This window comes from Podarcis tiliguerta (genome assembly GCF_965153285.1).
Source record: "Podarcis tiliguerta genome assembly, chromosome: Z".
Taxonomy (NCBI): Eukaryota; Metazoa; Chordata; class Lepidosauria; order Squamata; family Lacertidae; genus Podarcis; species Podarcis tiliguerta.
In genome coordinates, this window is record NC_139553.1 from 34,300,716 (window position 1) to 34,444,894 (window position 144,179).

Here is a 144,179-nt window from a genome sequence, read left to right on the forward strand (position 1 = left end):
ACTTAAGGAACATTTACAAAAGTACAGAATGCCTTTTGCATTTATTTGTACGTATCTGCTGAAATCCCTTCCTGATCAATATAAAACCAATCCTGGGGGAGGTGGGATTTGGAAACAAATTGGCAGTGCAATTGGGTCATAATTGTTGTAATTGCTTGCCCTGGTGAGCAACCAGGCCGTCGAATTCTGCACCAGCTGAAGTTTCCAAGTTATCTTATGACGCATACAAGGCACTCCAAAACTCCAGATGACCCCACTCAGCAGTTTCAAGTAGATTGCATAGGGGATAAAATTGAATCTTGAGGAACCATTGAAGGCTCATGGGGCTGTATTTGGATGGAGTGGATTGGCCAAATTTATGGAGGATAAGGCTATCCGTGGCTACCAGCCACAAAGGCTATACTCTGTGTCCACTGTCAGAGGTACTATGGTTCTGAATCTCTGCTGCTGGGAAAGTGGGAGTGTTGCTGCACTCAGGTCCTGTTGAGGGTTTCCCAGAGGCACCTGGTTGGCCACTAGATGCCGGACTAGATAGACCTTAGTTCCAGCAGAGATCTTGTTTTCTTTCTTTTTTCTGACAACCCCATAAACTGGAGCTGGTCTTGTAAAAGTCATAATCAATCTTGAATAAATATCATCTTCCTCAGGGTGACAAAGCCAAATCTTCTAAGCCTCTTCTCTGATGGAAGTAAGCTTATTCTCTGACCTTTGCTGTTGCCCTTTACATCCCCCCTCCCAATTATTTCAAATCCCTTTTGCTAGAATAAAGATTGCATTCAGGGTATTCAGAGTGTGGGTATGGATGGTTTTATATTGTGGCATGTTCCCTGTGCTTTTCTGGAGCATGTTCCTTTAAGTTTAACATTTGGACTGCTGCCCTAACCCGCATTCAGATTGTCAATGAACCATGTAGATGGCTATTGAAATCTTTTGCAGGAAGGCTGATAACTACTTTCATTTATTTATTTTTTACATACCAATTATATTTCTTCATGGCACTGCTCTTTTTTCGCATCAGTAATGGGCATAGAATTTTTTTGGTGAGCTTTATCCATTTTTGTAACAGCATATAGCTGCATGCTGTTTGTGACCTCTGTGTCGATACAGAGTTTGCACTGTTCGGCAGTTTTCCCATCCCACTCTTCACACTTGCTAACAATGGGGGTCAGTGTGTGACAGACCCTGGTGCTACTTAATGCTCCAAACAAGATGATATTGCTTTTCTGTTTGGGCAAGATTACTGCAAGCATTCAACAATGTTGAGGATTTTAATTAGCATGGCGCCCACATTTTAAAAAACCATTCCCTGTCATCTAATAAGAAAAGAAATTGCATTCAAAAATTATTAGAGGGAAGTATTTGAGGAAATTCTCATAGCTGGGGGGGGGGCAGGGTTTTTGTTTCACTTATGCATCCCTTCGGAGTGCGGGGATTTTGTTGTGTTTACCTGACTTTCAAGGTGACCAAAAGGTGATTGTGGCTGTCCTTTTCTGCACTCTTGATTATTCAGTCTTCTCAGGTGCTCACACAGTTCCTGAAAGCCCAATGACATCCTCAGCTAGGTTTTCCTAAAAGGACAGAGAAGCTGTCTACCATCTGCCTCAGAATTGTTACGGTAATTGTTGATGATGGTGAGATTTTCTTCTTCTTCAAAATGTGGTGGGGTTATCCCCCTCTTTTTTAAAATGTAAAAGGACATCCTTAAAAATGAAATCAGTGAGTACATATTCTTCAGGCACTTACTAGCCAGGTTACCCAGCTTCCCATACTTCAGTCAATGTCCAGGAGGAGACATCATGACGTATTTCCTCCCATGGAGCTTTCTCAGATCATGAAGCCTGGGTGGCCAGCAAGGTCACAGAACATGTGGAAAATGCTTAAAGGAAATAGGTGAAGGAAACACCACGAGAAAGGGCAGATACATTCAGTTCACATATAAAGGTGAACCAACCTTGATTTGTACTTTTTGAAACAACACACCAACTGAAACACAACAATGCTGCACTCTAGCCAAGCAACGTGTCCAAAATTGCATAATCTAGTAAAGTTGTTGTTGTTGGCATAAAAAATGCATCTATTCATCAAAATTGCAAAAAAAAAAAGAGAAAAAAAAGAGGGGAGGGTATTGGGCAAAATTACATACAAACATGTGTAGAGGATCCTAGTAAAATGCTGGTGAGTTTTCACGAGGAAACTCATTTTCATAAAAATAAAATCTCAAACTGATGTTGAAATGCAGAGAATCATGGACTTATAGAATTGTGGTTGAAAAGGACACTGAGGGTCATGTAGTCCAACCCCCTGAAAAGCAGGAATCTCAATTAAAGCAGTCATGGCAGGTGGCCATCCAACCACTGCTTAAGAACTTCCAAGGAAGAAGAATCTACCACCTCCCAAAGGAGGCTGTTCCACTGTTGAACAGCTCTTACTCTACTTTTGTGTAATGTTAAGCCAATGGCGTTTGTCCTGCCCTCTGGAGAAGGAAACAAGTTTGCTCCATCCTCCAGGTGATATCTTCCTCCCTTAAGATATTTGAAGATGGCTATCATCCCCTCTCAGCCACCTGTTATCCAGGATAAACATACCCAACTCCTGCAACTGTTCCTCATAAGGCTTGTTTTCCAGACCCTTGACCATCTTAGTTGTCCTCCTTTGCATACATTCTGAAGTTAAGATGGGGGGGGGGATACAATCTGAGAGAAACTGAAATTGACAGATTTGCCCATCAGAGAGCCACATTGCAATTATAGGGTCAGATATAATCTGTATCCACCAAAAAATCTGAAGAGATTTTGAAGCACCGTGTGGTTGAAGCAGAAAAACAGAAGCCTCCTTTGCAGGAGAGGAGAAAAAAATCAGGAAATTAGAGGACAGGTTCTGGCACAACACTAATTTTAGTGACATTGCAAATGACTGAGGGAAAACATTGAAAGGGGCAAGGCGACAGCCAAAGAAAAATTGCAGTGACAGTTGCTTTCCTTTTTCTAACAGGTCCTTGCTCTTGGGAAAGGCAAGTTGGATTGATCTTACAAACAGATATGGGAAAAGTGGTCAGCTGCCATGTTAAACACTACTGGGGCTGCATTTATCATCCCTTCCCAGATATTCATGAGAGCACATCAGTGAGCTGAGAGCAGAGGAATTTTATGTGATGAATATTTGCCTTCAAGGGCAGGCGGGGACAATCCTCGCAGATTCAGAGGGATAAAGCTGGTGCATTTGCTGCAAACAAGGGCAGGTGAGCAGCGCATCAGGGCAGTGAGGATGATAACACAAGTGACCTTTCTTAGGCCGGTGACAATAGTCCCATTGCATACAACAGCAGCTCCGTCAGCCGATGCATTGGAGATCACAGCTTCAGCCTGATCTTATGGAAAATCTGGGTCAGACAAACAGTCCTCCCAGCTCAGAGAGGTGAATCAATTATGCGGTGTCACAACCTGAGATATGGAATTACATGGTTAGAGCATGACCTTAACAGTCATAAATGATATTTGCTGGGGAGTAGGGTGGGGGAATCAACCACATGCAATCATTGTTTCTTTGAACCAGGTCAGAGTACACATATGGGCAAACTGTAGACCAGAGGCTGCTCATTTTTAATGCAGCCTCAACCTCCTTCAAATGCCCCATTATGCCACTCCATCAGAGCTCCTTCCTTCCTATTCACTTCCTCCTTATTTTTCCTGATTTCAAAAAGTTGTTTTCTCTCTACATAGTTTCAGAACTATTAGAATTGTATGTGAAGCAAGCAATCATATTGGCTGTGAGTCCTGGAAGACCTGCTCCCTGCCTTGCACTTGACCTTGGAGTGCAGGGCCCTGACTGACTCCAGCTACAAAAACTGAGGCTGCTGAACAGACTTTTCCACTGTAGGCAGCAGAGCACAGAAAGAGTTTTCACATAAGCTAATGTGAACATGGGATGCGGGTGGCGCTGTGGTCTAAACCACTGAGCCTCTTGGGCTTGCTGATCAGCGGTTCAAATCCCCGCAATGGGGTGAGCTCCCATTGCTCAGTCCCAGCTCCTGCTAACCTAGCAGTTCGAAACCACACCAAAAAGTGCAAGTAGATAAATAGGTACTGAAGGTAAATGGTGTTTCCGTGTGCTGCTCTGGTTTCACCAGAAGTGGCTTAGTCATGCTGGCCACATGACCCGGAAAAACTGTCTTCGGACAAACGCCAGCTCCCTCGGCCTGTGAAGCAAGATGAGCACCACAACCCCAGAGTCGTCGGCGACTGGACTTAACTGTCAGGGATCCTTTACCTTTACCTAATGTGAACATATGAGTGGTCAACAGCAAAGGGAAATATGGCTTCATATTAATTTGAACCAGGGCTTTATTCAGCCGGAACTCACTGGAACTCAGTTCTGACACCTCTCAGACAGTCACCATTGCCATTATAAGAGAACAAGGGAGGTGTTCATGGTGAGTTCCAGCACCCCCTTTTCTAGAAAAATAGCACTAATTTGAATGTATTTATTTGAACGTAGTCCCAGTTCCTTAGGTTCAGTTACAGAGAAGCAAAGCAAAATGAACCCAGTATGGGACAATATGCAACAGATTGAGATCTTTCTGTCCTGAGCCTCTCAATTTAAGCATGGAAATGTCCACAAATATTTCTATGGTGTGATAATGGCTGCTCTGCACTGCATGCCTGAACTGGAACCACTCTACTACAGGGTTTTGGCAGCTTTTGACTCCATAAGGTTTAGCTTTCTTTTCCCCTAAATGCAGATTGCCTGATGGCGTGTAAGATAGCTAATTAGATATAAATATCTACCAGCACCCAAATACAAAGGATCATACAGTGAGCAGCTGTGATGCTCAATAAACGGGTTTTGTGTGTGTGAAATGCGGCAATTCAGACACTTTCTAATTTTGAAAATGAAGGCTTGGTTTTTTTCTTTCTCTGTTTGAAAATCTCTGTTTTTGTGGGTAGATTCAATCAAATAAAGACACTTTTGGCGGCAGTGGCTTTCAAAAAACCTCCATAAAGCAGGGATAAAATGTAAAGGTTTCCTTGGGTTTTGTGTAGGATATAGAAAAAGGTATTGTGTTGAATCTTAGCATTCATGGATGAGAGCATACAGAAAATAAAAAGTAAAAAGCCCCCTAAGAATCCTGATGGTGAAGCTAGACAAAACGGTATAGAACGGGAATAACGGCAATTAGAAAAGACAACACTTTTCTTAGATGTTACCTTAAAAATGTGTTTTGCTTATTCAACACAAGACCCTTGCAGCTTTGTAAACTTAAGGAATGCATGCTGACTGCCACTTTGTTCTTTCATGTTCCCAGTGCGAATACATGTGGAATACAGTGGAATTTGCTGCCAAGGAGTGTGGTGGAGTCTTCTTCTTTGGAGGTCTTTAAGCAGAGGCTTGACAACCATATGTCAGGAGTGCTCTGATGGTGTTTCCTGCTTGGCAGGGGGTTGGACTCGATGGCCCTTGTGGTCTCTTCCAACTCTATGATTCTATGATTCTATTCTATGATTCTACATTGGGCACTCCCCTCCATTCAGGAAATTTAGTTATTTCAACCAGTCAGGGATTGGAAGCCTTTGGCCCTCCAGATGTTGCCAGACTACAACTCCCAGAATCCAGAATTCATTAGCCATGCTGGCCAGGGTTCATGGGAGCTGCAGTCCTGCAACATCTGGACGGGCCAAAAGTTCTGAAGCGCCGAACCAGCCCATTGTTTACAAGAATGGTCTGGTCTCTACACATGCAGCAGTATGAAGTGGTAGAGTACTAAGGTAGCAAAATGACTGTAGCATTTTGGACTCCAGGTATATGGGGTTGAAGTTTTTAACCTGCTTTTAGAAAAGGAAAAGGAAATACTTCCCTGTGAGTGATGCATGCATACATACATAATTTTACTTGTATGACCCCTTTCCACAGTTCCAACCATGCTCAAGGTGGCTTACAACATGAAAACAATATGCAACTGCAACATAACAAAAGCAGTCCTAAACATAAAAAACAGAACCAAACTGAATAATTTTCACATAAATCACAAAATCTAAAATAAAGATACAGAAAACCAACAGCAGCAACAACAGCAACAACCCCCCCCCCCAACAAACAACACCCCGCCCCAACATCCTAACCTAAGAGTTTGTTCAGCAGCTTCTGCTTTTGTAGCTGGAGTCAGCCAGGACCCTGCCCTCCCAGGTCAGGTGGAAAAGGCCTGCAATGAAGATAGCAAGTTTTCCAGGAGCCCAAACCAGGATGAATGAACTAGCCCATCAAGGGTATAACTTCTAGCCTATCCTACTCTTTATTGTGCTAGCTTTCCATTTTCAGGGAACTTGGGGCACCAGCCTGAAGTGGTACAATCCATCCTACCATTTCATGGGTCTACCATCTCACTGTGCTTTGTGGGTAGGCCAAGCCAAAACCAGAGCCAAAATAGGCATTGCACTAAATATGTGGCTACCACCCAAAACTGAGATCCCACATTTACTGCAGTTCCTCTCACTGGCTGCCAATGTCTATTAGAACTGTTTATTTTATTTAGTTATATCCAATATTTATACTTTGGTATATATACCAAATATTTATATTTATACTTCACGAGAAGACCCTGGAAAAGACCCTGATGTGGGGAAAGATTGAGGGCACAAGGAGAAGAGGACGACAGAGGGCAAGATGGTTGGACAGTGTAATGTTTCCAAGGGGTTGCTTGAGAGTAAGCAAGCAAATATTTCCCTGCTTGGCTGTGAAGCCTTGCTTTTGCTGCCAAACTAGACCTTATCTGTCCGGAGCCCCACTCTCCCGTGGCTGGTTCAATAGCTGGCAGAATCCATGAATGGGCGGTTCTTAAACTTTCCCCAGCAAAGCAACTTCTTGAGGCCAAGTCTGCGCCTCCCCTCTCTGTGCGAATGCTTTCTGCGCAAGGAGGATGTGGGTGGCGGAGGACCCTTCTCTTCCCCGCTTTTCCCAGGCATGGAGTCCTGGGACTGCCTCGCCACTTCCGACTCCTGTAGCTCCTCTCCACTGGAAGTGTGTTTACTCTCCTCCCTTGAAGAGGAGCTGCTCCCCACAATCCCTGGGAGTTCTCTATAATCCATTCGGCTTTTCCGCTCTCCCTCCTGAACCGATGGCAGTTCCCTGACAGACAGCGTTCTCAAAGCTACCAAGATGAGCAGGGCCGTCTTTACCTGGGGGTGCAAGGGGTGCAGGGCACCCAGGTGCCGAATTCTGGGGGGTGCCAGGCACCCGCAACTGAAGCCACCTAAGTCCCCGTCCCCACCTCCCCGGGCAGGGTAGCGGGACTGGACCTGCTGCCGTTATCTCCTCCCAACAACCACCTCTTTTTGCACCTGTGCTGCCCCGCCCCTCCCTCTCTCCTCCACCCCCCAGCCTCGCCACCCTGCTTTGCTGGGCTTGGCAAGGCAGAGGTGGGCGAGGGAGCGAGCCACAGGATTCCTGCATTCTCTCTGGGTGTCAGCAAGTGCGGCGAGTGTGACTTTTGAGTTCCCTGCATTTCAGGGGGTTCGACAAGCTATTTCTTAATAGGTTTAATTGGGTTTGGTGCTTCCTCTCTGCATGTCATTCCTTGAACAGCTTCCTGTGCAAAGATAAGGCTTCCTTTCATTGCTCTGTTCATTTGTGCATTTAAATAGTGTTGTGTGGAGGGAAATGCAACCACTGGGCTGAAAAATGTCCCCCTCCTGTGTTTGAAATTCTAGAATAATAACTGCTTCTTTCCCCTCAGCTCCTATGTCTGTTTGTGACATCACAGGAGACCATCCATAGACAGGGCTGGGGAAACTAGGCCTCAAGGGGGGGGGCATTTATTAATAAACAAATGATGACCGAGGAGCCCCCCTCCCTTGTGACACGTGTGGCATGTGGACTCCATGGCATCCTCAGAAACCTTTTTAGCACCCACCAAGGCCCCCTGACCCATTTTTGAAAAGTTTTCCCGAAAATTTGTTAATTTTTACAGTACTGCAAGACCGCTTGTTTTGGAAGTTGAGGGATTGGTATTATTTATTTATTTTGCCCTTTGTGAGACATAAACTGGTTCCTTTGACTTAAGGTCTCTGGATCCTTTTAAATAAAGTGATCTGGACAAAATGGGTCAATTAGGAAACCTTTTTATTATACACACTTGCAAATAGGGCAAGCCAAGATCAGGCACATCTTCATTAGGAAAAATACATCTTGTCCGGCTGCAAGTCCTTCCTTCCACGCCCACAAGAAGGGGCGTGCCAGTTTACAGAAGTATCATGTCCGCCTCATTAACATTTTACCACTCCACTTCCCAAGCTAATCAGAATACAATACAATACAAATACCGTTCTTGGCATTTCAAGTTAAGTCATTGGGCCAGTGGCCCACAAATTCAGCTTCTCGTTTGCCTGTGCAAAAATTGCAAGCAGAATCTGACCACCACAGCCCTTGTGATTCTCAGAAACTGATATGCAGAAATATGCCGCCTCTGAACCTGGAGGTAGTATGTAGCCATCACTTGAGTTCACATGGCATCCACCTGGCTTCTTCCCCCAAAGAATCTGGGCGCTATAGTTTGGGTCATTGGGTTTGGTGCTTTTGTAACTGGATTTGTAATGGCTTTTAGTCAAATACAATAATTGATTGATTGATTGATTGATTGAAAAGTTTGTTTTTCCTGAGATGCTAACTTTCTCTCTGCAAGTCATTTCTTGAACAGCTTCTTGCATAAAGATAAGGCTTGCTTTCATTGCTCTGTTCATTTGTGCATTTGACTAGTGTTGTGGGGAGGGAATTGCAACCACTGGGCTGAAAAATGTCCCCCTCCTGCCCTCCTGTGTTTCAAATTCTAGAATAAGAAACTGCCTCTTTCCCCTCAGCTGCTGTGTCTGTTTGTGACATCACAGGAGACCATACATAGACAGGGCTGAGGAAACTAGGCCTCAAGGCCTCAAGGGGGGGGGCATTTATTAATAAACAAATGATGACTGAGAAGCCCCCCCCCTTGTGACATGTGTGGCATGTGGACTCCATGGCACCCTCAGAAACCCTCCTTAGCACCCACCAAGGCCCCCTGACCCACCCATTTTTAAAAAGTTTCCCCAAAATCTGTTAGTTTTTACAGTGCTGTAAGACCGTTTGTTTTGGCAATTGGTATTATTTATTTATTTTTCCCTTAGTGAGAAATAAACAAACTGGTTCCTTTAAGGTCTCTGGATCCTTTTAAATAAAGTGATCTGGACAAAATGGGTCAATTAGGAAACCTTTTTATTATACACACTAGCAAGTGGGGTAACCCAAGATCAGGCACATCTTCATCAGGAAAAGCTCATTTTATAAAGTTGGTTGTCCGGCCGCAAGTCCCTCCTTCCACGCCCACAAGAAGGGGCATCCCAGTTTACAGAAGAATTGTGTCTACCTCATTAACAGTTTACCATTCCATTTCCATGTTAATCAGAATACAATACAATACAATACAATACAATACAATACAATAAATACCTTTATTGCATTTCAAGTTAAGACATTTCAAAATGGCATGAGATACAAAGTCTTTCTTCTTCCTGTTTCCGAGAGATTTGAATGGGGAAATCCTTTTGATTCTTCATGAATAAGAGGCAGTGGGGTGAGGGAGGCCTGGGCCACATCCACACCATTTAACGCACTATGAAGTCGCTTTAAACACTCATGGCTTTCCCCCCCAAAGAATCTGGGAGCTATAGTTGGAAAAGGGTGCCGAGAGTTGTTAGGGAACCCCCTGTTCCCTGCCAAGAAGGGAACCCTACCCCTACCCCCACCCCTACCTCTGACGCTAACCCTAACTCTAACCCTAACGCTAACCCTTAAGCCTTAACTAGAGCTACAATTCCCAGAGTTCCCTGGCAAGGAGGGAACCCTAACCCTGCCCCCTAACTAGAGCTACAATTCCCAGAGTTCCCTGACAAGGGAACCCCAACCCTACCCCTTCCCCTGACGCTAACTCTAACCCTTAACCCTTAACTAGAGCTACAATTCCCAGAGTTCCCTGGCAAGCAGGGAACCCTAACCCTGCCCCCTAACTAGAGCTACAATTCCCAGAGTTCCCTGACAAGGGAACCCCAACCCTACCCCTTCCCCTGACGCTAATCCTAACTCTAACCCTTAACCCTTAACTAGAGCTACAATTCCCAGAGTTCTCTGGCAAGAAGGGAACCCTACCCCTACCCCTACCCCTACCCCTACCTCTACCCTGCCCCTACCCCTAATCCTAATCCTAATCCTTAACAACCATAACAAGTCTCCGTCCCCTTAACCACCTACAGTTCCCAGGGGAAGCCATTCCTGTTTAAAGCGACTTCATAGCAGTTCCAATGGTGCACCTAATGTGGCCTAATGTTGCCTCCCTCATTTTCTTCTCTCTCCCCACTGCCCCATCACTTGCAATGCAGCAGATGTCCACCTGCAGTCTCCCTTCAAAGCTCCTTCTCTCAAGTATGGCCAAGGCCTTGTCCATTCCTCACTACCAGTTGTGCCAATATCTGTGAAGGCCACACCGGAAAAAAACCCCCAGGAGGGGGACATTTTTCAGCCCACTGGTTACATTTCCCTCCACACAACACTAGTCCAATGCAGAAATGAACAGAGCAATGAAAGCAAGCCTTATCTTTGCACAGGAAGCTGTAAATGGCCCAATTCACTTCTCATTAACAGAAGATTTAGCTTGGTCAAGCGTCACTAACTTTAGTGGGCTTAGTTGTGACTTACTCCAGAATAAATAGGAGAGATAATAATAATAATAATAATAATAATAATAATAATAATTTATTATTTATGCCCCGCCCATCTGGCTGGGTTTCCCCAGCCATTCTGGGCGGCTTCCAAAAGAATATTAAAATACTGTGATACATCAAACATTAAAAGCTTCCCTAAACAGGGCTGCCTTCAGATGTCTTCTAAAAGTCTGGTAGTTGTTGTTCTCTTTGACATCTGGTGGGAGGGCGTTCCACAGGGAGGGCGCCACTACCGAGAAGGCCCTCTGCCTGGTTCCCTGTAACTTGGCTTCTCGCAGTGAGGGAACCGCCAGAAGGCTCTCGGTGCTGGACCTCAGTGTCCAGGTAGAGCGATGGGGGTGGAGATGCTCCTTCAGGTATACTGGACCGAGGCCGTTTAAAAGAAGGGAATTGTGTTTTGAGATCTGATCATGAGCAGATCTTTATTTCTGAGAGGCAGCATTTATATTAATGCTTGGAGAATCGACATTTACGTGGGGAGGCTCATTGAGGTTGCTATCACCCATCTGTGACATAAGAAGACATATATCTTGAAAGCTTAAGTAAGAGGTGCCAAGGTTCCCACTTGACCTCTGATCAAGATGCTCTTTTCTATATTCTTAGATGCTTGGTAACTGGCTGTGGATCATCAAGTCAATTTCCAAGGGAAAGAAAGTGGTCACATGTTCAGTTATGGAAAACCTAATAAATATTACATACAAAAATAAATAAATAAAATAAATACTCAATGACCTGCCTTTCAAATAAGTGTAAATGAAGCAGCTGGTTGCCATGGTGAAATTATGATGACACTGTTACTCTGTAGTGGCAGTGCTGAAGTCATAAGTCAGTTTCAAGGGGGGATTTGCCCCCAAGGCCCTGCCTACCAGTTAACAGTGACCTAAAGTTTTCCAGTAAAACATGAAATGGTGCACACACTACATCTTTTTCGTGCATTTATCAGGCATGTTCAAAGTCCATTTGGGGGGCCTAATCCAGCCCACCGGTCAGTTTAATCCGGCCCCTGGGGCAGTTTATTTATTTCCTGGGGTAAAATCCTAAAAAAAAACAAAAAAAACACCACCGTCAATAAATTCAACCCCCCCAAAAAGGTTAACAACTTGGGTTGGCTGTTTCGGTGGCCCTCACAGCCCTTCACTTCAACAAACCTGGCCCTCTTTGAAAAAAGATTGGACAGGGTTACAGTCAAAGAGTTCAAGAGAAGCAGAGAAGGGGTTGCTGGATGTCAGCAGTTTCATTCTCTCCCGTGCTGCAGTGTGTGTGTCTATACTGGATCACATGCTCTGTGTGTTGACATTCCATTCTTTGGAAGTGAGGGAACAGAAGGAACTGGGCGCCACATCCGTCTTCTTTGTCCTTTGTTCTGTTCTGTTGTTTTCTCTCGGAGGGCCCACCCCCCATGGCGCTTCCGTTGGAAAAGGGGTGTGGTTTAAGCAGCCTGGTCACCCCGCCCATTCCCATTGTACCCTGCCCCGTTCCGCACAAGGGTTCAGGTGAGTGCAAAACGCCTTGGGGCGCAGCAAGTTTGGGGAGGGCTGGGGGGCGAGGATGCAATGCCAGTGGGGTGATGCAGGGAAGACAGCAGGCAGGGAAGCTGCTGAGCAGGTGGAGGAGGGAGAATGAAGGGAGGTGGGTGTGCAGCTGAGGGGCCCCGCTCCTATTTCGAGTATTCCAAATAGCAATATGGATACTATAAACACATGGAGAAAGACAAACGTATTTTACCACTCTACTTCCCATGTTAATCACAACACTATACAACACAATACAATAAAAATACCTTTATTGGCATTTCAAGTTAAGACATTCCAAAATGGCATGAGAAACAAAGTCTTTCTTCTTCCTGTTTCTTGTTTCTGAGAGATTTCAATGGGGAAATCCTTTCGATTCCACAATAATAAAAGGCAGTGGGGTGAGGGAGGCTAGGGCCACATCTACACCATTTAAAGCGCTATGAAGTCGCTTTAAACACTCATGGCCTCTTTCCCCAAAGAATCTGGGAGCTATAGTTGGAAAAGGGTGCCGAGAGTTGTTAGGGAACCCCCTGTTCCCTGCCAAGAAGGGAACCCTACCCCTACCCCCACCCCTACCTCTGACGCTAACCCTAACTCTAACCCTAACGCTAACCCTTAAGCCTTAACTAGAGCTACAATTCCCAGAGTTCCCTGGCAAGGAGGGAACCCTAACCCTGCCCCCTAACTAGAGCTACAATTCCCAGAGTTCCCTGACAAGGGAACCCCAACCCTACCCCTTCCCCTGACACTAACCCTAACTCTAACCATTAACCCTTAACTAGAGCTACAATTCCCAGAGTTCCCTGGCAAGAAGGGAACCCTAACCCTGCCCCCTAACTAGAGCTACAATTCCCAGAGTTCCCTGACAAGGGAACCCCAACCCTACCCCTTCCCCTGACGCTAACCCTAACTCTAACCCTTAACCCTTAACTAGAGCTACAATTCCCAGAGTTCCCTGGCAAGAGACCCTACCCCTACCCCTACCCCACCACTACCCCTCCCCCTCCCCCACCCCCACCCCTAATCCTAATCCTAATCCTAATCCTTAACCACCGTAACAAGTCTCCGTCCCCTTAACCACCTACAGTTCCCAGGGGAAGCCATTCCTGTTTAAAGCGACTTCATAGCAGTTCCAATGGTGCGCCTAATGTGGCCTAATGTTGCCTCCCTCATTTTCTTCTCTCTCCCCACTGCCCCATCACTTGCAAAGCAGCAGATGTCCATCTGCAATCTCCCTTCAAAGTTCCTTCTCTCAAGTATGGCCAAGGCCTTGTCCATTCCTCACTGCCAGTACTTCACGTTTCATTTCTCCGATGTAAATAGGGATGTCCTGTGGTTCTCTTGATGACTTTTAAGGCTGGACTTGAGAAAAACCTCACTGGCTCCATTGAAATCCTTTCGATTCCACAATAATAAAAGGCAGTTGGGTGAGGGAGGCTAGGGCTACATCTACACCATTTAAAGCGCTATGAAGTCGCTTTAAACACTCATGGCCTCTTTCCCCAAAGAATCTGGGAGCTATAGTTGGAAAAGGGTGCCGAGAGTTGTTAGGGGACCCCCTGTTCCCTGCCAAGAAGGGAACCCTACCTCTACCCCTACCCCCACCCCTACCTCTGACGCTAACCCTAACTCCAACCCTAACGCTAACCCTTAAGCCTTAACTAGAGCTACAATTCCCAGAGTTCCCTGGCAAGGAGGGAACCCTAACCCTGCCCCCTAACTAGAGCTACAATACCCAGAGTTCCCTGACAAGGGAACCCCAACCCTACCCCTTCCCCTGACGCTAACCCTAACGCTAACCCTTAACCCTTAACTAGAGCTACAATTCCCAGAGTTCCCTGGCAAGGAGGGAACCCTAACCCTGCCCCCTAACTAGAGCTACAATTCCCAGAGTTCCCTGACAAGGGAACCCCAACCCTACCCCTTCCCCTGACGCTAACCCTAACGCTAACCCTTAACCCTTAACTAGAGCTACAATTCCCAGAGTTCCCTGGCAAGAAGGGAACTCTAACCCTGCCCCCTAACTAGAGCTACAATTCCCAGAGTTCCCTGACAAGGGAACCCCAACCCTACCCCTTCCCCTGACGCTAACCCTAACTCTAACCCTTAACCCTTAACTAGAGCTACAATTCCCAGAGTTCCCTGGCAAGAAGGGAACCCTAACCCTGCCCCCTAACTAGAGCTACAATTCCCAGAGTTCCCTGACAAGGGAACCCCAACCCTACCCCTTCCCCTGACGCTAACCCTAACTCTAACCCTTAACCCTTAACTAGAGCTACAATTCCCAGAGTTCCCTGGCAAGAAGGGAACCCTAACCCTGCCCCCTAACTAGAGCTACAATTCCCAGAGTTCCCTGACAAGGGAACCCCAACCCTACCCCTTCCCCTGACGCTAACCCTAACTCTAACCCTTAACCCTTAACTAGAGCTACAATTCCCAGAGTTCTCTGCCAAGAGACCCTACCCCTACCCCTACCCCACCCCTACCCCTAATCCTAATCCTTAACCACCGTAACAAGTCTCCGTCCCCTTAACCACCTACAGTTCCCAGGGGAAGCCATTCCTGTTTAAAGCAATTTCATAGCAGTTCCAATGGTGCGCCTAATGTGGCCTAATGTTGCCTCCCTCATTTTCTTCCCTCTCCCCACTGCCCCATCACTTGCAATGCAGCAGATGTCCACCTGCAGTCTCCCTTCAAAGCTCCTTCTCTCAAGTATGGCCAAGGCCTTGTCCATTCCTCACTGCCAGGATTTCACGTTCATTTCTCCGATGTAAATAGGGATGTCCTGCGGTTCTCTTGATGACTTTTAAGGCTGGACTTGAGAAAAACCTCACTGGCTCCAAACATCCCTGTAAGGCAAAGGCAAACAGGTGAGTGGGATGGCCAACACCCGACAGCGTCCCCCCAGATTCCTCCTCTGGATGCCTGTTAACAAGGCATCCAAACCATTTTGCTTCCATCTCAGCCAGCATAGCCTCGCAATGGTGAGCACAGCTGAGCAGCCAAAACTAGCCTTAATGCAAACTCTTCCAACAACCACCCACCAGCTGCAGCCTCGCCAGGTCCATTGCCAGACACCAACCAGCTTCAGAGCTGAGTGTCAGTCACCTTCAAGTAGCGATCCCACCAGCAAGTAAACTTTGTACTTGCCTTCTCCTTGCTCCACAGCATCCCAGCACCGGGTGATTGCCTCCTTCCGATTGCCACCTCGCCACCACGGGGCAGGAGACCACCAGGGCCACAGCATCCCAGCACCAGGCAATTGCCTCCTTCCGCTTGCCAGCTTGCCGCCACGAGGCAGGAGACCACCAGGGCCACAGCATCCCAGCACCAGGCAATTGCCTCCTTCCGCTTGCCAGCTTGCCACCACGAGGCAGGAGACCACCTGGGCTGAGTGCCACCGAGCTGCCCATTTCTCTCTGGGGAGGGCAACTGCTGAGGCTTGCGCCTTGGCCCACATTTATACCCGCTCAGCAGCCAAATGTTTTTGTCACATCACAGTCAACCCACAGACAATGGCAGCAGCTGGGGAGGCATCACCATCACCCCCTCAGCCCTCACAATGGTGAGCACAGCTGAGCAGCCAAAACACACACACACAAGTTGTGCCAATATCTGTGAAGGCCACACCAGAAAAAAACCCCAGGAGGGGGACATTTTTCAGCCCAGTGGTTACATTTCCCTCCACACAACACTAGTCCAATGCACAAATGACCAGAGCAATGAAAGCAAGCCTTATCTTAGCACAGGAAGCTGTTCAAGGAATGACATGCAGAGAGAAAGTTAGCATCTCAGCAAAAAAAAAACTTTTTCATCAGTCAATCAGTCAATCAATCAATCAAGCAAGCAAGCATTTATTGTATTTGACTAAAACCCATTATAAATCCAGTTACAAAAGCACCAAACCCAATGACCCAAACTATAGCTCCCAGATTCTTTGGGGGAAGAAGCCAGGTTGATGCCATGTGAACTCAGCGATGTGTCAAGTGATGGCGACATACTACCTTCAGGTTCAGAGGCGGCATATTTCTGTATATCAGTTCCTGAGAATCACGAGGGCTGTTGTGGTCAGATTCTGCTTGTGGTTTTTGCACAGGCATCTGTGAGAATGTGATGCTGAACTTGGGCCACTGGCCTGATCCAGGCAGCTTTCTTATGTTACAAAGGAAGACTTCCAAGAGAATACTTTTAATGTAGCACTCCAAGAAATGCTGCAAGTTTCAGAAAGTCAAATAATGCATTCCAAAATCAGAAATTTTGAAACCATTTCATCCCTGTGTTATTTTACTTTCCCCCTGCATCTCTTATCTGAACTATGAACTTGCAGTTTCTTTGAGTTTGTTTTTTCCAATTTATTTTTATTTGGTAGCCATTTCTCCCTTTCCGAGGAAGGAACAAAAACATTCCAAGTTCTCAGTGTCCCTGACTTAAGAGTCTGACTCCTCTGCCCTGCCTACCAAGCGCTCACTGGCTGGTGTTCCTTTCCACTGTAGGGAGATCAGAAGAGGACCGTTTAATTGGCAGAAGCCTAAGCAGCCACGAGCTTGCTATGCAGACACAAGGATATTGTTTTAGTCATTTATTCTTATTTTTAATTACTTGGCACCACAGGCATCAGGGGTAGGGTTCCCTTCTTGCCAGGGAACTCTGGGAATTGTAGCACTAGTTAGAGGGCTGGGTTAGCATTAGGGTTAGAGTTAGTGTTAGCATCAGGGGTAAGGGTAGGGTTAAGGTTCCCTTATTGCCAGGGAACAGGGGGTCTCCTAACAACTCTCGGCACCCTTTTCCAACTATAGCTCCCAGATTCTTTGGGGGAAGAAGCCATGAGCGTTTAAAGCGGCTTCATAGTGCTTTAAATGGTGTGGATGTGGCCCTGGCCTCCCTCACTCCACTCCACCCATTCAAATCTCTCGGAAACAGGAAGAAGAAAGACTTTGTTTCCCATTCCATTTTGAAATGTCTTAACTTGAAATGCCAATAAAAATATTTGTATTTGTATTGTATTGTATTGTATTGTATTGTATTGTATTGTATTATGATTAACATGGAAGTGGAATGGTAAACTGTTAATGAAGCGGACTCGATACTTCTGTAAACTGGCACGCCCCTTCTTGTGGGCGTGGAAGGAGGGACTTGCGACCGGACAAGCGACTTTATAAGATTTGTTTTTCCTGATGAAGATGTTCCTGATCTTGGGTTACCCCACTTGCAAGTGTGTATAATAAAAAGGTTTCCAAACTGATCCATTTTGTCCAGATCACTTTATTTAAAAGGATCCAGAGCCCTTAAGTCAAAGGAACCAGTTTATTTGTCTCTCACAAAGGGCAAAATAAATAATACCAATTCCTCAACTGCCAAAACAAGCGGTTTTGCAGCACTGTAAAAACTAACAGATTTTTGGAGAAACTTTTTAAAAATGGGAGGGTCAGGGGGCCTTGGTGGGTGCTAAGGAGGGTATCTTAGGGTGCCATGGAGTCCACATGCCACACGTGTCACAAGGGGGGGGGGGCTTCTCAGTCATCATTTCTTTATTAATAAATGCCCCCCCTTGAGGCCTTGAGGCCTAGTTTCCTCAGCCCTGTCTATGTATGGTCTCCTGTGATGTCACAAACAGACATAGCAGCTGAGGGGAAAGAGGCAGTTTCTTATTCTAGAATTTCAAACACAGGAGGGCAGGAGAGGGACACAGTGGAAGCTCCACAACCTGTAGCAGGGATAAAACCCGGAGGGACCTGAGCAGTTAACAGATTAGCCCAAGAAACTCCACCCAGAGTATCCCTTTGAGGTTCAAAACGTTGAACTAGGACATCAAAGTCGGAGACAAAACACGACAAAGCTCCGGGATCATGGGCCATACTGGCCATCAGGGACCCCAATAGATCCTCAGTGTGCCCTGTGGATTTGGAAGCTCGCAAACTTTGTCTGGGTGTCTGTACCTTTAGTTGAGTGCTTCTTTGCAGCAGAAGGACCTTTGGCTGGCATTTTCTTCTTAGGGGGCATGCCGCTGGACCCTAAGAAACAACAAGCAAATTATTGATTTCTTTTATGCCGAATTGACGCAGCAGTGGACACGAAATATTGTGAACCACCAAATAGAGCCAATAAGTAACAAATAATTAAATCCAGCCAACAAGACTGATCAGGTAGAAATTAAATGACCCTGCTACCAATAATAAAGGCATCAGTTTTTCGCCCCATAAGACGCACCTGACCATAAGACGCACCTAGTTTTTAGAGGAGGAAAACGAAAAAAATATATATTCTGAACGAAACAGTAGATGTATGATTTTTGTGGTTCATGCTGTGGCCACAAACATGATTTGATGGTGAGTTTGGAGAATCCATGTGGATCCGTGCTTTGTAACCACGTTTTTGCGTCATTTTGGCCCCACGTAACGGTGGATGCATGATTTTTTTTGGTGCAGGCTGTAGTCATGGACATGCTATGTGATCTGATGGTGAATTTGGGGTGCAAAAATTTAGCCCCCACAAAATTTACCTCCGCACCCTAAAACCTTGTATTGAAGGCGCAACGTAAGCAAAGCCCAAAAAAGGAGCCACAGAATCCCCGGGAGAAGTGACGGCCCCGACCAAGTCACAAACGCCACACCACGGACCTGTGAATTAACTGGGGAGGTGTCAGGCCCGACAGAAGCCGTATTTGGAAAGAACGAGCAACTCAAGGCAGCTCAAGACGATGCAAAATGGAAAGGTCACGGCAAACCGTAAAAGGCTCCACGGAAACAATCCAGACAGAGCTCTGTGGTCAGCAGCGCGAAGCAGGTGCTTGGCACACGTTGTGCTGCCAGTTTTATACTTCCCCCCATGATCACCTATTCAAATTGATTGGGCAATAGCGCTGGGTAATTGTGGTGCCACCCTGGTGTGAGGGTAATGGCTCCATCCATGCCAGGGTGGGGGGACTGGGTTGAGGGCCTGCCCGCAACCAGGACCATCTATTAAGATGATCCCACTTGCTATTCGGAATGCTCGCAATGGGGGGGGGCCTTAGCTGCGCACCCACCTCGCTTCATTTGGTGGGGGGGGGTCTCTCCCTCCCCCACCTGCCCAGCAGCTTCCCTCCCTACTATCTCCCCTCCATTAGACCTTAGACTTAAGACTTTTTCTGCCACCAGGTGTGGCTTCTGAGAGAGAGAAGCCAAGTGAACAAGACAGGCATCATCCTGCCTCTTTCCCTCTCTCATAGCTCTTCCTATGCTTGTTTCTCTTAGCTGTTTCCTAAGGAGGGATCTACTGCTAATGATTTCAATGACTGGCTAAGCAGGAGCGAAAAGCCTCCTAGTCATTGGAAGTGTACTTATATTATTGTGGAATCAGAAGTGTGGGCTCATGGTTGGCCCTTCAGTGATGTGGTGCCATTTATATATAACATTTATATTGACTAGGGATGGGTGAATAAGTTAATTTCTGTTGCTCCGAATTTCTCATTTTTCCAAACTTAAGTTCTCCCCATTTCTACATCAGTTTGCAGATTGTTTAATATCTAATATTGTTTGAATGCAATTCTGTATAACAGACACATTTTTTGCAACGCAAATCCCCATAATATAATGTAATCCCTCCCACATGAGTATATGCACTTTTTGCATGCTTTTCCCAAGTATATGCATTTTGGTACATGCTATTTGGCTGAAGAACTGTATTGCAAAATTCAAAGATGTTCAAACTTTGAAGGATGGCTGTTGCTTTAAATGTTATTTCAGAATGTGTGAATTATACAGATTCCTTTTTAAATGGAAACTGAATAGAATTCATCCCCCATTGCCAATAACCAGTGTGGAATTCATTGCAGATTCTTTGGTGGTTCAGCTTGGCAAGATCAGAACGCAGCCCTACATCTCTGGGGGGCTGGTGGTTTCATTGGGTCCAGCATAAAACTTTCTCTCCTCCCTCTAGCTAAGGCTTCAGCAAGCCTTCAGCAAGCTTCAGCAAGCCCACCCCTCCCCCCCCCCACGGCTTCCCTATTCCATTACCAGAAAGAGCAAAAAATGCGGGAGAACCTTTTCTGAAACAAGACTGATACCCCCCACCCCAAATTTTGTATATACATACACCTCTTTCCACCTAACTGTGTTTTTTGGTCAGGGAGCCCCCTCTCTCCCTCCCTCCCCACACTTAAAAAACCCAGAGAGAGCACGAGGCAGACGAAACAGGCGCCAGGAGGGGGAATGGGAAAGACATATAAATAAATAAACTGACTCCTCTCTCTCTCTCTGGCTAAGTTATTCAGTGGATTGCAAGGGAGTGTCTTGCGTTCTGGGGGTCGGGGCTGATGGGGGCGAGAGAGAAAAGGGTGGGGTGGTGGCAGGTTAGAGTGAGAGAAGGAGAGGGGAAATACAGTGGTGCCTCGCAAGACGAAAAGAATCCGTTCTGTGAGTCTCTTCGTCTAGCGGTTTTTTCGTCTTGCGAAGCAAGCCCATTAGCGGATTAGCGCTATTAGCGGTTTAGCGGCTATTAGCGGCTATTAAAGGCTTAAGGGATTAGCAGATTAGCTGCTAAAAGGCTATTAGCAGTTTAGTGCCTTAGAAAAAGGGGGTGGGGAGCGGAAAAAAACAACCCAGGAATCGCAAGACATTTTCATCTTGCGAAGCAAGCCCATAGGGAAATTCGTCCTGCGAAGCACCTCCAAAACGGAAAACCCTTTCGTCTAGCGGGTTTTCCGTCTTGTGAGGCATTCGTCTTGTGGGGCACCACTGTATAGAAAAAGCAAGAGGAGAAAGATCAGCGTGATGGTGAATTGAATGGTGAGGAGCGAGCTGGGTGGGGTGGAGAGGGGCCTTGCTTTGTAATGTTGCAAAATCCAACCAGACAGATCCTTCAACAAATATCCTGCAACAAAGAAAACTCGGGTGTAACTGATAGCAGGAGAGAGTGTTATCTCTCTCCCACCCGGCCCCACATCTTCCCACTCCAGCGCCTTAGTAGTTTTAGCAGCTTAGGCAAACCAGGTTAACATTTTGGTGGATGGGATGCCAGCCAGGGGATGTGACAAAATGGCGGGCGGCACAGGCTCCGCACTGCCTCCCCCCACCCCCGCCAGCTGTAGGGTGGCGTGTCCACCTTGTTTTGGCCTGTGCACACTGCGCCCTGAGCACTGTATGACATTGTGGTTTTGGCACAGTGAGCAGCAGTTTCCTTTGCAGACTTAGCCTCTGGCAGCTCGCACTCTGAGCATTGGGTTTTGTTGCTGTTGTCAGTGCTGCCCCTTCATCCCGCAACCGTCCTTTTCTTAAAGGTAAACAACTCTGGCAACTTTTTCCCAAAAAAAAAGGTCAACAACTTTGGGGGCTAAACTAAATTTGGCGCTGGGTGGATCTTTGCACCCTGGCGGCACATATGCTAAAGACAGCCCTGAACATGAGTTTGACCAAACTGCGGGAAGCAGTGGAAGATAGGAGTCCCTGGTGTGCTCTGGTCCACGGGGTCATGAAGAGTCGGACACGACTAAACGACTAAACAACAACAACAACAACAACAACAACAACAACAAAGCAGGTAACAAAAAAATGTAGAACTTACTTAAAATGCCTGCTAAATTAAAAAAGGTCTTCATTAAACATCTAAAGTTAAACAAGATGGGGGCCTGCAGATTTTGAGACAGAGTTGTGATCACAGAATTGAATGCACAGATCAAGGTGGTGTGCATCTGAGCCACGGGGGACCAGAGACCCTCCCCAAGTTCTCACTTTGCACTAAGGAGAAATGCATTAAATTTCCAAATGCATGAAGACAAATGTATAGAGTGAGCAGATCAATTGATGAGGAATGGCGTGCTCTTCTGTAAGATTGGCAGTCCGGTGAATTTAGAAGTGCAGTTCTCCAGCATAGCCATGTGTACAAAAATGCATATTATACATAAGTGTGCATAAAACTGAAAACTGCATGTTATATTAGGGCAAATATGTGATTCGGGTAGAAAATGCAAAAATAAGAGCGCTAGGAGAAATTCACACTAGAACACTGGCAAGTTTTCATGAGGATTTTTTTTTTTTTTTTTTAAAGGCTCCTGGTGCAGAAATGTGGAAAACTGAACTTTTAAGATTAGAAAAACAAGAAACAGAGAGATACCAAAACTGCCAGGTTGGTCCATCTGTAGGGACTGCCTACTCACTGCAAATAAGTCCCCTTGAATTCATGGGGGGTGGCAGGGCTGAGGTGGGAGGTTGCAAAGCTAGCATGCTGGTGCCCACTCCCCACCCGCTGCGTGTTTGTTTAACTAAGGCTCTAAATGCCTGAATAGAGCCACTGTGAAGATACGTTTTTTAAAAAGAATTCATAACACAGTCTCAAACCAGCAATTTTCGTTGAACTGCTCATTTCATTGCAACACCTGGTTCCATTCACCAAAATGCCCCCCCCCCCCCAGTTTTGATGAATCCACCCCCACTTTAGACTGGAACTAAATGAGAATGACAGACTTCACCCGGTAAACAATTCTTTTAAAAAAGAGAAATGAAATAAATGGGGCTCAGAAATACCAGCTAAAATATGGAATACGCTACATTTGCCTCCTGCTGGTTTCTGATGTAGCTGAATTTCACTCTGTAATTATCTGGCTGTGGCTGAAATCCAGCACTATTTACCTGGGAGTAAACCTTATTGAATGCAACAGGACTTCACTTCTGAGCAGGCACGATGAGGATTGCACTGCAAACTGAATATATGGAAAAGCAAAGATCAAATGGCAGCCCTGAGAAATAACATTGCTCTTACCCAACCCCAGTTGGCAAAGCAGAGGAAAGACAGGTGTGTGAAAGGCACATTTTCTGTGCATGTGGAAACCTAGGAAGCTGCCATATAAGTCAGCTGGTCCATCCAGCTCAGTAATGTCCACATTGCCTGGCAGCAGCTCTTCAGGGTTTCAGGCAGGGAACATTATCAGCCCTACCTGGAGATGTCTGGGGTTGAACCTGGGACCTCCTGTGTGCAAAACAAGTGCTCTGCCACTGAGCTTTCCCCCTTTCAATGCTTTCATGAGTAGTAATGGGAGCCTAACCCTGAATCCTCTCTTTAAACTACCCATGCATTAGTAATGCCGATTCAGATCAATGTTGACTATACACAGAACTGTCAGATTGGATTGTCCATGTGGTACTGTTTTATGGCGTTGTACTGATTTATTGTCTTTCTTCTACTTTATAATTTGATGTTGCATAATAGATTTTTTTTTTTAACTGATGGCTGCACGTTTAGTGATAGAGTATTTTTGGAAATCCCAGGCTGAGCTACTCCTTGAGGTATGGTTCAACAATATCTGGGGCATGACTATTTTCGAGCAACTAACTGGGCTTAGAAGCATAGCAAAAGGTGTTAAAAAGAAAGACACCTTTGATGAAACCTGGTCCCCTTTATTTTCCTACATAAAGGAAGTCGATAGCAAATTTCTCCCACCAATTTCACAAACACGTCTGCGGAGAGTCTACATTGACCATTAGTGCCCCAAGATTATGTACTGTAAAATGACGTTAACAGTGTTAATGCTAGGTTTATTATTATTGTGTGTGCATTGAAAAAAGAAAAACATGTAAAAAGGGTATATAAATATTTTTGAATGAATATAATGGTAGCAAATTAAGGACTGAGTCAGATGATACACAGGAGTTAACTTAGGAATCTGCTGTATACCAAATCAAGACAATTGACCCATTAAGCTGGGCTACAGACATCCGTGGACGCGGGTGGCACTGTGGATTAAACCACAGAGCCTAGGACTTGCTGATCAGAAGGTCGGCGGTTTGAATCCCTGTGACGGGGTGAGCTCCCATTGCTTGGTCCCTGCTCCTGCCAACCTAGCAATTCAAAAGCACATCAAAGTGCAAGTAGATAAATAGGTACCACTCCAGCGGGAAGGTAAACGGCATTTCCGTGCGCTGCTCTGGTTCGCCAGAAGTGGATTAGTCATGCTGGCCACATGACCCGGAAGCTGTACGCTGGCTCCCTTGGCCAATAAAGCGAGATGAGCACTGCAACCCCAGAGTCGGCCACAACTGGCCCTAATGGTCAGGGGTCCCTTTACCTTTACCCCCATCTGAGCCCTGGCTCTACCAGGAAAACTCAAGAGCCACCGAAGTGCTCTCTTCCTGCGGCAGTAACAAGATGGCCAAACGAACCAAGAAGATTGAGATTGTGGGTAAATGTGGTACCCTATAGGGAGCTTCCCTGAGAAAAATGGTGAAGAAGATTAAAATTAGCCAGCATGGTAAATATACTTGCTCCTTTTGGCAAGACCAAAGGGAAAGCTGTGGGTATCTGGCACTGTGGCTCTTGTATGAAAACAGTAGCTGGTGGTGCCTGGACATACAAACCACTTCAGCGGTGATGGTGAAATCTGCAATCAGAAGACTGAAGGAGTTAAAAGACCAGTAGAAACATATTTTTGTTCCACTGTTACTCTTCCTCCACAGTTCATGTCCTTATTTTCGATTAAAGGTGGATGTGAACATTTAAAAAAAAGAGCCACCAAAGCTACCTCTTCCTCCTGGCACTTGAGTTTGGATTGTGCTGCAAGAATTTAAAGTTGCCTGATTGCAGCACCACTGACCCATATCTGCTCTCCCTCTGCCCCCATAAGTGTCAAAGCTATGTAGGTGGCTGCTTTTGAGCAGACAACAGTAAGACGGAAATGGTTTGGAAACCCCTTCCCACAGCTGTTCCTGTGCAGAAACTGGCAGCCTTCCCTGGCTGCTTTTCAGTTTTTTAAAAAATATTAAAAATCAGGGAAGCATTCAAGCGCTTCCCCTGTATCTTAGCTAGGAGTGTCAGGGCCAAAGTAGAGTTAAATGTGTGGCTGCATGCAATGTGTATTTAAATTAAAACAGCAGCTGCAAAGTGGATTGGACCATAGCATGTTAAAAGCAAGCTTAACCTTCTCTTCCACCTCCACTTGATCCTGATAAAAGTTTTCTAGAGCAAAAGTTATCTAGAAAAATATTTGGGGCATTTCAGTTTAGAGAAAAGATGAGTGAGAACAGACAGAGGCACACACAATTCAGAATGGTCTGAAGAAACTGAAAAGAGAAAAGAATTCCTCCCTGGAATCATAGAATTGTAGCATTGGAAGAAACCCCGAGGCTCTTCTAGTCCAACCTCCTGCAATGTAGGGATATGAAGGTGACCCATATAGGGATCAATTCTTCATCCTTGGCATTATCTACACTCAAACCAACTGAGCTAACTGTCCCTCTCTCATAATACAAGAACTCAAGGCCATCTGTTGTTGTTGTTGTTTAGCCATTTAGTTGTGTCCGACTCTTTGTGACCCCATTGGACCAGAGCATGCCAGGCACTCCTGTCTTCCACTGCCTCCAGCAGTTTGGTCAAACTCATGCTGGTAGCTTCAAGAACACTATCCAACCATCTCGTCCTCTGTCGTCCCCTTCTCCTTGTGCCCTCCATCTTTCCCAGCACCAGGGTCTTTTCCAGGGAGTCTTCTCTTCTCATGAGGTGGCCAAAGTATTGGAGCCTCAGCTTCAGGATCTGTCCTTCTAGTGAGCACTCAGGGCTGATTTCCTTAAGAATGGATAGGTTTGATCTTCTTGCAGTCCATGGGACTCTCAAGAGTCTCCTCTAGCGCCATAATTCAAAAGCATCAATTCTTCGGCGATCAGCCTTCTTTATGGTCCAGCTCTCACTTCCATACATCACTACTGGGAAAACCATAGCTTTTACTATACGGACCTTTAAATTTTGGCAGATTCAAGAAAGGCAAAAGAAAGTACTTCTTCGCACAACACATAAAATATGGAATTTGGTCCCCTAAGAGGTAGTGATGGCTGCCAACTTGGAATCCTTCATGGAGGATGAGGCTATAAGTGGCTGCTAGCCATGATAGCTATGTTCTGCCAGGCAGAGGCATAATGCCTCTGAATACCAGTTGCTAGGAACATAAATAGGGAGAGTAATGCTGCTCCCAGATTCTGTCTGCAGGTTTCCCATGGGCATCTGGTTAATCACTGTGGGGGGAAAGTGCTGGACTAGATGGGCCAGTGGCATGACCCAGGGGGCTCTCATTATGTTCTTAAAAATTCCTAAGCTGAGTTCATAAATGGACATTGGGACTGTGGCACTGATGGGGAAGAGTTAAGCCTCACTGCCCATGTGTCCCATTGTGGTCCCCTTCCTGATTGCCTCCCCTTGTAGTTGCACAAGAGTGACCAATCTACTTTAATTACACAGTTGAATCCCTTTGGTAAAATAGCCACAGACTAAAAGAGGCATTAAAATCTGGCCTTCTAGCTAGCAAAAATGGAAATGTATAAGGAAATGGAAGGATGGAGTAGGTCAATAGCATCCAGAAAAAGCAACAGCCAATGGAGAAGTGTTTTGTTCTAAAATGAGAAACAAGAGCACATAGCAAACAATGTTTACCATTGAACCAAAGTTTCTGTATCAAACCTTCAAGAATATCCTTATAAAGCAGCATATGTAAAACATGTCTCACATTCTATTGTTCCTCAAGCCCAGCTATTAAAAGGCAACCTGATGGGTTTCAAGTTGAGGATACCTTTAAGGACCAATTTGTTTCTATATCTATATCTATAACTATATCTGTATCTATATCTGTTCCACATTTTCTCTCTGTGGACAGGGGACATATTTTGCTGGTGCTGTGTTACCAAGGCAACAGCCAGTCAAGCCACTGTACTAAAAACTTGGCTATCTTCTCGCAAAGGACACAAGTGAAGGAAAAAAATTTACATCAGCCAAGAAAGTCTTAGCAATGGTCAGTCATATGGTTAAGGGTGCTTCCACAATTCTCCACATCAGAATTTTGACCTGGATTTTGGCATTCCATATTCTGAAGTGGAATTGATATTTTAGTAATTCTTTATTGTTGTATTTTTTCATTTCCAAACTTTGTGCATACACAGTTCTTATGAACTGGAGTGGATGTATGGATCTGCCTGTTTCTAGACTGTGTCACTTTCACATGTTTTTATCCATAATCCCATTCCGTTCCATATATATATATATATATATATATTCTCTTGAAGCTGTATTTCAAATGTGCATATTCTCTTAAAGCGTATATTTAAATGCATATTTTTTGCTCTGATAATACCCAATTTGTCCATAATCACTCAGGTCACAAGAAACCAAGCTTAAGTTAACTACAATGGTACCTCGGGTTAAGTACTTAATTCATTCCGGAGGTCTGTACTTAACCTAAAACTGTTCTTAACCTGAAGCACCACTTTAGCTAATGGGGCCTCCTGCTGCTGCCGCCGCGCCACCAGAGCACAATTTCTGTTCTCATACTGAAGCACAGTTCTTAACCTGAAGTACTATTTCTGGGTTAGCGGAGTCTGTAACCTGAAGCGGATGTAACCTGAAGCGGATGTAACCCGAGGTACTACTGTATACACAATGTGATATCAATATTTTCTTTTTTTCTTTCTTAGTGGTACTGATGAGCCAGTGCAGATTTGCAAATCAATAAAACACTACACAAAAATAATTTCATGTTGCACATTCCCCAAAGTCTTATTGAGATTATGCAGAATGGCTGAAGAATGTATACAATGCTCTGGAGATATCTACATTAACCAAGGCCTGTTGGAGATTATGTATATTGACGGAGACATATGCACAGTTCCCTCCTCATTGACAGAATATATACACATTCTCCATGAGGCTTGATGGATGTGCACAATGCCTGGCTGTTAAGCACATTGAACACTCAATTTATAACTCCACATATATGTATGTGAACACTCAAACATGTGTTCCTTCTCTTCCCCACCCCATCATGTCCAACATCGTTTAAAATTCTTCAGCCCTAGAAATCCACTGTTTGTATGAACTTGGTCTCGAACTACTATTGCATGAAAAGTAGCTTCTAACATCTGCATTAGATCAACTACATTATGTGATCTTGAGTTTGCCCATAGGAATCTCAGCACACAGGGTGGCCACAGTTAAAAAGAAAAGAAAAGAAAGAGAGAGACATCAAAAGCCTAGAATCATCTTCCAATGAATGGTTATCAAATATTCAAGGCATCCTGCGTGGCATAATTGTTAACTCAAACATCAATTACTCATAGATCCATTCATTACCAGTTCAGCAAACCATGATAAATGTAAAGTCTGACTCACAAATTTAAGTGAATCGCCCCCTTAACTTTTCAAAAATTAAAAAGAACTATGAGCTGATTGAGCAATGGGTGTCCTAAACGTGGCCATAGCAGAACCTTGTATTTTGCCTTGAGAAGGTTTTGTGCAAGGCCAGCTCACACATTAACTAATATGAACGCCTTAGGTCATGGATCTTAGCAGGCCCACCGTAGCCACTGGAGGCCACCACCTCAAGTGTGAAAGCCCTTGAGGTGACACTTCTGTGGACACCTCTTTCCCCCGCTTGCCTCCCCCACCTCCACCAGCGGTGGAAAAGCAGCACCAATTTCAGGCAAGATCTCAGTGACTTCTGCCATGATTTAATCCCAAATAATGGGAGATCTATGGAAGTGAGAGCTGGACTATAAAGAAGGCTGATCGCCGAAGAATTGATGCTTTTGAATTATGGTGCTTGAGGATACTCTTGAGAGTCCCATGGACTGCAAGAAGATCAAACCTCTCCATTCTTAAGGAAATCAGCCCTGAGTGCTCACTGGAAGGACAGATCGTGAAGCTGAGGCTCCAATACTTTGGCCACCTCATGAGAAGAGAAGACTCCCTGGAAAATACCCTGATGTTGGGAAAGATGGAGGGCACAAGAAGAAGGGGGTGGCAGAGGACGAGATGGTTGGACAGTGTTCTCGAAGCTACCAGCATGAGTTTGACCAAACTGCGGGAGGCAGTGGAAGACAGGAGTGCCTGGCGTGCTCTGGTCCATGGGGTCACGAAGAGTCAGACACGACAAAATGACTAAACAACAACAAAGGGAGATCTTGTGGATATTGCCACTGCAGGGCAGGCAGGGCAGGTGGTGGCAGTTGCAGAACTAGTGTTGCAGGTGGCAGGAGCAGGTGTTGTGGTGCTGGCAACAGAAGGGCAGGGTTGCATTTCCCATTTTGCCTCAAGTGGCAAAATAGGATGCACTGCTACTGGACCTTGAGAGAGATGGATAAGAGCCCCTTTGACTCACTCGGCACTGCCATTAGCCTCTTTCCACATGCAGAACTGCCAAGTGTCATCTCAATGCCTGCTTACCTGCCTACTTGCTGCTGCTGCTGCTGCGATGGTTGCTCTGGTTATCACTGTCCAACCAGCCACCACATACAATCAGGGCTTTTTTACAGGGGGAACTCACACGAACTCAGGTTGAGCACCTCTCAGCTGTACGCCATTAATGAAGAAGGTGTTCATGGTGATTTTCAGCACCTCTTTTTCTAGAAAAATAGCACTGCAGCAATATACAGCCCTACATACAATATACAATACCAAGTCCCCAAATAATGGCAGGCAAAGAGAGCACATGACCATTGATCAGATGAGACCATTGAGACCATTCATCTGATAAGCTCATTATTGATGAGTCCTATTAAAATAAAATAAAAATTATTGAGAAGGAAAGAGAAGGGAATAACCAAAAAACCTATGAACACAAAACCAGTTCTTTTTATGCTTGTTCTAAAATCTGAATTGCAGAAACCCGCACTGAAATTTCATTTTCTGAGAGTTTTCCCCTAGAGTCCTTCAGCAAGAACTTAGTGTAAACAAAATTAAATGCTTTGGGACTCTTCACTATGGGAATCCATATATACATAATTATTCAACCTATCAACATGCCCCTATATCCTTAAGTATTTACAAAAAAAAGAAATAGATTTTCCCTTGAGGACAGTCCCTAGAGAATGAGACTTCATTTGACACATAAAACAGTTTAAGCAAGATTCAAAACATTGGAAGTTCTTCAGCTTTCTTGTCTTTATTTTGGGAACAAAGAGACAGATAGCATAGTGATGGTTAGTTAGCCCTTAATGCCCTTTATCCAACTTGTCCTATTTACATGCATAAGGACATAAGAGCAGCTCTGCTGGACCAGGCTGAAGGCCCATCTAGTCCAGCATCCTGTCATCACAGAGACCAATCAGATGCCTCTTTTGGGAAGCACCTAAAGGCATACTGTCTCCAACCTACATGATATGATAGCCATGTTCAAATATATAAAAGGATGTCACATAGAGGAGGGAGAAAGGTTGTTTTCTGCTGCTCCAGAGAAGCGGACACGGAGCAATGGATCCAAACTACAAGAAAGAAGATTCCACCTAAACATTAGGAAGAACTTCCTGACAGTAAGAGCTGTTCGACAGTGGAATTTGCTGCCAAGGAGTGTGGTGGAGTCTCCTTCTTTGGAGGTCTTTAAGCAGAGGCTTGACAACCATATGTCAGGAGTGCTCTGATGGTGTTTCCTGCTTGGCAGGGGGTTGGACTCGATGGCCATGAATGTAGAATGGAGCCATTGATAGCCTTATCTTCCATGGATTTATTTAATCCTCTTTCTGAACCACACAAGTTGGTGGTTATTGCTCTTCTGGGAGCAAACTGCATCGAGTAAGTACAGTATTTTCTTTCTCTGTGGTGAATCTTCTATTGTTTCCCAGAAGCGACTTTTCCCCATGATGTGAAAACTCAAATACAATGCAGAAAATGAATGGTTATGGAAATATTGGGGGAATTGAATAAACAGCTGTGTGACTGCAGCCTTAGAAAAGTAAAAGAATGGGTTTCTCTAACAATAACAACAAATATAAAAAAGACAGATATAAAATATGTTAAAATATAAATGGCTTACAGTCAGAGACTAGTCTTTACAGTAGAAGGAAGGGCTGTGGCTCAGTGGTAGAGCATCTGCTTTGCATGCAGAAGGTCTCAGGTTCAATTCCCAGCATCTCCAGGTAGGGCTGGGAATGTCCCCAGTCTGAAACTCTGAGGTCATCTAGATGGATCAACAGTTTGCCTTAGTAAGGCAGCTTCCTATGCTCAACTCTATATGCAACAAAGCTTCAAACTGGCACCAGTACTTGTGAATTCAGAATCAAAGAGTGCAAATTAATCTGATTATGGGGGTCCTGAAAATAAATTCAGTCCCCCAAGGGCATTTTCTCCTTTTCTCCCCCAGCTGAAGTCCTGGTCTGGAGTAGGCAGTTGGAATGAAGAAAAGGCCCCACTCGATGGGACCTTAATGGGAGCTTTCTGTTCCAAGCAAATTGCAGGGGTGGACAAGGGCAAATTCTTAGAATCATAGAATTTTAGAGTTGGAAGGGACCCTGAGGATCATCTAGTCCAACCCCCTGCAATGCAGGAATTTCCAGCTGTCCCATACGGGGATCGAACCTGAAACCTTGGCATTATCAGCACCACACTCTAACCAACTGAGCTATCCAATTCAATTTAGATCACAGTGGCCAGCAAAGGGCTAAAGCCCCTCAAACACCACACCAGGTCCCTAATCCAGCTCAGGTTCCTGTGCTGGTTTCTTTCTACAGGAAAATACTTCACTCAGTTGTTAGTGATGTGATTCACATCAAGTGTAGTTTGGACCTCTGGCAACAAAGAATGGTAACCTGATTGGAGTTCTCCATATGCCCTTAAATTTCTCAGAAACTCATCATTCCCTTAGCTTCATTCAGGCAGACAATACATCATCAACACCTTCCCTCCATGATATTCAACATCAGGTCACAATTTTGTATTTGCAGGGAGCTTTCGTGAGCAAGGGAGTCTTCCCACTTCAGAAGTTACATCTCTAACCCACAGAAAGGGATAGAAGAGAGCAGAGCTTAGTGCACTCTTTCTCACTTTTGTGCCACTTTTACTCATGAGTAGAATGCCTGAAGGTAAAATGAGGACTCCAACATAGGAATATGGAACCAGACCACGGCTGCATCAAGTTTGGTAATTTCATTTCTGGCTGGAGGCTCTCCGGGATTTCAGATGGGGTCTTTCCAAGCCCTAACTACAGATGCCTAAAATATGACATGGTGCCTTCTGCATGCGACACAGATGCCCTACTACTGAGCTATAGCCTTTCTAGTTCCACAGGAGTATTCACAGGTCTTGGTGCCCCCTTTGAAGAAAGTGAAACTTTCTAAAGACTGAATGTAAAAGTCAGTAACTTCCCTTGAAACATGAGGTTCCACACAGTGTGTTTTCAGAGCGAAATCTGGACTTTCCTTGAATATTAAGCATCATCAAGTCCAGTAAGTAGGCACCTAAGCAAGCATCATTTTGCACTGTTTCAGATTTATGAATTCTGCCACATGGCCCGTTGATGCAGAAGTGAGCATTTCCTTGCTGTTGATTACATTAGCATACATCAAGGCCTGCTGTCCACATGGCGGTACACAAGTACAAATCAGCATGTACTGTGCCATTTTAAATCCATTTTTTCCCCTGTGTTGCCTTCATGTCTCATTTTTGCTAGGTTTCTTTTCTTTTCTGCAAAAGTTTTGGTTCCTTTCCTCCTCCCCCCCCCCCATCATCCTGTATTTTTTCCTGCAAATTAAAATTACAGACAAATGAAAACAACCAAGTCAGAGGTGGCAAAGAAGAAACCAAGCATCTTTATACAGTCTTCCTTAGCTTTCCAGATGTTTTAGACTTCAACTCCATCATCCCCAGACAGCACAGCCAATGGACAAGCTTGATGGAAGTTATGGAGTGGAGAGGACATCTAAAGGGAACATGTTATTTATACTATCATCAAAAAGATGGCTCTGAGCAAATGGTTTTTAAAAAGCCTTCATTTTAAAAGTTTAAAGGTAATTTTGCTCATGCGGCCTGAACCATTGGAACCATTGGTGGTCACTTTAACATTACTTGTGTGAGCAGTAAGAGGTCCTTATGTCAGATGGCAATCTGATAAGAAAGTGGAAGAAATTTAGTTCAGTTTTAGTTCCATATAAAAATTCAAAGTGTGCATAATATGGATATATTAGTGAAAATAACATACAGAAATGTGTTGTATTGTGGAAAGTGCTTTGCAAAAAATGTGATGGCATACAAAGTATATATTAGGAGAAAACCAGTGATGAATTTTCATGAGGCTCTTTTTAAAAACAACAACCAACTAATGTGGAAATGTGGAAAGCTGAATTTAAGACTGGGAGTGGTATGTGAAAAACTGAAATTGACAGTCACCCGTTCCCAGTTATGCCTGAACCTTTCTAGGGTCCATTAGGTGCACATTGTGATGAGAAGCAGGGCTTTTTTTCAGCCAGAACTTGCCAGAACTCACTTCCTGCACCTCTCAGATGGGTGCCATTGCCATTATAAGAGAACAAGGGAGGTGTTCATTGTGAGTTCCAGCACCATTTTTTCCTAGAAAAACAGCACTGATGAGAAGTGAAAAGTAGATAGACTGGCTCAGGGAATGAAGGGTGCAGGGTGTGGGAAGAGAGGGAATGATGGGGATGGGGATAGCGCTTTTATGGTGCTGTGGATAACTGTTATTTGGCCTTGAATGCATAATAGCAACACAGCACATAGCAGAGAACTGGACAGATCAGAGAGAAATTTCCCAGAGTACCTGCATGCCAACTCTAGCCAACTCCTTTCTTAATCACAGTAATTGCTAAAATGAACCACACATAGAAACACCACAACCCTGCAAAACTACACTTCAGGTAGAATGTGATACTGTAAGCAGCATCCATAAACATTAGGAGGTTGTTAGCTCTTCAGGATTATAAGAGCATAGGTAGCTGCTTTACATCAAACCAGACCATTGGGCCATCTAGCTTAGAATTATCCACAATGAGCGGCAATGGCTCTCCAGGGTTTCCAACAGGGGACAAGCTGTAGTTCAGTGATAGAGCATTTGGTCTGCAGGCAGAAGATCCCAAGTTCAATTCCTTTTTATCTCCTGTTTGAAACTCTAAAGAGCTGCTACTAATCAATATAGACAATACTGAGCTAGATCCCCCTGCATAGAAAGCAGATGACATCCATAACAAAACATTGGGTGACATCCAATGTTAATCATAATCAGCACAGACCCACTGAAGGCAGGAGATGCAGTCAACTTAAGAATATTTATTTCAATTGGTCTACACTAAGTATGACTTAGCAGGATATGACCCAACATATTTTAAGAGGCCTGCTACAGATGCAAAAATTGGCCAGAGATACAGGGTTGAACCCAGTGTTTGTTCAACTCATAGCAGACCCACTGAAATTAAAGGGCATCACTACATGCCCATCTGTACCATACATTTATGGTCAAATCACTTTAAAAAGTCATGGCTTCCTCACAAGAATCCAGGGAAATGTAGCTTGTTAAGGGTGCTGAGGGTTGTTATGAGATCCTTTGCCCCCCACCTAGAGCTACAGTTCTCAGAGTTCTCTGGAAAGACGGATTGGTTGTTAAACCACTGTGAGAATTGTAGCTCAAAATTCTCAAAAATCGTCTTAACAAACTGGAGTTCCCAGGATTCTTTGGAGGAAAGCATTATTATTATTATTATTATTATTATTATTATTATTATTATTATTATGTGCTATTAAAACTGCTTTAAATGCATGGTAGAGATGAGACCCAACTATGGTCCATTAATTTCAATGGGTCTACTCTGAGTAGAACATAGTTGGCTATAACCTATTGTAACACCTGAGGCGTAATCATATGCGGTTCAAAATGCAGAGCTTCCCTTAAGTGGCAAATCAAGAATCTGTTAACGTGGCTGGAGTAAATTTTATTTATTAGCATCTGTTCATTTCTTACGCAGATAAGCATGCTGTTAGCACTGGATGCTTTGTTACAACCTTAAACTGTATTGGAAGAGCACCTAGGGCCTGGTATGTCTGCCTGTTGTTAAATTTATAAACAAAAGGCACACATGTTAATATGGAAAATGTGTCATTACCAGTGGCATTATCTGAAACAATTTAGTTCACAACTAGTTTAAATATATTAACATTCAGAATCAAAGTTCTCCCCAGAGAAGAATATACCCCCTGCTGTGGTCTCCCTGGGAACTTTCTGCTGTGATTTTATAATTCATCTGCCTCCAGAGTTTTCACAGCTCAAAAGGGCGAGATAGGCACTTTTGAAGAATCCTCCATTAGTCAGCCCCTCCCTTCTTCATCCCATTAGATTTTCCTGGTGCATATATATTTTCCCCTCCAGAAATTTATTATTTTGTATTTGGTTATGTCATGCTAGTAATAAACTGATCCTGCCTGTTGGAGTAATGCTGCCTCTAATTAAATAATATAACTAAATAACAACATCATTTTATTTATATATATATCCCCTTGTAGAAATGATGAGTGAATTAGCAGGCAATGGCATATGTAATATATACTAGATAAGGATCCATTACAGAATTTAAGTGACTGGAAAATTTCAATTGCTCTGTTTTTCCTTTCTTTCCTAGGTTTCTTTCCTGTTTGTTTTTTCCCCTAAATAAAACCTGCAAAAGAACTTTGTAGTATAGTCCCCTATTCTGCTGCCCAGGCGTGCTATATTTCTCTGCACCTTTTTATTTTTACAGGATTTGGCCTTTACTGCTGGAAGCACATTATGTAAAGTGTGTGTGTGTGTGTGTGTGAGAGAGAGAGAGAGAGAGAGAGAGAGAACACACACACACACACACACACAATATGATGAGCTAACATTTAAAAGAAGCATGCCAAAGGAAATAATAGATTCACTGAGGCAACTAATCAGTTTCATTTCCAGTCTATTAAGAAAGAGAAAGAATTTGAAAAGGGAAACACTAAAACTGGAAAATAAAATAACAATGTATGTTCCAGCATATGGAACCAAGTAATAGCAACCGAAATTACAACATTAGACTTAAATATTTTATGTCGTTGTAATAGACTCATTCAGTAGCTCTACAGTGCTGAAGTTTGCAATATATTCAATACAATCTTCCTGCAATGCAAGCTCCTTTCGGACCACTCCTCCAAACCCCACCTCTTCCATGAGGATTAGCCTCAGTTTTGAACTCAACTACTTATTAATTCATTTGTACACTTTTATTTCAGGTTTTTTTCCTGGGGGATGCAGGGGTATGCATACCCCTCAATATTTTGTGAATCTAAGTTTGGCCTCATTGAGGGGCAGTATTTCAATACGAGTAGGAAAATGAGAGTACCCCTAATTATTGAGGTCACCATCCCCATTCTTCTTCTTCTTCTTCTTCTTCTTCTTCTTCTTCTTCTTCTTGTTATATTTTTACAGACTTGTGTTCGCCACCTAGGGAGGGCAATGGTGGTCTTATCTGAGGGTAAATGGTCCTTTCCAGCCGCTGCAGCAACCTTTGGAGAATTCTGGGAACAAACTGGCTATGTGTTGTGGTGGAACAGAAAAGGCACTAAGCCAAAGGATACATAGCCTTCGCAGTTCCTCAGAACTGGGGAGGTTAATGTGCCAGTCCTGGTGCTGGCACAGTTTATTTCTCTTCCATTGTTTCAAATGAGAGAGAAATCAGTAATTCTTGTTTTTAAAAGAAGAACAGAGGAATGCCTGGTGTTGCTGCACCGTAACTTCTGTCCTTCAGCATGAACCCAGCAGGGTATGAGATTAGGCCATTGGACCACACCTGGAACTTCCTACCACCATCCAGGTTTAGGATTGACAGCAAAAAACAATGAATTAAAAAGTCATCCTTCCCAGGGGGAAAGCCAGACAAAAGAAAGACTGACCATAGTCTTATGATACCTCACACCCACCAGTTCACAAAATATGAAAAAAAGGTCTCCAAATGCCCAAAGATCACAAAAATCTTTATGGGTCACCAAACCCCGCACCTTAAAAAAAGAAAAAGAAAAGACCAACAACAACTTTGGGTTGCATACGCCAGCACAGCTATAAAGCAAAGCCACACAGAATATAAAGATGTGAGCTGGGTGAGAGGAGACATTGCAAATAAAATAAGGACTGAAGAAGTAAACCACCAAAAAAAAAAGAGTTGCTTTGCAAAGCATGCAGCACAGTGATGATCCAAATCATGTGTTCTCGTAGAAATGAGCCATTTATAAAACGATGGAAATGGGAAGTAATTTAAAACTAAATTGGTCCCCAAAAGGGAGTGATGCTGGGAAATTAAAAGATAATCAGATCTCTGGTAAGAAAACAAACACATATACTGTATATACAGTTTTCCTGCTGAGGAGCACGCAAAGGCAAGATTGACAACGTGAAGGCAAGGTAAGGAAACAAATTGACCCACTAAGTCTCTTGGGAGAATGGAAACAATATTTAATGAATGCCATCAATATTGGCAGCTCTTTTTAATGCAGTCTACCCCACCCCATAAAAAGCCAGTGGAAAAATAGTGATTTTCACACGTCTGAATCTATTGTGTTGCAACAAAACAACCTGAGCCCCTCCAATGGTTAACTAGGACTGTTTTATTGTTATAAAGTACCTGGAAAATCTACAGTGAGGTTTACAATACATATCTGCTCAGAAACAAATCCCATTGAGTTCAAAACAGTGGAAGTGGGAATAATAATAATATTAATAATAATAATAATAATAATAATAATAGGCCCGCATTCCCTTAAGGGTAATATGTAAGGGGCTGGCGGCCGCTGCTAGTAAGCATTGTCAGAGACAGAAGTGGGTTTATAGGGTTTCAGGATTGCATAGCACATGCTTTCTTTCTTTCTTTCTTTCTTTCTTTCTTTCTTTCTTTCTTCCCATGTCCGCACAGCCACCACCCCTCTATTAACATAGGTTTGAACTCAACACTTGCAGAAAGTTTCCTCCCCACCCCTGCATCACTTTGTTTTCTTTGGCTCTGCCCATTTCTCCTCTTTGCACATGTACAAAAGCGTGCGTGCGCGCACACACACACAGACTTTCATAACTCTTTTTCTGGATGTACCATTTAGCATTTAAGCCTCTTTCTCTCTGTCAGGTCCTGTTCCAAAACATCACAGCGACTTTTACTTGAAAGTAATGAAGAGATATTTATTCTGGCTTATAGAAGGACTGGCTCAGCAGCAACTACAAGGTCCAGAAGTCAAGATTCCAAGGGAGATGACCATGGCAAGAGGTTCCTAACCAAACGGAGGCTACAAAGATGGCCTGACAGTTTACACGCCCCTCTCACCAAGCTTGGTTGTGAGTTCTGGCACACTTATTCCCTGCCTTGCAGGCCTTTCCCACCTAGCATGGGAGGTCCGGGTGCTGACTGACTCCAGCTACAAAAGCTGAGGCTGCTGAACAGTATCTTGCATGGGGTGTTTTTTTTGGGGGGGGGGAGAGTTGTTATTGATAGTATTTTTTGTATATTTATTGTTAGATCTTATGATTTATGTGGAATTTGGTTTTGTACTTTCTGAAGTGGTTTATTTATTGTTTATGACTACTTTTCTTATGTTTGTAAGTATTAGGGAGGGATGCTGTAAGCCGCCTTGAGCATGGTTTTAACTATGGAAAGGTGACATATAAATAAAATGATGAATAAATGAATGAAGATGTGATGGGGTGAGTCTGCTGTGCGTGCCCAAGCAGGCTCCATCTTAGTGGGTACATCTGATCCCACCTACAAAGGCAGTGTTTGGTTCTGTGACCAAACTGTGTCCTGCTCCTCTACTTCCAGCTCCGACACCTTCTTCTCCTGTTCAGCAACTCCCTTTGGCTGGTTGAAGTCCTTCTCACCTCCCTGCTGGGACTCGAGAGCTGGTAAGTTTACTTCCTCCTCTCTGGCATCTAGAGACATCAGTAACAACCTCTCCTCCACCTTTCGGTATTCATATTCAAGCCTTACTTCTGTTCCTGCTCATTCCTCCTCCGTTCCTTGGGTCAGGGTATGCCAAGTCATGCTAGATCTTGATGGAGGGGTCCACGACACTAACTTTCAACCTTTTCTCTTTATCATGGTGGGTATTTACTATGATAATAGTTAGTGCCTGGCCCACACTGATTCAGCCCATGATTGTGGTGACAATTATCCCTCCATTTGGACTCAAAGACTCTACCAGCTATTTATTTATTTAGTAAAGGCCAGAATAATGTCACATCTAGTTTGGCCCTTAGACAGGTTCAATATAGCCACAAAACACTTATACTGTATAAGCTTGTCTTTTGCATCCGACTTGTTTCTGGACACAGATACAAGAGAGAGAGAAACCATGAGCGCACATATTTCATTTTTCCAAGGGTTCTGAATAAAAGTCAGATTTAGCAGAATTAATCTCAGCCTTCAAAAGAACAAAGAGTTGAAAGAGGAAGTCAGTCTTCCTTGTTCCTCTTTCATCTCTTAAGTTCTTTCAAAGGAAGAAAAAGGTAACTTCCCACACCACCTCATTATCAAGGAGGCAGAAGGGGGCACTCAAGGACTGATGACCCCTGGGCTAAGACTTTTGCTGTAATCCAGCAGGCCTTTTTAATGATCTTATTACTGTATTCCTGTTGCTTGCATGCACAGTATGTTGCTCCTGGATCAGTTCTCATGGATGTACAAATCACTTGAGAGTTGTGTAAGATACAACTACTGCTCCATAGTAATATCTGGCCGCTGGGATAGATGACAGTAGGCACCTGGAATCCATCAATCCGCCCCCTTTTTTTTACCTTCGTGAACTATCTCTTCCCTCCTCCTCCTCTCCCTTCCTTGCTTCTGTCCCCTCATCTTATGTGGAGCTCATCCTCCACTTTGTCCCAGAAACGAGTTTACAAAAGACTCATTCTGAATGATGCTGGTTTGCCAGGCATGGAAACACCTTTAAGCGCTGCTGGTATGAAAGAGAGAGGCACAGAATAATGATGGATCCATTTAGCACTTTGTTCATAACAGTATATTGTTCCTGAATTTATATACCCTAAAATGTTAGCTTTAGAAAGCTGTCTCTGTTATTAAAAAGAAATAAAAGAGCCCCTTGTTTCAAACCAGGCTTTGTCTTTCTCTCTTTCATCTCACCCATTTAAATTGGCTAGGTTGCTTGACCTGGGGATGGGAGGGGTCACCTGTCTCCTGAGAAATCTCTATGTGGGACAAGAAGCTACAGTTAGAACTGGATATGGAACAACTGATTGGTTCAAAATTGGGAAAGGAGTACGGCAAGGCTGTATATTGTCTCCCTGCTTATTTAACTTATATGCAGAATTCATCATGCGAAAGGCTGGGCTGGATGAATCCCAAGCCGGAATTAAGATCGTCGGAAGAAATATCAACAACCTCAGATATGCAGATGACACAACCTTGATGGCAGAAAGTGAGGAGGAATTAAAAAACCTTTTATTGAGGGTGAAAGAGGAGAGCGCAAAATATGGTCTGAAGCTCAACATCAAAAAAACGAAGATCATGGCCACTGGTCCCATCACCTCCTGGCAAATAGAAGGGGAAGAAATGGAGGCAGTGAGAGATTTTACTTTCCTGGGCTCCATGATCACTGCAGATGGTGACAGCAGTCACGAAATTAAAAGACGCCTGCTCCTTGGGAGAAAGGCGATGGCAAACCTAGACAGCATCTTAAAAAGCAGAGACATCACCTTGCCAACAAAGGTCCATATAGTTAAAGCTATAGTTTCCCCAGTAGTGATGTATGGAAGTGAGAGCTGGACCATAAAGAAGGCTGATGGCCGAAGAATTGATGCTTTTGAATTATGGTGCTGGAGGAGATTCTTGAGAGTCCCATGGACTGCAAGAACATCAAACCTATCCATTCTGAAGGAAATCAGTCCTGAGTGCTCACTGGAAGGACAGATCCTGAAGCTGAGGCTCTAATACTTTGGCCACCTCATGAGAAGAGAAGACTCCCTGGAAAAGACCCTGATGTTGGGAAAGATGGAGGGCACAAGAAGAAGGGGCCGACAGAGGACAAGATGGTTAGACAGTGTTCTCGAAGCTACAAACATGAGTCTGACCAAACTGTGGGAGGCAGTGGAAGATAGGAGTGCCTGGCGTGCTCTGGTCCATGGGGTCACGAAGAGTCGGACACGACTAAACGACTAACCAACAACAGCAATTTGGAACTGTAGTTCTAATGCTAGAATTCACTCACATGTTCTTTGTTGGATAGTAAGGGGAAATTACTCATTTTTATATCCCTCAAGGCTTCTCTGTTAAGCAAAAACGTACAGCACAAAATATGAAGGAATACGTATTTTTTTAAAATAAATAAATAAATTTGAATTTTAACTCATCCACCCTGGGAAGAGAGCTGTTGGGGAATGACAACCCTAGCAACTCAGGCAAGTGACTCAGTGACCCTCACCTCACAACTAAGTCACTGCTGTTTACCAGGAAGGAGAGGGACTGGTAGTGGGGAGGTTGCAAACACACAAGTTGAGTTCTCCTCCCAGTGCTTTTACAAAACACACCACCTCCCCCTCTACTTCCCAGTGAGCTGCAGTGACTCAGCTGGCAGGGGGTCAGAACATCATGGCCCCACCATGCCATCCACTACTCTTCAGAATGAGTAACCTACTGTTATGAGTTTGGGGTGTGGTGGGGTGTGGACTATATGCAGAGACCCTCCTAACCCCTGTATCTGGTAAGTGTTAAAATATAAGCCAAGCTAGCTTCCTTTTGTGGTGATTGCCTGGGTGATGGGCCATTAAGGGGAACGAAGGAAAGGGGCTCTATGTAAGACAGCTTGCAGTTATTTAAAAGGACAAAGGCAGAGTTGAGGTCAGAGAGTTTGGAGTGATGTGAGCTAGAAGCAAAGCAGCAAACTGGGAACTGAAAGAGAGAGAGGGAGAGCAATTTTTGATTTCTTTTTGCAGCTATGGGAGAAACAAGACCCTTTTGGGGGGTAACTGTGAACCCCTCCATCATAGGCTCAGGTTATATATATGTGTGTGTAAATAAACCATATATTGTAAAAACACCACAATCTTTGTGGTGCCTTATTACAAAAGGAAATACAAACCCTGGGTAAGCACCTGGAATGCCTTGAATCTTGGGCTGGCGTGCAACAATATTAATAAGGCAAAAACAGGGTCATTGATTTATTAGGGACAGGGACCAGGGAAGGGGGGGGGGGTTCCTTGTAAGTAAAGGCAGTCTGAGTGTATATTCCCGTGGTTGCTATGGGAAGCACGCTAGCTTTACATGGTCTGGATTTATAGTGAAAACAGTATAATATAAAACAGTACCAAATAACATTTTTTTAGAACTCTGAAGATGAGCTTCTCTGTAAAATGAGTGACATAAACAAAATATGTCATGGTGTGGGAAGAGATAAAGCTTTTATTAGCACTTACTTGGGATGAACTGCAAAACATGACAGGCTAGGGACCCAACTCTCAATTTCCGCACAGCTGGTGTCATCCTTTATGTTGCTGCAAAAGGAAGGAAGATGATTTTTTTTTTTTTAAGATGCCACTGCCAGGCCAAGGCAGTCATGAGTCCCTTTCCTGCTACATAATTCCACCAGAGGACCACACCAGTGCTTGTATGAAATGAAGCATATGTCTGGAATGAACACACACAGGGCATAGTAATTGGGGTTAACTAAAGGCCACAATGTGATTTATTTACAAGAAGGGTGGGGAACCTGTGGACCTTCAGGAATTGCTGGACAACACAGAAGTACAGGAAGCTGAAGACCATTGGTCCATCTACCTCAGTACTGTCCACACAGTGCTATCAGTGGCTGTTCAATGTTTTAGATACGGAACATTCCAACATCTGGCAGGCCACAAGTTGCCCAGTCCTGGCTTTCAATAATGTGTGTTGGGGAGGGATCTACTGGGCAACCTAATAACCCACTCCAGTTGCCCAGTGAAACTGCAAACCACTATAGAGCTGGAAAATGAGGCGTTAGGAGAAGCATGACTGCCTTAAACAGTGCCAGTGTACAATACCTCCATTGGCTGCAGTGCATGAGACTGCACTGTCAGCATGCACCCATGCCTTCAGTGGCTTCACAAAAGAAGCCACTGTATACTGAGTCAAACCTTTGGTCTGTCTAGCTCAGCATTGTTAACACTGACTGGTGGCAGTTAACCAGAGTTTTGGGCAAGGGATATCTGCAACCCTGCCTGGAGACACCGGGGATTGAACCTGTGACCTTCTTTGTGGAAAGAATGTGCTCTCCTACTGATGTATGGCCCTTCTCAGAATCATGTGTACATGCTGGATCAGGCCAATGGCTCATCTTGCCCAGAATCCTGTTCCTATGGATTCTGGACAAGATGCCTCTTCTGGGAAACCCACAAACAGGACCTGAGCACAACACTATCTCCCTTCTGTGGTTTCTAGCAACTAGTATTCAGACACATTACTGCCTCTGGCTATGGAGGAAGAGGTAGAGCGTCTGCCTCTGGCTACGGAGGAAGAGCATAACCATCATGGCTAGCAGCCTATGATAGCCTTATCTTCTATGCATTTGGTTAATCTTCTTCTAAAGCCACGCAGGTTGATCACTGTCTCCTGTGGGAGCAACTGCACAGAAAACCTGACTAAGAAGCAGAGTAATTTATGCAGTTGTAAGTAATTTGGAGAGGGGGGTTGTTGAGCCCACTTGTACTAGTAGGGGCCAGAATTTGCTATTACTCACTGCAGTTTTTAGCTGAAGAAGGATTTCTTGTCAACTGATGTCAATAGCACACGTTCCTTCTGTGACAAGTGCATCCTATTGACCTATATTGACACGCAGGCTTTCTTCAAAATGACCCATTCAGCTCTACTCTCTTGTCTCAGTGTTTGGAAATGTCTGTCCTCATCCCACATATTGTAGGTAATATTAGCGATGGGGGAAATATTCGGTATGGATTTTCATGAAGACATTTGAAAAAGAAATAACAAATTGATGCAGAAATGGGGAGAACTGAACTTCAGAACATAAAAATAAGAAACTGAGAGAAACCAAGACTGACAGATTTATGCATCTCTAGCTGAGATTAGAACAGTTTGTAATGAAGAGAGGGGTGTCTGAATGATGACTTTTCATTCTGCTCTGCTGTATGATTTTTATTCATTTATTGGGGAACTCAATGCTTAAATTATGGGACTTTAGAAATATAAACTATGAGACTGATCTCAGCAATCCTGCTATGGAGGTGCTGCTGAGGATGGGCAAATCTGTCAAGTTTTTCCACCTGTAAATGAGAAAACAAACTGTCTCAGAAAATTATCAAAGGAGAGATAAACTTTTCGTGAAATTCTTATTCATAATTTTGGTCATGTGTACATTACTTTTGATGCGAATGAGGTATATTTGTAAATGCCCTTTCAAGGGCTTGCCCAAGACATTTTGGCACCTAAGGCAAACCACAAAATGGTGCCCCCTGCTGCCAGGGAAGAAGGGTTGAGTGAAGATACATATCAGGAACAGGGGGAGGGGGAGGGGCAAATCAACCTTACCCAATGGTTGAACTGGAAAGGGGCCCACTCTGAATCATGTCAGGTGGGTTCAAAGCCCAGGAGACCCAGAGGACAACCAGTGGGTGTTGGGAGACCAGCAGGGACTTCTATTTGCTGAAAGGCCGTTGTAGAGGCAGCATTGGGGGAGGCTGCCAAGGAGGCAGCAGATCTGGCCTCCAAGGAGTGTGCTGCAGTTGTTGTTGCCACTGTGGCAACAGCAGTGGCAGTCAGTGCATTCTTTGGAGACCAGATCTGCTGTCCCTGTGGATTCTGCCACCCATGGCAGTTGCCTCACCTTTCTCTCATGGGTAGACTGGCCCTAGTCCTTTCTTTCATTCTGCAATTTATCACACCAGCGGTCTGTGCTCTGCAGCCTTCCCAGGTGCCTGCACTTCAGTCAAAGCCTGGGGGAGATGTAATGAGGTAACTCCTGATGCATTTTGTTTGTATTTGTAATCAAGAAGTGTGGACAGCTTGTTGGAGAAATGTTCATTGAGCAGAAAGAAAAAATGCAGTTCCCTTGGCCACCTAGCAATGATGAAAATGTAAGCCAGATGTGGGTCACCTCTTTTAGATTGAGGGCTTCATTCCCATCTGGGTGACCTTTGGGGATGGGGGCAAATGTCAGTGGTAGGTGGGGCCAGAGGCAGAAGTGGACAGAGCAACTGATGCAGTTTTACCTTTGTGCAATAGACTAGTTTCCACACACATTCACATACAGTACCCTTACCAGAGTTCAAGGACACATTCCAACCAGGCAAAAACATTCAGGGGCCAGTGAAGGGTGTGGCCTGGGGAGAGTTCAAGGGCCACATTTGGCCCCTGGGCCTCAGGTTTACCACCCTTGATATAAGCTCAAAACCGCACACCCAACTAAAATTCTGAAGAAATTGTAAAGTGTCCTGAGAATGAGGCAGCAAAATCAACGCCTCTTTCACAGGGGAAGAAAATGTACAAGAAACCAGAGGACAGATTTCAGCACAGCACTAATTAAAAACAAAGCAAGTCCAGCCCAGTGACAATTTGAGCTGGAATTAATCGGTAACCCTGAAGATTCCAAGACAACAAGTGGTGATATTAAATTAGTAATGCCACTTTGTGGATACTAAAGCAAAGAGAGTACAAAGCAGATGACAAAACTGTAATAAAATTTCCAAATGCTGTTCATGTATTTTCTCTTTCTTTTTTTTAAACGTTGATGCCTGATTGGGGGATTACATCACAAGCTTGCCATGTTTTTCATATTTACCTTTTAATTGTTTCAATCCTGTTGTAAATCTCCCTGGATATATGATTGAAGGGAGATATATTTAAAGTGTTTACAATAAATAAATAAAAGTAAAGACAAATTCAGGAGAAGATGGAAGTAAAAGGGAAGGAGGAGGATCACTCTGGGGAAAGTAGTTTGAGTTGTTTTTTCTTCCTACAAAACAAGAAGACATATAAGGGCTGTGCACTTTTACTTGGGTGCAAGAAACACTGAATACAATGGGACTGACTACTGAGTGAATAGGCATAGGACTGTGCTGTGAATGCATTGCTTGGATGTAAAAACAAGCAGCGAGGGTCAGAAAAAATGTGGAAGGGTATCTCACACAGTACTAAACCTGGGCATAGCTGTCAACCATCCCCTTTTTTGCTGGAAATTTCCTTCTTCCAGTGTCACTTCCCGCTGCTTCCCGCTGCTATCCCGGTTGTTAGATATCCCGTAGACTGTCCCCGGGACAGGTGAGGCTGCTGATCCCTCATTTTCGAGGCTCCCCGTGACAGGTGAGGCTGCTGATCCCTTATTTTCGAGGCTGCTGATCCCTTATTTTCAAAACTTAAAGTTGACAGCTATGAACCTGGGGTTAAGTGGCAGGGGTGATTTTCTGACAACAATGGGTTGAGTAAAGAACCCCACAACTTGCTACTTGCCTCTTAAACATGGATGGGAAATCTCAACCCCCAACGGCCTCTATCTATGGCCCTCAGAACAACCTCCAGGCTACACCCCTGTTCTGCACTCCAGAAATTATTTTGCCTGGCTGGAATGTGTCCTTGAACATTTATGATGCCTCTAGCTTGTCTGGCTGGAGGGCTGCATGAGTGTGTGCAGAAACTAGCCTACTTTACAAAGGTAAAAGCTATCTTAGTTGCACTGACCACTTTTACCTTTGGCCCCACCCAGTGGCCCTCAAAAGATTGTCCAGAAGGGATTGTGGCCCTTGGACTGGAAAAGTTTCCCAAGCCCTGCCATAAGACCTAGGGTTTGTTTGTTTTTTTACACCAGGCCTGATGGGTAGGAGGGCAGCAGGGAATGGGTTGAACCCACTCACAAAAATGGGTACATATATATCTGCTGGAAGATGACTTACTTCAACATCTGTGCATTGTGGGAAATGGGAATATACAGCAGTAAAGTTGCTTGCATCTCAGATTTTGGAAATATGACTTAAGAGTCTGGGCATCAACTTCCATGCAAAAACCCATTCTTCTATTTTATTTTTTTGCTGCAACGTTACAAATCACTGGAGAAGACCATTGAGCTGCCCATTCTAAAGCAAGCAATAAATTTGATGGCACAAATAGCAGCCAGTGTCAGAAGTACCTAAGTTAACTGCATATATTGTAATGAAGTAACAGGGCAGAACCGTATGGGATTTGAGTGTGTTACATCCTATTTTGATTTTTTTGAAAAACTGATATAATGAAAATGCAGAGATGACATAGGCTCTATAGATTTTCATAAATTTTTGGTTCCACACCATGGGTTCTGGCTCAGATAATGAATAAACGATTCTCAGGGTAGGATATGGTGATAGGTTTTTTTTAAAAAAATACTAGTTTGAAAAGAGATGGAGGAATAAAATCTTAATTAAAGTGCATGAGAGAAGAAGCAGTGTCTTATCCAAAGTTTCCATCTAAATGTCTTTAATTTATATCTGACTTCCTAAAAGGAAACCACATCTTTTTTCCCCTCTTTTTTTTTTTTTTTTAGGGAGAAAAGTTTGAGGCTGAGAGAAGCCTTTCACAACAGAACATGAGAGAGTGAGAATGAAGGAACAGAGAGAGTTATGGGAAAGTCAGAGGTTGGGTTCTTAAAAAAACAGATGTGTAGGATTCTTTCTGGCCATTAGGCACCCTTTCAAATGCAAGCTCTTCTTCTTTTTAAGTGCATGAACACCAACAGGAAGACCTTTAAGTTTATCCTGAAGGTCAGTAATGAAGGTAACAGGCACTCCTCACCAGACAGGGCATTCCACAAATGCAGAACCACCTCCGAGAAGCTCTTGCCACATGTCAATGCAAACCTAGCTGCAGTCAGGGTGGCACCACTAATATTTACATGTAATATGCATTAAATGCAAAGTTAAGCCAGCTTTCAAACAAACTCTGGTTCTCCTTATCTGGACTTACCGTGAGAAATGTGTTGTGAACTGTATATGAATTGAACCCTTTGCCGCAGCAGCTATCTATTGACAAGAACTGATGTTTATTTATGTACTAAAACAGGCCTTGTCTAACATCTAACATGATCTTGCTATCATTCTCTCTCTCGCTCGCTCGCTCTGTGTGTCTGTGTCACACCCTTTCCCCCCACCTCATCAAACCGTTGCTTATGCTTCTGAGCAAACTGAAATGATGGATGCCAGGATCTCACCAACCCTAGGCCAGCCCCTAAAAACAGATTTGCCTCCAACACTGCACAAAGGGAAAGAGAGCCATGCTTGCCAGATCCCTGTTTTCACAACGAAGATCATTACCTGATAACAACAATCATCTCCCCCTGAATACTTGGCCTTCTATAGGCTGCATTCATTATTTAGTGTTTCTACAATAGCCTTCCCTTCTCTGATTTACAAGCCAGGATATCATGGTCAAATATACCGAGGAAATATAATTGTACTACAATATGTTATCATACTGAGGAAAAGCTATAGTTGACAAAGGGTCATAGGTCAGGGTCATAGAGCATCTGATTTACATGCAAAAGGTCCCAGTTTCAGTTCTTGGCATTTCCATGTGAGGTTTGGAAAGATACCCTATTTGAAATTCTAGAGAAATACTGACACTCCATACTGAGGCAGGTGGACTAATAGCTTAACTTGGCCCTATGTTCCTTGCTACCAACAGTTCAACATTAAAGGGACATGGAATTTCGTCTTTAGTTAAGAAGGGTAGCAGAAAAGGAGAGGGTATTCTACCACTCTAAATCTCAAGGATAGCTTATAAAAAATGTCACCTGTTGAGCTAATAACCTGGAATTTTGTATATATATTCTACCTGATGATGTTTATGGACGTGCCAAATTTTAACCCAATCTGATAAAAAAAAAAGGCACCAGAACATTTTAATGAAAACTATTGCTCAACTGTTTTCAGGCTTGTCAAAGAAAGCACACATTTATTTATTTCAAAATGTCCTAAGCATCTGGATAGGCTTGTCTAAACAAGAATGTCTCTAGCTGACAAGAGCAGAGTGAAGCCAGCTGCTTGATCTCAATAGGCAGGGAGTTCCAATGTGTAGGTGCCACCACACTAAATGATCAAATGTGGAATGGGTATTATGCACCACCACCTGTAGTAGCACCAATTCCATCAGTCAAAGCATTCTCAACATTGGTTAAGGCTATCTTATGTTGGCTCAAGCTCTACAAAGCTGGCAAATTAGAATCTAAAGCTGCTGCCTCAACAGACATGCTTGCAGCCAGCAATGATGTTGTGCAATGTTATGCTTGCTTACAACTTACTCTCAAACACACTCACACATTCCCTTGGGCTTTCGGACCCAAATCCAGATGGGGAGGATGAAGTACCTGAGACTAGCAAAGATGCCCCACATTGTTTTGGTCCTGTCTTGCCTTATGGACCCACTGAGCCTTATTGTATTGCTAGTATTGCTTGTGACTTGATTCCTGCCTGTATGCTGATGTATGTTCTCTCTCCCTTCCTCCCTCCCTCCATCTGTCACCCACTTCTGCCCACCCCAACGCTGGACAAATTTCACCTCCACCAAACTCCGATGCACAGCTTGTTTGAAAAGGCAGAGCTCCTCAACTGTCAGAAAACCATATCTGATAAGGAACATCAAGGGCAAACAGGTAGGATGCACTCAAGATGCATTCCCAATTCCCAATAACCATCCCTGTAAATATAGGTAACAGCCATTAGTAACATATCATAGCTTTTGCATCTCATGCTCACTTTAGCCTATTTCCACAATCAGGGCAAGTCCACCAAAGTCCATTTCAAAGATCCTATTGTACAACAAAACCCAAATTCTCATATAGAGTGGCTACTAAAGTGTTCCAGTAAACAAATGGGGAAACATCTTGAAGGTTATGGTTCCTTTTGCAAGGAAAAACGGCAAGCCCAGGTACTCAAGTCAATGCCCATATATCATTTCTGCTATATATTATATATAATATTTTCCCCTTCATGAACATAATCCATAAATGGTTTCCATATCAACAGAAATAAATCTCATTCTGTATTCTGCCGATTACTCTTTAATAAGTCTCCTTCTACGACAGATTGAAAATCCATTCTCTGTTGTCCTTCCAGTGCCTCAAGCTAATTCTCTCCTCCACCAATATAAAACTCTGCTGTTTTCACTCTTCAAATGTCCTTTGGATCAGAGATATCATTCAACATTTATGAAAGATGTTAACCTTCCTGTGCTCAACCTTTCCCAGAACTGAGATGCAATCCCATCAGCTTCTCCTGACACTATTTGTCTGTGATTATATCCTAGATGTGGTTTTTTTAAAAAAAATATTCAAAGAATAAGCATCATTTGTAAACCAAGGTAGGAAAAAAGAGGTACACAACCTCAGATGAAATTCATTCAGCACAACCTCTTGGATGTTCCTAATCCTTTGGTTCTCCAGTGTTAAATATTATTCTTTTAGACCAGAGATGAGGAACCTATGACCTTCCACATGTTGATGCAACTCCCATCATGACCATTGGCCTGCTGACTGGGGCTGACAGCAGCTACAGCCCAACAACATCTGGAGGACCACAGGTTCCCCATCCCTGTAATAGGCCCTATGTGAGCATCTCTCCTCCAGGTTTCAATTTCATCTCTCTTTTATTCGTCAGTGCCTGCTCCACCCATCTATCCCTCAGATCCTAACTTTTCTAGCCTTCAGATCTCTTTCTAGTCCCTCAGATCTCTTCCCACTGGCCTTCATCTTACCTGTTCAGCACAATTGTTACTGTCCTCTCTTCATTTCCACTGCACAGCCTTTCCTATCTCCACAGATTTGATTTTGCCAGCCAAAATGACTTTTCATTTCCCTTACCCAAACCACACTGTTAGTCAATATTCTATAGCTGACAGCTTCACCAGAGCAGTTAGAATGTACATAAATGAATCTGTGGCTGGATTAACACCATTCTTCAGCAACAGGAAGGAACATCTGCACAACAGCACAACCTTGTGCTTGATATATATTAGGATATATTAACTGCCATATTCTGCTTCTTTACTTGCAGTCATTGCAGTTTACAATTCCAGGTTTTCCAGCAAATGCACACTACTATAGATATTATTATTTGTTTGTTTAGCCAAAACTATTAAATATACACCTGAAGGACGGGGGAAGATCACCGGCCTATGAATGCATTCATAGTATCAAAGGGTTACTAGTCTGTGTTAGGTGATTGTGAAGACATATCTTATTTAAAGGAAAGGGAGGGGTGTCTTTATCCAGGACACCCGCCACTGAAGCTGCCTAAGCTCTTAACCGTGATTCACAGGTGATAGCAGTTGATGGGTCATATCCGTTCTCTTTTGTGGAAGAGCTGCAGAATCACCGTGGTGCCCCCTAGTGGTGGTGCCCCCTAGTGGTGTCTTGCATTTTGCATGAACGCAAAAACGTAAAGATGGAGTTATCGCTGCTGCTTGTCCCTCTGCTTAAAAGCTCAATAACTTTGACCTGCCCCCCCCAAAAAAATTGGGGGCACTGGGCAGATCTTTGCACCCCAGTGTTGCATATGCTAAAGACGGCTCTGGGAAAGACGGCTCTAGAATGATTAACACATCCCTGGTGAAAATGTTAAGATGCAAAAATTTGGGGTCCTCACTTCTAGTTTCTTATTTGTCTGATCTTCAGTTCAGTTTGCCACATTTCCACATCAATTTGTGTGTTTTTTTAAAATAAAACAGAATAAACAGTCCTTTTGAATATTCACCAGTATTTTAATAAACATTCCTCCTAATATACACATCTTTCTATGCAACTTTGGCTAGTGTGCATCCTTTTTAAAGCAATCTTACCTAATAATGCATTCTTGCATGCCATTTATTTGACTGGAGAACAGCATCTCAAAATTCAGAGAAGTGCAACTTTTCAAGGACATCTGCATTTTCATTCGCCTATTATTTCAGGAAGGGGAAACAGAATTTCTTCCCCCCATCTCTAACTATGGACATTGATGTCAGAATCTTAGATAGCCTCATTGCCACACAGCTCTTCAAGTAAGCTTCTGGGGTGACAACTATTGAACCCTAATTACTATATATCACTCTGATTGATTGATATGCTGCCCTTCATCTGAAGATCTCAGGGAAGCTCACAGCATAAAAATACAGAATAAAACCACAAAGAACATAATAACAATACAAACAAAACAATAATCCCCCCTCCCAAAAAAAATACCCACATTTAAAAGGACATAGACGGTTAATCAGCCCAAGGCCTAATTGAAGAGGATGTATAATGAAAGCGACAAACCTCCCTGGGGAGAGCCACTTTCAACAACATGCCTTTAAGCATGTGTTTTAACAACATGCCTTTAACTTCTAACAACATGCCTTTAAGCATCCTGGAAGGTAGAAAGGCAAAAGAGGCTTGAGCCCAGGAATCAGCCTCTTTTCCTTTTGGCCTTAGGCCCGCCCCCGGCCGGCCGTCCATTGTCCTCCCTGGCCAAGGTCGGGTCAAAGGCCAGCTCAAGCAGGTGGGTGGCATCCGCCCAGGTGAGCCTCACTCGGTGCTGCAAACCCTGCCCACCTGTGGGGAAGGGAAGGCAGATATTGCACATTCTTTTCATGTTCCTCCCCTACAAAGGGAGAAAGATAGTGTTATGAGTTTGTGGGTGTCAGACCACTGTGAATTCCTGGACCAATAAGTGTTCTTAGATCTAATTAGCACAAACCCTGGGTAACCACCTGGAACCCCTGGAATCTTGCACAGCTTGGAGAATTTAGGTGGCGTGCAACAATATTATTTCTTCCCTGAACACCAAAATAAAGGCTCATGCAAAAAGAAGGGCAGAGCAATCATAAACTACTCTAGTTATGCAGGAATAGACACACAGCCACATCATGCCCTATCCAATCTGTGCTCCAGAAGGGAGGGAGAAAGCACAGTCGCAGATTTAAAAAAAGATGTTAAAATGACAGACACACCTCCTCCCTCAATTAGGGACTGGGCCAGCAGTGATGCCCTCATGCCACCGATACACAGAGGGAGCCAGTGAAGACATGATGGAGACACACCCTTGCATCACAATGTTCACAGCAATACCACAGTACAGGGGTGGGTGGTGCTCACTGGGACTGTTAGTGAGGAAGGCAGGGAACTCAACAGTAGGTGGAACCAGATCCAATGACAGGAAGAAACAACTATTTTGTCCATGCCTTCTACCCTGCAGAGGCAGCACTGAGAATAAGGAATAGGGAGCTGGCATACACTTCTACTCACTGGAGCTCTAAAAAGGAAGTAAGGCAGGTAGCAACAAGCTGAGAGCAGTGGGGCAGGGCACTCTTCCCCCTAAGAGACCAACCCTTGAAACAAGTTTGGATTCTCTTGTGCTGCTCTCAAAAACTGTTTTAGGAGACCGGTACACACACGGAGGAGGAAGGGGAGCCCAAAGAAAACACTGCGCCCACAAAGCTCCCTAGGAACAACACCTGCAGAGAGCATACATAGTCCGTCTGAGCAAAGGACTCAAGATCCAGCTAGGAAGGGAAATACTCTTTTTATAAGCAGCCAAAAAACAGTCAAAGAGGGCAGCTACAGACCCACACAGACAGCATCCCATCTATGACTCCATCCTACTTCTGCCATTATGTTGCTATAGCCTCACTGGCGGAATTTCTCCCCTGGTAGGGCACTGTGTCTGAACACACACACACACACACACACACACACACACCGTGCTTTCCGCACCAAACCCTCTCTTTAATGCTAAATCAGAACAAACAGCGATTTGGGTTTTCTGCTACACAAAAGGTAGTTTGGAGTGATGAGCTGCTTGCTGATACAGGGAACAAGAAGGATGCTGTAATGTGTCTTGTAATGTGCTAATACCTCTTGCTTGCCTGAATTGAGATTATGCAGATGTATGGGTGCCTCTGGCTTTTGTGTGGCTGGAATGTAGTCTATTGTACAAAGGTAAGAGTCACATCTGTTGCTTGACTTACTTTTGCCTCTGGCTCCACCCAGTGCTGGCATGAGGCATCCAGAAGTTTGCCTGTGAAGTTATGGGGCTGTTGGTTTTCCACTCCATCTTGCAGGATAGAACAGCCTTCGCCAACCAGATGCTTTGGACTACACCTCCCATAAAAAGTGGTGTTGGGGGATGAGTGTTCAGACCCCTGGGCTCTCACTTGTGGGGTGCCTCAGGGTTCCATCCTCTCCCTGATGCTTTTTAATATCTATATGAAGCCGCTGGGAGAGATCATCAGGGGGTTTGGGGTGGGTGTCCATCAATATGCAGATGATGCCCAGCTCTACCTCTCTTTTAAATCAGAACTAGTGAAGGTGATGAAGGTCCTGTGTGAGTGTCTGGAGGCAGTTGGAGAATGGATGGTGGCTAACAGATTGAGGTAGAATCCTGACAAGACAGAAATACTGTTTTGGGGGTGACAGGGTGTGGGCAGGTGTGGGGGACTCCCTGGTCCTGAATGGGGTAACTGTGCCCCTGAAGGACCAGGTGCGCAGCCTGGGAGTCACTTTGGACTCGCAGCTGTCCATGGAGGCCCAGGTCAATTCTGTGTCCAGGGCAGCTGTTTACCAGCTCCATCTGGTACACAGGCTGAGACCCTACCTACCCATGGACTGTGTCTCCAAAGTGGAGCATGCTCTAGTTATCTCCCACTTGCACTACTGCAACACACTCTATACGGGGCTACCTTTGAAGGTGACTCAGAAACTACAACTAATCCAGAATGTGGCAGCTAGACTGGTGACAAGGAGCCGCCGCCGGAATTATATAACACCGGTCCTAAAGGATCTTCATTGGCTTCCAGTGCATTTCTGAACACAATTCAAAGTGACCTTTAAAGCCCTAAATGGCCTCAGCCCTGAAGGAGCATCCGTACCCCCATCGCTTGCCTGGACACTGAGGTCCTCCTCTGAGGGTCTTCTGCTGGTTCCCTCATTGTGAGAAGCGAAGTTACAGGGAACCAGGTAGAAGGCCTTCTCAACAGAAGTGCCCTCCCTGTGGAACACCCTACTTTCAGATGTCAAGGAGACAAAGAACTATACAACTTTTAGAAGACATCTGAAGACAGCCCTGTATCAGAAAGTTTTAATGTTTTATTATGTTTTATTATGCAGGGTAATAATAATAATAATAATAATAATAATAATAATAATAATAATAAAAGCCCTAGCCAACATGGCTGTATGATGATGGGATTGTCATGAGACATTCTTGTTGGCTAAGTATGGAGAATGTGATCCTGCAGGTGTCGCTACAGCTTCCATTATTCCTGACTATTGGCCATGTTAGCTGTGGTTGATGGAAATGGGGGTCCACCAGCATCTGGAGGGCCAAAGATTCCTCATCTCTCACGTAGATGTTACTAAAGTTTTGTTTTTGTTTTTTTGCTTGATCCAGATTAGACACCGTTAGAGTCTGTCCCTGTTATTGTGGTTCCTCTTGCCTTTGTTTCCATGACATGCACACACACAAAAAACCTACACAACTCATTTGCTTGAATTCCCTTTCATGATATTTAAGAAATTATGCCCCACTTTTTGAAAAAAAAACTTCTCTACAAAGCAGCTTACAACCATATTCAAAATCACAACAATATTACTGTATATGACAATCACAACATTTATAGCAAGAAGTACTGGACATGATGGCTGTATGAAAGGTTTGTGCATGGACCTCAAGATTTGCCTAGAATTTGTATCTATTAATGAGTCATTCTGTGCTCTCTCTGCTTCAGTCTGGGTTCCCATTTCCAAGTCGCTCTGTATAGAACAACGCTTTCTATTCACTACAGTGCAGAATCTAAAAATAGCTTTAACCACTTTCCCCCTTTGGGTTCAAGTGGATGAAATTTGCAGGAGGAGGAGCCCTTCCACAGTGGATTAAGCCAGCACAATTGCATGCAGATAACATCCAAAGGTTTCCATGCGGATCACTTTTACAATTGTTTTAAAACAGAGGGAAAGTCTATAATTTTTTTCATTTTCTGCCAGAATTAGGTGCAGTTTGTAGGCATGGTCATCCTTATGAATCTGCTCAGCCATTGTGTACAAAGGATGTTTGATTAGTTGGCCTTTGGCTGTTAGATCCAGCAGTGCTTTTCTTAGGACGAGATGGGGATGCTATTTAAAGCCAATGCTACAGGATGAGCCTTCACAGCCAATCTTGCCAGAGAGGGAGAGAGATATAACTCTCTCTCTTTTTCAGAAGCCAGCATATTGATTGAATCCCCACCCCATATTCAGCCTAAATTAAACACTTTTCTCTTTTCAGGGCTGCTCCAAACTTTATTGAAGAGGGATTAGGCATAGAAAGCCTTAAGATAAAGTGTATTATTTCAAAATTAATTTAAAATATTGAAACAGAGCGCTCCAACTTTTTTGTTCCATCATTTTAATTTATGTGGTTAAATTATTATTTTTAAATAATTATCAATGGATTATGTTCTGACCAAAACAAAACACTACCCTGCACATTCAATAGAAACAACAAGTTTCACCCTTAGATTGTTATTTTGTGACCCTGGTTCCTCTTGGCAGATTTGCTTAGGAATTAATAAATTAGCAGTGTATGTTTACTCAGAATCTAGTTCCATTGTTGTTATATGGGGCTTATTCCCAGGTTAGTGGATATATGTTCACACACACACACACACAAATATCTCTTATAACTCAACCATCGGCCCTTTTCTTGGTATGTATCAGGGTGGGGAAAGAGAATTTACATTCTGCTGTGGTTACTTGTATTGCATGCAGCATTCTTTAATTTAGAGAGAAAACTGGATTTCCACGGCTGCACTCACACCGGTGCCGTTATGAAATGCTATAACTTAGCAAACACTATGCATAACTTACTACAGATCAAGGCCTTTCATCTTGTAGATTGCAATCCAAATCATGCTGTAAGTGTGTTTGTCATTCCCCACAGAAGCAGTTCATTTTATTCTGGGGAAAACAGAAGGGGAGGGGGGAGGAAAACCCTGCCATTTTCTGAGCCCCATACTGAGTTTTGCATGGCTTTCTTTGCAGAAGTGCTCACACGGTTCATTAAGGAGAGACTATAGTACTGGGGAGGGCCCGGAGCTCAGCAACTGAGAACCTGCTTTGCATGCATAAGGTTTGTCTAATCCATGGAATCATTGGTTAAAAGGATGCCTTGTAGACAGGGCCGAAAAAGTCCTGGCAGTGTAGGATTTTTCTATCATAGTTTTTTATTGATTTTCATACAATTTAACAAATTCAATTCAGTTTCCATACTATAGTCCCTTAGCATTTTGACTTCCCATCCTCACTTCCATGATGTTTCTGTTCAAATCATTTTATCTACTGCCTTAAATAGAATACTTATTTCTGTAACATATATTCTCCATTACATTTTTTTTTTATCATTCTCATTTCCAGTCCTGCCTGCAATTTGGTTTAGTTATACTGTAATATTTTCTTAGGTAATCCGAAAAGGGTCTCCACTCTTCCACAAACCTTTCAATTTTTTGGTCTCTTATTTTTTGCCATCAATTTCATCATCTCCATATAGTCCAGTGTTTCCCAAAGTGGGTGACCTTGCAACCAGTCAAGGAGATAAGAATAACTGCGGCAGTTTCCTCTTCCTGGGAACTTCCGGAGAACTCAATAGACAGGAGGAGAGTGAGGGCAAAACAAGACTTAATTGCTTCTGCTTGGCACTGTCCCTAGCTCCCTGTTTGGGATTCCTGCCTTCCACCCTACCAGTCCCAATGGATACCAGACACCAAAGGAATCTGGCAACCTGCTGCGAGTCAGAACCAAAATCATTAAGTAAACAGACCAATAGTACTTGGTAGTGCCATGCAGACATCCAGTGAATGTTTCTGTGCAGGGTGAGGACAGAATTGTGGCCAGTGTCCCTGATTTCCACATGGTCAGTATGCACATTATATACACATAGGTTCTCTCTATAAAATATGCAAAAGACAGGGTCCCAATGGTACATTATTCAGTTCAGCAAGATGGCAATTAAAGTAGTCCCAATTCCTGCCCACAAATTCACCGAATCTCTGCACAAGGCTACCAAAAGGCAGTACTGTGTCACACTGGGGGACAGGGGGTGGGCAGGTGTGGAGTATTCCCTGGTCCTGAATGGGGTAACTGTGTGGGAGTCATTTTGGACTCACAGCTGTCCATGGAGGCACAGGTCAATTGAGTGTCCTGGGCAGCTGTCTACCAGCTCCACCTGGTATGCAGGCTGAGACCCTACCTGCCCACGGACTGTCTCACCAGAGTGGTGCATGCTCTGGTTATCTCCCGCTTGGACTACAGCAATGTGCTCTATGTGGGGCTACCTTTGAAGGTGACCTCCACATGGGGCTGGAAGGTGACTCAGAAATGACAACTAATCCAGAATGCGGCAGCTAGACTGGTGACTGGGAGTGGCCGCCGAGACCATATAACACCGGTCCTGAAAGACCTACATTGGCTCCCAGTACATTTCCGGGCACAGTTCAAAGTGTTGGTGTTGAACTTTAAAGCCCTAAACGGCCTTGGCCCAGTATACCTGAAGGAGCGTCTCCACCCCCATCGTTCTGCCCACACACTGAGGTCTAGCGCCAAGGGCCTTCTGGTGGTTTCCTCGCTGCAAGAAGCAAAGCTACAGGGAACCAGGCACAGGGCCTTCTTGGCAGTGGCGCCCGCCCTGTGGAACGCCCTCCTATCAGATGTCAAAGAGATAAACAACTACCTGTCATTTAGAAGACATCTCAAGGCAGCCCTGTTTAGGAAAGTTGTTAATGTGTGACATTTTAATGTATTTTTAATCTTTGTTGGAAGCCGCTCAGAGTGGCTGGGGAAGCCCAGCCAGATGGACGGGGTACAAATAATAAATTATTATTATTATTATTATTATTATTATTATTATTATTATTATCTAAAAAAATAACATCATCAGAAGAGAGACTCAATCGTACAGGGCCCCTCTTGCATCACAGTATGTACCCTGCAGCCATGGAGGCGAATCCTATCACAGATCCCAGTAGCTTGTTGGGGAGTCTCTTAAGGTACTGGCCCTAGGATATAGCCCATTTGATTGCTCTGCCCTCCAGAGTCCTGAACAGACGCCCTCTTGCTCCAGACTCTCCACAGTCAAACCTGGTTTTTTAAAGCAGCAGTGGTAACAGAAAGCCTGAAGTGAAGCCCAAACCAAAAGATGCAGCACTTGACTCATAGCCTGAATTCTGTCCTGGAGGAGAAATCATGAATCTCTAGATCTAAGCTAGGATGGAATAGCAGTGCCTTTCACACTGAATGGATATCACTGGTGACGCATCTTTCTGGATGCTTGGCTGGACAGTTCCTGTGCTGTCTCAGCAATCTACTGGCCTCAGCTGTAGATAGGGAATCTGAGTCTTTCAGCCCCAACACTGACGGTGATTAGACAGACACCTTGATAAGTTCAGTCTCAGTGGTGTGGCTCTCTAGTAAATGAAGTACTCCCATCAATTTTGCTACCCTCTTCCTTTGTCAGAGGAGAATAAGCACAGTAAACAAGTTTCTGCAGGGTAAGAAAGGACCCACTTTAACAGCAGCAGCGAAGAACAAAAATTAATGCAAGAAACTCATACAGCATATGTCATTGTCCGGTCTTGGCACCAAATTTCCTTGAACAAATTTCAGCTAAGCATGCCGACTGATAAATCCATGAGCATAAAGTGTAAATCTCTCACTCCAAGAGCCTATCTCGCCTAACACCACCCTGTTTATTGCCTATGTACTGCAGTTGCTGCACAACACTGTACCCACTTAGCATAACAATTCCATATTTCAAATCCAACTGCAGGTAACACTAATTACAAGAGAATGTTGTTTGGCATCTGAATTGAATGTATTTGTAAGCCTAACACAGAATTATCCATGAATGTTAAAAGATCTGTTGCTTATTAATGAGTGCAACACCCGTTCTATTCAATATTTTTGGACATGTTTTGGTCCAGCTTTCAAAAACTGAATATATCAGTCTTACAAATGCTGGCTCTGCTGCTACAGATGTTGTCAGCCAACAGAACTGGGAGGGCATTGGGGTGGGGGTGGGGGATAGAGGGAAGTTGCTGGCAAAAGCGGAAGATTTTTTTTATTGTAAAACTGCGTAGAAAAATGATGAATTGTCTTTGTGATATGTTCACAGGAAGGAGGAGGGCAAATGCTTTTGGCAGCCAAGTTAGATCTCGTTTTCTCCTCCTTTCTCTGCTAATAGATGCGAAATGGCTCGTGCCATTGTCCAGTCTTTTGAGGATAAGATGACTGCACTGTCAGATTTTTATCCCCCACTGATGACTCCTTTTTCTAAAGTGGGAATACGGAGAACAAGCTTCCCTTTAGATCTCTGTCGGTGGAGTAAGGCTCATGTATTCCCCAAGGATGGACTCAGGTAGCATTAAAACCATAAGCCCCTTGCTTTCTAGATATGGGGTGGACCTTGAGGGGATTGAAGGATACACACAGGTGTAGGAAGTAGGTCAAATGGATGAAATATTTGATCATAGAACTGGAAGAGATCATGGAGGTCATGTAGTCCAACCCCCTGCTAAATACAGGATCTGCAAATCGGATGAAACTACAGCCGGTTTGGGAAACCTTTGGCACTCTAGATGCTGCTGAACTACAACTCCCATCCTTACCAACCATCTCCCACACCTGAACTACAGCATGCCTGACAGACACCCACCCATTATCCCTGACCATTGGCATGCTTGCTGGGACTTATAGTACTTGCAGTCTCGCACCATCTGGAGGGCCACAGGTGCCCGATCCCAGATTTAGATAACACCATGTATATATTTACTTTGGAAATGTTCTGAGGACCATGTATAGCACCCTATAGATCAAAGAATGTGCCATTCTTCTCTGTGCCTCTTTGTCCACACCAGGCACTCTGGCAGCAGACACCCTGCTGTGTGTGCAGCTGCCTGCTCCCAGGTGAATCAGGAGCTGCCAAGGGGGCAACCAGTGCAGCAGTGGGCCAATGTGTATGGTGGCAGGGCCAGCCACGGTGCAAGAAGCATGTGGCTCGCCATCCTGAGACACCAAAGGGGGCAGGCAGAGAGAGGGGGCTCTGTATTGGCAGGGAAGGGCCCCCAAGAGATGAATGTGCTGCATGTTGCTGCCAGAAAAGGGAGCCACCTCCCTCCCAACCTCACAGCACCTTTGGGACCACTGTGGTCCAGTTGTGCCCTTCAGAATTTCTGCCTGGGGTGATGTCCCCTACTGCCTCCCCATGCTATGCCTCTGCAGTCAACCAAAATGCCAGGAAAACCAATCAAAGAACTGGACAACTTGGATGATAGCTGTCTGAATGACTGTTAGCAACAACAGGTAAAAAGGAACTCTAGTTGGTGAGGGGGAATTGGAGAGGGCTGGTGTTTGTGAACTTCACTGGATGCTGAATGGATTATCTCTCAACAGCAAGTCAGCATTCCACGGCATGTAGGACACTCTGTCTTCATTGGGCTGTTCCCCCATTAAGTCCCCCACCCCACTAAAGATTTTTGTACTTTTGAAAATCTTGAGGTTGCCCTAAGATGGTTGATACCTCCCTCTTGTTTATGGGTGATGCCATTCTGGCTACATAAGGAATGGCACTCACAGCCTAGACATCAGAAACAGATAGAAGCAGAGCTCATATTTAAAGCCTCATGAGATCCATCAGTGAGAATCCAGGATATATGACATCACACCAGAACAAATGGTTGTTCTGCAGCCAAGGATATATGGCTACAATATCTTTTGACACAGTCTCCCGAACTACTTATGAGTGGAGACTGCATAGAGTAACACCTGGTTGCTAACACACAATTGTTGCTCAATAAAGCAGTAGTGAGTCTAGTATGAGCAGTAATGACACAGAAGAAATAGAAGAAATGGCAAGTTTACCTGAAATGCTTCTATCTGGCTGTCAAAAGAAAAAAAAAATCTGAAAAGGAGCTGTGATGTTTATAGCATTCACTGTCTGTGATGTTAGCTGTAGAAGCAGCAATGAGAGGAAGAAAGTGGTGTGAAAATACAGATACAAGGGAATGTTTACAGCAGATTTTTTCTCCAACACAAAATAAGGACCAAAATAATATCTGAAATAAGAGCAGTGCCTGTTGTATGAAGGCAGCTCGTCTTCCTTATGCTCCCTGATCGCACTCTTAACCCCTTAGAAGGCCCAGGAGTGGATTGGTTTGTATTGGAGGTCGGATGTGGGTGGGGAAAGCCATTTCTTTGCAAAAGAAGGAAAGAAATTACACAGAGATGCCAGGCATTAAAAAAATTATTGAGCCAATTACAGCACTACTTAGTACAAAAAGAAAGAGGGAAGGAGCAAAATGGACAAAATTAATCATGGATGCATTTGACCCACAATGCTTGTAATGAGTATTTAAACACTCCTTTTGAGAAGAACAGGGGAGGGAGAGAAACAAGCAAAAAAAAATAAAAACCCCAACTCCACAAAAAAATGGTTATACTAAAAAGTCAATTCTGGAACTTGAATTATTATTTCCTTTTCTGTAATTAATTTTAGCCTAGAAGAGACATTAAATACTGCTTCACAACCTAAATACATTGTTTGGGAGAGCTCAGAATGGAGACATTATTTCCCAGTTATTCTTTTTCATTCCGACTCGACCCAGGTATTTATTTATTTATTTATCCTAAAGCAATAGGTATATAGAGAAAAAAGGTAAAGTATAGGGGTGGGGAATCTTCCCACTTTTGGTGGGAGGCTCCCACTAGCAGAGGGAATGGGAAAATTGTCCCTGCCTTACAGGGCTCCTGATCTGAGTTCTCTGGCTTCTTATAACAGAATCGGCGCATCACACATTCAGGCACATGGTGCTAATTGGATAGACTTCATCTTGAATATACAGTGGTACCTCAGGTTACATACGCTTCAGGTTACAGACTCCGCTAACCCAGAAATATTACCTCGGGTTGAGAACTTTGCTTCAGGATGAGAACAGAAATCGTGCAGCGGCGGCGCAGCAGTAGCAGGAGGCCCCATTAGCTAAAGTGGTGCTTCAGGTTAAGAACAGTTTCAGGTTAAGAACAGACCTCCAGAACAAATTAAGTTCTTAACCCGAGGTACCACTGTAATTTCATTCTGATCTCTGCACTAAAGGGGATTTTAAAAATGCATATCTGTTTATCAACAAAATATTTCTAACTGAGGAGTTTAGAAACCTCTATGTCCTCAGTGCTAAAATAGATGTTACTTTCATTGTGTGATTAGGTAAAGGTGAAGGACCCCAAGATGGTTAAGTCCAGTTAAAGGCGACTCTGGGGTGTGGCACTCATCTCATTTTTCAGGCTGAGAGAGATGGCGTTTGTCCACAGACAGCTTTTCAGGTCATGTGGCCAGCATGACTAGACCACTTTTGGCACAACAGGTCACCATGACAGAAGCCAGAGTGCACCGAAACATTGTTTACCTTCCTGCCACAGCAGTATCTATTTATCTACTTGCACTGGTGTGCTTTCGAACTGCTGGGTTGGCAGAGGTAGGGACAGAGGAACGGGAGCTCACCCCGTCATACAGATTCAAACTGCTAACCTTCCAATCGACAAAAGGCTCAGTGGGTTAGACCACATCGCCACAGCAACTATATCAAGAGATGCTTTTAGTAGGCACAAGAGGTGGGTGCAACTTTCAATGGAACTATATCACGGGGGGGGGGGTTAACCCTTCCTTTCTCCAGCTGGGGCATTTTGGTGCTGGGAGATTGGGAAGTGCCTGGACCCTTTAAAAAATACAACCTTTGACTGAGTGCTCCAAGAACTAGGGGTGAGCCAAGAAATTTTGGAGCTTGAGGCAAAAGGCAAGATGGCATTTTCCCTTCCCCATTCCATAATGCTGAAGCTTATTGGACTGGCAGTTGAATCTTACTTTAACTCTGGTTATCAGGAAATGCCCAAGCAGCTGCCTAGCTTAGGTGGTGTTTGGCAAGCTGAACAGCCTACATAGCTCTGCCTTCCAACACAGGTGAATGACTTAGGAAGGATGGCTTGGGAAGGAAGTGAACTTCTGCTGCTTAATGCATCCACAAACCTGCTTCCTGAGGCAGCAACTTCCCTCTACTCTTGACTGTAGTACCTCAAGGACTGCCTCTGCCCCATATGAACCAACCTGGACCCTGTGGTCATCTGGGGCCCTTCTTCATGTTGTGTGTCCTTGTTTCTCAATTTGATCCTTTTACATGGTTTCGTATGGTTTGTGGAATTTTATGTACTGTGATTTGCTGTTATTTTTCTTGATTATAGATTAGTCATTCTTTATTGTAATTGATAAGTGTAAACTGTTTAATTATCATTTGCTGATGTTTAACTTTACTGTTTACCAATAGATTTTAATATATTATTGAATATTGCTTTATTTGATATACGTTTATTTTAAAGTTATTGTGACCTTTTTATATTGGATCAGATTGTTACTATTTGGTGTTTTATTGTGTTTCTATGTGTGTTGGAAGCTGCCTGGAGTGGCTGGGGCAACAAAACCAGATGGGCGGTGGATTAATAATAATAATAATAATAATAATTACTACTACTACTACTATTTCTAGGTAGGCACATGATAGGAGCTGAATCTCACATAGCTTCCCTGTAAGATTGCTAGAGAGAACTCTGAGAGACACTCCCATTGTGTCCTGGTGGGGGAGGGTGTAGCCATATAAAATCTCCTCACCTGTCTTGGCACTTCCTCTTTGCTCCTTCACCTCATGTAGAACACATGCTAAGTCTAAGCCTCAGTTCTGACTCCATTTTAAACTAGACCAAAGTATGTCTTTGTAACTGGATTACCATTTTAAGCCTGCCTGAACAACGCTGCTGTTATCTGTTACTCTTCAACAAGTATTCTGAGTGAGTAAATGTTATTTTTTTCCCTTTCAAGGGTTGCCATATTTCAAAGAGGACACATTTGCCGACTTCTACTTTTAGCTATGGATTGCTATGACGACTCTCATTTTACATACCCACGAAAAAGAAGGTGCATCCTGGAAAAAGAGGACAGATGGCAACCCATAGAGGAAATAAACTTTACAGAAGGCACTGAGTTAAAAAATATATATGAGGGGGTACTTAGTGCAATAAGGGGAGACCTCAGGGAATGGTTGCTGCACATGTTCTGCTGAAAAGAGAGAAATTAATCCCCTAAAATGTGGGTACATGCACACCTCTCGGTATTGCAGCTGTGAGTCTTTGCCGAGGGTATTATTAACTTGGACCATGTCCTGCGTGCAGGAGAAAAGTGACAAACTGGATACTTGCGACCAGCATTAAAATTCTGGGTGGCTGTTAAAGTGTTTTGGAGACAGAGAGCGAGACAGAGAAAATATACTTTACAGGATATGAAACAGCTGCCCTTCAGCTGGTGTCCCTCACAGATTGCATCTATCGCTTACAGATTTCACAGATTACATTTGTGATGCATGTTACCCTGGGAAGTCAATCTGACCAGACAACACGAGAGGCTTAAATTCAGCCCAACTTTATTCTGTCTGGTTTTATAGAACCTAAGTGAAATATTGCCACTAACTGGCCAAAAAAAAAAAAAAAAAAGTTTTCCCATGACCCAGTGATAGAAAAATGATTGAGAACTCTCAGCTTCTTGATACTATGTTGCCAACCTCCCCTGAACAGTTAATCAAACTTTTAATTGGGGAGGGGGGACAGACAATCCGCTCACTGTTTGAAAGTACACATGAGATTGCCACATTCAGCTGTTTTATAAAGGAGCTCTAGGAAGAATGCTGATGGGGTAGTGACAAAATTCAGTTCACATTTAAAGGCGACCCTAGCTAATTAACATTTTCCAAAACAGTAAATGAGCCAAAGCATAGTCAGCCAATGAAATTTACATAGCTACAAATTTTGCAATGCAGTTCTGCAGCCAAGTAAATGATATACTAGGTTAAAGTGTGCATATAAATGTATGTATTAATGAAAAGAACATACAAAAAAGCATTATATTAGGTGACACAGGGCTCTGCCCCTGCTCTCTCTGCTCACCAACCCCCTCTGCTAACTCTCCACCCTTTACATCTCGAACAAAAAACTGGCAGCACCACTCACGACCAGCAACCTCCCATAGCACCAGTCACCCCCATGGTGCCCCTCACCTGACATCACAGTAACATCAGGCGATGCTTCCCTTTGAAGCCCCAATTGCTGGGACTTCAAAGTGAGACATGGGGCTTTTAAACAGTGCTTTGTAAACACACACACACACACCCAAGGAGATGTTTACAAAGAGCTTTCAAACTTCACTGCAGGTTGGATTGGGGAAACTGGATGCCCATCAGCAAACTAACCATGCCTGAATGCAACTGGGGGAGGCACTCCTCTCCCTGCTGCAGGCTGGGTAAAAGATCTTCCCAATCCACTGGACAAAGGTTCTCCCCACCCCTCGCCAGGTGAGTTTCATGGCTAGGGAGGGGCAAGCACTTTGGCCAACAGTTTGCTATCCATCCTCAGCCATCCATTAAGGAGATGAAGGTTATCACATAGCAGGAAGACTTATGTGGAAATGCAGAAAAGTGAACATGATTGGGGGCAAAGAGAAACAAAGACCCCCCCCCCTCTGCACCATACATTTAAAGTGCTATACTGTGGTACCTCGGGTTACATACGCTGCAGGTTACATACGCTTCAGGTTACAAACTCCACTAACTCAGAAATATTACCTCGGGTTAAGAACTTTGCTTCAGGATGAGAACAGAAATTGTGCTCCGGCTGTGCGGCAGCAGCAGGAAGCCCCATTAGCTAAAGTGGTGCTTCAGGTTAAGAACAGTTTCAGGTTAAGAACAGACCTCTGGAACGAATTAAGTACTTAACCCGAGGTACCACTGTAATACCACTTTAAACCGTCATGGATTCCCACAAAGAATCCTGAGAGCTATAGTTTGTTAAGTATTCTCTAAGGATTCTTAAAGGTAAAGGGACCGCTGACGGTTAAGTCCAGACTCTGGGGTTGCAGCGCTAATCTAGCTTTACTGCCAAGGGAGCTGGCGTTTGTCCACAGAGTTTCCATGCCATGTGGCCAGCATGACTAAGCTGCTTCTGGCGAACCAGATCAGCGCACGGAAATGCTGTTTACCTTCCCACCAGAGCGGTACCTATTTATCTACTTGCACTTTGACGTGCTTTCGAACTGCTAGGTCGGCAGGAGCTGGGATCCAACAATGGGAGCTCACCCCGTCACGGGGATTCAAACCGCCGACCTTCTGATCGGCAAGCCCTAGGCTCTGTGATTTAGACCACAGTGCCACCTAAGGACTCTTAGGAGGCCCCTATTCCTCACATAAAAGGACAATTCCCAGAGTTCCCTGTGAAGAGAGATTGATTGCACTGTGAGGGAATAGGGGTCTCCTGACAGTTCCCAGAACCCTTAACAAACCACAATCCCCTGGAATCTTTGGGGGAAGCCCTGGCTAATACGATGCTGTTTTAAGTGTATATTGCAGATGGGGCCTTAATCTTTGTTCAACACCTATGCAATGTTAAGTGCTTTTTGTAGGATGTAATCCACTGGGAGCAGTCAAATACAACATTTCTTTTTTTGCTAGAGTGGGCATGCAAGTGAATGTTTAGTCTTGCCAGTTGAAACTTCCTGTTCCTCCTGGCCTGGAGCATCCTCCCTTGCTTATGAATAAGACTGTGATGTCTTTATTCTTTTAGGAGGAATTTAAAAGGGGATCTTACCAGGAACATAGAATTCCATCTGAGGGAGATTGAACTGCATAATAGTAAGAGGTTCTAACGAGCCTGCAACAAGTTTTCTGCTGTATGAAGGGGAATGCACTCTGCTAAGTAAAGGAACTTGCTAGTGCAAGTTAGGAAGGATATTAATAAAATTCTCCTGCCACCCTGAACATTCCAACACTTTTATAAATAAATAAGAACATTCCTCAGAACCACAACATAGCAACTGCTCAGTTAAGCATTCCAATCCCCACTCAGCCATGAATCTCACTGGGTAACCTTGAGCCAGTCAAGTCACTCTCAGCATAACCTGCCCTCACAGGGTTTCTGCGGGAATAAAAGGAGGAGGAGAGAATGGTTTGTAATGGTGAGCACCTTGGAGGAAAAAGGTAGTGTATAAAAGTAGTAAATAAAATAAAAATATATATAAAAATATGACTTGTTATGACATTTGTCATCTACATAGTGACAGTCAGTGCACTAGCATTTGTATAACAGGAAAGGGGTCAGAGAGCAGCATATGTAGCATTTGCAAAGTTCAAAAGAAAGAAATACCTTTCTGTATGCATTTGCAAAGTTCGCTTTGTGAGTTAACTGTGATCCAGCTCAGTGACATGAAGGCTTTGAAAGATTTAAAAGAGAAAGATGTATCATACCAATATAACCACTTTCTGCACAACAGAACACAATTATGAAACAGCAATGAGCAAGTGATGGAAAGATAAGTAGCAATTAGGTTTCCCTTGCTTGTGACTCTGAAACCTTATGTTCCTCACTTCCTGGAACCAATAGGTATAGCAGGACTTCTTTCTCTAATTGGATTCTCCCCCCTCCCCCAATGAGCCTTTAAACTCTTGCTGGCAATAAACCTCTACTGTCTGCCTATATGGTGTGATCATCAGACTTTTGAGTGGCAGAGGGTGGGGTGGAATAGGGAGAAAATTAAAAATAAATGAAAATAAAAATAAAATAAATAAAATAAAATAAAATTTATAATTTTTTTTTAAAAAATCCTATTTTAAAATTACTCTCTCAGATGCAATGAAGGAACAATGCAGTCCATCAACGCATAACGGAGACACTTTGCAATTTCTCTGTCGTAATCAAACCAATAGGAAGAAAATATCTTGAAGTGCACTGTGTAGTATCGGGAGGGAAATGGAAAGCAAGCAACAAATTAGAAAGACAGAGCTTTGGAGTGGAAGTTACTTTGGGTCAAAGGGAATAAGGATGTAAAAATGGAAGCAGGTTTTAAAATATGCTTGCTGTTTTCATAGATCAAACCGAATACTAAAGGACAAACAGTGCCAAACAAAAGGGAAAGCAAATTTACACAAAGGATAGGAAGGAACGGTAAGAAATTAGATTCAGCTATGGTGTTGGTTCCATGTAGTATCAGGGTGAGTTTACCCATTCAGCATATAGCTACATTTCTGCAGCCAATTACCTGGCTTTCTGGGGGACACCTGTGGTTTTTGTTTATAAATATAGGAGTAGTCACATTCAATGAGTGTTCTATGTACACAGTAGCTGACTTGTTTAAGTCAACAAGTGTGCACTTGCAAACACACAAACAATTGTTTCACACAAGCTCTTGTGCATGTGTAGGGATGGCAAGTGCCTATGTTCAATGTAATGTGTGCACAAGCTAGGAATAGGGGATAAATATGGTTCCCTTTGCATTTAAATGCAAATCTACTTAATTTGCACTTTCCAAAGATATGCATGAACTGAGAAAATTATCCTTCAGAATCTGCACTTCTTCAAATCCTCCAGCCAAGCAATGGATACAAAAATGCATTTACTGGAGGATGTGTGCAAAATATGCATTTATTTGTGAAAGCAGCATACAAAAATATTCTGCAAAAATGTGTATATTGGGGAAAATTGCATATACACGCATATACATATGAAGTATTGATAATATTAAATGGTATATATGAACTGCAAGCAGGGGAAAGGGGTTAAGCTTTGTTTCAAAACTTTCTCATCTCCTTGTTTTAAAAAACACATATTTCTCCCTTATTTTATAGCTCAGGTGTCTCCCCCCCCCCCCCCATGCACATTCTTGGGATGATGGAAGAAATGTATTGGGCTTTTGTTTTTGATAGTGAATTCTTATTGTTTGGGATTATATGGCTCCCCTTAATTTTACACCTGGGTAGAGAGCAGTTCAAGGAGGTCAACTAAATGATTGGTTCAACACTCAGATATATAGGCCGTAACTCTGCTTGCTCCTAGACACAATTTTTGTAAACTTAGGTCATCTAAAAAAGCCACAACAACCCAAAGATGATAATAACCCCAACACAAACAGCAATACCATCAGACATCTTGCAACCAGAATGTTATGCTAGGCTAAGCAGATAATTCAGGTGCTAGCTCTTGGAATCTATTTCAATAAAACAACTTTTAAGTTTCATTTAGAGTTGATTTTGCTTGTGCTGGAGTCGGTTCCAAATTGTTTTTAGATCTAGCCAATATAGATTGCCCTAGACTTACAACAGATATAATAATCTCTTTCTTAACTTTGGTTAATTGATTTCAGTTTCCCCTTCCCCACCCATCACTGTTGCTCCTACGACAAATAAGTAAAGAAATCATGAAACTTTCTAATGTGATCTTTTTGTTTCCTCAGCTTCCTGTCGCATGATTTCTCTTCTTCCTGTGATCAGTCTTTTGTGTATCTAGCATTCATGCATAGGTATTTTTTGAAAGCTTGTGTTTGGTTATCCCCCCCCCCCCCAATAATTCATTCCATGTTCAAGCAAACGGTGTCACTTTCATTGGCTAGTATCAAACTCTCTCAAGTGTTCTGGTCTGCAGAAATATTTGTTCTAGAGATGGGCAAATGTCAATTTTGGGTCCCATTGGGTTCACTTTTTTGCAGTCTTAAATACAGTTCTCCACATTTTCTCATCAGCTTGTGATTTACTTGTTTTTTAAAAGGTTCTCATGAAAATTCATAAATAGAAGCATTTCATAAAGGTGATACAAAGCAGAGTTACTTTCCATATAATAGATATGGGATAACTTTTTTGGGGGGGAGGGGTCTCCCACTTCTTTATTTTTTTTATATATTCCAGATTCTTTATAACCATTAAAATCTGATTGGTAATCCTTCCACCTTCCACATGTAGCAGCCATTAGATCTGTGGATTATGTTTAGTTATTATGAACAGGATTTATATGTATCGCCTTTCATTTTTGAGAATACCAAGGCAGTTAACAAACACATAAAAGCCAAAAGCAAAATAAAGTGAGTTTACCAGTGCATGTATCACAGTGGCCAAGTTATTTATGTCCAGGATAAGAAGTAGTTGCTGCACCAGCTGAAGCTGGTGTTAGCTGCGGTTCGCTACAGAAACCACCTAGGCCTCCATGGACAAAGATGGTTCCAAGAGCACCCATAAATGGAGTACCTGTTCCTTCATAGGGAGTGCAACCCTGTCTAGAACAGGCAATTTTTCCAAAGGTCAAACCAGGCAACTACTCTTCTACAGTGTCTCTGTCTTAGCAGGATCCAGCTCCTATTGACCTTCATCCACGCCATCACTGCATCCAGGCACTGGTTCAGCTTATGCATGGCCTCTCCTGACTAGTAGTGAAAGAGAGTTAGGCAACATCAGAATACAGTCATACCTTGGGTTGAATGTGCTTCAGGTTGAGCGCATTTGGGTTGCGCTCTGCGGCAACCCGGAAGTAACGTTATGATGTCACACGCATGCGCAGAAGCGGCAAAACATGACCCGCGCACGTGCAGATGCACCATCGCATCTTACGTTCCATTCAGGATGCGAACGGGGCTCTGGAACGGATTCCGTTCGCATCCCGAGATACCACTGAAGATTGCTCCCAGTGGCTTCATATAGATGTTATAAGGTAAAGGTAAAGGACCCCTGAATGGTTACATCCAGTCAGAGGCAACTATGGGGTGCAGCGCTCATCTTGCTTCAGGCTGAGAGAGCCGGCATTTGTCCACAGACAGTTTTCCAGGTCACGTGGCCAGCATGACTAAACCGTTTCTGGCACAATGGGACACCGCAACGAAAGCCAGAGCACAAGGAAATGCTGTTTACCTTCCTGTCACAGCAGTACCTATTTATTGACTTGCACTGCTGTGCTTTCAAACTGCTAGGTTGTCCCAGGAGCTGGGACAGAGCAATGGAAGCTCACTCCATCACAGGAATTTGAACCAATCTTCCAATCGGCAAGCCCAAGAGCCTTGGTGGTTTAGACCCCAGCGCCACCAGCGTCCCAGATGTTATATAGCTTTGGAGACAAAATAGTGGCATGCTGCAGCTAATATGCCAGGTTCTAGACACATAATCACCTGATGCTATTCTCTGAGATCAGCTGTTGTAGATGTGACCATTGCTTTAACGCAAAGGATCTCTAGGCAGAGAATATGGGTAACATGGCTAGTGTCTGGTAGGTGAGTTTCACTGTAGTCTTGGCAAGATCTGTTAATACTGGCTAGCCAGTTGTTTTAATCAATAAATAATTGTTTGCCATATCCCATCTGTATGCACTGAATACTGACCATACAGGCAGGAGCTGATCCAGTGTGAAACAGCACCTGCTACTCCCAACCCTTGGCTGTCTGTGTCCTGAGTTTCAAGTGGTAAGTTTCCTTAGAAGTTTTTTTCATACCTCAATGAGAAGCATCAATACTGAATGGCGAGCTTTCCCAGAAGTCATTTCCCCCCAAACAACCTTCTTCTCCAGCATTACATAAAATGGTGTTTGGTACATTACAACTTGGGGCAGGGGAAAGGACATGGAGGGATACTGGAGCTCAATGGTTGAGCAACATTTTGCATGGAGAAGGTCCCAGCTTCAGTCCCTGGTATCGCGAGATTAAAGTGCAGGCAGCACAAGATGGGCTCATTATGAGACCCTGGAAAACTGCTGCTAATCAGTACTGGGCTGGATGGACAAATATGACCAGGCACATTGCAGGTTCCTATGTACACAGGATTGGGTTGCCTTCCACTGATGTTTCAGGTCCTCTGTAAAACAAATGTTCAGCTTTTAATTTACAAAGTACGTCTCTCACATTTTCTTTTTCAAGGATGCCATTCTCATGGAGATAGAAGGGGGGGGGGAAGCAGGCAGGCGGTATTCTACACGATTGCTCACCAAAATAAGTAATGCAATTAATGTTTAATGTGTTAGAACACTTGTATTTATGTTTTAGGAACATTAGGAAGTTAGCTTGTACTGAGAGAGACGACTGGTCTATCTACTTCAGGATTGCTTGCACTGACTAGCAGAGGTTTTCCAGGGTTTCAGGCAGGGGACATTCCTAGCCATAGCTGGAGATTGAACCTGGAATCTTTTGCCTGCAAGGCAAATACTCTACCACCGAACTACCACCATTTCCCAAATGCTATTCTCATTCCCTGTCCCCTGGCTGCACTTATCATAAAATGTTGGCTTTTGACCTAGTTCAAGGATACATATATTGCATTTGGGTGGTTTTTGGCTAGAACTGTGGAATCTAGTGAGTGCCACAGATGAATTAAATTGGCATTCTAGAACACATTCCTGAATCATTTGAAAGAAACAGGAGTTACATGAGAGAGGCACAAAGAATCCTGAGCAGACAAGTTAATATGGAAGCGGGGCACCTAAAAAGTTGAAAATATGAAAGCCACTGAAGCTAATGATTGACCTTGTGGATATTGATTTCATTGCAAGCAAGCTCAGGTCCTAAGTAGTAATATTTTCTTTGCCAATACTGCTAAGAAAACAAGTACAGCATATGACTACAAAAAAATAAAATAAAAGATGGGAACAAGAGCTGAAACTAGATGGTTTTTAATGTAACATATTCATCTCATCCATAAAAAAGAGATTTGCTGATAGATGTCATCATCCTGACAGCATTTCTGCAAAATCCACCACAACTCATTCAACAATTGATTAATTGATTATAATATATATTTTCTCCTCCCCAGGAGTAAATATATTGGACAATGTATTCATTGCATTTGATGTGACAAAGCTCAAAGATGTATATACGTATTATCAATAACCTGTATATTTATTTATGAAAATAATGTGGAAAACAGCCGCATCTATTTTGATATACGGTTCTTGCTGATAGGAGGGAAATGACAAATGTACTTTTCAGTGCTTTACCCAATGATATCCCATTTCAATAAATGTTTCATGTGGATACAGAATGCAGCTGGAATTCTAAAACGTTGGATGAATAAGCCCCCCCCCCCCACGTTTTGCAGTTGTAAGTGCTATGAATGTTATTTTGCAAAGAACTTTATCTACCAAACCTGCACAGGAACTTCCAGTTCTGGCAAATGGGATGGCCAAGTTCCTTAGAGAGGTGTGTTGTATACATCCCCCAAAATCAGCACAGAGAATAAATTAGCAAGGTATCTGTTAGGGTACCAAGGGGTTGCTCGAGAGCAAGTAGGCAAATGCCTCCCTGCTCGGCTGTGAAGCCTTGCTTTTGATGCCAAAATAAACTTTCTCTGTGCAGAGCACCACTCTCCCGTGGTTGGCTCATTCACTGGCAGAATCTGTGAGTGGGCTGTCCTTAAACCTTCCCCAGCAGAGTAGTTTCTTGACGCCCAATCTGCCCCTCCCCTCTTGGCGCGGAAGCCTACTGCGCAGGGAGGGCATGGGTAACGGAGGACCTCTCTCCTCCCCACTTTGCTCAGGCAAGGTGTCCTGGCACCGCCTCGCCTCCTCCGAGCCCTGAAGCTCCTCTCCACTGGAGGCGTGGTTAGTCTCCTCCGCTGATGAGGTGCTTCTTCCCACAATCTTTGGGGTCTCTCTGTAATCCATCCGGCTTTTCCCCTCTCACCCTTGAGCCGATGGCAGTTCCCTGACAGTATCCTATTTTTCAGATAGTGGTCCTTTGTTTGAAGCATTGTCCAGTTGAAGTTCAGTTTAAAAATCAAGACCACAAGATGGGAGAACAACAGGGGCATTGTAGTTGTCTGCTAACAGTCAGCACCTGAGGGGCAGTTGTAGCAGGACCACAAGTCACCAGGTCACAGTCTTCCTCACCGTAGTGAGATGTGTTGTATTTCTTTTTCTTCTTTTTTTTAAAAAGTAGATATTTCTAAATTTGCATCTGTACATATAAGTTAGCATACATATATTGTATGCAAATCCAAATTGCTGTATGTCTTCTTTTCAGGCGATGCACTTTCTTGGTTTTAGCAATGCCTAAGTAGCCACCCTAATAGGGTTTGCCCTAACAATTCCCCTTGTATATTTGGACACTGCTGAGGGAGTTGAATTTAGCAGATGGAGTCCAGAGAGAAAAGAAACTGATAAAACTTTACTGAGATGAACTAAACAAAAACAGTGTATGATATGAGGAGAAATAAACAGAGGGATTTTGAGTTATTTACAGGCCTCCATAGGGGGGAAACTCCTTCAAAACCACTTATCTCTACAGCTGGTAAATCTTACCAGTATTTCTCAGTCCCAATTGACTAGAAGCTCCATCCAATCAGTGTCTTCTGTAACCCACAATAATTGCAGAATTAATCCCTTAGGTTACTGATTGAATGTTCCCTGAAGTTCTATTTCCAACAACTGTGATTGGCTCAGCCTCCTAACCCAATGAGATCTTCTTCAGAGACAAAGAGTAGGGCCTTATCCTGGCTGCAACCTCAGACTGTGACCAATGGGAATTAACACCCACTAATTGGCATCATTATTAATTATTATTAATTAATTGAAATAATTATGGTGCTGGAGGAGACTCTTGAGAGTCCCATGGACTGCAAGAAGATCAAACCTATCCATTCTTAAGGAAATCAGCCCTGAGTGCTCACTGGAAGGACAGATCCTGAAGCTGAGGCTCCAATACTTTGGCTACCTCATGAGAAGAGAAGAGTCCCTGGAAAAGACCCTGATGTTGGGAAAGATGGAGGGCACAAGGAGAAGGGGACGACAGAGGACGAGACGGTTGGACTATGTTCTCGAAGCTACGAACATGAGTTTGACCAAGTTGCGGGAGGCCGTGAAAGACAGGAGTGCCTGGCGTCCTCTGGTCCATGGGGTCACAAAGAGTTGGACACAACTAAACGACTAAACAACAACAATTAACATCATGAAACCATCATATGGTAACTTTTTACAGGATCCTTTGTTACTGCATGACCCAGAGCCTAACGAGCAAGAAGGTGGTGGGCCAATGTCAAAACCCAAAACCAGACACGTAGTTTGACTTGCCCAAACCTCTACTTCCTCATCTATACTTAGAAAGAGTATTGCATGCCTCTCAACAAGGCCCTGCTGAGTTTCAGGAAGAGGATGAATAGGGGTGGGGTTAAAACTCCACAGTGTCTGTTAGATAGCAGGCTTTGGAGGAAGAAAAGGAGCATTTTGAAGTAATGTGGTGCTGTTATTATTTTTATTTTATTTTATCATTTATATTCCACCTTTCTCCTAGAACCAGGACTTAAGGCAGCTCACACACACAAAAATGAAATAAACATGAATAAAACACAGAAAACTAAAAGCATATAAAGATAATAATTAAAATGATATTAAAAAATATATATTAAAATGCAGGTGGTAAAAATGGCTATTTAAAAGCCATTTCCTTAAATGCAGTCAAATTCCAAAAGCCTAAATAAAAGAGTCTTCACCTGCCAGTGGAAGGACAAGGTGGGAGCCAGTCTAGTCTCTTTAGGAAGACAGAAGCCACCAAGAAGACTGTAGGATGGTTTGCAGTGATGTTTTTCTGGAAAAAAGAGGTGCCGGAACTCACTGTAAATGCCTCCCTTGTTCTCTTATAATGGCAATGGTGCCCACTTGGGAAGTGCCAGAACTGAATTCTGGAGAGTTCTGGCTGAAAAGAAAAGCCCTGTATGTATGTGTCAGGGAACTGCCATCAGAGCCAGAAGGAGAGGGAGGGCTTCAGAGGGATTCCGGAGAGCGTCCCAGAAGGGAGAGAAGCAGCACATCTTCTGGGGAAGGAAATCAGCGTAGCACCAGTGGAGGAGGGGGGCAGAATGGGGAATCGGCGAGGTGGCTCCAAGACTCTTTGCCGGGGACCAGCGGGGAGAGCACGTGTCCCCCGGTGCCCACACCCTCCCTGCGCAGAAGGCTTCTGTGCAGGGAGAGTAGGCGGTGACTAGGCGTCAAAGAACTTTTATGCTGGAAGAAGTTCAAGAAACGCCCACTGACGGATTCTGCCAGCGATTGAGACAGCCACGGGTGAGTGGCTGTCCGGACAGGAAAGGTTCACTCAGGCAACCCAGCCAGGTGTTGGCACCGATTTACACACGAGCAACCCCTAGAACCATTACAGTATGTAATTATACACAGTAAGAGAACTCGCTATATTCATCCCAGGGCCTGGGTAGATGGTATGACAGTCTCACTGAAGGTAAGCAGGCCTCGGTCTGATTAATGCCAGGAAAGGGAGACCTTATGTACACTACTTTCAGCTTTATCATGGAAGAAAGGTGGGCTATACTTGTAATCAATCAACATTTTCCTACCAAGTGGAGAGGAGAGTTTTGCTATACTTCCAGACCTTACTAGAAAATCTAGGGAAGCGGGTCTATGATAAACTTTCTCCCACCCATTAGCACAATGATGTGAATTTACTGTTCTTCACTTATATAAATGATAAAAGTGATTTAATGACATTACACTGTTTATTATTTATTAAATTTGCATACCACCCTCAATCCAAAGATCACAGGACAGTTCACAACACAAACATACAAAACGTGTAATAAAACATTTTCAGGAGTAAGACTAACAGCACCTTGCCACAAAAAAGTCCAGTGATACATAACCCTGCAAAGATGGAAAGGAAGATGAGATGAGACTAGACTAGAAGGAAATGATGGAAGCAATCAGCAAGAGGTTGTTGGGAAAGATACAGAGGGAGATGCAAGCTCTGAGAGTAGATCTGAGATGCCATTCTCCTTCTTCACAACAACACACAGTGGAAAGGACCACTAGTCCTAGGATAAATTTGATGAGCATGGCATAAGTGTCTGTTGAAAATGTGGTAGAGGGATACTTGTCGCAAGAAGGTGAATAGTAGAGAAGTATAACTTTGACATGAATGTTCATGGGATGGGGAAGTTCAAATGAGAAGAATGAAGAGTGCATGGCATGCTTGCCCATCTGTGCTCATTCAGTATATTACATGCATAACATTTTGGTGATAATAGTATAGGAATGCTATGGCTTAGTGTCCAACATGCAACCAAGAAGCAGATTTGCATTTGTTCACTGCCAACATAAGCCTAAGCAGAACATATTTACTTTTTAAATTCAATGTCTTCCAAACAGGACTGGAGAGGCAACTTGTAAAGGACAAGATAATGCTTGATTTACTCAGGCAAGAAGTTCCACTATAATCAATGAGACTAGTACCTTGATTAAAGTGAAAAGGATTGAGCAGTCAGTGTGGAAGAGTATCATAGTTTTATTGAGTTTGAAACCAATACTGAAGAGAAGGAATGAAGAAACACAGTCTGATGAATGTGGTAACCACTGAGCTATATGCTCAATGACAGTTGTGGGAAGAAAATATATAGAAAACTCTGTATCTGGAACAAGAATACAACACATTAAGCAAATATTGACTTTTGTGAAAGCCAGCATCACCATGCATTGAACTGCGAGGTTGATATTGATTGAGGCCAAGACCTGAAGGGACAATGCATCTTAAGTTGACCAAAACCAAAAGTCGATCAATGCATTTATATAAACATTTTATTACAAAAATTAATTGTGACATGGGTTTCTAGAGACTCTTGTTTTCTACTGAACATTTCATTGGTTTTAAATTCCATTAAGAGAAAGTTGAGAGAGAATTTGATTTGGATTGTGGAAGTTTCTGCACAGCAGAGTAATAGCAAACTCAAAAAGAGTAAGCATCCTAAAACACAGGAATAGCCAGCATGGTACCCAAGGAAGTTGCTAGACTCCAGATCCCATCTTCCCAGATGACTGGCCATGCTAGCAAGAGATGATGGGAGTTGGAGCAACAGTTGGACAGCTAGGGGTTCCCCACCCAATTCCCATCAGCCTTAGCCAGTGTTGACAAAAGTAATAGATTATGGGAGTTGGTGTCCAGCAAAATCTGAAAGTTGCCCATACCTGGGGTAAATGTTTAGCATTAGAAACATTGGGGCTGGTGCAAGTCTTGGTGTAGCTCAGTACTAGAGCACACATTCTGCATGCAGAAGGTCATGGGTTCCATAGTTATACAACAGCGGTCAGCAACTTTTTTCAGCCATGGGCCGGTCCACCATCCCTCAGATGATGTGGTGGGCTGGCCTATATTTTGGAAAAATAAAATGAACGAATTCCTATGCCCGACAAATAACCCAAAGATGCATTTTAAATAAAAGGACACATTCTACTCATGTGAAAACATGCTGATTCCTGGACCATCTGTGGGCTGGATTGAGAAGGCAATTGGGCCGCATCCAGCCCCTGGGCCTTAGGTTGCCTACCCCTGTTATACAAGGACTTGGAACCTATGGTCCTTCAGATGTTTCTGGTTGATGCTCCCATATTCCTGACCACTGACCATACAAAACATCTGGTGGGTACCATATTGGCTACTCCTGGATTAGAGTGTGCATACCTATTTCTACTTACACACTGTAAATTTGAATGCTTGAAGGTTGGCGTGCAATCATTCCATCACTTCCCTGCATTGTTTGATCCAACCAAGGGTGGATATGCATGCCTAGAATATAGAGTTTTCATAACTCGAACCACCTTTATTTACTTTTAAGGACCTGAACATGCTCCAGAGTAAGACATTCCAGGAACAATTTTGAGTTTTCTCTTGTGTGTTGTACTCGTGGATATTATTTCTAAGACAAAGAAGCTATCAGCCATGGATTCCCTGATAGCACATAGAATAATATAATTGAGATATTGTAATAGAAAGCCATCTCTAGAAATATGTTATCTAAATGTTTACACTTCCATGTTATAATTAAACCCTGGGAATAAGAAAATCAGAATATGCAGAAATAAGCATATGTGTCAAACTCATGGGTTTATTGTGCAAAGTAGAACCTCTGCCACCCCCTCTTGAATAGCTGGCTTACTTATTATAAAATTAACCCTTAACTTACAACCCAAATTATTCCTCCTATTGCATTTCTGGGGGGAATGTGTTGACTCCAAGTTTTGGAGGGCTCTTGGGCAGGGCACCTTCCGTGGACCATGCCTCCACTACATCTTCACTCCCCATAAGTTGCTCTTCCTCAATATTGCTAACACCAGCTTCCTTGTTAGGCAGAGAGTCATTGAGCAAGGGAGTGTATGGGATGTTAGGGAAGGGGTAGCACCTTTGGTGGGGGACATGTCATTCTCCTTCTGGTACAGTTTGTCCACTTTTGGTCCCCATCCTGCACCCAGCTCTCACCTGTGGCTCCTAGAAGCAGTCTACATGCAACAGCAGCCCCACCCCAGGAAGTGGTTTTGATTGTCCGGCTAATCCAGGTGAGGGTAGCCAATGAGGTGATTTAGGGACTTCCCCTCCATGCAAAGATAGACCGGCAGATTCAGCGGATGAGACCAATAGTGGGTCTAATGGTCAAAAGGGCAGTTTCTGCACTTCTCATAGAGGGAAGTGAGGGGCAGATGGGGCTTATCAACCTGGGAATGCAGCACATCTAGAAGGAAAACTTTGATCCTAAACCTCTGCTGTCCTCATTGGGAGAAGAAAAGGCTAAGGAGTGAACCCTACACAAATCCAGAGTGGAGTCCCTAATATGGTTGGATAGTCCCTTGTACACCTCCTTCCAGCCTCTCCTGCAACTAATTTGGTGCCAAATGTTTTCCTTTGGACCACATCAGTGAGGCTGAGAAGAATGTCTTGTCTGGGCAACCCAGGATCTCCATACACACTGCCCAGGTTTGCACCCTGGAAAGGTCACTTCGGTTTTGCTAAAGAAGCAGTTTGACTTCACCCCCGGAGGCACATTCCATTATCTCTCAAGACATATGGATGCCAACAACACTGAGCAAGCAGGCAGTGGCATCTGCTGTTCCTCCTTCTCACTACTACTATTGCCTGGGTCAGAGGAAGAGGCGGTGAACAAGCAAGTTGCAACAATGAAGAGGAGGAGCGGGTCCTGGGTACTCTTGCCAGTGAGTCCCTTGAAGAGGTGTGGAACCTCAGCAGATGCCCTGCCCTGCCCTGCCAAGCTTTGATGCTGCTACAAAACATCTAGAGTGTACCTAGTTGGGAAATCTTGTTCCCATCTGTTGTTTGTCAGTGTGTGAATTTATCCATTTTAAATCAATATTTCATTTATGCTGGTTGTGTGCTGACCTGACTGGTTTGCTCAAGGCCAGCCTAAAAATCTTAAAATAGATTTGTCCCTTTTGCCCTGGAGCCATAAGTTAATGGCTGTTAGCACATCTTCTGGTCTTTAGTTATGTTTTGGATGATGATCACCAGCTTTGTTTGGGAGGCGAACATGTGCTTAGAGAATAACAACTATGTTTTTGATGGTAGGAGAAGAGGTGTGCACACAGAAAGGCAAAACAACAACAACAACAACTCCCTCTTTAATAGCCTGCAAACACACCCATTCTAGATGCAGGCAGTAATCCAAAGAAACCCAGAAGCATCCATAACCGTCAGTATGAATCTTATTCACCTATATTAAAAAGCATTTTAATGTGGATTTGCTGCTTATAGAAAGTTGACAGATTGACAGATCTGGACTGCAGCATTTCCTGTTTATCCCCAGAATAGATAAATCAGCAGGGCTCAGCATTTCCCTACCAATATGCTTACGTCTGTTGTGGAAGAGGTCATGCCTGGAGAAGGGGTATCTGGGGCTAAAGGATGTCATTTCACATATATCTCCAAAACAGTTCTAGGTGAAGTTGGCAACTATTCTTCAAATAGTCTTTTTAATGTATTTGCTTAGTTAACAGTTTCAAAGGATAGCCCAGCCCACACAAAGATATAGATATGGATATATTCAGGTGTCAAAGACTAGGGTAAAGAGGGGCATCTTTAGGATAGGATGAAAACAAGATAATGAGGATGCTAAATGACCTAGATGGGGAGGGAATTTCACTGTTTAGGAGCCACAGCCACTCGATAACTTCTGAGAGTGATGAAACTACCAAGAGGGTCCCCTCTGGTGATCTTCACACTAGAGAGGGTCTGCAAAGGAGGCTTCCTTGTCAGGCTAGGGTTATATCTGGGTTTCACAGAAACTTTTAGTTGGTCACTGTTAGCTGCAGAGTTCAAGAATGCATCCTGAAAAGCTTGTTCCCCCTTTGTCAATCTGGCCCTGACTAGACTGCTTGGCAAGAAGACACAACCCTTTCACCACAATGCGGCTCGCGGAGTTTTAAAGGTCCTTCGCCACCCAGCTTTGCCTTCTGCTCTTTTTCTTAATTAGCTGGATTCGCCTGCTATGCAAATAATACATCAAGTTTTGGGTAATGATATACTTGTAAGAGAATAACAGCTCTTCTGGGATCAAAAGGCAAAGGTGCACTATAGGAAAGAAAGCCCTTCCATTGTCTCAAGGCAGTGCCTGTCAATCTGATTTAATGATTGTAAAGATCTTTCGTCTGACTCAGAGGTCCAGAGGTCCATTCTGAAATGAGAGACTACTGATGGGGGAACAGAGCATATTTGATCCCAGGGGCCTTTTTACTACACAAATCTAATGCCTCTTATTTAGAAAATTTAATGCTGCTTCCAGGCCCTCAGGTTCCCTCAGAGAAACAGAACTTTGACTCACAGTGAACTAAGTTAAAGTGATGTTAAAACCCCCACAGACACTTCACAGAGATGCAATGTACAGACTGGAACTCATAAAGAACAAAGTGAAGATTGGTATGAGGTAGGGGGGGTGGACTGGAAGTTTATCTGAATATTTTTATCATTGCCTTCCAGTGCCCAGCTCTGCACTAGCCAAGATGGAGCTCTCATGTTCCACAGATTATTATAATATTGTTATAGGGGTTTTTTTTTGGGGGGGGGGGACCACCGTCCCAAACCCTAGAACCTAATAAATGGATTTTGATTATTTGGGATATGAGGGGAAAATACAAGCTGCAAAGAAATTCATGGGATAGCTATGCAAATCGACCTGGCAGAGCTTGGGCCATTAAAAACATGACAGGCCCACTGAGGGTCATTGAGAACTGCCCTTCCCACTTGCCCTGAGTGTGGACAGACGGGGGATTTGGAAGGTTACCAGAGTAACTGGGTATGATGTCACAGGGATAATTGAGGCCCTTTAGCACAGGGTTGCAATAGCTGGGGAAAGGCCAGAATGATCTTAGGGGTGGCCTGTAATAATATAACACAGTTTCCCCAATCTCAGAAGTTGCTGAACTACAGTTTCAGTCATTCATAACCCTGGACCATGCTGACTGATGAGAGTTGGTTTCCAACAACATCTGGAGAGCAGCAGATTGGTGAATACAACCCATTTGGTTCTTTAGGAGCACAGGAACATGCCTTTTGGGGATAAGAACAGGATAAAGAACAAATAACATTGAGGGTCCCTGGAAACCAAACATATACATGATGTATATATTTTACAACATATTTTATGAGATTTTTCTCTGGGGTGGGTAGTAGGCAGTATGCCCAGACCCTTCTAACCCCTGAATCCAGCAAGTGTTAAAATATAAGCCAGGCTATCTTCCTGGTGAAGTGATAGCCTAGGTAATGGGCCATTAAGGGAACAAAGGAAGTGGATTGGTGCCAGATACCTTATGGGTGAGCTCCCATCCCTCAACTCACTGGTAGTTAGAAGGACAAAATGTGATCATTGAAAGGTGTGAGCTAGAAGCTCCACACTGGAAAGCCAGAGAGAGTCAGAGCAATGTTTGATTTCTGTTTGAATGCAAGGCACCAACTATGGGGAAGCAAGGCCCCCTTGGGGTGTTAATTCTGTGAACCCTTCCAGCCTAGGCTCAGGTTGTATCTGTGTGTAAACCATACAGTATATCATAAAGACACCACAGTCTCCACTCTTCCTGATTCCAAAGCAAACACAAACCCTGGATAAGCTCCTGGAACCCCTGAAATCTCACACTGCTCAGAGATTGGGGTGACGTCATGCAACAGTATATACATTTTAAATATAACATGGTGCCACTTTTGTGATTTGGATCTTGTTATTGTTCATGCTTCATGTCGAGTCAGACCATTGGCCCAGGTAGTTCAGCATTGTCTATAAGAATTGGCAGTGGGTCTCTCCCAGTTTTCTCACGAGGGACATACCCAGTCCTTACAGGCAATGCCATGGAATGAGTCAGGGAGCTTTGGCATGTAAAATATGTACACAGCCACTGAGCTACGGCTCTTTGCAGCTGGCTCCATTTGGTTCCATAGAAATTTCCCTGTGCAATTTTAATTAATCAGCAAAATTAAGTGATAAAGCTTCCTTCCTCCCTTCCCCTCCCCCTCCATCCCTCCATCCCAAACTGCATTCAGAATTCTAGTGACACTTTTCACGTCTGAATGCTCCCCCAGGGATATCCCCCCCCCGGCAAAATAAGCCTGTTTTGAGTGGGTGAGCATTCAGATACAAAAACCCCTTCCCTCCACAGTTACTCACTACACAAAATATTATGGGGGACCAGAAGTAGTTTGCCCCTCTAGCATTTTGTGAAAGCTGCCTGAGCTACTGGTTCATGTGGCTACAGGTAGTGGGCTATGAGTTGGCTTAAACTGGGGAGACTTGGCAGGTGGGGCTCATGAATTTCATTAAAGTCCTCCCCTCCGCAATTCCCCCCACAATTTATTCAAGTCTGGCCATCAACACCAACGTCAACATGAAATGCTATATCCCTCTTTTGATATCCAGTGAATTGTAGGGGTTGAGAAATTGGGACTGAGCCTTCTGCCATGTACCAAAGAAAGAAACTCAGCTGCTCTCAGGCAACAGTGAATGCTGCTCACTACTGCCACCTTTTCCAATCCTTTGGGCTTTTGGGCTTTTGCAAATGCTGCAGCAGCTGCAAACTCTTCATAGGGATATACAGTGGTGCCCCGCAAGACGAATGCCTCGCAAGACGGAAAACCCGCTAGACGAAAGGGTTTTCCATTTTCAGAGGTGCTTCACAGGACGAATTTCTCTATGGGCTTGCTTCGCAAGACGAAAATGTCTTGCGATTCTTGAGGGGTTTTTTCGCTCCCCACCCCCTTTTTCTAAGGCACTAAGCTGCTAATAGCCTTTTAGCAGCTAATCCGCTAATCCCTTAAGCCTTTAATAGCCGCTAATAGCCGCTAAACCGCTAATAGCGCTAATCCGCTAATAGGGTTGCTTCGCAAGACGAAAAAACCGCTAGACGAAGAGACTCGCGGAACGGATTAATTTCATCTTGCGAGGCACCACTGTATAGGGCCAGGGGCCCACATTGTGGGAGCCAAGTGTGGAGTGATGTCAGGATGTCACATCAGGCCCCCTCAATGTGCTTCAGAGGAGGACCTTAAGGTCCACAAATGACAACACTTTGGAGGTCCCAAGTCTCAAGGTGGTTAGATTGGTCTAAATTAGGGCCGGGGCCTTTTCAGTACTGGCCCCAACTTGGTGGAACACTCTGTCACAAGAGACTAGGGCCCTGTGGGACTTGACATCTTTCTGCAGGGCCTGCAAGACAGAGCTGTTCTGCCTAGGCTTTGGTTCGGACTCAGTCTGACCCTTATGTTTCCCTCCCCTTACAGTTTTGATCTATGGGCTACTATTAAAATGAGGCTGCATTTTAAATTGTATTTTAACCTGTATTTTAAATTGGTTTCTCTCCCCTCCCCCCCAATTATGTTTTTATTGTAATTTTACTGGTGTTAGCTGCCCTGAGCCTGGCTATGGCCGGGGAGGGCAGGGCATAAATAAAAAATTATTATTATTGTTATTATTATTCAGATGATGGCGCCTCTGATTCATAGAGTCTTCCTCAGACTGAGACATTGCGGGGACTAGGACTAAATGGCGGTAGAGAGCCCCACATCAGCGGCAATTATTTTAGAAGGTTAAAATACATTTGCAGCAAAATAGGTGCGCTTTGGGTCTGCCCTGTCCCACAGTGTCATGTCTCGGGGAATGAACTTTCCGAGGAGTGAAGCCTTGCAGTGGTAATGGAGGTGCAAATGTGTAGCATGTCTGAGAGGTTGTCTAATGGAAGAGCTGGTCCTGCTTTGTCCCCTCTTGGGGCTTATCCACACTCTTTTCAGGTCTTAAAGAGCGGGGGGGGGGTGTTGCAGGGAAAGCTCTGGAGCAAAAAGAAGGGTACTTGGGTACGGAGCTTAAAAGTGTGGATAATTCCTTAGTCTTCATTCATTAATCTGAAGGTTTAAAACTATGCATATGTAGTCCTATATGATATTATGGACCCTGCTTTTTTCTTTCTAAAGGTTCCTACATGCACACAGCTTGTATAGATTGGATGAATACATAGAGGATGGGAGAGAGAGGAGGAAATTGAGTACCACCGCCTTCACCATTGTACATGCTCATTATCCAGGGATTGTGAATGTCTACATGGAGTTTAGGAATAGGTTTATTAGAATTGGTTCTAGGGGACTTTATAAACTGGCTTCCCAGTTTTAACTTGCACACCACCACTGAGTTGTGCCCACAGTGAGGAACTAAAAAGCAGTTCCTAACATAGCTGGCCATGGGAGTACCCTTGACTCCAATAAGAGAATCCAGGTCAGCCTCGCTTTTTAAAAAAGAAGAAATGAATTATTCTTAACTATTGGTGCTTGCCATGCCTTTGTCTTGCTCCCCAAACCTAGCTGCCTCCTGTAATTCACCCATAACATGGCAAGAATCAAATCTGATAGTAGTTTCCAAAATTCATTGTTATGGCAGCTGGAAACAGAGTCATTTGGGTGTGCATTTTATTAAAGGGGCTAAGCCAGCTGTGACCCTCCCAGGAGAATGTCTCTCTTCCCCTCCAGAGAAGGAGTGACACAGCTGCACAGTTCTTCTAATGCTTCCTCCTAGCAGATGATCCAGAAAGCCCCAGTTCCACAGGGAGGCCCCTTCAGATAAGAGTGTTGACGCTGTAACATTCACCTTTCTGCTGCAATAATGTCATCTCCAATTCTGTTTGCCATTTAAGTCCTGGATGGCTGTTGTAACAGGACATGCTCCAGAAAACATCTTTACTGAGCAACCTACTAATTGTTATCATTGTTGTTTTTGTTTCATGCTCCTCACCATGAGCAGCTGAAAGACCTTTCAAAGGACTGCTTTCTTACAAGGGCAATAATCTAGCTGTTTTTTAAAAGCTATCTCTAGATCAGCTTTTCATTCTTTTTTGGGGAAATTAACTCGCGTGCTGTTCTGTACCCTTCTAATTTCTTAATTTAGTAAAAAAGAAAGGTTGGCCTACTTGTGCTCCGAGCCCCAAAACCCATCCACCATGGAAATAAAGACACAGTGGAGACAGAATTTAGTTTAAATGTTAATTGGCAAATTTTGGCCACGACTTTATGTGACTGGTATTGACTTAGGCATTGGTATCAAAACTATAACTGGCTCCTGCCCCACCCTGCAGGAAGCTTGGAAGGATACACAACCAGCAAGGGGAGCTCCATCAGTGTATATTGACTGGTGCTCACCCCTGGGGTTCCCGGGGGTCCTGGCATGGCCCTAGCCCCTCTCCGGGCTTCAGACAAGATCCAGGCCCCCAAATTCCTTTAACTGAATACCCTATTAATTGGAGGGGCAGATGATGGCCACACCTCCCCTCCCCACATTCCCCTAAACCAATGCCTAACCACCACATGAGCACCGCGCTCGCTGCCAATACCATCACACCTGCAGCCATCCTTTCAATCCATCCGCATTCTCTGCCAGCCAAATATAATTCCCTTCATCAGAGAGATGCACGCCATCTGCCCAAAACAAAGTATCCCTGTGATAAGAAATGCCTGGGTGGCATATCACCCCACCACCCAGCGCCAACACTTTTTTGGCCACCGCATGACCCACCAACTTCCTGGTCCTATTTGTGGCAACCGGGGAGCAACTATCTCGACAACAACATCGCATGAGTAGCTGCGACCAAATAACAGTCAATTGAGGAAAATTAGCCAACAGATCGTCCATGTCTTTGATTATGCAATGCTTCAGGACCACGCCTTTTAAATAAGGCAGGTCATTCTCCCCCAACTGGATCACCAGAGCAGAAGGCGGTCCCCAAGTCACCGCCTTAGCCTTGACCAAAGGAAGTATCATATTTTTTACTCTATAAGATGCACCAGACCATAAGATGCACCTAGTTTGGATGAAGGCTCCCCTGCCCAGCGGGATGAAGGCTTCCCCTGCCCACAAGAGGCTTTGCGCGACGAAGCCAGGACAGCAAGAGGGATCACTGCGCAGTGATCCCTCTTGCTGTCCTGGCTTATGGGATAGCCACGTGCAGCCTCTCCCGGGCAGCGGAATGAAGGTTCCCCCAAGAGCCACAATCCCTTTAAAGAGCACACGGAGCATGTGTGCAGCTCTTTAAAGGGAGCGCTGAGCAGAGCCTCCTGCCTGCATTCGCTCCACACTTCCCCTTACTTTTTAGGAGGGGAAAAGTGCATCTTATAGAGTGAAAAATACGGTAATGTGTCCCATTGCATCCCGCGTCTAGAGACCTAGGTAAGGCTGACATTCTCCAGCAAACCCAGCAGCAACCCAGTCCTGATTCAATGGCTCACAAACTGCCCCAGTGGACGATGCTGTGACCAATACTCCAAACCTTTAAACCCAAGGAACCTAAGAATAAAGAAAGTAAACAAAAAGGGGGTCAAACACAAAAAACTAACAAGGTTCCCTGATGTGTCCTCTATAAGTTTCTGATTTCCAGCTCCCCAAATTCTTTATTCTATGCACAGACAGTCCCCAATGAACAGCTGTTGTGGCTGCCCCTATTCTAAATGAATGGGCAGCAAACTCTGTTGCAGGTAACCCACAGGCTGCAATGGCCTTCCACAAAACACGTGTAAATTGCTGCCTAGTTAATGCAGAACCATCTTGATGAATGAGGAGCGGACCAACACCAGGGGATCTCAATTTCAAAAACCTCCTAACATCCCTCACTGGGCAGGGAGCAGCCTGAAGAGTCAACAAGGCACCCTGCCCTAACTTTGTTTTTGACCTAGAAATATTAAGCTGCAGGTCAGTGTCCAACACCGATATGTCACTCAGTAGCAGACCCTTAGTATGCCCTCCCACGGCCACTTCACAAACAACTTTGCCCACCCTCAAAGCACCGAAGAATGCTTTGGAGTATGCAGCTGCAAACAAGCGAGCCTCATATTTTGACCAACATATCAACCTCAATTTGGCATGAATCCTACACAGGATATCATAAGTAGCCTTCTGCCACACTTCCTAATAGGTTGCATTCTGTGCCAACCTTCCAAAGCTTTACGCACAAGAAAGTCTGCACAGGGGTCTAAAGCAAATAAGACTTTACTAAAAAATGAAATAGCAGCTGCATGGATTTTAAGCGTCTTTGGTGTACGTCCCAGCTGATATAGATTTGCTAAATACTGTAAGACGTGGTCAATGGAGGAGGAGTGTTCACAGCCTATAGGCAATGACTTAAAGCGAAAGGTTGTAAAATCTGTCCAAGCCTTTCTATAGGATCTAAAAGGAAAGAGGAAACAGAAGAGAATACTCCCTTAACCACTAAACTTTTCCAAGATTCCAGAGGTGATCCGGAAAAAATTCTGGCAACAGCTGTGCCTCTGGAGCCAACTCCCTGAAACGGTCTACCTGAAAACGAGACAATGCATCAGCAATGTCATTAGTAATACCAGGAATGAACTTTGCTGAAAAGGTAATGTTAAACTTCAAACATTGGAGGACAAAGGATCGAAGGATTGCAAAGACCGGGGAGGAACGAGAAGACTGACGGGCCAGGATGTTCACGACAGCCTGGTTATCTGTCCAAAAACAAACTCTGCGATCTCTAAACTCCTCCGTCAAAATATGCATGGCCACTACAATTGGGAAAAACTCAAGAAAGGTGAGATCCCTCGTGATGGACCTGCCAAGCCACTCCTTCGGCCATGGCTGTGCACACCAATGACCTCTGAAATACAGCCCAAAGCCCAGGGATCCAGCCACATTGGAATGCACCTGAAAGTCTGCATGCAGATTTAGTGTGTTCTGCCAAAGAGAAACACCATTAAATTTGTCCAAAAACAACCACCAAATTTCCAGATCCGACTTCACCCCTTTAGAAAGATGCACACGAGGATGAGGAAATTTTAAACCTGAGGAAAGCCTAGCCAGTCAACCACAGAAAGGACATCCTGGAGAGACCACCCGGCAAGCAAAGTTTAAGTATCCCAGCAAGGACTGAATTTGCCTCAAAGTTACTTTTCTGAAAGGAATTAACTGACTAATTTAAAAGCATACAATTTTTCTTGGGGCAACCTAGATGTTAGAGCCACTGTATCTAGTTCTGTACCCAAGTATGTTAACTTTGTAGCCGGGCCCTCAGTTTTTTCGGCCGCGAGCGGAACCCCCAACTCCTCTGTAAGGGCCACCAAGGCTTCCTAAAGGTTAAAACAGGAAAGGTCATTTGCAGGTCCAGCCAATAAAAAAATCATCCAAATAATGAGTGCCCCTGTCAGGTCTGTTCTAAAACGCAAGGCCAAATCGATAAAGGAACGAAAAGCCTCAAAAGTGGCACAAGCAACTGAACACCCCATAGGCATAGCCTTATCAACATAAATTTTTTCCCCAAATTGAAAGCCCAACCACCGAAAATCCATAGGATTAATGGGAAGTAATCTAAAGGCCGACTCCACATCATATTTTGCCAAAAGGGCACCAGGACAAAATTCACGAACAAGCTTGACCGCTTTGTCAAAAGAGGCATATTCGACAGAGCAAAGCTCTCCAGGAATAGCATCATTGACCAAACTACCCCTGGGGTAAGATAGATTATAAATTAAATGAAACTCCCCCGGGGCCTTCCTAGGAACTGCCCCTATTGGTGACAAATGCAAATTTTTAATAGGCGGGACGTTAAATGGCCCCGCCATGCACCCCAAAGGTATTTCCCTCGCAGTCTTCTTCCTAGCTACCTCAGGTCTTTCCCTAACGGATTTTTGAACAGGAAGATTCTGCGAAGAAGGAGAAAATGCAACAGATATGCAGAAACCAAAGGAAAACCCTTCCCACAAAAATCTAGCCACCTTAACATTAGGATAGAATTGTCGCACTGCCAAATAAATACCCCCAACCTTGCCACACTGCCGTTTGGCTAAAGGCCAGTGGAAAGTCCCAAAGGCTTACAACATTATCCTATAACATGTAAGCTAAGAAGCCTTAGGTCAGATGTGGGGGATCTCAGGCCTGGGGTCTTAATGCCTTCAGCCCTCACTTTTTGTCATTTGGCATTCTTCCTAGGCTCATAGCTGTCAACCTTCAGATTTTAAAATAAGGGACCAGCAGCCTCAAAAATAAGGGATCAGCAGCCAAAATAAGGGATTTTCCGGACACAGGTATGTTCAACTTCTGAGCCCCTCTGAGCCAAAGGCAGAAAACCCAGCCAGCAGCCAAACAAAGCCTCAAGCGGTGGTTCTCACAGAGCAGCAACCCAGCAAAGGGGATGCAGCAAGGAAAAACACCATCACCTCTCCGCTGGGAAGCACTGAGCAAAGGCGAGTCCCCAGGCAATGCAGCTGATTTGATTGGCACAAGGCATGCAAGCTCCACCCCCCAGTCGTTTTTAGACTCCTTACTGGGTGAGCAACGCAGCCAAACAACACAGTTGGAGCCTTCCTCCTCCCTGGCCGGCAGGGAGGGAGGGAGAGGAGCTGCTTCCTTTGAAACCTGGGAAATTTAAGGGACATCATCAATAAGGGACAGCAGCGGGACACAGCGCTGGGATAAGGGACTTTCCCGCCAAATAAGGGACAGTTGACCGTTATGCCTAGGCTGTTAGTGATTTACACTAGCTTTTGGCGGCGGTGTTCTTTTATGTGTTGGGATTTTTTGTGAAAGCGGTCAATCCTGGGTGAAATGGGAAAAGATATAGAATGGCATTTTGTTGAGGCTGTTGTTTTGTGGACCCTGTGCAAAACTACAGGCAGCAACAGCACTGAGTCCATGAACTGCCACATGGAAGCACATATATACACATCTACCCAAGAGTAAGGGACGCGGGTGACGCTGTAGGTTAAACCACAGAGCCTAGGACTTGCCGATCAGACAGTCGGCGGTTCGAATCCCCACAATGGGTTGAGCTCCCATTGCTCAGTCCCTGCTCCTGCCAACCTAGCAGTTTGAAAGCACATCAAAGTGCAAGTAGATAAATAGCTGCCGCTCCAGCGGGAAGGTAAATGGCGTTTCTGTGCGCTGCTCTGGTTCGCCAGAAGCGGCTTAGTCATGCTGGCCACATGACCCAGAAGCTGTCTGCGGACAGATGCTGGCTCCTCGGCCTATAGAGCGAGATAAGCGCGCAACCCCAGAGTCGGTCACGACTGGACCTAATGGTCAGGGGTCCCTTTACGCTTTACCTTTACCCAAGAGTAAATTATATTGAATTCAACTGAGCTAGGCATTCTGTACTTGTCTTTAAAGCAACACCATCACCCCGAGAGCAGCAACCTTGCCCTCCTAAAGAGCAACTTTAGACCTTGTCTCCCATTAAAGCTGCTTCTTTGTCAGCTTGAAAAAAAAATGTTTTGTTTCCAGTGATGGGAGGATCTCATCTTGGCTCAAATTGAATAGTCTTGGTTGAAGCTGAGTGATTTCTTTAAAAATCAGGAAATAGCTTGGCTTATATCATAGTCAAGCTACATTGATTTCCAGGCTTACATCCCACCCATCCAGGCCCAGGCTCTCACTGTATTTCAGATACGTATTATAAACCCCTAAGACTAAGACTCAGATTTTTCAAAAATAAAAGTTTTGGTAACCTTCATTACTTATATATCCTTTTCTGTTGGCACTCAGATTGCCAAACTCTCCTGAGGATGAGGCAGAAATTCAATTCAGTTTGCATTTACAAGTGAGCTTCACACTTTCTGGAACAATACATAAACCAAACGAAAGCCATTCTTCAAAATTCATACTTTTCCCAAATTTGAAAAGCAGTTCTCCAGCCATGTAGTGTGTGCAAAAAATGCATACAGTAAATCAGGCCAAGATGTGGATAAAAATGAATATATTAGTGAAAATAACATGCTGTATTATGGAGAAAGCTAGAGAGTTCCAGAAAGACATCTACTTTTGCTTCATTGACTATGCAAAAGCCTTTGACTGTGTCGACCACAGCAAACTATGGCAAGTTCTTAAAGAAATGGGAGTGCCTGATCACCTCATCTGTCTCCTGAGAAATCTCTGTGTGGTACAAGAAGCTACAGTTTGAACTGGATATGGAACAACTGATTGGTTCAAAATTGGGAAAGGAGTACGGCAAGGCTGTATATTGTCTCCCTCCTTATTTAACTTATATGCAGAATTCATCATGCAAAAGGCTGGGCTGGATGAATCCCAAGCCAGAATTAAGATCGCCGGAAGAAATATCAACAACCTCAGATATGCAGATGACACAACCTTGATGGCAGAAAGTGAGGAGGAATTAAAGAACCTTTTAATGAGGGTGAAAGAGGAGAGTGCAAAATATGGTCTGAAGCTCAACATCAAAAAAACGAAGATCATGGCCACTGGGCCCATCACCTCCTGGCAAATAGAAGAGGAAGAAATGGAGGCAGTGAGAGACTTTACTTTCTTGGGCTCCATGATCACTGCAGATGGTGGCAGCAGTCACGAAATTAAAAGACGCCTGCTTCTTGGGAGAAAGGCGCTGGCAAACCTAGACAGCATCTTAAAATGGAGAGACATCACCTTGCCAACAAAGGTCCGTATAGTTAAAGCCATGGTTTTCCCAGTAGTGATGTATGGAAGTGAGAGCTGGACCATAAAGAAGGCTAATCGCCGAAGAATTGATGCTTTTGAATTATGGTGCTGGAGGAGACTCTTGAGAGTCCCATGGACTGCAAGAAGATCAAACGCATCCATTCTTAAGGAAATTAGACCTGAGTGCTCACTGGAAGGACAGATCGTGAAGCTGAGGCTCCAATACTTTGGCCACCTCATGAGAAGAGAAGACTCCCTGGAAAAGACCCTGATGTTGGGAAAGATGCAGGGCACAAGGAGAAGGGGACGACAGAGGACGAGATAGTTAGACAGTGTTCTCGAAGCTACAAACATGAGTCTGACCAAACTGCGGGAGACAGTGGAAGACAGGAGTGCCTGTCGTGCTCTGGTCCATGGGGCCATGAAGAGTCGGACATGACTAAACAACAACAACAAATGTAGAAGATAATTTGTTTGCAAAAACGTGTATCTTAGGTAAAATCGCATAGTAAATTTTTGTATGTATGAAGAAATGTGCACTGAAATGCTGATGAATGTTCTTGAGGATTTAAAAAAACTGCAAATTGATTTTGAAATGCGTAGAACTAAACGTAAGACTGGAAAAATGCAAACTGGAAAAAATCCTGAAATCAACATTCATCTGTTTCTATTCATCCTACACTCAAGAAGGGCAGCCTGTTCAGTAACAAGTAGCCACCAGCTCTCATTAGTAATTAAAACAGCTAGCAAACTATACAGAGATAAAGTAATTTAGTCTTTCCAAGGTAACTGCTTGTAACCATATATAAAAAAATAGCCTTGTTTTTGTTGTCTCTGCTTTTGATTTCAGACTTGTTTGCTTCCTTGCTATTGTCACATATAAAATAAATCTTCTTCTGTATTTGTACATATAGGCTGAAAAACAAGTTTCTTGGAGGGGTGAAAAGCACTGACTTGCCATTATTGACAAAAGCATTTTTCCAGGTTATTAGCATGCTTAGTCTTGACTTCCGGGTTAGCGCCTCCAAGCAATGGCAGTTTTCTTCTAATCTAGAGGAATCCGCTCTGCGAAAACTAGGGTCTGACCGCCACGCCGAGGCGGAGACCCATTAAAAACCACAGGCGGGAGAAGCCTGTGGACTTGGGATTCGGCTGGCACCTTTTGCGCCTCCCCTACTCATGGGGAAACCCAGTTTCGGGGATCTGGAGCGACATGGGGTGAGTGGTGCGGTGCTTCGAATCAATCGCTTTTTTCGTGGAGCGAAGCTGCTTTGCTGTTGCTGGAGAGCGCTGACTTTTTCCTGTGGACATTTGGACTTTAAACAACTACTTGTAAGTAGAATGGAAAATTGGATTTTTAAACATCGTAATTTGGCACTGAAACAGGAAGGCTCTAAACAGGAAGTCCGCCTTCCGTTTTGTAAATAGATCAAAGCATAGACGTCGCAAGCTAAAGCCTGGGAAAAGCTTGTTGTAAAGGATTAAATTTTCACCATTTAAAATATTAAATCCCCCTTGGAAGCAGGAGAAGAGGGGGAATTCTTTTTGGACTGTTTAAGCCTGCAGGAGAGAGAGTGAGGAGAGAGAAATTTCCACCGTTTTGAACCTGGGACCGGGCTGTCAGTAAGTCTGGGAAAGCTCATTGACTGTGAATAGAACATATGCTGATAGACAGCTAAATAAGAGATATACATTGTTTCCACTGCTTTCCTCTGCATTTAAAAAGGAGAAAAAAGTAACTGAAAATTGAAAATTAACTTTGTCTAAAAAGGACAGATACAAATAGAAATTGTTTCCTCTAGAGGGACCTTTGAAACTGTTGCATGAGTGAAGGAATTTTCCATAGAAGCAAGGACTGTGAGAAATTAAAGTGACCTTGGAGAAGAATGTCAAAACAAGAAGCCCTAGTGAACGCATTTTGCAAGATAAGCGCCCTATTGGAGCAACTTCATGAGAAGACGGATGTGATGGCTAATAAAATTGACAATTTGGGACAAAAAACAACTGATTTTGGACAAAAAGTGAACATTTATACAGAAAATATTCAAGTATTGACTCAGGAACCCATCTCGAAATGGCAAGCTGTGGAGAAGACGATGGAAAAAACTGCTTCTGAATCTCAAGTAATACAAGTGGAGGTCTCGTCTTCACAGAGACAATTTGATGGATACAAGCTGATGCCATGCGTGATTGATTTTGAAAGCCAGATCTGGAGAGACGATGCCCTACTTGGATTGGAGAAGGAAAGCTGGACAGACTCCCTTATGAAGGGATGTTCTGGACTTTGCGATTCGGATCTGGGCCAGGGGGAGACTGGAGTGGTGGAGGCCTTTAGCCTCAAAGGGACTTTGGAGCATGCCCCGAAACATCTTTGGGACTTTAGTTTTGACTATGGAGCATGGGCTGACCTGCCGACAAGGAATAAAGGAACTGTCAAGATGGAAGTAAAGTGTGAGCATAAATTTGAAGAAGACCTGCAGATGGGACATGGAGAAGAGTTAAGAGCCTCGGATAGAAGATCACCAGGCTGATGGGCTATGTAGAACTGATAGAAAGGACTGACAGAATCCGAGACCAGGGAGAAGAGATGGTGGAAGAAGATTGGGGGGGGGGAATTAAAAATATATTTAGAGAAATATTGTAAAATTAATGAATGTTGGGAAATGTTGGAATGAAATTACATGACTTTAGTAGAAATATTATGAGTTAAGTATAAATAAATTTTAAGGTTTTGATGATAAGTTAAGGTAAAAATAAATTAAGATAACTAAAAGATAGAAAGCAGTGAAAGACGGAAAGGATTTGCTGATATAATTAACAACTGGAATACAAAAATGGGAGGTGTGAGGAGGTCAAGGAAATAAGTTAATGAAAGATAAGGATTTTGATATATTGTGGGGGTTTTATGTATTGTGGGTTTTTTGTGTGTGTTTTAACGTATTGTGTCTTTTTTGCTTCTTTTTCTATGTAATTTTTTATTCTCTTTTTTTCTCTTCGCTTTTCTCTTTTTTTCCTTTTTGTGTAACTTTTAAACTTCTAATAAACATTATTAAAAAAAAAAAATATTAGCATGCTTAGTCTTTTTTCTAAGATGACTTGTGTTTGGAGCCTGCCTCAGATAAAGAACATTGAATCTAATGGAAGCTTCCCCTTAAGCTGTGGAGCTTCATAAGTGACCTCTGAACTTCTCTGCCTGTGATATGTGCCACCAGAAGAGAATCTCAACAAATCAAAAGCAGCACAAAGAGAATGGGCAAACACAGGGAACATAGGGTAGATGAGCACCACGGCTCACAAGAATCACAAGCAGTATATATTATCTTGAAACTCTTGTTTTAGGGCTTCATTTTGAATTATTTGGGAAGGCAGCACCAAATTCATTGCATGGTTCCTGAAACAGTGTCATTGAGACCATCTGGATAGAGATGTGGAAATGTTTTCAGGTTGTTTCTGTAACTTTTTAAAAAAACTTTACTGTGAATAATATATCTTTCTATTTATGGATTTCATAACTGAGAGAATGAAAATCAAGAAAATGTCCCCCAAAGTCTTGTGTTTCTCAGATTTAATCACCATCTACTGAGTTTCTTAACTGAGAGATGGGTGTGAGATCTGCCACGGCCTAAAAATGGCCTAGAGTGTTTCCTAGATGCAAAATGTATTGTACAGTGGTACCTCGGGTTACGAACGCTTCAACTTATGTTTTTTCGGGTTACAAACATTTTTAACCCAGACGTAAATTGTGAGAGCTCCCCGAGGCCTCTGCCGGTGCCAGGAGACAAGGCCCGAAATCCGAGGAGGCCTCCCCTGATGCTGGCAGACAAAGCCCGACTTCCGAGGATCCCGGCAGCCAAACCCGACATCCACAGGGCCTGCAGAGGCCGGGGGGCTAAGCCCCAACATTCACAAGCCTGCAAAGGCTCTGTGACTGGGCTCCAGCTGCAGAAGGCCTCTGCAACAACCCCAAGACATCCACAGGATCCCAGCCCCAAAGTTAGGTAAGGATCACTTACTTAGCGAAGAAAAAGAGCAATGAAGCTGTTGAGAAACAAAAGGAGCCTCTGCTGAAAAGCCCTTTGCCCCACCCCTAGCTGTAGCAAGATGGGTGGCACCTAGCCAGGTAAGCCCACCTACCCTGTTGTGGGGGGGGGGAGTGGAAAATGTTGGGATTCTTTAAGCCCTTTATCAGCCCTTGCCCCACTCCCAGCTGTAGCAAGATGGGTTGCCCCTAGCCAGGGAAGCCCACCTACCCTGTGGGGGGGGAGTGGAAAATTTTGGGATTCTGCAAGGAATTTTGGGATTTGTTTATCCTGGGCCTGTGCCCTGTGCTTTGTCTCTGTTTTGTGCCTTCGTTTGGGGGACTTCTGGGGGGACTCTGCCTTCTGCCATTGTTTTCGGGATCTGTGGAACTCAGTTCAGCTTCCTGGGACTGCTGACATGAAGCAAAGCAGCAAAGGCAAGAGAACTGTGATAAGTGTTGAGGTAAAGAACACTGCTTGCCAGGGGGTTGGACTCGATGGCCCTTGTGGTCTCTTCCAACTCTATGATTCTATGAAAGAAGGAAATTATTTCTAAACATGAAAATGGGGTCCGTATAAGTGATCTGGCAATGCAGTTTGGGATGCCCAAATCTACAATTGGTACCGTCTTAAGAAATAAGGATGCTATTAAGGGGGCCAGCATTGCAAAGGCTGTTAAAACACTCAAGCAGCGAACACAGACAATGGAAGAAATGGGGGGGGGGGAAATGCTTTTAATATGGATAACTGGAAAACAGGAGGCTGGTGACAGCATTTCTGAAAGCATAATTTGTGAAAAAGCTTTATAGTTGCATGCTGACCTCATCGCAAATGCCCCTGGACCAAGTGCTGAGATTGAGAGTTTCAAGGGCTTCCGGGTTGGCGTGGCTGGATAATGGCGGATTTCCTCCGTCTCGGAGGAAACCGCTCGCTGGAAAGAAGGGTCTGACCGTCACGGCGAGGCGGAGACCCACAAAAAACCATGGTCGGAGGAAGACCGTGGGCTTGGGATTCGGCACGTGCCTTTTGCGCCTCCCCTACTCGCGGGGAGACCCGGTTTCGGGTCTCTGGAGCGACGTGGGGTGAGTGGCGCGGCACATCGAAACGACCGCTGTTTTCAGGGAGTGAAGCCGCACAGCTGTTACCAGAAAGCGCCGACCTTTCCTGTGGACATTCGGACCTAAATAAACTTCGTAAGTAAACGGAATTGGATTACAAAAATATTTGAATTTGGCACTTGAACGTGAAGGTTTAAACAGGAAGCCCACCTTCCGTTTTGTGGAAAGATCAAAGCAAAACCGCAGCAAGCTGGAGTTTCTGAAAAGTACTTTGTAAAGTATAAATTTTCATCATTTAAGTTTTCTAGCCCCCCCTCGGAAGCAGGGGAAGAGGGGGAGATTCCTTTGATGGATGATTGAGACCTGCAGGACAGTAAAAAGAGGACCTAATTCACTACCGTCTCAAGCCTAGGATCGGGCTGTCAAAAAGTTTTACAAACTTAAAATAAACAACAATGGAGGAATGGAGTATACTTTTTTGGAAGGACGATCAGAGATATATATTTCAAGGTACTGATTTTGTGGTATTTGGAAGGAAAAGGAGCTGAACTGTAATTTTGTAACTGAAACTCGAATGGAAAATAACCAAAGGAAACTGTAGCAGACAGAGGGTGTTTAGAAACTGTGATTGTTACATTTCTGCGACTATTACATTTCTGGATGGAAAATTCCATGGAGGTTGCAGACAAGCGACCTTGAAGAGCAGTAGATAACACAGGAAAAACAAGAAAAGCCTGGGAACAGGGCTGATAGAATAACAGCTCTGTTGGAACAAGCTATAAAGAAAGTGGGCATTCTGAAACAGGGAATCTCTGGTCCGAAACATAATGCATTTATTTTGGCACAGAAAGTGAGCAATTCAACAGGTGCGGTTCGGGAAGAGGAACCAACTGTGCAAGGACGAGCATCGGAGAAGAGGATGGGACAATCAAAACCTGTTGTTTCTGCAAGAGGAATTTCATGTTTAGGCCCCAGTATTAGGGCCTCAAATTGATGGATATAAACTTAAGTTTGAGGTTATGGAGGTTGAAGGACCGACTTGGAGAGGCAGTGCCCCATTTGGACTGAGTAAAGCAGGATGGATGGCTTATATGTTGGAGGGTGGCACTGCGGGAAAGTTTGGAAAAATGGATTTCTGTAACCCCAAAGAGATTGTGGAGTATGCTTTGGAATATTTCTTGGTCTATAAATTGAAATATGGAGTTTGGGTAAGCGTGCTGAAGAGGATTAAAGGAGATGTCGGGGAAGAGGCTCTTTGGGACTCAATTTTAGGCTTGGAAAGAAACTTGCAGGCAGTCCAGGGAGATAATTTAAGAGCCTTGGACATAAGGGAACCGGGTTGAGGGTATAATCGCTGACAGGAAAGACTGATAAAATTTGTAAAAAGGACTGGCAGAATCCGAAACCAGGGGGAAGAGATGGTGGGAAAAATTGGGAACTTTTAAAAATAGTATTTAGCATAATATTGTATGATTAAAAATTTTTGGGAGATGGTGGAATGAGTATATCTGGCTCTAGTGGAAATAAGATAATGATTTGAGATATTAGGATTTAAGGGTGTATGATATTAGGATTTAAGGGTATAAGATTTAAGGTTTTTTCTTTTCTTTTTTTCTTCATTTAGCAGATTGGAGTTCGGACAAATTTCTTTTTTTAGATACTGATGGGAGAATAAAGTTTAAATAGATTAAGATAAATAAGTGAGTAAGAAGTGAAAGATGGAAATAATTTGCTGACTTGATTAGCAACTGGAATACAAAATGGGAGGTGGGAGGAGGCCGAAGAAATAAGTTATTGAAAGATGGAATTTGAAAAATGTAATTTTTTTCTTTTTTAATGTTTTTGTTTTTTGTTCTCCTTTTATGTTGGGGGGGTGGAGGGAGGGTGTTTTTATGCATTTTTGGGTTTTGGCTTTTTTCCCTTCTTTACTTTCTCTATTTTGTTGTATTTGTTGTATTTGGTCTTTTTGTTTTTCCAACTCTGTTTTTGTATTTGTGGAAAATCTAATAAATATTATTTTTTAAAAAAAACAGATTGAGAGTTTCAAGGCAAGCAATGGGTGGTTTGACAAATTTAAGAAGAGAACTGGCATCCACAGTGTTGTGAGACATGGTGAAGCTGCCAGTCCCAGCAAATTAGAGGCTGACCAATTTGTTTTGGAATTTAAAGATTATGTTGAGTCGCAGGGCTTCGTTCCCCAGCAAGTTTTCAACTGTAATGAGACAGGCCTCTTTTGGGGGGAAAATGCCAAAGAGGACCTATATCACAAAAGAGGAGAAAGCATTGCCAGGACACAAGCCCATAAAAGACAGGCTAGCCCTTTTATTTTGTGCAAATGCAAGTGGAGATTTTAAGTTGAAGCCTTTGCTAGTGAGAACCCCAGGATATTTAAGAAGAACAATGTCATAAAAAGCAAATTGCATGTGATGTGGAGGGCAAACAGCAAAGCTTGGGTAACCAGCAATTTTTCATTGAGTGGTTTCATGAAGTGTTTGGGCCAAGTGTGAAAATATACCTCCAGGACAAAAATCTTCCAATGCAGTGCCTGCTTCTTATGGATAATGCTCCAGGTCACCCTCCAGGCTTGAAGGATGAGTTGTTGGAAGAGTTTGTGTTCATCAGTGTAAAGTTTTTGCCCCCCAACACAACTTCTCTCATCCAGCCCATGGACCAGCGGTCATATCTAATTTTAAGAAGCTTTACACCAAAGCACTGTTCCAAAGGTGCTTTGAGGTGACCTCGGACACAGAGATAACTCTAAGAGAGTTCTGGAAGAATCATTTTAATATCCTCCTTTGCTTGCATATGATAGACAAAGCATGGAGGGATGTGACTCAGAGAACACTGAAGGCAGCATGGAAGAAATTGTGGCCAGAAACTGTCCCAGAACAAGTAACAGAGGCTATTGTTGCTCCTATTGTTGAGAAAATTGTGTCTCTGGGAAATTCCATGGGTTTGGAAGTGAGTTGTGCTGATGTGGAGGAGTTAGTGGAGGAGCACAGGACTGAGCTCACCACAGAAGAACTTCAAAACATTCTGATGGAGCAGCAAATGGTGGCAACTGAAGAAATATCTTCGGAGGAGGAGGAGGAGGAGAGCAGAGAAACTGCACCTACAGCCTGGAATGGGACACTAAGAATGAGTTAACAAAAGAAGTCATGATAAAGTGGGCGGTTGACTTCGGTTACAATATTGAATACAATAAATGGGTAAGATTATGGAACGAAGGTATGAAGTTTACAGCGTGCTCCACCTTAAGAGAAAATTTACTAAAAATGATGTACCGGTGGTATATCACCCCGGTTAAATGGGCAAAAATGTATAAATTGAGTAAAGAATCCTATTGGAAATGTAAACTAAAGGATGGGGATCTCTAAGATGAAAAAGTTTTGGGATCTAATATATAATGAACTGAAGAAACTTTTTAAGTATACATTTCCTAAAAAACCGGAGGCTTTTCTATTAGGGATAATAGGGGAGGAGGTGAAAAAGGAGGATCATAAACTATTTCAATATGCTATGGCTGCAGCTACGATCCTCGTGGCTCAAAAGTGGAAATTACAGGAGACGCCAATGGTGTTGGAGTGGCAGACCAAACTCTTTGAATATACAAAATTAGCTAAAATGACATAAAATTCGAGACCAAAAAGGGACAAAGTTTGAAGAAGAGTGGGGTAAATTTGTTGCATATATAAGAATTAACTGTAGAAGTCTAAAAACTGTAGCAGGGTTAACATAAATCCTGTAATGTGTATAGAAGGCAAATAAGAATCTGCAAGAGAAGATATAAACTAAGAAAACCGAAGCAGGGAAGGAAGGAAGTCCGGGCGTGAACTTACACAGTGTAAATAAGATGTCATAAAATGATGATTGTAAGACTTACGGGTTGGCGCTTCTGGTAATGGCGGATTTCCTCCGCTCGGGAGGAATCCGCTCCTTGGAAACCAGGGTCTGACCGCCACGGCGAGGCGGAGACCCGCTAGAAACCACGGGCAGAAGAAGCTCGTGGACTTGGGATTCGGCAGGTACCTTTTGCGCCTCCCCTACTCACGGGGAGACCCGGTTTCGGGGCTCCGGAGCGACGTGAAGTGAGCGGCGCGGTACATCGAATCAACCGCTTCTTTCAAGGAGTGAAGCCGCATTGCTGTTGCCAGAAAGCGCTGACTTTTCCTGTGGACATTTAGACTCTAGGTAATTATTCGTAACTAAACAGAAAATTGGATTATTTAAACATCATAATTTGGCATTTGAAACGTGACGGTTTAAACAGGAAGTCCGCCTTCCGTTTTGTAATCAGATCAAAGCAAAGACGTCGCAAGCTAAAGCCTGGGAAAAGTATTCTGTAAAATATTAAATTTTCATCATCTAAGATATCGAACCCCCCCCCCCTTGGAAGCAGGAGAAGAGGGGGGAATTCTTTGTGGACTGTTTAAACTTGCAGGAGAGTGAGTGAGACGAGATAAATCACCACTGTTTCGAGCCTGGGATCGGGCTGTCAAAAAGATTGACAATCTGAGAAAATTAATAACTGGGAATGAAATATATCCTGATGGACAGTTGAATAAGAGATATATATTCTTTTTATTGTTCTTTTGGCACGTAAAAAGGAGAAAAGTGGAATGGTAACTTTGTTATTCGATTTGGACTTGGAATTATAAGGACAGATACAAATAGAAATTGTTTCCTATAGAGGGAGCCTCTGAAACTGTTGCAACAGCGAAGTGGAACTTTCCACTAAGAACCAAGAATCGTGTGAAATAAGTGACCTTGGATAAGACCCTGGATAAGAATGGCAAAACAAGAAGCTCTAGTGAATGCATTTTACAAAACAAATGCTCTGTTGGAACAACTACATGAGAAGATGGACTTGACGGTAAAGAAAATTGACAATGTGGGACAAAATGTAATTGATTTGGAACAGAAAGTGAACATTTTTACAGGAACTACTCGGGATGTGACTCAGGAACCCATTTTGAAATGGCAAGCTCTGGAGATGATGGAACAAACTGCTTCTGTATCTCAAGAAACTCAAGTGGAGGATTTGGCCCCACAGAAACAAATTGATGGACATAAGCTGAACTCAGAGGCGATGGAGCTTGAGAGCCAGATAAGGAGAGACGGTGCCCCGTTTGGACTGAGGAAGGGAAAATGGGCAGATTTTTGTATGGAGGGAGGCACTGAGGGAGAGATTGGAGATGCACAGCCTTCTAGTCTCAAAGGGCCTTTGGAGTATGTCCTGGAATACTTTTTGGATTACAGCTTCGAATATGGAGTATGGGCCAACGTGTCGAGATGGAATCAAGGAGCTGCTAAGATGGAAACCCTTTGGGACGTAATCTTTGGCATTAAAAGAAATCTGCAGACAGGACAGGGAGATGAGTTAAGAGCCTCGGATAGAAGAGCACCAGGTTGATGGACTATATGGAACTGATAGAAAAGACTGACAAAATGCAAAACCAGGGAGAAGAGACGGTGGAAAAAGATTGGGAAAATTTTTAAAATTTTATTTAGTGTAATATAGCATAATTAAGGAATGTTGGGAAATGGTGGAATGAAATTATATGACTTTAGTAGAAATATGATAAGGACTTAAGTATAGATAAACTTTAAGATTTTTGATGGTAAAATAAGGTTAAAATAAATTAAGACAACTAAATGATAGAAAGCAGTGCAAGATGGAAAGGATTTGCTGATTTAATTATTAACTGGAATACAAAAATGGGAGGTGGGAGGAGGTCGAGGAAATAAGTCATTGAAAGATAAAGATATGGAAAATGGGTGTGTTTTTAAATGTTTTTGCTTTTTACTGTTGTGTTGATGTATTGTTTTTTCCCCTTTTTTGATGTATTGTTCTTTAATTTCTTTATATTATCTTTTTCCTTTTCTTCTGTAATTATAAAACCCTTAATAAATATTATTTTTTTAAAAAAATGCTGATTGTAAAAGATTAAGTTTTATTTATGTTTGTGAAAAAACTAATAAAAATATTGGGGGGGGGGGAGAAACTGCACCTACAGCAACAAAGAACTGCTTGCAAAACGGGCTGAAGTGCAAGCTATTGCTGAAAAATATCACCCGGATAAAGCTACTCTAAGTTATGCTGCTAACACCTACAATGATAACATAATCTCTCACTTTAGACAAATCTTTAAAGAATGACAAAAGCAAGTCTCAATCAAAAAATTTTTGGTAAGGAAAAGATCCAGTGAGTCTGAACCTGGTGGCAGTGGTGTAAAAAAGGCAAGGGGAGGAATGGCAGGAGAGAAATCACCGATTGTGATTATGGAAGAGGACCCTGAGCCCCCATCCAACAGTGACTATCATCAGCACAGATAAGAAAAAAATCACATTTTCATTTTGTACTGTTTTATTGATTTCATTTTATGGATCAATGGCTTTGTTAGATAGTAAAATTCATGTAAAATTGTTGTTTTAGGGGTCGCTTTTCATCGTCTGGTTCCTGTGGAGTGTTTCGCTGCTAATCAGAGGCTTCCTGTTGAGTCTGCCAGCTGTTGAGTCCTGAGCACCCACGCAACACAGAAGTTATATTTGGAGGTTTTGTTTTTGCTAATTTTTTGCATTTTGGTTTCTGTGACTTTTTTGGTTTTTGGACTGTGACTTGTTCTTCATTTTATGGGACTGACTTGTGACTTTGCTTTTGTGACTGTGGCTTGTGACTTCAATTTTGTGACTTGTTTTTGTGCCTGTGTGGAACCCAGTTCAGCTAGTGGTTGATTGTGTGGCTGCAGAAATGGATAAAAGCCCCCCCCCCCCCATCCAAACTGACTATCATCAGTGCACGAAAGAAAAAAAAAATGTTAATTTTTTTCATCTAAAATACTGTCTTATTTATTTTATAGTACAGTACGTTGATTATTGCCTTGATTTTATGGTTCAATGGTCTCCTTAGACAGTAAAATTCATGTTAATTGCTGTTTTAGGGGCGTTTTTCATCGTCTGGAACGGATCAATCCACTTTCCATTACTTTCAATGGGAAAGTCCGCTTCAGGTTAAATACGCTTCAGGTTAAGTATGGACTTCCGGAACCAATTAAGTACTTAACCTGAGGTACCACTGTAGTGACTCAGCATCCTGTAGTGACTCAGCAGCCCTTTCTTATTAGTAATCATTGTTGACCAGAAGGTTCCAAGGCTATCTGAGCCCTCCTTATATAGCTGCATGCAGGTGTGAGAGTCAGTCAGTTAGTCTGTCTTCCAGTCTTTCTGTCATTTTTCAAGCTATGCAGTCCTACCACTTACTCCTCAGAGCAATATGGCCAAGATGATGCTATGAAATCAGCAGGACTTAACAAGAGGCCCTTAATGGGAGATCTGCTGCAGTGAAGGCTGAAAGAGCTGCTCCCTGCTGCAAGACTTTCTCCAGCTGGCCTTGGAGCAAGACCCAGACTCACTGCTCCAACCAAGGAGTTCTGTTACTGGGGTACTGGCCCCTCTTTTGAGTGTGAGGTTGGTGCCATGTGCAGACTGCTGTTGGAATGTGCAGGTGCAACACCTACAGTATGAATTATTTCCCAGATGCTCTATGGAGTAGCAATATGGGGCATGGATCCAAATGCTAACAAAGCCTTAGAACAAATTGCTCAGGAAAGTGCCCTCGCTCCCCAGTGGGACCCCAGCTGCTCTTCTCTGCTTGGAAGCGGGCATGACAACAATACGGGCTAGAACTGACTATTTATGTCTAAACTATGTGAAAAGACTTCAATCTCTCTTGGAGGAGAGATTCCCTTCTATGTCCCACACAGAATGGGAACAGACCAAATGTTGGAAGGATGGCATCCAACGCCTCTTGGCCCAATATCGATTACAAGATCTTCAGGTGGTCATGAAGATGGATAAGAGGCACTTAAGAGGTTGCCTCTTCTGGTCCGATGCAGAAAGGGATTTAACCATGATTGTCTCTACCAAAAGTTCACCATGGTTCCCACTTATCAAAATGGAGCACAGCCGAGCTAGTTATCTAACAAAGCTCCCACTTGCCGTACTAAGAATCGCTTTTACAGAATTACAATCGATGACCTTGGTGGCGGTGGATGGTCAGTACAGCAAAGTACAGTACAAGGAGAGACTCTGTCTGTGTGGGCAAACATGTGTAGAGGACCTATACCACTATTTATTGCAATGCCCGCTATATATAGGACCAGGAGACTGATTTATAAAACCCCTGCTTGCGAATGGAACACACTTGAACAGGGCGGAAAGGGTGAAATGGCTGCTGAGTGATTCTAATGACTTTGTAACTTCAAAAGTAGCACTATATGCGTTGGCAGCTAAGAAGATCAGGAGAAAAGAACTAGATAAAATAGTGGTCAATTGCAAAGGTGATTCGGACATTTAAGCTGGCACATTCTATCTGAGAACCCCCTGCTATTCTATCGTATGCAACAAATAATTTCTAGGAGACGTGACCGTAGTTTATTGTATTTGTAGTGCCTGGTGTTTTTATGGTTACTGTTGTTTTTGTTTCCTTTATGAATTCCTTTTTGTTTTTGTTTCCTTTTTGAACTAGCCTTTGGCTAGTGCAATAAAATTTATGATGATGATGATGATGAGTTACTGGCTTAGCCTCATAGTCTTGTCTTGTTTTGTTTTGCCCTTGCCCCTGCAAAATGGTGCTGTGGTTTTCTGGGAGTCAGTTGTCATACCACCCACTGCCTAGGCCAGAATGACACTTCCCAGAGTGCCTTTGTCACTGTGATTAGACAGGTTTGAAGTATACTTTAAAACCATTCTCTCTACAGATGTCTTGAGTGTGCAAAGGGGGTTTAAAACCCATTGGGCAGTGGAGAGCTACTCACACATTTTGGACTGGGAGTGAACAACCACCAGATCATTTCTGAATAAGAAGGGCCTGGGTGGGATGTTTGTTTCTCATGGATATGTGCCTTCTGCACTTTGAGGAGGGGCCCGTGTGTGTCTGCATTCCCATCCCCTTGCTTAAAAATAAAATACCAACAATATTCATAAATGTCAGCTGTTTTGGCCTAGTAAACCAATGGCAACCTCAAATTGGAGATTGTAATAGGGCTGTGGAGAGGAGGTAAACTCTGAAACCTACTTGGCCTAACCACTGTAACAGGAATGTACACTGTGAAGCTCTTCCTCATATGTTATTGGGCTCTAGTTTCCACCTGCCTCAATCAGCATGGCTGATATCCAGGAATGATGTTATTTGTAGTCCCACCTAGAGGACCACACGTTCAGCCCTGCTCCAGAATGCTGAAGAGATTCACATCACATCTGTTGTTATCATTGTTAATGGCTGCTAAACCTGGTGGTTGCATAAAGCACAAGAAGGAGGTATCAGTGGGATTTGCACAACTAAGATTTGCCAAAGTGGGGGGGGGGATCCCAAAGGGAAGCAGCCCAATAGGCATGGCATCCAGGTGCATTCCAGGTAGCTTTGGGCAAAGGGTATCACACACTGAAATGTATTACTTATACTACAGCTAAATGAGCTCTCCCAAGCTTACCTTTGATTAACTCAGAAATTTACAGACTACTTTTTCCTCCTTTTTGAGCCAATCCAGAGGCTCTGAAAAATGTCCCTACCTGTCACCATTACCAGTTCTCTACCCCCCAGAGGTCCTCAGACTTCAGAGCACACACACCTATGATAGCTTTGTCTCCAAGTAGGGGTAGTAATAGGAGGTGAAGGAGAAGCAAAGAAAGGAAAGGCAAATGGTTCCCCCCCCTTTGCTCTCTCTCCGCCCCTTTCCTCAACACCATGACAGCATGCTGCATCACAGAGGACCATGAAAGATGTAGTTCCTCCAAGGGCTGTTGAAATACGTCACTGTTTGCATCTGGGCCTGTCTTGAGCAAACTTGCCAGACTCCCAACTTAATACTCTTGTCGTTCATTAGAAGACCTGAGATCTTTGTTAGAGCTGCCACTGAAATCTCACCTAAAAGCAACATTTGGAATGAATTGGTGGGACCTTCCTCAGGCTAAACATCTGAATTTCAAAGTAAGTCAAAGGCATTTTGACATTTCTCAAGAGAGTGGAATGGGTCTGCACAAAGCTAGTTTGTCATTGGATTTTGCCAAAAGAGAAATCCTGCTTTGATTGAAGCCACATAACGGGAAATGTTGCCTGTTCTGCTGCAAGGTGATGAAACTGGGCCATGTGTTGAGCTACTGACATGCTATAAACTCCCAGACCACCAAACATCTGGCAGGCAAAACAAAGCCTTTGATGAGCTCTGTAGCAGCAACTCAAGTCATTGCCTGACTCTTTCTCAAATTATAAATGAATTCTCTGCCACAAATTTCCTAGGTTGGATCTGGAATTAGGGTAAGGTGAAATCAGTTAACTGCCTGGAATACTGGTCTCAGGGGACATGTGACAAGGGGTGTGATGGAAAAACCTATCAATTTTTGTTCCCTCAATTTCTCATTTTCCCAACCTTAAATTCAGTTCTATGGCAATTTCTTTTTTTAAACCTCATGATAATTCATCAAAAGTAAAGTATTTATTAAGGACGCAGGTGGCGCTGTGGTCTAAACCACTGAGCCTAGGGTTTGCCAATCGGAAGGTCAGCAGTTCGAATCCCTGCAACGAGGTGAGCTTCCATTGTTCAGTCCCTGCTCCTGCCAACCTAGCAGTTCGAAAGCACGTCAAAGTGCAAGTAGATAAATAGGTACCGCTCCAGCTGGAAGGTAAACGGCATTTCCGTGCACTGCTCTGGTTTGCCAGAAGCGGCTTAGTCATGCTGGCCGCATGACCCAGAAGCTGTCTGTGGACAAATGCAGGCTCCCTCGGCCTATGGAGCGAGATAAGCACACAACCCCAGAGTCGTCCATGACTGGACCTAATGGTCAGGCTTACCTTTACTTTTACCTTTTTAAAGTCTTTATTAGTTAGCTAAGGGCCATTAATTATCTGGGGACATTCCAGATGTCCCCAAATCTGGGGACATTACAGGAATGGAATTTGTCCGGGGACAGATTTGCAAATCTGGTGACTGTGCCCGGGAACCGGGGATGTCTGGTAACCCTACACTAAACTTGTTCCTCACAGGGATTTGCCATTTGGCCTTGGGCGAGCCTTAGAAACATCTCAGGAGTTTCAAGTAGAGACTTTGGAGTTTTTGGTAAGGCCAGCATAACTTCCCAGGGAGTTTCTGTACAGCCATCCCTTTAACATCCCAAGGTGACTACACTCTTTCTCAGAGGATTGCTGTCAGTGTAAGACTGCAACTTTAGAGATTGTATCACAATCTAGATTACAATTTAGAACTGTCTGAGAGCTATTACAAACAGTGCTTATACCAGAAGGAACTTCCCTTAAGGCATCATTTCTTTCCTCCACCCACTTTGATTCTCTTTGCTATGAGATGAAGGTGAGACCCAACATATGCTCTGCATATCATGTGCTTGCTCGCGTACCCAAGCATACTGTCACTCCTCGTTACACTAGAAGTCTCCTGAGCACAAAGGGAAGTGGAGTTTCAGCGGATTGGAAATGCATGCTTCACTGAGTGCACTGGCAAGTTAGTGACCATCTGCAACAGACGCCAAGGGTGATGGGTTGTTGCTGGGTTGCTGTTGTTGTTTTGTTTGTTTGTTGTTTCTTCTTCTTGCTTAACATTAAATTTTGAAGACATGTTAAAAAAAAGTATTTCTAAGCAGCTGAATATAAAGCAAATCAAACACATCTGGCATCAAAACCCTTCTGGAATTGATGGGAATCTGGATTAATTTAGACAGGAGTTTACTTGTGATAAGTTATTAAGCATCTTTTAAGTAGCATCCATGGCTAAGAAAGCTGTATGTAAAGCAGAAAAGTCAGGAGTCCAGATTTCTTCTCTGCCATAAGAAAACATGATAGCCTTAGGCAAGTCACATTAGGCTCAGCCTTGCAAGCTTGGGGAGGGAGGTGAGAGGATGCTATGAGCTGAGGCCCAGATTAGAACAATGGAAAAACCGCTCCTGGAAGTTGTGGTGAGATCCACAGAAGAAGACCTTTGTCAGAAACGCCCAGCATCTGAAGAACAACCTGTTTATAAAAGACTACGGATGGATTAGCCAGTTTATCCAGTTGAGTCAGAGGCCTCTCTACCACCAGAGGATTATTACAGGATCCAGGTGACATCTTGTGAGAAGAAACAGTCATTGAGGTACTGGGGTCTTAAGCCATATAAGGCTTCCATTTCTTTTCTTACTTTTGCCACTTGGTTCATCCGCTACCAGCATGTAGCCCCAGAATGTTGCCACAGGGGAATGCAGCTGTCAGACTGAATAGAATTCCCCCATCCTTACTTTAACAGCTTCCAGTGAGTATCCTGGACGGGAGATATATGCCATGAAGTTAACTACTTCTCAGCACTATATGGAACTATTTTAAGAGTAAAGGAAGGGTCAGCTTTCTGCTTTCCTGTGCCTTAGAACAGGGGTAAGAAGAAGTTACATCTGGATCTATTGGATAGTTTGCAGTTGATTGGCAAGGATGTGTAACAATAGCAGCAGCTGTGGGTGGAGGAGAAATTCAATTCAGTATGCATTGAAAGCCAGATCTATCAATTTCACACTTTCCTAAATGGTATGCTAACAGAAAGACAGCTATTCTTTGAAATTCACACTTATCTGAATTCTGCAATGCATTTCTCCAACCAAACAATGTTTACAAAAATGCATGTATTAAGGGAAGGCATGCATAACCATGGATATATTAATGAAAATAACATACAAAGATGCACTATACTAGGGGAAATGGCTTGCAAAACCGTTTTATGTATTAGTCAAAACAGCATATAAAATTATATTAGGAAAAAAATCACACTAAAATGCTGCTGAATTTCCATAAAGTTTTTTTATCACAAATGGTTGCAAAATATGGAGTACTGAACTTAAAACTGATAAAATGAGAATGTAAGAGAACTGAAATTGGCAGATCCTTCCAGCCCTAGCAGCAACAAAATTATTCCACTTCTTCTGTTTCCCTATACTATTGCAAAAATGAAGAATGCTTGGGTTGACCTGGAATTATTTGTGTGTGTGTGTCTGTGTGTGTGTGTGTGTCCTGCCTTTTCCCCTGATGGGACTTAAAGCAAAAAAAAAACCACACACTGATGAAAGCATAGAAAGAGCAATCATTTAAAAACAATTAAACATTCATAGAATTAAACTATATGCATATATTAAACCTATTAAAACCATGCCAATCATTACAATAAAAACAGCATGCCCCCCCACCCCCCCAAAAAGTTTCTTTCTTTCTTTGAAACCATCTGATAGTTCAGGCTGAGAGAGAACATCTGATCTTGTTGAGTCAATGAGTTTCATTGGATGTTCCCATTCTCAGGTCAACATTCAGTTCTGGTACACAAAAGAAATTCCTGGGCTCAGAATTTTTTTCTTTTCTCCATGCCTTTTGCACCTAGCTATGTTTGGTAGATCTCTAGATTCTAGTAAGAAAGCAAAGTCAATCCCACAAGCAGAAGTCTGTCACTCCATCTTAGAATCCTCTGCCATCCCTCACTATACAGCTATAAAAATCTAGTGTTTGAAGTTAGAAACCCTTTAGGAATCTATAGCATAGCAGAAGAAGGCTACAGGTGAATTGGAAAAGGTGCCCTTTCCTTCCTGTTTCTGAAACTCACTGTATCTGCACAAGGCCTGAACAGGACAACAATAATGAAATTGCTTGCAATGGAAAGGAGGATTAGACAGGCCATAGGTATCTTTGGAGACCTAATAATGGTGTATAAAATTATGCATGGTGTGCAGAACTATAGCTGGGGGTGGGGGGGAATCTCCCTCTATGAACGTTAGATCTTGTAGACACCCAATGCAGTTGACTAATGGGAGATTTACAAAAGAAAGTACTTCTTCACACAGTGTATAATCAAACTGTGCAGTTTGCTCCATCAAGTAGTTGTGATAGCCACTAATGTGGATGGCTTTAACAGAAGTTAAGACAAATTAATGGAGAAAGGCTATCAACAAGTGCTAGCCGCAAATACCATCTGCTGGAAACCACAGGAGGAAAAGATGTTGTTGCATCCAGGTCCTTTGTGTAGGCTACTTATAGGCATCTGGTTTGCCACTGTGAAAAAAAGATGCTGGATTATATGATCCAGCATGGCTCTTCCTATGTTCTAGATATGCAGCCTCTTATAACAAAGAACCTCAGAATTTAAGCAGTGGTTGGATGGGGCACTGCATCAAATAGAGAGCTAAAGGACCTTTGAAGTATATTTCAGGTTTAGAATTCAGTGATTCTAGGTCAAATGCCAAGGTTTTTTTTTATTAGCTTGGCTGTGATCAACTGCCCTTCCAGCTTTTCCCCCTCAAAGAACTTCATCAATGGTCAGTTCATTTGGCTGCATCAGAGGCAAAGATGAGGCCTTTCCGTTTGGCTCTTCCCTTCCCAAAAGTGTCTCAGTCTCTCAGATTCTAAGCCATTGCTGACTCAAGTGCTTTGGCCAAAAGTTAAACTATAAATGTTGCAAGGAATTAAGAACCATTCCTACCAATGTTGGACACCATCTTCTGGCCAGTTTGGCTCTACTGACCTTCCAGTTCTCACCCTATTTCTTTTCCAGATACCCACTCAGCTGGCCTTAGAACCACCCCTGAACTCATTCAGGAGGTGTGGCATCCTGGGGAAAGTTGGCAGAACCAGCTGGTGAGGATACACTTATATGGGCTGTGAATATAAGAGAGCTATAACTCTCAGTCTGGACAAGAGCTCCTGCATATTGACAGGTTGTCTCAGAATGAGAGTATAAGAAGAAACGGGGCTCTATTGTTCTAAGAGCCTGCATATCAAAGATAACCATTTCCTGGCAAATTCTCTCTTTCCACCCCTCCCTGCAGAACCTTCCATTCCTTATCTAAGCATTAAAATTGGGATATTTCAAAGAGGAACTGGGCCTTCATCATAGCCAGATACTGCTTTTTACATGGGCAGGAATCTGGAGAACTTAGTCAGATTTCTCCCTTCCTCAGCCCCGAGGACCAACCCTTAAATTTTTAACTGAATGTCAAACCATTACAAGTAAAATGAATGAAGTGTGTGCAGAAGTAATTTGAGAAAAAATATGATTGTCTGCTAATTAATCCAGTTTATTTTTTAATGAAAGAATCTTCCTGTAATTATTTATCATAAATATTCTTGGGATGCATGCATCTTTAGGACACTTGTACAATATCTGTCATTTTGTAATTATGGTCTCGCAGAATGGCTTCCCCCCTCAAGTCATATTAATCACAATTCTGACTGCATTATGGCATTTAGACCCTGATTCAAACAACAAAAACTTCATCTCCCTTTGAAGAAGCAGAGAGAAAGTACACTATCTAGCCTCCTTTACCAAAAATGGCACAGTTGGGAGAGAGAACATGTATCAAGCATGTATCTGACTCACATAAATAGGAGCTAAGGTCCCTTCAGGCCCCCCAATAAAATATTTGCTCTGCTCCGAAGTTGATGGGCATTGCCATTCAAATGGTGTGCATGTTCCATATATTGAGATTATGTGGGGTGGAGCTTGCCTGCCCCCAATATTGGCACCCCAGCTCACATACAAAGTAATTTTGTAAATTTTATTGAAATTGGCACCCCTTAAAATCCGTACAGCTGCTTTACTACAACTCTCCTCTGCCCTGGCCAATCAACAGTGTTTCTATTCCTGTTAGGCTTCTGACAAAGACCGTTATTCATCTCACTGTCTGCTGTTTAATGCAATTAGTGCAATTATTTTGGCAATTTACACAAGTTACAAATTTAACATAAATTATTATGCAGGGTCCAGGCCACTTCATACAGGGAGCAGCAGTCCTTGAAGTATATCAGTCCTGAGCCTTTTACAAATTTATAGGTCAAAACCAGCACTTTGAATTGGGCCCAGAAACTAATTTGCCGCCAGTGCAGCCAGGCCAGGATTGGCATTATATGCAATTATGGCACTATGATGATACTCCAGATCTCTGGATGACATCTCTCAGTGGTTTCATATAGAAATTAAATAGCATAGGAGACAGAACGGACTCTTGGGGAGCCCAAAGCCACAGAGCTGATCAGCGGTCTCCTAGTGCTACTTTCTAGTAGTGACACTGCAGGTAGAAGTCAAGTACTGCCAACTTCCAACTCCTTGAGTTGCTCCAGAAGAGCACCATGATCAATGATGTCAAAGGTCTTTGACAGATCAAGGAGAACTGACAACACTGCATTCTCTAGCCACTTTCTCCATTCCATGCACATTTTAAATTTCTATCCCATTGTCTATTACTTTTTTCTAAACTAAAAAGTCATAAACGCTGTAACCTTTCCTTGTAGGAGGGTTGTTTCATCCTGTTGATCATTTTGATGCCCTTTCCTGAACCTTTCCCAGCTCCACAATATCCTTTTTGAGGCGAGACAACTAGAACCGTACACAGTATTCCTAATAGATTTGTGTAGGGTATATACTATACACAGCACACCATAGATTTGCATAACAACAATATGATACCAGCAGTTTTTATATGCATGTTTTAAATGAAAATCACAGCTGTTGGTAAGTCTGTTCATTCTTGATACCATGAGTTGCAATTAGGGAATCCTAACAAAATCCTAACAAAAATCCCTTCTCCAAAGCTGTAATTTGAAAGGCCCTATTGGCTGTTTTTATTGCAAATAGCAGCTCAGGAGAGATCTTCCTCAAGAATGTGATAGGGAGAGAAATAGTCCTCCTCTCCATTCTACATGGCTCTTAGTCTGAACAGGGTTTCCCCTTATTTGCTACTTGCATACCATTAAAAATACAAATCTTAGGGCATTCTAGGAAATTGCCATCACATCTGGTTTGGTTCTTCCATTATGATGATAAAAAGAGGAAGAAAACAGTAATTGTGGAATTTCATCTCTTCTGTGCATCCACAATGCAAGGAATGAAGAAAAAAAAAGACATGGAGGAACTGAAGGATACATGCAGTACAAAATATGTAAATAAAAATGGAGAATTCTGCATTATGTCCACATCCAGAATGCATCCAGAATGCATTATGCCCACTGACCAGATCCAGGCCTGCTTATTTTCAGCAAGCTATGTCCTGTGCCTCAGACCAGACCCTAGGCTACTAATGCTTTCACCTTGGTGATAGCTGGCTATGTGGGAGAGGTTCTTCTGAGTAGAAGCATTGACACCCCAGCTTTGGAATACCTCCTCAGAAAGGCTTGCCTGGTGTCATCATCGTGGTCTTTTTAGTGCCAGTTGATGACTTAAAAATATATATATCCCCCAGTCTCTCAAAAAACCTTGCAATTTTAACAAGTATGTATTTGATTTTACTGCTTTTTATTCACTAATAATGATCTGTATATGTTTGAATTATCAATACTTCTCCTACTTCTGTGTTGCAAATAAAGATTTTGTGATATTATGGGTATTTTAACTGCCATTATTTTACTGGGTAACATATAAATACAGCAAGTAAAGAACAAGATAAATATTTGGGTTTTGTGTAATAGATTGCCACGGCTACCTGCAGTTTTTGACACTAAATTAAAGGGACTGGATTTCATAACTGAGCCAAATTTCGAGTACGTCACTCTTGTCTTGGCCTTTATTGATAGGACTCTCTGTGGTTGGGACCTTGCCCCAGTTTACAAAGCAGTTTCGAGCAGAAAGAAGATATTGATCTGGTATCACATGGATAGTGAAGGGACAGCAGGAAGAAAGAAACCTGAGCAATGGAGCTTTCTCTTTCCAATTGCACCATGGGCTAAGATGCATGTGGTGTGAGTGACAGCAGAATAAAGCCTAGGGAAAAAGCACCGTTTCTCCATAAATTATGTCTGCGGCAACAAAACTCCCAAGGAAATCCAAGATAAATCTTGACTCTCTGGCATTTATTACGCATCTAAACGAGATATGCCAGATGCTGAGGCGAGGAGGCGGGGGAAGATGGGGGTATCAACAATTACGTTCTCCTAACCATTTTTTTAATATAAAAAAACACATTCATTTTATGACACAACGTGCATGGAATGATTCATGTGTCAGGTCATATGGATCCCAAATTGTGTAAGGAGTATAGTTTAGTGGTAGAGCACTTGTTTTACATACAGAAGGTAGCACGCTCAAACCATGGCATCTCAATATAGGGTTAGGAGCAGTTCCCTGTCTGAAACCCTGGAGAGCCATTGACACTTTAGACCAAGTATGGGGAACCTTTGGCTTTCCAGATGTTGCTGCTCCTATCAGTCCCAGCAAAGATGGCCAGAGATGGTGGACATTGTATGACGAGAGTGGCAAGATGTGCTTGAAAGCCCTGCTCCTAATGTTCTTACCCTTCACATGTTGAGTGGGAATGTCTAGAGCAGGTTTGTGAACATGTTTAACTAAGGCCCCACCCACATAATGTGTTCACGCTATACCATTATAACACGTCAAGGGAAAACTCTGGACAGTTCCTAGGATTCTCCATGGCTGTTAAAATGGTATAATGGTGCTTTAAATGTATGGTGTAGATATGACCTCAATGCACTTACAATCACTCCAGGGATCAGGGAAGGATTTTTAGTACATTCTACAGAACGTGCTTACAATTCCCCTTCAGACCTTCTCATTATATGTAGAAAGGTCAGCAGTGGAAAATAGGGGCAATGCAAATAGGGTGTTGAGGCAGGGTGGTGAGCATTCCCCGCTTTGCCACCTACTCATAATCAGAATTCCATGTTCGAGCAAAAGACTATAGATTATTTTGCTAATTAGCCAATTTATGGGGTGACATATAGGGTTCATGTGCCAAAATAAACACCTGTGCATCACTGCATATAGACATGTACAGTGGTACCTCAGGTTAAGAACTTAATTCGTTCTGGAGGTCCGTTCTTAACCTGAGGTAGCATTTTAGCTAATGGGGCCTCCCGCTGCCGCTGCTGCCGTACCGCCGCCACACGATTTCTGTTCTCATCGTGAAGCAAAGTTCTTAACCTGAAGTACTATTTCTGGGTTAGCGGAGTCTGTAACCTGAAGCGTCTGTAACCCGAGGTACCACTGTAGGTCCTTTTTCTTCTGAAGGGAGATTGGTGTCATAAAGGGGGAAGACCCTTCTGATGTAGGCCTTTGTTCGGCAGCAATGAATCAGTTCTCAGGGAACACTCATGGCTGCATTGCACTATGCATTAATGACTCAAGATTCTTGGAGTGCTCTCTACACTCCACAAATGCTATTTTAAAAGCCATTTAATAAGAACAAAGGGTCAAGATTTCAGTATTTTCAGGAGAGCACTGACCTGGGTGCAACACTTCAAAATCCCCAGCCACTTTTCATGGACAAGCAAAATGTGATCCAGATACTAATGTCAAAGCTTCCGAGCTGTAAATTTTTTTTGGGTTCATTGCCTATTTTTATCCTAAAAGAATAATGCATACAGTGGTACCTCAGTTTATGAACTTAATCCGTTCTGGAAGTCCGTTCTTAAACCGAAACTGTTCTTAAACCGAGGCATGCTTTCCCTAATGAGGCCTCCCACCACCGATGCCCTTCCACCGTTCGGGTTCCATTCTTAGACCGAAGTAAAGTTCGCAAACCGGGACACTACTTCCAGTTTTGCAGAGTTCGTAAACCAAACTATTCGTAAACAGGGCTGTTCTTAAACCGAGGTACCACTATACATTCAAACACACACACATTCAGAATTGTTCTCTAGGTTATGGAGGGGGTGGGGATCTACCCCATGCTCTTTCTTAGTCTCTCTTCCAATCCTTGCTCAAAACCCAGATTTTCAGTGAAGTCTTTGGCTCAATGCAGTCTGGTGCCTTCAAAAAAATCTCCCTAATTCTAAAGGCAATCAGAAGTAAATGTGCACAGGATTACATCATCTGGCTTTGTTTCAATTCAAAATGAAAACCAGCGATGGAGGCCCTGTCCCTGTGGCACTCCAGATGATATTGGAATCCTATTCCCTTCAGCCCTGAACATTGGCCATGTTGAATGGGGCTGACTGGAGCTGGAGTGCACCAATGGCCACTCTTTCCCAGATGGGTGATGGTTGCAACCGCCCTTGCTTCTAGCCATCCTCCCTGGGCGGTCAGAGCTTATGTTGCTAGCTGGCTAGCTGGTAATTTACTTGGCTGGCAGGTCTAGGTATGACTGCCTGCCAAGACCTGAAGTTTAAATGGGCCATTCAGAGGCCCTTATGGCTGGTTCGTGCCTTGCTGGTTGGCTGGCCACTGTTCACTTTCATGCCTGGCTGGACAGTGATGCATTTAAGCCAGCTGCACTGGATGCCCTCAGCACCATTGGCAGAAGAAGCAAGCCCAGTCGCAATCTTAGGATGGTCACCTCTGTAGATCATCATCTTGAGGAGGACATAATTCTTGGCACAACCCTGACCTGGTTTCAGTCCTCCGGTAGGACATTTGAACTTTGAGCAACTGGAACAAAGCCAAATGTAATCCTTTCTTGGGACTAAGTTCCTTCAGATTCAATGGGGCTTGCTTCTGCAGAAATATGCATGAGAACTGGCTAAACAAAAATGTCAATCTTCTCTTCTTTTGTGTGTTTGTGTGTGTGTGTGTGTTAAAACTCTAGGTACTACACGACACTTGTAGTGTTCTGGAAATCACTGTTAACTGTGAATGCAAGTTGTATAACTAATTGTCCAAATAATTTTGAGAATTTTTTTAAAAAACCAAATACTTTTCAATTATCTTTTTGCATGTTAAGGGCAGGTTGAAATATTTGATCTCAAATGCACCTTCTAGAACTCATTTTTATTCTGATCAGATGCAATTGCTTCCTTTCTGAACCTATGGGAGACCTCAAGTGGAATTGGAGGGCCTCCAAAAAAAGTGCCCATTTATTATTTTTAATAAAGATTGTCCAAATCCACAAAGCTCAAGAGCTTAATTAAAGTCAGAGAGAAGGGTGGTGGGGAGGAGGAGGGAGAGAGAATCAAAAGGAATCCTACGAAAAATGAATACCAAATCAGCCTGAAGCTATCCAAGAAAAACCAAAGGGATCTGACACCAATATATATGATTGATGTAAGGGATACGATATGTCAAGGAGAGAGAGGGGGCAGAGAGAAAAGAGAAAGAGAGGCAGAATGTCATATGAACACTACCCAGCATTGCAGAGCACATGGCCAAAGAGCAAATGTCATAATAGTTTCCTTATTTCTCCAACGGTCTAGTAGACTTAAGGCCACCAAAAGGAAGAACAAAAGAGGAGCCTTGCACTATCAGTCAACAGCCCCTCTAGCCCAGCATCCTCTTCTCACAGTGGCTAACCAGATGCCTGTGGGAAGCCTTCAAAAATGTTCTGAGTGCAACAGCACTCTTCCCTCTTGTGATTCACAACAACTGGCATTAAGAGGCATATTGCCTCTGACAGTGGAGACAGGACATAGACATCATGGCTAGCAGCTATTGCTTGCCTTATGCTCCATGGACTTTTCTAACACTCTTTTATAGCCATTCAAGTTAGCGACCATCACTACCTTGTGAAAGTGAACTCCACAGCTTGACCATGTGCTGTTTGAAGAAAGACTTTCTTTTGTCTGTCCAGAATCTTCCATCATTTAGCTTCAGTGGATGGCCCAAGTTTATGAGAGTGAGAGAAGAATTAAGGGACATCTTGCCTTATGAGGATTCTCTGGTGTTTCAGTGTTTGGTGAAAGCTATCTGATTCCATCATGCCCATGAAAGCTGAAGTGGTTGTAGTGGTTACAGTGTTGGGTGAGGACCTGGTAAAACAGGGTTCAAAGCTTCACTCAACCATGAACTTCACTTTGTGACTTTGGGCCAGTCACTATCTTTTAGCTTAATCTCTCCCAAAGGGTTGTTGTGAAGAGACAGTTAGGAGCGGGAGAAACATTCATGCTTCCTTGAGTTCATTAGAGAAAAAGAAGTGGAGAAGGAGGAGAATCATAGAGTTGGAAGTGACCATGAGGGTCATCTAGTCCAACTCTTTGCAATGGAGGAATCTTTTGCCCAAAGTGGGGCTCAAACATACAACGCTGAGATTGTGGGTCTACTGACTAAGCTATCTTAAGTACTAGAAGAAGAAAAAGAAGCCCAAATGAATTCTCTCTACAATAATTTGTGCTACTTTCTCTGATTTCTGTTCTTTCTTTTTTCTTTTTAGCTATGATTTTTGTTAGTTGCCGTGTGTCTGTGACTTTTAGAACCGAAAGGTACATGATATGGGCATGCTCATGGTGTCTTCTTTCTGTTTTGGAAAAATCCTTGATAACTGTGATATTCACACATTTTAAAGTTATATTTCAGTGGTGTGGGGACTAACAGATGGACAACAAAAGTGGATCCTGTGAGTCCATTATTTGGAAAGAGACTTGCACTGAAAGGGTGAAAGATAGAGCCAGCATCTACTACTCAGTAGTCTGAAGATCTCACTGCCTTTTCTATGTTTAAATGTATATCTTATAATCATCAATCTCATTTGCATATCTATTTGGACATATGGAATGCCTAATTCATTTATAGGTTAAAGCTGGGATTGATTGAATATTTTTATTATCAGCTCGCTTTCTTTTTTCTGTTATATTTGCAAAAATAATAATACCTTTAAAAAATGAAAGGCAGCAACTAAACATTCTAGCTAGATAGTGAGCATCCACACTTGGCAGCCTAATCTAGTGCATGTTTACCAAAGTCCTATTGATTTCAGTGGTGTTACTTCTAAGAAAGTGTGCACAGGATTGTAGCCAGAATGCACATGCTGTTGCACATTTGATGCATATCAGATTTATGTTTCCGATTCCTTATCCAAAAAGTAATACACATTCATAATCCTGGTAACTTTTACAGATCTCCTTAGTGTGATCAAGGCACCTGTCTACAAGTTAATTCAGCTTTATTCCTTGTTTCCACCACCCCTTCCAATTCAGCCCCTCAGATAAATATTAAACCCTTCTTCCAAAGCCATAAATCCTCAAGTAACTCTTCTAGCAATATAGCAGAGAGGAATTATTGAATGAATAGATTAATCTGGCAGCATTATAATCTTAAAAAGTTTTTGTCACATAGATTTTCCATTGGGCTGGGGGAAATGTGTCATTATTGAATTATACAGAAATCTGTGACTTTTAAATGGAAGTAGGTCTTAATCCAGATAAATACCATGGTTAGAGATATGTGAACAGCTACCAGCTGACGTCAGATGTGGCAAATGAATATGTTCATCCCATAATACAGCAACAGTAGGGTTCTGACCCACTGGAAACAGGAAAGACATATTTATCCCCTGCAGAAGATGAAGTGAGCATTATCAATGCAAATTTGAAAGGCATCTGTTGAATATAGGATGTATGCAGTTTGTATAAGTAACTGAAGAGAATATGTTCTATTAATACAAAATTTAACTCATTATGATGGGTGGAATACCTATGGAAGGAAGGTTAGCAAATTGAAAGGGCATCTGGAGGGCGTACTGTATGTCTCAATGCTCTGTGTCTTAGAATGAGTATTCAGGGGTTGACCCTGTGCTTCGAACCACCAGGAGGACTGCAGCTTACAGCAACTTCCTAAGCATTAAAAATTTCTAGCTTCTCCCACTCAGACAGACTGAGTGGCCCTTACTAAGCAGGAGGTATAGAAAAGCTTCTTCATTGCTTGGGCTGGCTTGATCTTCTGGCTTCACCCCAAGCTTGACTTTTGCCTTCTATTTCCAACTTGACAGATGCTTACAGCCCAGCTCTGATACACCTCTTTCCACAGGAATGAGCTGTGGCTCTACAGATGTGGCCTCCATCAGCTCAAGCCAGCATGTGTAATGGTCAGGGATGAAAGTAGATGAAGTCCACAGCTAGTAGATGACCATAGTTTTCTACCCCTGCCTTGTCAGCAGAAGCCCATCCAGGCCCATGCAGAGCTTGTTTGAGAAGTGCTATCAGTAAAAGAAGACCAACATGAAAGGAGATTGGGGCACCTATAAATATATTATAGAATTCAAAGAAGGAAAACCAACCTTAAAGAGAGAGAAGACATACAAAACTCGATCAAAACCTGGTTCCAGTATTTCCAATTAAATTAGACATTTAGGAAAGACAAAGAAAGAGGATTCTCTGAGGAAAGCTCAGAACTCGAAAAAGTCTTATTGAGCAACGAAGAAAAACTGGTTTCAAAAAATTATAAAATCTTATTAGAGTGGGAGACTAAGGAAGAAACGACAAAGGCCTCTATGATTCAATGGGCAATTGACCTAGAACACAACGTAGATATGGCCTCTTGGGAAAAATTGTGGAAAACAATGATAAACTTCTCTGCATGCTATACCCTAAACGTGAACCTACAAAAGATGATATATAGATGGTACCTCACCCCTAGTAAACTTGTAAAAAATGTAAAAAAAAAGAAAAAGGAAAAGGAAACAATTTTGTTTAAAAAGTGAATAGATTGAAGTGACATTTATATACATGGTGGGGCTGTAAGGAAGTCAAAGAGTATTGGGAGATTATATACTCAGAACTAAAAAAAGATGTTAACGGTCTCATTTACCAAGAAACCAGCGATGTTCTTATTGAGTATAGTTGAGGGGGAATTACCCAAGAAAGTACTTAGTCTTTTCCTCTACGCAATAACAGCTTCCGGAATAATTTATCCCCAAAGGTGGAAGAACAAAAATAGTCCCGCAAAAATAGACTGGCAAAATAAGCTAATGGAATACGTGGAGTTAGCAATGTTGACTGCAAAGATAAGAAATCAGGTTGAGTCGGATAGAAAAGAAGAGTGGGAATACTTTGGCAAATATTTAAAGAAATATAACAATCTGATAAATTTCCAAGTGGGGTTATATATATATATGAGCAGCAGTGAAAATAAGCTATGAGGTGTGGTAAAAAAGGAGATGCAGCTTAACAAGACCCCGCAGAGGGATGTGTGTTGAAGTCAAAGACTGCAAGATAAATGGTGACAATTGTATAACTGATTTACTATGATATGTAAAATGCATGAATAAAAAAATAAATATCAACATGGTAAGTGAGGTGGGCAGGGAGGACTGTGCCTCAGTGGTAGAGCATCTGTCTTGCACAGAAGGTCCCAGGTTCAATCCCTAGCATCACCACATAGATTTCCTGCCTGAAATGTTGGAGAGCTTCTGCCAGTCAGAATAGACAATACTAACCTAAATGGATTAATGATCTTATTCAGTGTAAGGCAGCTTTGCTCAGTTGCTTTGAAGTGTGCTTTGCACACTTGCTTTGAAGTCAGCAGCAACAGAATCTGGGTAAGAAACAGATTCACTAACAATATGAAGATGGTATAATTAGCAGAGATTACACTTGTACTGCTGCAACAATTACAACCCCCCCCCCCCAAAAAAAAGCTAAACTATATTAAAATCCCCTTTCAGGTTTCACTTTCTCCCACCCACTGACACAGACACACAGAGAGTAGGCATCTTGGATTCTGCTGTAGCTTCCTCGTTTGTAAAACACTGCGGCAAGGGGGGAGGGAACTGTCTAAACACAGAATATTAAAAAGGTCAAAAGTGATATTAAAGCTGGCAATTTGCAGATTTAGAAGGCAAAGACTGGAAGAGGTTGTATGATCTCAATTCACACTGAAAACAAAGGGAACTTGAAGGCACAGAACATTTCTGAGTGTCTGGGGAAACTCTCATGTCCATGGATGGGGGACAAATTTGATCCGATTAGCATTTCAGTGTGAACTTGTGTCATTTGCAATTTCCAAAACAGCATGCAAACTGAAACAGAGCCCATTCCTCCCCACCCCAAAAAACTCACACTTCTCCAAATTTTGGAATGCACTTCTCCAGCCAAAGAACATGTACAAAAATGCTTACACTAAGGCCACACGCACACCCTGTGATTAAAGCACTATGATACCACTTTAAAAAGATACAGCTTCCCCTAAAGAATTCTGGGGTTGTAGTTTGTTAAGGGTGCTGTGAGTTGTAAAGAGATCAGTATTCCCCTGAGAGCCACAATTTCTAGAGTTCACTCGGTAGAGGGATAAAATTGTAGCTCTTTGTGCTATTGGCATCAATGTACAGTAGTCTCTGATTTCTAGGGGCAAATATCCCTGGAATTGCACATTGTGTGGGAACAGTGTCACTGGGCCTTCTGATTTTGCAGGAGGGATTCAAGTGCAGACTGGGACTTCAGGTTTGTGCAGTTGAAGTCCAACCAATCCGCCTCAAAAAGAAAGAAGAATCAGATCCACGTCAGATGAACAAATGACTAGGAAGAAGATGTATAAATGCCTTGCAAACAAATCAAGGTGAACTCAAGATGACAGTTCATTGTTGCATAGCTTTCTCCACAGAACAAGTCAGAAGAAATGTTCAAGAAAGACCAGATATAACCTAACTTCTCTGTGTGCTTTGTGCAAGCAGATCAGAGTGGCCCTCAGTGGTAAACAAGTTGTCCATCAGGGAGTCTTGTCTGCCAGTACTAATCTTTTTTGGGGAACCCCTGATAAGCTCATAATGAACTCCAGGCAGTTCCATGATCATTTGAAGAGGGAAGGGGGTGTCTTACCCAGAGCATGTTATGCTTCTTTTTGTTGTCATCATTCTTGCTCTAGTGTTTCACTCATCCAATGTGGAGGGAGGGAAGGGGGGGGGGAGAGTAAGAAATGAAATCATTCCATGTCAGTGTGCTTAAAATGCCCACAGGTAACAAAGCATCAACCATTCTCCTAACAGACCCAGAAGTGAAATCTAATTTTCTTAAGTACCAATCAACACTGCAGATACACCAGGAGGTTTGAGACTAATTCATGAGCAATTCACAAACAGAATGGGAAGGTCTAAATCTGCCCAATAATTTATTTGAAATGAATAATTCAGCTCGCTCTATAAAACATCTATTTTAAATGCATTATACCACAGCAGACAATGTTCCTCCTTGGGGTTCTGTATATCATGATAACATTCAAATCGTTCAGAGTTCTTCAGAAGCAGACAATATCAGAATGTCACCTGCTGGATATAATACTGCCTTTACATTTGCTATGACACAGTCTGGTTGCTGAGATAAATGGAAGCTATATCATCACCAGTAAAGAGAGAGATTGGGCAAAGCAAGAAAGGGACTCCCTGTCTGTAGGGAACAATAACTCATTTGGGAGGTGGGGTTATTTTGGTAGGAAAGCTACCGAGACCTGGAGAGCAAGAGAGGCCATCTCTTAGAATCCAATATACATAGATCCATTTTGAATCCTATCCGTACTTATAATCACTAGCAGTGTTAACACATTATATCCATCTGTGTTCCTGTGTATACAAAGAGCTGGTTTGGACACTCACCTGGTTATTCACAGGTATCTTTAACAAGTGTACACACAAGATGATGAGCTGTACAAATCAAGATCTGGCAACAAACTGGGTGAGGAGGACTAGGCAGGCCTCAGTTTAACCCCTGGAAGTGGACCCAAGTGATACCCACAGGAGGGCATCTGGGGGATGGCCTGAACCTAAGCCTGCATTCAATTGGTCAAGGCAGGCTATGATCCAGAGTCCTGGAAACAGGCCTACAGGCCACACACATTGGCCAGGTTATCTCAACCCAGCGCCATCACCAGATCGCAAACTCAAGGGAGAGGAAACGGGGAAATGCAAGGTCCCAGGCCAGCATCTCCCTAGGAGGTCAGGAGCAAACACCCCATTCAGATAATAGGATGCCAGGACCACAGGTGGGTTGGGAGGAGGGCCACTGCAAGTGCAGTGAGGGCCAGGGAGTCCCCCTCCACACATCTCTGTGCTCTTCCCTCACCCCAGTTCCAAATGTGGCACAATCTGCTCTTTATAAGGCCCTGAGCTCTTGAGGGGGCAACCTTATAAATGCTTTTCCCCCCTCCCATGAGGCCCCATGGGAACCAAGGTATGATTGGAAATCTGCTCCATTTTGCTGCTTTGTGGGTCATACGTCACCAGGCAAATTCACCCTCAAAGGCTGCCCCACACTCATTAAGGTTGTCTAATATACAATCCTGATCAGCTCTATTACCACTGTTAGCACCACATTTTATAAAGTACTGAAATCTTATATGCTTGCAACTTAGCTGAGCAAACACAGAATAACCTGCTTCTGAGTATACCTGCACAGGGCTGAACTTCACCTTACTTTCATCAACTCCTCAGTTACTAACCACCAGCTACTTAGCAGCAAACTAAACTTAGCCGTTAACTTCCATTATTTCCAAGGGGTTGGTTTACATTCAATGGGCTTCCCTCTTATAAAATCAGACCTTGGGGGAAACAAGCAATCTGCTTTATCACCAAGGGCACAGTTCACTAAGCACTGCAGCTGTACAACCTCTTATTATTTGAAATGAGTCTTGTGTGAGACTCCTGCACAAAACCCAGTGAAATGAAGGAGGGGGGGGCGTGTTTCACCACTTAATGGATTGTGCCTTTCACCATTTGCCCAATGTACATAACCATTCAGGCTGATGGATACAAACCGACAGGTCAATAAGAAAGGTCTCAGTCTACTAGGTAACCCAGTTCACCTTATAATTCCCCAGCAGACATTTTGAATTACAGTACAGACAAGATATACGAACCTTAGTCAAGGCAGAAAGATGCCATGAAAAGTCACAGAACAAATAGGATTCCCTCTCCCCTATTAAACATAGGAATCATTACCAAATTCTGATCTCATGCCACACAATCATACCATAACTCTTGATTCTTTGTGAGCAGAAAGATAGAAAGAAAGAATGAACGAACAAGCCAGTGTGGTGTAGTGGTTAAGAGTGGTAAACTCAACAGGGTTCGCGTCTCTGCTCCTCTGCCTGCAGCTGCTGGGTGACCTTGGGCCAGTCACACTTCTCTGAAGTCTCTCAGCCTCACTCACCTCACAGAGTGTTTGTTGTGGGGGAGGAAGGGAAAGGAGAATGTTAGCCACTTTGAGACTCCTTCGGGTAGGGATAAAGAGGGATATCAAATCCAAATTCCTCCTCCTCCATTAATCATGATCAAATAGATGGTCTATTGTGGCAGCACCTATACTTTGGGACTCCCTGCTTATTGACGACACCAGGCAGGCACCTTCATTGTACACTTTTCAGCAACTGCTCTAAACATTCTTGTTCAGGCAAGCCTCCCTAATATGCATAGAATGCTGGTGCATTTTTTATCTGTCTTTAATTAACTATTTATTTCATGTTTTGAATATTTTAGAGAGTTATTGGGGGGGGGAAGTTGGATTATTTTACTGATAATTTTATTGTTTTAATCTCTTTGTAAACCTCTTTGAGGGGTTTTTAAAAAAAATAATCAAGCAGAATATAAGTTTTTTATGAATAAAATAAATAGATGCCAGTACTGAGCAGAGCAATGAATGTGGATTTTACTTTTGTACAGTAGACTAGTTTTTACATACGTACTCACACACTCTTCCACCTGCCTCCCCCCAATCAAGACCAGCAAGAGATGTTGTCAAGAGTCCAATGATATATTCCAGGCAGGCAAAAATACTCAAGGGATATATGGAGCATATACGAAGGACACAGGAATGTTATGGGGGACAGACAGATACGCCTGAAGGACTGCATTTTTGCTCCCAGACCTCAGATTCCTAAATGATACAACCGGGGTGTGGGATGCCAATCGCTCTGGTGAGTGTTACTTACAGATCAACTCTTGTTGGCGACTATGCCAGAGTGCCTCAACCTGGAATCTCTTGTCATCAGCTTCTCTGCCTTTAGAGTACAATCTGTATAGATTCAGTAAGCATCCTTTTCCGGCTGCACTCATATTGAATTAAATATCCGAGTTCATTCAAATGTCAGCAAATGATAGATTATTAATATGCCTTATGAGCATCTTGCCTGGCTTAGTCTCAGAGCTGTACATCAAAAAGGAAATAAATAAGGGCCATGCTCTCTTTCAGTTTCTACCTAGGGGCCAGTATTTTATGCAGTGAACCTGCCGGCTAGATAGGTGACACATGAACGTTGCATTTCCTTCCATCAGTAACACAGTTACCTCTGCATTCAGCTTGTCAAATTTTCTGAGATTAAAAAGAGATTTGCTTGTCATATATTCGCCAGTTTTTCCATTTCAAGTCCCCCTACAGAGGCTAAAGTATGAGAGCCTCTTCTTGTGAATGTGAAATTTTGTTGGGAAGAAATCACGCACAGTGGATCTTTCCCCCACTCCCCCCGGTAATAAAACCCATTGATATATAAACCCACTGAGGACAGATAAAACTCGGACCTGAGAGCCATGGCACATGGAAAATGTTTAAATTGATATTTTAGAATATAATGTATGCCTGTGTATTCCACATCCTGGAACACTCCTTCCATTGTAAGAAAGCAACATTTGTATACAATTTCCTTTCTCCAAGAATAAATACATTGTTACATGTTGAGGGGGATGTCTCTTCTCCACACAGGTCCAAACAGATCTAGACTTTTGCACAATCTACATTTTTAAGTGAAGCAAACTCAACTGCACTTACTGGACTGATACACATATTGTAACAAATAAACCCTTCAGTTTTCACACTTCTCTAAAATTTCTCCTACTAATCTTGGCTCAAAATTGATAACAAAGTATATATAAATGTGTATTTTACATTAAGAAACATAAAATGTATTTTAAGATAAAATATGTACGGTACATTTCTGTTTTAACATAATTTTAAAAAGGAAGCAGGAAAATAAATTCATATTGCTATTGTGTGTTCTGACTGCAAGGTATTTTTGGACCCAGATTTGGCCCTTTGGAAAACAGCCCAACTGGGTCTGAAGCATTTTGGAGGGTGACCAAATAATTTTGGAACTTAATCCTGATTCATAAAGATGAAACTTTATGCTTCCCCCACTTCTTGTGGGCTTTCTATTTTTAAGAAGGCTAAAGCGTTTGTTTTTTTTTCTCCTTTTGACATAAGTGAAATTTTATGACATAGTAGCCCCTCCTCAGAGGATAGAACCTGCAAAAGTACAAACAGGTTTTAAATTTGTTGTTGTTGTCATAATACAAAGCAACAGTCTATATTTTTGTTTATTTTTTTGGCAGAAATGGCTGAAACTCGTAGGCGTGGTAGCCCCATCTGAGATTATCGATCCTGCCAAATTTCAGAAGGATGGTGTCAGGGAACTGCCATCAGTGTCCGAGGGAGAGAGCAAGCTCCAAAGGGATCCCAGAGAGCGTCCCGGGAGTGGGAGAGGCAGCCCGTCTTCTGGGGAACAGAATCAACGTAGCTACAGTGGAGAAGGGGGGCAGATGGGGGAATCGGCGAGGCGGTCCCATGATTCCTTGCCGGGGACCAGCGGGGAGAGGAAGGGTCCTCCGCTGCCTACGCCCTCCTTGCACAGAAGGCTTCCACGCAGGGAGAGTAGGCAGAGACTTGGTGTCAAAGAGCTTCTTTGCTGGAAGAAATTTAAGAAACGCCCGCTGACGGATTCTGCCAGCGATTGAGACAGTCATGGGCGAGTGGCTGCCCGGACAGGAAAGGTTCACTCACGTAACCCAGCCAGAGGTTGGGACAAGCTTACGCACGAGCAACCCCTAGAACCATTACAGATGGCTACAGTGGTTTACTGCAAGGAGAAACAGTTTTTGAGTGATTGCAAATGATTCACTTAATCTTCCCTATTCTGTTATTTTAGTATGAAAATGGCATATGTTGTAGAGGTGCCTTTAGGAGGGTCAACTGTTAAGTTTCAGGATGATAGGTGCAAAAGCTAGGGAGATATGGTGAATCGGAGGGGGTGCACTGTTCAGCTTGCACTCTGCTCAATTGGCACCAAAAGTCACAGAAATTAAATGCAAAGCTGAATTCACAGGAGTGGGTACGTGGACTTACGCCAGAGGCAGAACATCTTGAACATCCAGCATTTTACAAACAACCACAAGTAGAACTAGAAAGAGACGAGAACAATGTGATACATTACTTGTAGGGGTGGATGATGGCTAATGATTTGAGACTGAATCCCAACAAGACAGAAGTACTGTTTCTGGGGGATGGGCAGGCAGGTGTGGGGGATTCCCTGGTCATGAATGGGGTGACTGTGCCCTTAAAGGACCTGGTGCACAGTAATTTGGGGGTCATTTTGGACTCCAGTTGTCCATGGAGGTGCAGGTCACTTCTGTGTCCAGGGCAGCAGTTTACCAACTTCCATCTGGTACGCCATACAGCTGAAACCCTACTTGCTTGTGCACTGCCTTGCCAGAGTGGTACATGCACTGGTTATCTCCCACTTGGACTACTGCAATGCACTCCACATGGGGCTGGAAGGTGACTCAGAAATGACAACTAATCCAGAATGTGGCAGCTAGACTGGTGACTGGGAGTGGTCGCCAAGACCATATAACACTGGTTTTAAAGAATCTACATTGGCTCCCAGTACATTTCTGAGCACAATTCAAGATGGTGGTATTGACCCTTAAAGCTTTTTTTCTGTGGGTACTCAAGGGCATCCAGTACTCGCACCTTTTTTTCTAGAAGGAAAGCGCTGGTTTAAAATGTGGCACTTACTGTAACAACTTCATGGTGTGTACTGGCACCTTTTTTGCTAGAAGAAAAGCACTGACTGTCTACATTGGGGTTGTTGTTTTTTCCCCAATATCCCTCACTTTGGATGTCCCTGCTTCAGTTTGGGGTGCTTTTGAAAAATCCAACTTTGGTTTATATGAGCCCTGAACCTATCCGAAGCACCCCACTTCAGTTCAATATTTGTCTGAATCAAGTGTACATCCCTAACAGAAACAAGACAGAGCTGGCTTATGAATGAGCATGTGCAAAACTGGCATGGATCAAAAACAGACTGATCCACCCATCTATAAATTTTGCACATTCAAGATTTAGATTATAAGTGTGCTTCCAATGTATTTAATTCTGTCTGCCTTCAAATATTTGCTCTTTAATGCCACATCCAAATAATTGAGCCATTTCCTCAGGGGTGGGAGCAGTGGGGAGAGAAAATGGTTTGAGCAACACTGTCATCTTCAGTGATCCAAATTGTCACCTTTCCAATCACCACCAGCTCATCTGAGCAAGAAACAAATGACTTCTCCTGCCCTGATATGTTTATCATTCTGATGGAGTAGATTCAAATATCTGAATTCATTTGGATGCTTGCAAATGATAGATTATTAATATGGTTTATGAAAATCTTCTCTGCTGTAGTTTCAAAGCTGTGCTTCAAACAGGGGGGGGAAATAAGGTCCATGCTCTCTATCAGTTTTTATCTAGGGGCTGATTTTTTGCTCAATGAACCTGTAGCTTGATTGGTGATGCACGATTGCAGCATTTCCTTCCAAAGGTAACACAGTTCTACCTCAGCATTCAGCTTGTCAAATTTTCTCCTATTAAAAAGAGTTTTGTTTGTCATAGATTCTTAATCTCTCCCCTCCCCCAGCACCATCCACCCTGCAGAGGCCAAAATGGCTGCTTACTCGGTCACCTGGTGGGCGACTGTTGTGACCCTTTACTTCAAATGCCTACCCCCTAGGAGCAACACCTGGGTTAGGCAGTCAGCAGTTAAGGAACTCCTAGACCAGGGGTCCCCAAACTAAGGCCCATGGGCGGGATAAGGCCTGAGGGACTCATTTATCCAGCCCCTGCTGCCCGCTGCCGCCAACCACTCTTACCAGTGCTGTGCTGTGTGACTGCCCACTTCTGGGTCGGAGGAGCACTGGAATAGCTTGTGCACCATGCGCAAGTGTTATTTCCACATGCACAAGTGTTATTTCCGGTGCACATCCAGGTCAGAGGCCCGTGCACCTTTACACAAGCTATCTCCAATGCTCCTCTGACCCGGAAGTGCACCGGAAATAGCATGTGCGCACGCATATAGGCTAGTACTCCCCCGCCCTCTGGCCTGCCACACAATCAGCACTGGAGACACTGGCCCGAGGCGCAGTAAGTTTGCTGACCCCTGTCCTAGACCAGTCACAGGGGAGTGCCAAGTTTCCCACCATCTTTTTACTTGAATCGTGGCCAATGTGAACAGGCCAAGTTGACAGGCCTTTAGACCCGATAAAGGTTGTCTTCATCTGACCCCAGGCTCCACAGTTGGTTGCAGAAAAACCCTCCTTATCCCCCCCCCGACCCATTTAATGATGCTGTGTGTTTATGTATGCTAACATTTTCCTTCTAGGCCACTGCATTCATTGGCTTTGTTGTGGGGTCCAATAATGGTTGCCATTTTCAGAGCTGGGAAGGAATTTTCCTCCAAACAGATTGACCCCGTTTGGAGGTTTTGTCTTCACCATAACAATAGCCACAACTTTGCAGATAAGGCATTGAAGGAGCAAACGACCATAAACAGTGTGCAGTAAAGGAGAATGAGTTCCAGATGGGTTGGCATGTGATATCATGAGAGAAGCACATCCTTAAGTTGCACTGGATAAACTGATTGAAATCCACATTCTAGATGTGATCTTGCAAAGAAAAGGCATGGTTCCACATGCCCTGCTCAAAAGCAGCAACAAGTGAAATAGGCTCTTCATACGGCATCCATTTCCTTCCCGTAAGCCTACCATTGTTGACAAAGGAATTGGGGGTGCTGCAGTTGGACAGTTGCCCACTTGGTCAGATGGCCCAAATGGTTGGAGCACCATGGTATTTAAGGCATGCCTGCAAGGAGGTCTGGCCAGCTCTGACACAGAGCACTCTGCACCCAAAGGGCAGGAAATGCAATCAAACTCCTGAATCTGAACTACACACAGGCTGACACCAGGAAGGCTCAAGGAGAAGGAACTTTCTTGTGTCATTTTGCATACAAGGGGCCCTTACTGTCATAGTAGCTTCTCTGCTAGAAGAGTAGCAGGTAAGTTTCTTTTCCTGCTGCTGCTTTCCAACAAATATTTTAAATTGCTAAATTATGGCTTGATTTTCTTATTTTTTTGTTAAATGCCTTGATCTTTTCAGAAGGAAGGAAAGGAGAGCAAAAGTAAAAATATTTTATATAAATACACAAAGATATGCAAGGAACCCATTTCTGCATACAGTGTCAATGTTACCATGGTTTAAACTAGGGTTTTTTTTTATTTGTTTAAAAACATTGTATGATTTATTCTTTGTACCACACCCATCTGGCTCGGTTTCCCCAGCTACTCTGGGCAGCTTCCAAGCAGCCCATGGGGGTCCTTTAACCGGCCCACGAACCAACGCTGACCTGAGCTGACTGCTTGGCGATTCCCCGCCTGCTGCACAAAACCAGCGCAACACTGCATGGGGACTCGCTTCCACAGCACCGAAAATTGCATCTGCGCAGACACTGATCCTGAAAATTGTGGGAGCACATGCATGAGCGCGTGCATGATCTGGCCCATGGAAGGACCTCCACAGGACTGAAGCGGCCCAGGTGAGGGAACCTTGCCAACCCCTGGTTTAAGGCATGCCTGCAAGGAGGTCTGGCCAGCTCTGACCCAGAGCACTTCACCAAAAGGGCAGGAAATGCAATCAGACTCCAGAATCTGAACTACACACAGGCAAACCCCAGGAACGCCCCCAGAAGAAGGATCTTTCTTAAACCTTTCTTGAATTAAAACATATTAAAAGTACCCTAAAACATGGGCATTAAAACTCTGGGCAGCTTCCAAAAAAATCTTAAAATACAATAGCTTAAAATGCAATAGTTCCAAAATAATCTTAAAATACAATAAAATTCAACATTAAAAGCTTCCCTAAATTTAATGTTTTCCCTTGCTGGTATGTTTCCCCAGTCACTCTGTGCAGCTTCCAAGCAGCCCATTGGGGTCGTTTAACCGGCCCACGAGCAACCCTGACCTGATCTGCCCACTTGGCGAGCCAAGGCGAGGTAACTTTGCCAACCCCTGGTTTACGGCATGCCTGCAAGGAGGTCTGGCCAGCTCTGACACAGAGCACTGCACCCAAAGGGAAGGAAATGCAATCCAACTCCAGAATCTGAACTACACACAGGCTGACCCCAGGAAGGCCCCCAGAAGAAGGATCTTTCTTGAACCTTTCTTGAATTAAAACATATTAAAAGTACATTAAAACATGGGCATCCCAAAAAATCTTAAAATACAATAGCTTAAAATACAATAGTTCCAAAATAATCTTAAAATACAACATTAAAAGCTTCCCTAAATTTAATGTTTTCCCTTGCTGGTATGTTTCCCCATCCACTCTGGGAGGCTTCCAAGCAGCCCATGGGGGTCGTTTAACCGGCCCACGAGCCAACCCTGAACTGAGCTGCCAGCTTTGCGAGTCCCCACGTGCCCCACAAAACCAGTGCAGCACTGCATGGGGACTTGCTTCCATGGGGCTGAAAATTTCATCTGCTCAGACGCTGACACCGGAAATTGTGGCTGCACATGCATGAGCCCGTGCGTGATCTGACCCATGGAAGGACCTCCACAGGACTGAACCGGCCCAGGCGAGGTAACCTTGCCAACCCCTGGTTTAAGGCGTGTCATTTTGTTTACAAGGGGTCCTTACTGTCATAGTAGCTTCTCTGCTAGAAGAGTAGCAGGTAAGTTTCTTTTCCTGCTGCTGCTTTTCCAACAAATATTTTAAATTGCTAAATTATGGCTTCATTTTCTTATTTTTTGTTAACTGCCTTGAGCTTTTCAGAAGGAAAGGAAAGGAGAGCAAAAGTAAAAGGAACCCATTGCTGTATACAGTGTTAATGTTACCATGGATTAAACTAGGGTTTTTGTTTTTTTTGTTTAAAAACATTGTATAATTTGAGCTCAGATTGAGACGGGCTTGGTTGGTTGAGACGGGCTTGGTTGGGAGTTGATTGTAGGTCGGGGAAAGATGGCAAGCGACTGGCCCCAGACGTCCCGAGTGCCCAGCTTTGCCCAAATGCTGAAGAAGAACCTGCCCGCCCAGCCGCTGCCACAACCTTCTCTGCAGGCCTCGGCTCCCTTGTTTCCGCAGGCAGAGAGCGCCAAAGCCATGTTTTTACCGGCAGAAACGTCTAACATTTCCACCTTGGCTTCCAAGGTGACGCACATCTCAGGTCAAGTTCCTGACTGCACAGACACTGACACCGGAAATTGTGGCTGCACATGAATGAGCCTGTGCGTGAAATGGCCCATGGAAGGACCTCCACAGGACTGAACCGGCCCAGGGAGGTAAACCTTGCCAACCCCTGGTTTAAGGCATGCCTGCAAGGAGGTCTGGCCAGCTCTGACACAGAGCACTGCACCCAAAGGGCAGGAAATGCAATCCGACTCCAGAATCTGAACTACACACAGGCTGACCCCAGGAAGGCCCCCAGAAGAAGGATCTTTCTTGAACCTTTCTTGAATTAAAACATATTAAAAGTACATTAAAACATGGGCATTAAAACCCTGGGCGGCTTTCAAAAAAAATCTTAAAATACAATAGTTCCAAAATAATCTTAAAATACAACATTAAAAGCTTCCCTAAATTTAATGTTTTCCCTTGCTGGTATGTTTCCCCAGCCACTCTGGACGGCTTCCAAGCAGCCCATGGGGGTCGTTTAACTGGCCCACGAGCCAACCCTGAACTGAGCTGCCCGCTTGGCGAGTCCCCACGTGCTGCACAAAACCAGCGCAGCACTGTATGGGGACTCGCTTCCACGGGGCTGAAAATTTCATCTGCGCAGGCGCTGACACCGGAAATTGTGGCTGCACATGCATGAGCACGTGCGTGATCTGGCCCATGGAAGACCTTCCACAGGACTGAAGCGGCCCAGGCGAGGTAACCTTGCCAACCCCTGGTTTAAGGCATGTCATTTTGTTTACAAGGGGTCCTTACTGTCATAGTAGCTTCTCTGCTAGAAGAGTAGCAGGTAAGTTTCTTTTCCTGCTGCTGCTTTTCCAACAAATATTTTAAATTGCTAAATTATGGCTTCATTTTCTTATTTTTTGTTAACTGCCTTGAGCTTTTCAGAAGGAAAGGAAAGGAGAGGAAAAGTACAAATATTTTAAATAAATACATAAGGATATGTAAGGAACCCATTGCTCTATACAGTGTTAATGTTACCATGGGTTTAACTAGGGGGTTTTTTTATTTGTTTAAAAATATTGTATAATTTGAGCCCTGATTGAGACTGGCTTGGTTGGGAGTTGTGTGTAGGTCGGGGAAAGATGGCAAGCGACTGGCCCCAGGCGTCCCGAGTGCCCAGCTTTGCCCAAATGCTGAAGAAGAACCTGCCCGCCCAGTCGCCGCCGCAACCTTCTCTGCAGGCCTCGGCTCCCTTGTTTCCTCAGGCAGACAGCGCCAAAGCCATGTTTTTACTGGCAGAAACGTCTAACATTTCCACCTTGGCTTCCAAGGTGACGAACATCTCAGATCAAGAGTAGCAGATAAGTTTCTTTTCCTGCTGCTGCTTTCCAACAAATATTTTAAATTGCTAAATTATGGCTTGATTTTCTTATTTTTTGTTAAACTAGGGGTTTTATTTATTTGTTTAAAAACATTGTATGATTTACTCTTTGTACCCCACCCATCTGGCTGGGTTTCCCCCGCCACTCCGGGCACCTTCCAAGCAGCCCATGGGGGTCCTTTAACCGGCCCACGAGCCAACCCTGAACTGAGCTGCCTGCTTGGCGAGTCCCCGCGTGCTGCACAAAACCAGCGCAGCGTGGCATGCGGACTCGCTTCCACAGCACCGAAAATTGCATCTGCGCAGACACTGATCCTGAAAATTATGGCTGCACATGCATGAGCGCGTGCATGATCTGGCCCATGGAAGGACCTCCACAGGACTGAAGCAGCCCAGGCGAGGTAACCTTGCCAACCCCTGGTTTAAGGCATGCCTGCAAGGAGGTCTGGCCAGCTCTGACACAGAGCACTCTGCAACCAAAGGGCAGGAAATGCAATCCAACTCCAGAATCTGAACTACACACAGGCTGACACCAGGAAGGCCCCCAGAAGAAGGATCTTTCTTGAACCTTTCTTGAATTAAAACATATTAAAAGTACATTAAAACATGGGCATTAAAACTCTGGGCGGCTTCCAAAAAAATCTTAAAGTACAATAGCTTAAAATACAATAGTTCCAAAATAATCTTAAAATACAACATTAAAAGCTTCCCTAAATTTAATTTTTTCCCTTGCTGGTATGTTTCCACAGCCACTCTGTGCAGCTTCCAAGCAGCCCATGGGGGTCGTTTAACCGGCCCACGAGCCAACCCTGAACTGAGCTGCCTGCTTGGCGAGTCCCCACGTGCTGCACAAAACCGGAGTAGCGCACCATGGGGACTCACTTCCACGGGGCCGAAAATTTCATCTGCGCAGGCGCTGACACCGGAAATTGTGGCTGCACATGCATGAGCGCGTGCGTGATCTGGCCCATGGAAGGACCTCCACAGGACTGAACCGGCCCAGGGAGTTAAACCTTGCCAACCCCTGGTTTAAGGCATGCCTGCAAGGAGGTCTGGCCAGCTCTGACCCAGAGCACTCTGCACCCAAAGGGCAGGAAATGCAATCCAACTCCAGAATCTGAACTACACACAGGCTGACCCCAGGAAGGCCCCCAGAAGAAGGATCTTTCTTGAACCTTTCTTGAATTAAAACATATTAAAAGTATATTAAAACATGGGCATTAAAACTCTGAGGGGGCTTCCAACAAAATCTTAAAATACAATAGTTTGTCAAACATTAAAAGCTTCCCTAAATTTAATGTTATCCCTTGCTTGTATGTTCCACTGAATTTGATCCATACCAATGGGCCTGGTGTGAAACATTATCAAATCACATTGGACAACATTGCTTTTCACATATTTCTCTTCCCTCATTAAAATGGATGGCATTTCAAAAGCAGCAACAAGTGAAATAGGCTCTTCATACTGCATCCATTTCCTTCCCATAAGCCTACCATTGTTGACAAAGGAATTGGGGGTGCTGCAGTTGGACACTTGCCCACTTGGTCAGATGGCCCAAATGGTTGGAGCACCATGGTATTTAAGGCATGCCTGCAAGGAGGTCTGGCCAGCTCTGAGACAGAGCACTCTGCACCCAAAGGGCAGGAAATGCAATCCAACTCCAGAATCTGAACTACACACAGGCTGACCCCAGGAAGGCCCCCAGAAGAAGGATCTTTCTTGAACCTTTCTTGAATTAAAACATATTAAAAGTACATTAAAACATGGGCATTAAAACTTTGGGCGGCTTCCAAATAATCTTAAAATACAATAGCTTAAAATACAATAGTTCCAAAATAATCTTAAAATACAACATTAAAAGCTTCCCTAAATTTAATGTTTTCCCTTGCTGGTATGTTCCACTGAATTTCATCCATACCAATGGTCCTGGCGTGAACAATTGCTTTTCACATATTTCTGTTCCCTCATTAAAATAGAAGAAAAGAACTATAGGTAAAGGTAAAGGAGTCCTGGATGGTGAAGTCTAATAAAATACATCAATGGGGTGCTCATCTCTGTTTTTGTTTACAAGGGGTCCTTGCTGTCATAGTAGCTTCTCTGCTAGGGGAGGTACGAGGTGAGTTTCTTTTCCTGCTGCTGCTTTTCCAACAAATATTTTAAATTGCTAAATGGTGGCTTGGTTTTCTTATTTTTTGTTAAATGCCTTGATCTTTTCAGAAGGAAAGGAGAGGAGAGCAAAAGTAAAAATATTTTAAATAAATACACAAAGATATGCAAGGAACCCATTGCTGCATACAGTGTCAATGTTACCATGGATTAAACCAGGGCTTTTTTTTATTTGTTTAAAAACATTGTATGAATTATTCTTTGTATCACACCCATCTGGTTCGGTTTCCCCAGCCACTCTGGGGGGCTTCCAAGCAGCCCATGGGGGTCGTTTAACCGGCCCACAAGCCAACCCTGAACCGAGCTGCCTGCTTGGCGAGTCCCTGCGTGCTGCACAAAACCAGCGCAGCGTGGCGTGGGGACTCGCTTCCACAGCACCAAAAATTGCGTCTGCGCAGACATTGATCCTGAAAATTGTGGGTGCACATGCATGACTGCGTGCATGATCTGGCCCATGGAAGGACTTCCACAGGACTGAACAGGCCCAGGCGAGGTAACTTTGCCCACCCCTGGTTTAAGGCATGCCTGCAAGGAGGTCTGGCCAGCTCTGACACAGAGCACTCTGCAACCAAATAGCAGGAATGCAATCCAACTCCAGAATCTGAACTACACACAGGCTGACCCCAGGAAGGCCCCCAGAAGAAGGATCTTTCTTGAACCTGTCTTGAATTAAAACATATTAAAAGTACATTAAAACATGGGCATCCCAAAAAATCTTAAAATACAATAGCTTAAAATACAATAGTTCCAAAATAATCTTAAAATACAACATTAAAAGCTTCCCTAAATTTAATGTTTTCCCTTGCTGGTATGTTTCCCCATCCACTCTGGGAGGCTTCCAAGCAGCCCATGGGGGTCGTTTAACCGGCCCACGAGCCAACCCTGAACTGAGCTGCCAGCTTTGCGAGTCCCCACGTGCCCCACAAAACCAGTGCAGCACTGCATGGGGACTCGCTTCCATGGGGCTGAAAATTTCATCTGCTCAGACGCTGACACCGGAAATTGTGGCTGCACATGCATGAGCCCGTGCGTGATCTGACCCATGGAAGGACCTCCACAGGACTGAACCGGCCCAGGCGAGGTAACCTTGCCAACCCCTGGTTTAAGGCGTGTCATTTTGTTTACAAGGGGTCCTTACTGTCATAGTAGCTTCTCTGCTAGAAGAGTAGCAGGTAAGTTTCTTTTCCTGCTGCTGCTTTTCCAACAAATATTTTAAATTGCTAAATTATGGCTTCATTTTCTTATTTTTTGTTAACTGCCTTGAGCTTTTCAGAAGGAAAGGAAAGGAGAGCAAAAGTAAAAGGAACCCATTGCTGTATACAGTGTTAATGTTACCATGGATTAAACTAGGGTTTTTGTTTTTTTTGTTTAAAAACATTGTATAATTTGAGCTCAGATTGAGACGGGCTTGGTTGGTTGAGACGGGCTTGGTTGGGAGTTGATTGTAGGTCGGGGAAAGATGGCAAGCGACTGGCCCCAGACGTCCCGAGTGCCCAGCTTTGCCCAAATGCTGAAGAAGAACCTGCCCGCCCAGCCGCTGCCACAACCTTCTCTGCAGGCCTCGGCTCCCTTGTTTCCGCAGGCAGAGAGCGCCAAAGCCATGTTTTTACCGGCAGAAACGTCTAACATTTCCACCTTGGCTTCCAAGGTGACGCACATCTCAGGTCAAGTTCCTGACTGCACAGACACTGACACCGGAAATTGTGGCTGCACATGAATGAGCCTGTGCGTGAAATGGCCCATGGAAGGACCTCCACAGGACTGAACCGGCCCAGGGAGGTAAACCTTGCCAACCCCTGGTTTAAGGCATGCCTGCAAGGAGGTCTGGCCAGCTCTGACACAGAGCACTGCACCCAAAGGGCAGGAAATGCAATCCGACTCCAGAATCTGAACTACACACAGGCTGACCCCAGGAAGGCCCCCAGAAGAAGGATCTTTCTTGAACCTTTCTTGAATTAAAACATATTAAAAGTACATTAAAACATGGGCATTAAAACCCTGGGCGGCTTTCAAAAAAAATCTTAAAATACAATAGTTCCAAAATAATCTTAAAATACAACATTAAAAGCTTCCCTAAATTTAATGTTTTCCCTTGCTGGTATGTTTCCCCAGCCACTCTGGACGGCTTCCAAGCAGCCCATGGGGGTCGTTTAACTGGCCCACGAGCCAACCCTGAACTGAGCTGCCCGCTTGGCGAGTCCCCACGTGCTGCACAAAACCAGCGCAGCACTGTATGGGGACTCGCTTCCACGGGGCTGAAAATTTCATCTGCGCAGGCGCTGACACCGGAAATTGTGGCTGCACATGCATGAGCACGTGCGTGATCTGGCCCATGGAAGACCTTCCACAGGACTGAAGCGGCCCAGGCGAGGTAACCTTGCCAACCCCTGGTTTAAGGCATGTCATTTTGTTTACAAGGGGTCCTTACTGTCATAGTAGCTTCTCTGCTAGAAGAGTAGCAGGTAAGTTTCTTTTCCTGCTGCTGCTTTTCCAACAAATATTTTAAATTGCTAAATTATGGCTTCATTTTCTTATTTTTTGTTAACTGCCTTGAGCTTTTCAGAAGGAAAGGAAAGGAGAGGAAAAGTACAAATATTTTAAATAAATACATAAGGATATGTAAGGAACCCATTGCTCTATACAGTGTTAATGTTACCATGGGTTTAACTAGGGGGTTTTTTTATTTGTTTAAAAATATTGTATAATTTGAGCCCTGATTGAGACTGGCTTGGTTGGGAGTTGTGTGTAGGTCGGGGAAAGATGGCAAGCGACTGGCCCCAGGCGTCCCGAGTGCCCAGCTTTGCCCAAATGCTGAAGAAGAACCTGCCCGCCCAGTCGCCGCCGCAACCTTCTCTGCAGGCCTCGGCTCCCTTGTTTCCTCAGGCAGACAGCGCCAAAGCCATGTTTTTACTGGCAGAAACGTCTAACATTTCCACCTTGGCTTCCAAGGTGACGAACATCTCAGATCAAGAGTAGCAGATAAGTTTCTTTTCCTGCTGCTGCTTTCCAACAAATATTTTAAATTGCTAAATTATGGCTTGATTTTCTTATTTTTTGTTAAACTAGGGGTTTTATTTATTTGTTTAAAAACATTGTATGATTTACTCTTTGTACCCCACCCATCTGGCTGGGTTTCCCCCGCCACTCCGGGCACCTTCCAAGCAGCCCATGGGGGTCCTTTAACCGGCCCACGAGCCAACCCTGAACTGAGCTGCCTGCTTGGCGAGTCCCCGCGTGCTGCACAAAACCAGCGCAGCGTGGCATGCGGACTCGCTTCCACAGCACCGAAAATTGCATCTGCGCAGACACTGATCCTGAAAATTATGGCTGCACATGCATGAGCGCGTGCATGATCTGGCCCATGGAAGGACCTCCACAGGACTGAAGCAGCCCAGGCGAGGTAACCTTGCCAACCCCTGGTTTAAGGCATGCCTGCAAGGAGGTCTGGCCAGCTCTGACACAGAGCACTCTGCAACCAAAGGGCAGGAAATGCAATCCAACTCCAGAATCTGAACTACACACAGGCTGACACCAGGAAGGCCCCCAGAAGAAGGATCTTTCTTGAACCTTTCTTGAATTAAAACATATTAAAAGTACATTAAAACATGGGCATTAAAACTCTGGGCGGCTTCCAAAAAAATCTTAAAGTACAATAGCTTAAAATACAATAGTTCCAAAATAATCTTAAAATACAACATTAAAAGCTTCCCTAAATTTAATTTTTTCCCTTGCTGGTATGTTTCCACAGCCACTCTGTGCAGCTTCCAAGCAGCCCATGGGGGTCGTTTAACCGGCCCACGAGCCAACCCTGAACTGAGCTGCCTGCTTGGCGAGTCCCCACGTGCTGCACAAAACCGGAGTAGCGCACCATGGGGACTCACTTCCACGGGGCCGAAAATTTCATCTGCGCAGGCGCTGACACCGGAAATTGTGGCTGCACATGCATGAGCGCGTGCGTGATCTGGCCCATGGAAGGACCTCCACAGGACTGAACCGGCCCAGGGAGTTAAACCTTGCCAACCCCTGGTTTAAGGCATGCCTGCAAGGAGGTCTGGCCAGCTCTGACCCAGAGCACTCTGCACCCAAAGGGCAGGAAATGCAATCCAACTCCAGAATCTGAACTACACACAGGCTGACCCCAGGAAGGCCCCCAGAAGAAGGATCTTTCTTGAACCTTTCTTGAATTAAAACATATTAAAAGTATATTAAAACATGGGCATTAAAACTCTGAGGGGGCTTCCAACAAAATCTTAAAATACAATAGTTTGTCAAACATTAAAAGCTTCCCTAAATTTAATGTTATCCCTTGCTTGTATGTTCCACTGAATTTGATCCATACCAATGGGCCTGGTGTGAAACATTATCAAATCACATTGGACAACATTGCTTTTCACATATTTCTCTTCCCTCATTAAAATGGATGGCATTTCAAAAGCAGCAACAAGTGAAATAGGCTCTTCATACTGCATCCATTTCCTTCCCATAAGCCTACCATTGTTGACAAAGGAATTGGGGGTGCTGCAGTTGGACACTTGCCCACTTGGTCAGATGGCCCAAATGGTTGGAGCACCATGGTATTTAAGGCATGCCTGCAAGGAGGTCTGGCCAGCTCTGAGACAGAGCACTCTGCACCCAAAGGGCAGGAAATGCAATCCAACTCCAGAATCTGAACTACACACAGGCTGACCCCAGGAAGGCCCCCAGAAGAAGGATCTTTCTTGAACCTTTCTTGAATTAAAACATATTAAAAGTACATTAAAACATGGGCATTAAAACTTTGGGCGGCTTCCAAATAATCTTAAAATACAATAGCTTAAAATACAATAGTTCCAAAATAATCTTAAAATACAACATTAAAAGCTTCCCTAAATTTAATGTTTTCCCTTGCTGGTATGTTCCACTGAATTTCATCCATACCAATGGTCCTGGCGTGAACAATTGCTTTTCACATATTTCTGTTCCCTCATTAAAATAGAAGAAAAGAACTATAGGTAAAGGTAAAGGAGTCCTGGATGGTGAAGTCTAATAAAATACATCAATGGGGTGCTCATCTCTGTTTTTGTTTACAAGGGGTCCTTGCTGTCATAGTAGCTTCTCTGCTAGGGGAGGTACGAGGTGAGTTTCTTTTCCTGCTGCTGCTTTTCCAACAAATATTTTAAATTGCTAAATGGTGGCTTGGTTTTCTTATTTTTTGTTAAATGCCTTGATCTTTTCAGAAGGAAAGGAGAGGA

General features: G+C 43.6%; 6 long non-coding RNA genes and 1 pseudogene across 7 annotated transcripts in view; 4 read left to right on the top strand and 3 right to left on the bottom strand.

The window, feature by feature from the left end:
- LOC310668945 overlaps positions 1 to 3,478 on the top strand; it is a 7,235-nt gene extending 3,757 nt beyond the window's left edge. The window contains exon 2 of the long non-coding RNA XR_014506919.1: positions 2,992 to 3,478. This is a non-coding gene — a long non-coding RNA (uncharacterized lncRNA). The remainder of the gene's footprint in view (positions 1 to 2,991) is intronic.
- A 6,049-nt stretch (positions 3,479 to 9,527) lies between these two features.
- LOC310668933 lies at positions 9,528 to 10,461 on the bottom strand. The gene is made up of 2 exons (XR_014506906.1): positions 10,232 to 10,461; positions 9,528 to 10,106 (listed from the first exon to the last, which is right to left on the bottom strand). It is a non-coding gene; the product is annotated as an uncharacterized lncRNA (long non-coding RNA).
- Positions 10,462 to 13,804: 3,343 nt separating this feature from the next.
- LOC310668929 lies at positions 13,805 to 14,796 on the bottom strand. Its single transcript, XR_014506900.1, has 3 exons — positions 14,757 to 14,796; positions 14,111 to 14,647; positions 13,805 to 13,970 (listed from the first exon to the last, which is right to left on the bottom strand). It is a non-coding gene; the product is annotated as an uncharacterized lncRNA (long non-coding RNA).
- A 9,560-nt stretch (positions 14,797 to 24,356) lies between these two features.
- On the top strand, positions 24,357 to 24,709 carry LOC310668921 (large ribosomal subunit protein eL43-like; annotated as a pseudogene). Its single transcript has one exon. The product of its transcript is annotated as a large ribosomal subunit protein eL43-like (transcript).
- Positions 24,710 to 38,286: 13,577 nt separating this feature from the next.
- Positions 38,287 to 97,574, bottom strand: LOC310668939. The gene is made up of 3 exons (XR_014506913.1): positions 97,488 to 97,574; positions 42,381 to 42,458; positions 38,287 to 39,907 (listed from the first exon to the last, which is right to left on the bottom strand). It is a non-coding gene; the product is annotated as an uncharacterized lncRNA (long non-coding RNA).
- LOC310668942 lies at positions 53,054 to 60,701 on the top strand. Its single transcript, XR_014506916.1, has 3 exons — positions 53,054 to 53,199; positions 56,948 to 57,035; positions 60,141 to 60,701. It is a non-coding gene; the product is annotated as an uncharacterized lncRNA (long non-coding RNA).
- LOC310668935 lies at positions 97,336 to 105,959 on the top strand. The gene is made up of 3 exons (XR_014506910.1): positions 97,336 to 97,472; positions 97,503 to 97,956; positions 104,692 to 105,959. It is a non-coding gene; the product is annotated as an uncharacterized lncRNA (long non-coding RNA).
- Positions 105,960 to 144,179: the final 38,220 nt, after the last annotated feature.